This window comes from Melozone crissalis, unplaced genomic scaffold (assembly GCF_028551555.1).
Source record: "Melozone crissalis strain CALT ecotype California unplaced genomic scaffold, PUWL_Pcris_2 ptg000014l_1, whole genome shotgun sequence".
NCBI classification, from domain to species: Eukaryota; Metazoa; Chordata; class Aves; order Passeriformes; family Passerellidae; genus Melozone; species Melozone crissalis.
Genome location: NW_026535792.1, coordinates 632,126 through 751,144, shown reverse-complemented (window position 1 = coordinate 751,144; position 119,019 = coordinate 632,126). Strand labels below are relative to the sequence as shown.

The window sequence follows — 119,019 nt, the reverse complement described above, 5'->3', positions numbered from 1 at the left end:
TATTTTAACTTTAAGGGACTTGAAGCTGGCAACCCACTCGTGTAATTTTCATTAAAATGTTCACACACTGAAGCGAAATAGATTTAATTTAAGAAGTGGAGGCAGGGCAGAGGAATAGTTTCAGCTTCAGCTGGGGCTGTGCAGGGCTCTGTCTCCCCACTGCTGGCTTCCTCTGCCAAAGCCATTGCTGTGTCCCTCTGGAGCAGAGGGCAGCACCAGGGACACCGAGGTTTGGAGCCCACCAGGGCATTCCCCTGCATGATTTGGGCAGCAGAGGGAAGCTGCCCTGGCAGTGAGTGGCACATCCCCTCCCTCGTGGGCAGCCAAGTGCTCAGTCCCTGGATTTCTCTGTGTAGCAGTGTAATGCTTGGTTAAGGTGTTTTTCTGTGGCCTTACGGGCTGAACCCTTTTTTCCCTGCTTATCTAGATTCTCCTCTGTTAAGGTTAGCTGATTTTTAACTAGAATATCCAATTTACTCTGAGGCACAGCCCCTACTGCCTGCTCCCAGAGCGGTGTGGGAACAAATCCCTGCCTGTCTGAGGAGGGATTCCTGCCAGGTTGGTCTCTGGAGGAGGGCAGGAGCCTTTAGGTAGGAATTCCTTTCCCTATTACTCTTCAGGCTGTGGAGGGTGCCCAGAACCTGGGGGACCTTGAAGGGCAATCCTCCCTGCGTGGGCAGAGCCAGGCTGGAGCCCATCCCATTTGGGCTGCAGAGCTCCAGGTGCAGCAGCACTCAGCCCGAATCCCTGTGTGTGATTTGTATGTAAAACACAAGCCATGACCTCACCATTTGTGCTTTATTCCGTTTCAAGGCGGCGTACAGTTTTTATGGTCCAAGAACCTGTGTCCAGTCCTGGTTTCCTTGTCCCCAGCACCATCTGTCCCACACCCTGTCACCCTCCCAGGATTGCAAAGGGACGACCCTTGTGCTGGGGTCTCGTGGCCACAGCTCACAAACTGTTAAATTAAACAGTTACTGAAGGAAGCAGGTGGGTTTCACATTTTCTCCTCTCCGTGGGGAATTCTGAAGGTTTTCAGCTAATTGGAGATGGTTCAGGCACTGGCAGCAGGAAGGAAGGATCAGTTTGCATCTGAAAATCATTCACAGCTGCCCTTTGCAACTGGGATTTGTTGATTAAAACATGAGCCGGGCTGATGGGGTAAATCAGTTCTACAAATCAATTTATTTGTGGCACAGGACCTGGTGAGCCCCTCCTGCAGTGCCTCTCCACGTGCAGGGTCCCAGCTGTGGCTGAGGGCACGGGTAATCCCTCCTGTGGGACACCAGGCCGCTTTTAGCCACATAACAAGCACAGAAACTGCATTGTCAGTGACAATAAAACACATCTGGCTTAAATATCTGCGATATTTTCTTTCAGTGAGACACCTCCAGTGAGTGTCTGTGCAAGGAGGCTCTTCACAAGGGCTGGCGTGACAGGAGAAGGGGGAATGGCTTCCCACTGACAGAGAGCAGGCTGGGATGGGATGTAGAAATGCCTTTTTCCTTCTTCTAAAGGCGCTTTTATTGTCTCAACACAAGCAGGATGTTATTCAGACAGAGCTGCTGCGGTGGGGCGAAAGGAGGAAAGGGCTCGTGGATCAAAAGATGTTTGAAATAGGATCGTGGAATGGTTTGGGTGAGAGGGGACCTGACAGACCATTCCAGTCCTACCCTGTGGCAGGGGGAGGAACTGGATGGGCTTTCAGGTCCCTTCCCACCCAAAGCCCTCCGTGCTTCCATGATCTCCGGGAGGACTCTCTGAGAGTGCGCGTTCCCAGCTTTGGAGGAGCATCCCGAGTTGGCTTCAGACCAGAAGTCAGACCTTGGTGCCTGCCTTGGTCACCCCCAGCCGTTTCCACGCTGGAGCCAGGAAGGAAGAGGAGCTCGTTGGTGGGGAAGCAGCAGCAGCAGCAGCAGCTGTGGAGGAGCCTGTTTGTGCCTCAGGCCCTCGGGAACGCTGCAAGCGCTTCCGCAGCCCCGGGAGCTGCTGGATGTCCTGGCAGAGCACCTGTGGTCACAGCTCTCAGACCTCACCTCTGTCCAGGCGCCTCTGTCCAGCCCAGGTGACCTCACCTGGAGGGATTCGGCTCCCAAGGAGCCAGGGGGGACCCCAGTCCTGCACCATGGGCTGGGAGGGACACAGTCCCAGCCTGGGCAGGCAGGAGCCAGCAAAGCCAGGGGGGCCAGGAGCAGCTCAGCTCCCACCTGTCCTTTCCAGATAATAATAACAAATGGGTTTATTTCCTCCTGTTCTTAAAACCTCCTTGTGCCGCACAGAAAGGCTTCACAGGCCCAGCACAGAGGGGCAGCGAAGCCAGGACAGCAAGGGAAGGAGCTGAAAAATGTCACTGGTTGATGTTTTTGTTTGGGTTTTATTGGCAGCTGATCCCTGCCAGCTGCTCCGGGAGGGAACAGCCCTCACCCATGCCCCCACCTCGGGGTGCTGCACCCCGGCCGCAGCTCCAGCAGCTCATCCCGGGGCTGCCATTGCACAGGGACATTCCCGGGGGGATGTAAAGCACAGAGAAGGGCAGGAGGGGAGGGAAAGGAGCTGCCCCCTCCCCAGCTGGTACCAGCGCACGCTGTGTTCGCTCACCCGGAGCAATCACTTGGTTGGGAAATTCAGTAAAGCTGTTCCACATGTGGGAGGGCAGGGCTGCCCCAACCCACAGCCCCCAGCCCGCTCCGAGGGAAGGCTCAGCCGGGCGTAAACATTTAGAAATACCCACGCGATAAAAATAGCTCTGTCTGTACACGCGACTGCTCCGCTGCCGTCTGCGGTGAGTAAGTTACACCCCGAGTAAAGTGTGTGCAAACCCGAGCGCTCTGCGCGGCCCTGGGGCAGGGGAGCAGCCCCCGGCCCTCTCCTTCCTCCTGCAGCCGGGAGCTCCGGGATGGAAACGGGAATTCAGCCCTGGAAAGGCGGCTGGGTCCCCGGGATGGATCCCCGGGCCGGATCCCCGGGATGTTCCCGGGATGTCCCTGGAGCCGGGCCGGGTCCCCGAGCTGGATCCCCGGGCTGGGGCCCCGGGATGGCCCCGGAGCCGGGCAGGGTCCCCGGGGTGTCCCCGAGCTGGATCCCCGGGCTGGCTCCCCGGCAGGCTCCCCCCGGCACTGCGGGGCCGTGGCTCGCTGGTGCCCTCTGCAGTTGTCCCTCCCCGCTGTAAATGCACAGGATTCCTAATCCCAAGGAACGATTTTAGGACTTTTTGCTCCAGGTGGGGGCGGTGGCCCGTGTGTGTCCTCACGGGTTTGGAGGAGCATCCCGAGTTCCTCCAGCACCCCAAGTCCTGCCCGATGGGATCCCCTGGAGCTGTCCCTGTCCCTCCTCGGTGGTTCCCTGGCTGTTCCTCTGTCGCCTCAGTGTCCCCAGAGGCCCACGGCAGCAAAGCCCCTGCCCAGCCCGGTCCGTGGGGCAGCAGCAGCACGGAGGGACAGGGATCCCCAGCCCGGTTAAACTGGGAACGCTGGGAATTGCAGCTCCCAGTGCCGCAGCAATGCTCCGCTGCCCGAGGAACCGGGAACATCCCTGCTTCCGGGGGCCCGGCTTTGGAGTCTGGCCCATTTCCCCAAATTGTCGCTCCAGAGAAGAACTTTTAACCTTTTGTGCCCCAGCACAAGGACCCCAGGGCACTGCAGGAACCAGGACAGCCACCCTAGGGTCACCAGGGCATCCCATTGCCTGTCCCCATAGCTTTTGTCAGAGCTGGGGGTGCAGTGTGGGCGGTGGCACGGAGCCGTGCAGGGGGACACAGAGCCCCCAGGAGCCCCCCAGGACAGGAGCTGCTATCTCCTGGCCCCAGGAGCCGCAGAACCTCCGTGCTGGCAGAGATATCTGCACTCTGAAAAGAAAATACCAACCCCCCTGCTGGAGGGCAAAAAAAGGGGAGCAAATTCCAGGAAAGAAGGCAGCAGATAAGGGCAGCTCGGGCTCCTGGAGCATTTGGTCCATCCTGCAGGAATGACCTGCCTGGGCCCCTTCCCAGCCACGGGGTGGGACACAGGACATGTCCCCTGTGCTGGCACACAAGGCACACCCATCCGTGGGCTACAAAGCAGTTTGAAATTTAACTGAAATGTAATTGAAGCTGAGTAACTGGAGTTGAGAAGTGTTTTTTCACACCTGCACGAACCTGTGGAAAAAAGGAGATTGTTCTCCTCCCCCTTTAATTAATTTTTTCAGCTGATTCGGCACCTGAGGAGAGGAGCGTTGCAGTGCCATGGAGCAGTTCAGTGGTTTGCCGAGGGGAACATTCCTTGTTTATAATGCTGAGCCCATTCCATGCTTCCATGCCCTCAGGGAAGCTTTATGGGGTTTATTAAAACGGCCACAAATCCCTGAAGTCCCCACAGATGTTTGCTCCGTGCCCCAAGGATCTCTCCCCGTGGAACTCAGCAGCTCCCTGAATCCCTGAGGAGCCACGGCAGCAGATCCTGGACACCTGCCCTGGACGAGGAGCAGGAGGGAACTGCCTGAGTCCCAGGCAAAGGTAAATCCATAAATCCATGCTCAGATCCATGCTGGGAACGGCCCCAGTGGGAAAGGTGGGCAGCTGGAAATGCTGTGGGTGTTCCAGGTGAGGGCAGTGAGGGAGCAGCGACAGGAGCAGGACAGTGGCAGCCAGCAGAAGCAGGGGCTGGGGGATGCTGCCACCTCCCACACTGCAGAGAAGTCAGAAGGAACAGCAGGATCGAGTTCTCATCCACAGGGAAACTTCACCCTCAGGGTGGTTATGAAGCAAAGCTTCCAGAATCAGAAGTGTGCGACATTAACAGGGAAAAAAGCACAAGGATTTGGCAGGAATTGTGCCCCAGTAAAAATCTCCTTGTTCTAGTCCAGTCCCTCAGCTCCAAATTCTTTTGAATTAATTTCAACTTTAATGTTTATCAACACTGAAATGTTGAATGAAATTAATTTCTGTAATAGAAATCTAAACTTGATTCTTAAGAAAAAACCAAAACAAATTCAGGACCCAGAAAGCAACACTTCAGTACAAGAATCTGTTTTATTTTTACAGTGCAGTGATTGAAACAATGTAGAAATTCAACTTGCAAAACTGAATTTGTATCACAACGTCTCTCAGAAGGCAATGCAGATGTGTTGCTTTGAATCACAAAATATTCCTCTGGACACCAAAAATTACAAACTCCCAGCAGTATACACCGGGCTTCCTTTAGAGACCGATTCCTCATAATTTAAATCTATCTTATAAACAATTTCTCCTTTAAAAAAACCACACGGAAGATAAAAACAACTCAAGTACAAAGGCCGAGGCGTTGCTGCTTTGATCAGCTGGGCTGCAGCAGGGCTGTGTCCCTAGTCGGGCTCGGTGACGCACTGCTCCACGATCTCGCGCAGGTTCGGGTTCTCCATGGCTGCTGCCACCCTCTCCTTGTCATTGATCTGCTTGTTGACTGCAAAACACAGCACGGGGCTCAGCAGGAAAGGGCATTTCGAGGGGCATTGCTGGGAAATGGGGAACCAGGCAGAGGCAAGAGCAGTCACCACAAAGCAACCATGGGAAATCAAAATTCCTGACGCTTTTCCAGCTCAGGAAAAGGCTGTGAGGTGTTCCAGTGGCGTGTCCCAAACCCAAGAGTGAAATTCAGGGTAAATGAGAGGGCCAGGTTCAGTGTGCAGCTCTTTAACCACAATATCCCATGTCTGGCAGGCACTGAATGCTCTGGACACTGCTGGGCTCTGGCTGGGCAGAACACCCAGGTAGGTCCTGCCAGCTTTCCTGCAAAACCTGCCTGAGAAACCTCCAGATTTGCTGTGGGGAGCTCAGGACAGTGGGGCCAAGGGCTGAGGCAGCTCCTCATGTCAGTTACTCAATTTTTGTTACAAACACCTGCCAGAGCTGGGGGGTTTTGTTATAAACCCAAAGCAGCAGCCAGCAGGCGGTCACAGAGCCACCACAGCCCTGGGGACACCGCGATGCCACCGGGTGTGCAGGCTCTGACAGGGGGTCAGGTCCTGGGGAGGCAGGGCAGCACAGGACAGGGCACAAGAGGCTGAAGCAGCAGCATGCACAGGCTCTACTCACTGTCCTCCTCCGTGGAATGTGTGCCCTCAGAAATGTAGATTTCCAGCTGCAGGAGAGATCAGCAGGGTTAGGGGCAGCACACTTTGGTCCTGGCGGGAAAACCCCGTCCCCACTCACACAGGGCTGTCACCCTGCTGCCCCAGGAGGGGACGGCTGCCAGGAGCTCCCTTTGCAGCGCTCAGCTGGGAGCCTGGAGCAGCTACAGAACCAGAACCACCACCCAAAAACCAACTGCAGCCGTCCCCAGGTAATTACTGAGTTCTTTACATTATTGGGGCCAAGTCTCTAAAGGTCTGTGTTTAATTTAGGGAGGCTGCCATTCATTCATGGAATTTAACACAGGCTTCAAACCAGGCACTTTACCTTGTGTCTAAAAGGCAAACATCTCTGAAGTTTTATTCTTAAACAAAGGCCTGTTCAAAGAGAACACAAAAGAGATTTTCCTGTAAAAGTGAAGGTTTGAGGAGCATTTTCAGAGAATCCATGTTTAATAACCAGTGTAACTAACAGTGTCCTTTTGTACCTTGAGCAGCACAAGCCACAGAGGGAAAGGGGACAAGCAGAAAGTTGTTTTTTTTTTTTTCTTTTTATAAGAGTTGACAAACTCAATTAATAACCTTACTGAAGTAACTTGGAGAATACAAAGAAGGAATTCTGTACCACTTCCCAGCAGAGTTTTGAGAGGTCCTCTTTGAAGAGATTCCCTAACATGACACAAACAGATGGGAGTCCCCATTTCTCTGAATCTGGAGGTTTTTTTGCTCGGTTTGTTTTTTGGTTTGGTTGCACTGGTGGCTGGGTTCTCAAGCTGCAATTCTGGTCAAACCAACACAGGCAGGCAAGACTGAACCTGCACTGGGACTGGTGGCATCCAGCCAGCCCCCAAGGACCCCTTTGTCTTTGTCTGTGATCTCATTAAAGGATCTCACCGATGAGAGTGGCCAAGGAGCAATGAGGTACTGTTGGCGTAAACCTGATGGTGACCAGATATTCATCCTCCCCTATCTCCTGCACTTCCACGCAGTTTTCCGTCACCACTTCCAGTTCTTCCAAAGTGTTTGGCTTCTCCGGGTCCCGGATAGTCCGGATTATATCTGAGACAAGGGGCACAGTAAGGAATCTTCCCTGGGATTCACAAAGGGATTTCCACGAGCACCCCTTCCAGCACTGCTGACGCTGCACTCTTTGGCAGCCACAAGCGATCCCAACGAGCCGAGCGGGCCCCGTCTCCCTGCCCAGCCCCTCGGGGCCCCCTCAGCGCTCCGAGCCCCTCAGGACCCCGCGCGTTCCCCCTCAGTCCCCCAAGGGCAAACCGGCACCGTGCCCGGGGCTCCCCCCGCGGCCCCCGCGCCCCCCGGCAGTCACCGTAGACCTCGATGGCCCTGTCGTGCTCCATGGCGCGGCTCGGGGGCGCATGGCGGGCGCTACTGGCGGGGCTCCGCCACACCCGGCCCAGCGCCTGCCACAGCAGCGCCAGCGCCAGCGCCATGGCCGCGCTCCGCCATCGGCCCGCGGGCCGCCGCGCTTCCGCCTGGGCGGGGCCGGAGAGGGCCAATGGCAGCCGGGGGCGGGGCCGGGGCGGCCAATGGGCGGGGAGGTAACGGGAACGACGCTCATGGGGGCGTGGCCTCGCGTCCGGGGTGGGGACACGGAGAGGGGACGCAGGGAGATCCCGGGACGCGGAGAGAGTCCGGGACAGCGAGTGGGGACACGGAGGGACCCCGGAACACGGAGGGGGGACCCAGGACACAGAGTGGGGACACAAAGGGACCCTCCCGGGACACAAAGGGACCCTCCCGGGACACGGAGTGACCCCGGGGTAGCTCCGGGACACAGAGTGGGGACACAAAAGGACCCCTCGGGACACAGAGAGACAGCTCCGGGACATAGAGGGACTCCCGAGACAGCCGCTGCCGCAGAGTGGGGACACAGAAGTTCCATGGGGATCCATCTGCGACAGAGATCAGAGAAAAGACTCAGAGAATTCTACTTAAAAATAAAGAAAACTCTGCTGAAGTTGCGGGCCAGGGGAGAACTACAGCTCCCAGCGCGCATTGCCGCTCCGCGGTGCCTGCTGGGGGCTGTAGTCGGGCCCGGCCGTGCCCAGCTGACCGGAACGAGGGGCGGCCCCGCGGGGATGGCGGCGGCTCGGGCCGGGCGCGTCGGGCGGCGCTGAGGCCGGGCCGGAGGATGGCGGCGGCCGGGGTCCCGGCGGAGCTGCGAGTGCTGCTGGTGCCCCGCTCGGAGCAGCCGCGGGGCGCGGCGCGGGTGCGGCTGAGCAGGGCCCGGCACGCCCTGGGCGCCGTGCTGCTGGCCGGCGGCATCCGCCTGGAGTCACTGGGGGCCGGCGGGGCCGGGCAGCGCGGCAGCGTGCTGCCGGGAGCCTGGGCTGAGTGAGTACCGGGAGCCTGGGCTCAGTGAGTGCGGGGCAGGGGGGCAGCGTGCTGCCGGGAGCCCGGGCTCAGTGAGTACCGGGAGCCGGGGCTCAGTGAGTACCGGGAGCCCGGGCTCAGTGAGTACCGGGAGCCCGGGCTCAGTGAGTACCGGGAGCCCGGGCTCAGTGAGTGCGGGCCGGGGCTGCGGGACCGCAACGGGAGCGCTCCCGGAGCCGCGGCGGGGCCGGGTGGTTTCTGTCTGTCCATCCTGCTGGGTCGTGTGTGTCTGTCCATCCTGCCGGGTCGTGTGTGTCTGTCTGGCCGAGTGCTGTCTGTCCGGCCGGCCGGGTGTGCTCTCGGCAGCTGATCCCAGAGCAAACAAGAAGGGTCTGTCTGTCTGTCTGCCTGTCTGTCTGTCGCGCTGTTTCTTCACGCCCCAGTGCCTCCCCCGCAGCCCGGGGCCAGCCCGGGTGACGCTCGGCTGTCACATGGTGGCTTTAACACATGGTGGCTTTAACGCGTGGTGGCTCCAACATCTGCTTGGGCAGCTTCCGTGCCGAGCCAAAAGCACGCCTTAGTTCTGAGCATCTGCAGTGTCCGGCAGCAGCAGCCGGACGTTCTGTGTCACACAGAATCCCCAGCTGTTTCTGCTGTAAGGGACATTAAATCCCACCCAGTGCCACCCCTGCCATGGCAGGGACACTGCCGCTGTCCCAGGCTGCTCCCTGGGGCATTCCGGGGCTGGGCAGTGTCTCACTGCTGTCACAGTCTCTGCTCTCTGGTTTGCCCTGCCCCGTGCTGAGCCGGTCACTCTCTGTCCCCTCCCCATCAGCACGGAGCCGGTGTGACACACCTGGAGGGGTTCTGGGCCCCAAAACCCAATGGGAAATGGAATGGACAGTGTGTTCTGCTCTCCTTGTGCTGGTGCTCTCCTGAGGCAGAGCAGCCCTGGTGTCCTGGGTGGCTTGGAGTGAAAAATGGAGAGTGTGGAACCCCTTTATCCTGGAGAGGAGGAGGAGGAAGAGGAGCTGGGCTTCCTCAGGCTTGTCCTGCCAGGGATGAAGCAGCTCAGTGCTGGGAGGGCCAGGGTGGCACCAGGGGAATCACCGATGAAATGAAGGTGTTGTCCCCAGTCAGTGCACACCCAGAATGGTCAGCCTGGGAAATGGGGACAGGGAATAAAGCTGTGACCTCCCTGAATGTTTCACTTCAGCTTCCTGTGGGACAGCTCCGAAGATGATGGTTCACAATCCAAGACAAAGCTCCTGGCTCTTGCTCAAAGCCATGACCTGTTTGTCTATGAGTTCAGTGTAGAAGATGGAAAACACAACCCCAATTCCCTGCACAGTTGTGAGGCAGAGACGCTGAAAAGGCTCCTTGAAGATAAAAACATCAGTGAGTAAATTCCAATGTGTTGCATGTGTGAAATACTGCAGCTCTGGTTCTGCTGCTCCTGGTGGGATGGAGCACCAGGGAATTTCAGGTACCTCCCCACTGCTCCAATGGGATCAGCAGGATTCACGGGCTTGAGAAATCATGGGGACATTTCTGTGTTCAAAGGTGACATTGCCAGAAAGAATTAAACTCTTGTAGGATCATGTTTGAGTGATACAGAATTAAAAATTAATTTTAATAAGATATATATGCTCTCAAATTTTAACTTTAATATTGGGACTAATGGGAAGAAAAGGGAGACAACGCTCATCAATAACACTGCAAAGACTAATTAAACATTTAACCTTGTATTTTATGATTAGCAAACATAATGTGCAGTTAGAATGAGCCTTTGGTGTTTTACATGTTCTTAAAGTCTCCCTTCCTGAAATATTTTATTTCCAAAGTTTGTAGCTTTTCTTCTCAGTGCTGACTGAAGTCCTATTTTGTGCTGATTTTTTATGTTCTTCATAGTATTGTCTGCTGAAAAAGCCACATAAAAAGTTTTGGGAAATGGTTCTAGAATTAGTGCCCCTGGCACAGAAAGTGAGACTTAAAACCGACCATCCCAAGTCCTGTTAGGGTGGGAACTGGGGCAATGAATTTGAGCTGTCATTTTCTTGGGATTCCTTTACAAATCAAAAGTCTAGCTCGCTGTGATCTGAAATTTAAATATCTACATTTACAGGTCTGCCTTCAATTTCCTCTGTGAAGATTCTGTCTTTTGGAAACAACAAGTGCAAACTTCTGCTCAACCGGTTTCTCCTTGTGCACCTGGCCTTTCCTGGGGAAGGCTCACCCCCAGAGCCCTGTGGCTGCTTCCCCCTGGCCCTGCCTGCAGGAGCTGTGGGGAGGATTGCAGACTCCCAGTTCTGCAGGGGGATCCTGTTCCTGTTGGACAGCGCTGGCTGGATTTGTATCCTTTGCAGGAGAGATCAGGGAAGATCATCTGGAACAGCAGAGCTGCTTCTCTCTGCTGTCAGGGCTGAGCAGAAATTTCTTTACAGACATTTAAGAAGAGAAGGTTGTGCAGCCAAATCCTGGTTATTGTAGAGAAGTGCCACAGCTGTGTGGGCAGGGTTTCCCACTGCAGAGCTGGGTTTATGGGTTATTAAGGGGTTTGATGGGCCTGTGTATAACAGGCTGACTTCTGCTGTCGCCTCACGGCTGAATTAAAGCAGAAATGATCTGCAGGCTCCCAGGGAGCCTGGTGTTGGGATGAGCAGGGGCTCAGGCCTGTCAGCTCCACCAGCTGCTGGCATTGCCCTGTCCCTGCTCATCTCCTCTGGCACACTGGGGCACAGGGAAGCCAGCTTGCCTTTCCCTGCTCCTGGAGCCCCGACGCAGCACCCTGTCCGGCTGGGTCCCTGCTCTCTTGTTCCCTCCAGGCCTGGGCTTTTCCTTGATGCTGCTTGCAGACGTGTTTGACTGCTGTGACGGTGCCAGCCTGGGGAAGGTGGCTGTAGCCCTGGGGGCTGGGCAGGGGCAGGGCCCGGCCCCTGTGTCCCCCCTGGCTGCCCTGGCAGTGTCCCCTGACCTCAGCACGGCCGTGGTGACCAGCAGCTGCCACTGGGCCCTGGCTGTGCAGCTCAACACCTACTTCAGGTACAGCTCTGGGCTCCCTGAGCCTCCCAGCTCCTGAATTCTGGGCCTGTCCTCACCGGGGTGCTGGCAGCTTTTCACTCGGACTTCTGTGCTAGAGCAGAAATTCCCTCTTTGTTTAAAGATTGTCCTTGCACTGCTTGCTCCAGTTTATTCTCTGTCACAAAGGAAACTGTGTCTATAACATGTCCTTGTTTTAATCTGTCTGTTAACAAGCAGATAAACTTTGTCTTGCCCTTCATGTTTTTTCCAGGAAGATGAGGTGCTCTCAGTGCCAGGGGTATTTAGAAATACGGCGGGGAATGGAATTATCAAACTGTACTGATTTAGCTTGATGAATTAGGGCCAGCTGGTAATTAAGAGGTGGTGTCCACCTCACAGAAAAGAGCATCAGGTTTTGATGGCTCACCTGTTACCCTGAGAGGTAACACCCAGAGCTGCAGCTGCACCCAGAGCTGCTGGAGGACTTAAACATGAAAAAAACATCTCAAATCATCTGAGCAAGGTGAAATTTCCTATTTATTTCTTTACAGACAGTTCCCTGAACATTTGTTCTGTAAGAGAGATCCTGAAAATCTGCCAGTGAAGGCTGCAGAGGGGCTGGACGAGGATGAGCTGGCCAGTTCTGAGCACAGCATGGAGCTCCTGCCGCTGCCCTTCCGCACAGACAGGTACGGGGGGAGGAACTCCTGACACAGGCTGGCCTTTGCCTCCTTCGCATCACTGGTAACAAACTGCTGGGCTGTGTTTTCACTTGTAGTTGGGACAGGTAAAATCAGCCATTCTGCTGTAAATGTTTTGAATTTAGGGTGGACCAAGACAGCTTTAGGTGTGGCATTGGACAGCTTCCAAACAGGAATTGCTGCTTGGGGGTTACCTGTGAGTCTTAGAGCATTGATACTAATAATGCATGTCAGTTATAGCTTGGTGTATAGATGAGAAATGTGCAGTTCTGGAGTTAATTGTGTTCTACGTTTTTTAATTTATAACTATTTGTTATCACTTAAAATATAGTAGGACAGTTATATATAACTATCTATAACTGTAATTTATATATAATTATCTATAACTATAATCTATATATAACTGTCTATGACTGCCTGTTCTGCTATTTTTTACTTGGCATTTTCTGTGAGGAAAAGAAAACTTTTCACTAGAAATGCTGGACATGGATGTTGTCAGCTGATCCAGCTGTGGTCACTCAGCTTGGCTGCAGGGGCTATTTAAATGTAAATAAAGAGGCTGTGGTAAGGTTAAAATGCAGGATGCTGGATGGATTTTATGAGCTCTAAGTGCATTTTGTCTAACTGAGAAAGCTTTACCTGCCTTGTTCCTGGGGTAATACCTGGTGTTAAGGTGACTCTGTCCCCTTGGCAGGTCCTGGAAGGCACACCTGTCCTCGCTGTGGGACAGAGTCAGGAGGAGAAGAACACCAGGCTCTGCAAATTTGGTGAACGACCTGAATTTGCCTTGGTATCAGTTTTTTACCCATCTGGAAGATCACGATCCTGAAGTTTGTGAGGATCCAGAGAGGATGGTGGCCTTTGTCCCCCGGGCTGTCACTTGGGCAGCTTCCCCAGCGCTCCAAGGGCAGCCTGGGGGCGCAGGACAGCAGTGGGCACAAATCCCCGTGGGAGCAGCCCAGGACAGGGTGGAACTGGAGTGCAAGCTGGTGACTGGAGCCAAGGCTGTGTTTGTGGGGCAGGCACAGCACACGGGGCTGGCTCTGGCGCTCTGGGATTTTGAGTCCCAGCAGGTGACGTGTTCCCACTTTGGCAGGAGCAGTGCCTATGTGGAGTGCAGTGCAGAGCTGCCACTGTGTCTGCTGCTGACAGGTGAGGGCCCATAAACTGTCCTGAGACAGCTGCTTTGGGGGTTTTAGTGTTTACCTGGCTGCTGGTGGGTGACTTCCATCGCGTTCCTGCTTGGGGAAATCCAAAGGGAAATGCTGCTGCCAGAAAGGGGCTGCTGTGTCTTTAATAATGCCTTGGTTGTGTCCTTCAGAGCGTGGCCTGTCCCTGGTGCTGTTTGGGGTCACTCAGGAGGAGTTCCTGACCAGGCTGATGATGTTTGGCAGCGCTGGGGTCGTGGATTCCCTGTGCCGCCTCAATGGCTGGGAGAGGTGCTCCATTCCCATCCATGCCCTCGAGGTGAGGAAAGCTGCCTGCTATTTGCAAGCTGTCCTGCAAATAACAAACCCTGTATTCCAAACATTGAATGCTGTTTAGCAGTGCCAGTGTGGGTTTAGACACAATTAAAAGTGTGCCTCAAACCTAGGGGCAGAAGAAAGTGGTTTAGTTATTGAATAAACAGCAAAACCCCAAGCAGATGAGTAACCCAAAGGAAGAAGTACAGCAGCAAAGTGAATGCACATTAATAAGATAAAAGAGAACAAAGCAGTGCTCAAAATTCCCTCTTAATTGGACTCAAAAGCAATTTTGCCAGTTTCTGCAGCAGTTTTTGTCCCCTTGAAAAATGTTAAATATGAAAAGAAATCCTTGGAACTAGATTTCTGTGTTTATTGTGCTGCTCTTACAAAATTGCTGTAAGCTTATTCAGCGTCCTGATTCTCATAGTATTTACTTCATATTGCTGCAATAACATTTTGTGTGTGGAGGTCCAGGGCAGGGCTGGAGCAGAGGCTCTGTGCAGGTCCCCTTGTTACTGCAGGCTGCACACAGAGTGTAAATCCCCTCTGGTTTCTGTGTGTGTCACTGAGGCTGGAGTAAGTGCACAGTGGATGGGTGTAAATCCATGCTTAATTGTTGTGTTTCTGTTTGTCCAGGCAGGTTTGGAGAATCGCCAGCTGGACACGGTGGACTTGTTTTTGAAAAGCAAAGAAAGTGCTTTCAGTCTGTCTGCAGCCTGCCCTGGGGCTGCTGCCTCCCAGTCCTACCTGAGAAGTGAGTGAGGAACCCCAGGGGTTCACTTCATCCCTCTGTCCACGGCTCAGTGCAGGGTGCTGATGCGTGAGCTGTTTGTGGAACCATTGCAGGTGTGGAGGAGCTCAGGCCAGCTCTGAACTTGCTCTGCTCAGCCATCCAAGGCAATGATATGGAGCCCCACAGCAAACCCTTCTCTGAGCAGCTCCTGAACCTCACCCTGACTTTCCTCACCAAGCAGCTGGAGGAAATCTTTGTGCACACAGAGGGTAAGAGCACTCCTGCTGGGTCATACCTAGTCATGTGTCATCATTTAAGTAAGTAAGAACTGCTAATTCTTTTAATTAAAAGCTTGAATTTGCTTGGGATTAACATAAAGATGCTAGAATTAAGTGAGTGAAAGATGTTCATTGCTCTGTTTTAGACTGGACTTACCTAATGAATAATTGGTGGGGTTAATACAAAATTTCAGTTCTCCTTTACTGGTCCCTGGGCAGGAAAACCCCTCAGTGAGGGCAGGGAGCTCTGTGGGGCTGGGGCTGTGTCCTGACAGGGTGCTGGGCTGTCACTGCCTGCACAGGGGACAGAGTTATGTGCCCTTCCCTCTGAGGGGTGTCTGTTTATTAATCATAATCAGCACATTCGTTAATTCAGCATCGCTAAGCATTAAAATCCTGCCTGTTCATTCCCATTTGACTGAAATCTTGGATGCTTTTGGCAGAGCCTGATGAGTTCCTGCAGAAGGCTGCAGATATTTTAACAGATTACATCATTAAGCTGAGGAAGTTCCTGAGGAGATACCCTCACCCAGCAGTGACCCCAGGGCAGGGAGCTGAGCTGGATGAGGACCTGCCTGAGATAGAGGAGAGCCGAGAATGGGAAAAACTGACACCAGAGGTGAAAACCAGCAACCCAGTTTTTGCTGCTGTGATGAAGTTTATATAAGGAGATAATTTATACGGAAATAAAGTACTGGGAAAGAAAATCAGCACAGGGATGATCTAGTTTGTTCCATGTTTTTCCCTTTAGGAAGTCATTGCTGAGGCCATCCTAAGCAACAAAATACCCGAGGCCCAGATCTTCTTCAGAAGGCAGAAACACCCTGCTGAGAGTCTGCAGGAGTTCCTGCAGACAGGCTTGAGCCTGGTCTATGACTGCCTGCTGAGGGGCAGCACCAGGGAGGCCTCAGAGCTGCTGAGGAACATGGTGAGAGGTGTTTTGGGGTGCTCACTGTGCCTGGGGACTGAGCAGGGCACGGGGAGCCTCAGGTTGATTCCCCAGAAACAGCGGGGATTGCAGTGGGAATGGCTGCTTTGGGGGAGCCTGGCTGAGCAGCACAGAAAGGGTGGTTCTGCCTGGGGACAGGTCACAGGGACAGCAGGGACATCCCTGGGAGGGGGACACAGGGTTTGAGGACAGCAGGGACATCCCTGGGAGGGGGACACAGGGTTTGGGGACAGCAGGGACATCCCTGGGTTTGGGGACAGCAGTGACATCCCTGGGAGGGGGACACAGGGTTTGAGGACAGCAGGGACATCCCTGGGAGGGGGACAGCAGGGACATCCCTAGAATGGGGACACAGGGTTTGGGGACAGCAGGGACATCCCTGGGTTTGGGGACAGCAGTGACATCCCTGGGAGGGGGACACAGGGTTTGAGGACAGCAGGGGTATCCCTGGGATGGGGACAGCAGGGACACCCCTGCAGGAGCTGGCGCAGGGCTGGCACGAGCCTGCTGTCAGGGCTGTGTGCTTTGGGGGGAGAGCTGCTGTGTTCATTGCTCTGTGCTGGGTGTGAGCAGTGCATCCTGTGGGCCCCTGTTGCAGTGGGTGTCTCTCTGTGGCAGGGCCTGGACGTGGAGCAGGAGCTGCACAGGATCTGCCTGCACACCCAGGACAGGCACGTCAGGGAGCTCCTGGTGAGTGCAGCAAGGGCTGCCTGGCTCCAGCCCTGCGCCCTTGCCTGCCTTTGGGCTGAGGGAAATGGATTTATAGAAAATTTTCAAAGTTTAGTAGAAGGCTCACGTGGTGTGTGTTTGTATGTAAACTTTGAGATAAGAAATGCTGACTCAGAGATGTTATGGAACGGGACAGACATTGTTGAGAGAGAAATGGAACTAAAAACAAGTTTCAAAGGATAGTCTCACAAACAAGACTAAATGTTTTAGAGAAATGGAGCTATGAAAGATGTATTGCAGTAGGACTCACAAAGGGTAATTTTAGATGATTTACTTTAAGGTATTTACAGTATAGTGTGGCTAAAGCTGATAGACCAAGAAACACTTCTAGTGTAGTTAGGAAATAGTTGCCTTCTGATTGTGATGGTGTGAGTTATAACATCTGTATTGTTTCATCCTACACATGAGACTGAAAATAGATTAAAAGTTACTGAACACCTCTCAGTTGCCCCATCTCTGGGTCAGAAAAAAGCTTAATCTGACAATAAACCCTGACTGCTGTGACCTTCAGAGCAGAGACAGCCAGGGCTTGTACTGCACCCTGCTGATGGCATTCCTGCAGCATCCCTGTCCTCTGCACCTGCAGTTAAACCACAGGGCTGGTACAGTGTCATTCATTGCTCTGATCTGCTTCTCTCACACAGTCCGAGTCCTCTTGTCATTCAGGTGCATTGCCCTCTGCTTCCAGAATTGTTTCCCTACAGCTGGTTAATTGTTTGCACTTGCAGGATCATTTACAACTTGAATAGATTAAAGATAGATAAAGACTGGGGGGAATTGGAGGTAATAGTTTAACAGGTGGAGGTAATGCTTTAATTTGAATTAAAGGTGAAAGTCTTACAAGAAGAAAATTACTTTTCTGAAAAAGAGAAGAAAATGATTGACTTTGTGCATCAGGTTGAAAGCTTCTACTCAGAATCCTTCCAGGAAAACAAAGAGACTCAGGCTCTTTCCAGGTAATGTGGGTTATTAATTTTAATTATTAATCAATAGTATTATTAATGGGGTTTAAAATGTGGTGGATTCTACATTCTGAGAGATTTACTGCACTAACAAATACAGTCTTTAATTTGATTAATTTCACACTGGTGTTCACTTGCAGAAATCAGAGTCAGCGTGGGGACTGAGTCATTTTCTCGTTTCTGTGGCAGTTGCTGTCATGTTCTCTCGTGACACACTGCTGTGTGAGTCATGACAAACCACTGTGGGGGTGACAGAGCTCTCCTGCTTCAAAGGAAGCATTTTTAATAATAATATTAGAATTACCACTCAATTATTCATGTTCAGATGTTTGCTCTGGTTTTAATCTATGATGTCTTTAATACAGCAAGCCAAATAACCTAGAAAACAATGTTACAGCTAAATGATGGTAAAGCTGTTATGATACTGCTAATTTGTTGGGAAAACAGGCAGTTCTTTCCTTGTGAGCCGCCCAGCCCCTGAGCCCAGGCCGGTGTTGCAGGTGCAGCGGCTGGAGGAGGCGGCAGGAGCTGGCTGGGCCGCGGGCAGTGCTGGGCTCCCAGCTGGGCTGGGGCAGCCCCCGGCTCACCCTGAGCCTCGGCTGGGCCCTGTGCTGGGAGCCCCTGCTGCAGGACATGGTGCTGCTGCCCTGGAGAGCGCAGCGAGGCAAGTGCTGGGCCCGGGGAGCACGGGGACAGGGGCACGGCCACAGGGCCGCTGTGTGTGCCACTCACAGGGGGCAGTGGGGCTCACCCTGTGCCCTCCTGATGGGGCTCACCCTGTGCCCTCCTGGTGGGGCTCACCCTGTGCCCTCCTGGTGGGGTTTCACCGTGTGCCCTCCTGGTGGGGCTCACCCTGTTCCACCCTGATGGGGCTCACCCTGTGCCCTCCTGGTGGGGCTCACCCTGTGCCCTCCTGGTGGGGCTCACCCTGTTCCACCCTGATGGGGCTCACCCTGTGCCCTCCTGGTGGGGCTCACCCTGTTCCACCCTGATGGGGCTCACCCTGTGCCCTCCTGGTGGGGCTCACCCTGTGCCCTCCTGGTGGGGCTCACCCTGTGCCCTCCTGGTGGGTTTCACCCTGTTCCACCCTGGTGGGGCTCACCCTGTTCCATCCTGGTGGGGCTCACCCTGTGCCCTCCTGGTGGGGCTCACCCTGTGCCCTCCTGGTGGGGCTCACCCTGTGCCCTCCTGGTGGGGTTTCACCCTGTGCCCTCCTGGTGGGGCTCACCCTGTGCCCTCCTGGTGGGGCTCACCCTGTGCCCTCCTGGTGGGGTTTCACCCTGTGCCCTCCTGGTGGGGCTCACCCTGTTCCACCCTGGTGGGGCTCACCCTGTGCCCTCCTGGTGGGGCTCACCCTGTGCCCTCCTGGTGGGGCTCACCCTGTTCCACCCTGATGGGGCTCACCCTGTGCCCTCCTGGTGGGGCTCACCCTGTGCCCTCCTGGTGGGTTTCACCCTGTTCCACCCTGGTGGGGCTCACCCTGTGCCCTCCTGGTGGGGCTCACCCTGTGCCCTCCTGGTGGGTTTCACCCTGTTCCACCCTGGTGGGGCTCACCCTGTGCCCTCCTGGTGGGGCTCACCCTGTGCCCTCCTGGTGGGGCTCACCCTGTGCCCTCCTGGTGGGTTTCACCCTGTTCCACCCTGGTGGGGCTCACCCTGTGCCCTCCTGGTGGGGCTCACCCTGTGCCCTCCTGGTGGGGCTCACCCTGTGCCCTCCTGGTGGGGTTTCACCCTGTGCCCTCCTGGTGGGTTTCACCCTGTGCCCTCCTGGTGGGGCTCACCCTGTGCCCTCCTGGTGGGGTTTCACCCTGTGCCCTCCTGGTGGGTTTCACCCTGTGCCCTCCTGGTGGGGCTCACCCTGTGCCCTCCTGGTGGGGTTTCACCCTGTGCCCTCCTGGTGGGGCTCACCCTGTGCCCTCCTGGTGGGGCTCACCCTGTTCCATCCTGGTGGGGTTTCACCCTGTGCCCTCCTGGTGGGGCTCACCCTGTTCCACCCTGGTGGGGCTCACCCTGTGCCCTCCTGGTGGGGTTTCACCCTGTTCCACCCTGGTGGGGCTCACCCTGTTCCACCCTGGTGGGGTTTCACCCTGTTCCATCCTGGTGGGGCTCACCCTGTTCCACCCTGGTGGGGTTTCACCCTGTGCCCTCCTGGTGGGGCTCACCCTGTTCCACCCTGGTGGGGCTCACCCTGTTCCACCCTGGTGGGGTTTCACCCTGTTCCACCCTGGTGGGGCTCACCCTGTGCCCTCCTGGTGGGGCTCACCCTGTGCCCTCCTGGTGGGGTTTCACCCTGTGCCCTCCTGGTGGGGCTCACCCTGTTCCACCCTGGTGGGGCTCACCCTGTTCCACCCTGGTGGGGTTTCACCCTGTTCCACCCTGGTGGGGTTCACCCTGTGCCCTCCTGGTGGGGTTCACCCTGTTCCACCCTGATGGGGCTCACCCTGTGCCCTCCTGGTGGGGCTCACCCTGTGCCCTCCTGGTGGGGTTTCACCCTGTTCCATCCTGGTGGGGCTCACCCTGTTCCATCCTGGTGGGGTTTCACCCTGTTCCATCCTGGTGGGTTTCACCCTGTTCCACCCTGGTGGGGCTCACCCTGTTCCACCCTGGTGGGGTTTCACCCTGTGCCCTCCTGGTGGGGCTCACCCTGTGCCCTCCTGGTGGGGTTCACCCTGTGCCCTCCTGGTGGGGCTCACCCTGTTCCATCCTGGCTCTGGGCTCCTCCTGTGGAGAGGGATTGGGAAGTAGCTGGAAGGGACTTGCCAGGTGTGAATGCCACCCTCTGCCACATCCTGTCCCACCCCCTGCCCTGGGGAACTGCTTCCAGCTCTGCCAACGTGAGACTCCAAAACCTTCCCTTGATCTCATGGCAGCTGTTCATTAAAAATAGGTACCTGGAGGGACAGGACACAGGGAATGGGTTCCCACTGCCACAAGGCAGGGTTAGATGGGATGCTGGGAATTGGGAATTGTTCCCTGGGAGGGTGGCCAGGCCCTGGCACAGGTGCCCAGGGAAGCTGTGGTGCCCCTGGATCCCTGGCAGTGCCCAAGGCCAGGTTGGACGGGGTTTGGAACCACCTGGGACAGTGGGAGGTGTCCCTGCCCATGGCACTGGATGCTCTTTAAGGTCCCAGCCCAAACCATTGCACAATTCTGTGTAAGAAAACACCAGCATTTCCCTCAGGAGTGTTTGTGTGTGCTGGTTCCATCCTTCTGCCTTTTTGAAACACAGAGCTCAAGAGCTGCAGTGCCGAGGTGCTCTGGATGCACGTGACAGCGCAGCACGACTGGCTGAGGGTTTGTTCCTGGATTGAGGAGTCAGAGCCCAGCCAGGCTCCGTGTGCCAGCGCTGCCTGGCCCCCCCTGAGCCCTGACATCGTGGACAGGAGCACTCTGTGCAGCCCCTACATGAGACAGGACATCCTCAACAAGCTGGCCAGGTAGGGCGCCCAAGGCTTCTCTCTCCTTCCTGTGTGAAGCCAAAATCAGAAATAAAATCCTTGATACATATTAGTTTTTATACTGCTCTTTTTGGAAACAGCACAATTCCATTGATAAATGTGATTTTAGTCTCCTGTTTTCAGTTATCTGGCAACAGTAAAAGCCAGGAGAGCAGGAGCACTCCTCCCTCAGCCCTTGGATGTGTCAGGGGTTATATTCCTGATGCCCACTTTAATGCCAGGGAGGGAATGCTGAGCATTTCCCTGCTCTGGGCAGTGCCCTGCAGTAACCACAGTGTTGTGGGGCACAGGCAGGTGGATTCTGGCACTCTGTGTTTGCCTCTGCAGGGAATTAATCCCTGGGAGGGAAAGGTCTGCTCTAATTCTGAGCTGGAAACACCCATCAGAGCTTGTCAAAGAGCTGTGGGATCAGTGTCTGTGCTTTTTCCTGACAGAAAGGGAATTTTTGTCCCTTCTGAGCTGGAAGATTTTGAGCTGCTGCTCCAGAGGCTGTCGTGCGTGGGGGGAGTCCTGCAGAATCCTCACCCTGTTCCAAAGTACAGCTCTGCCAGTGGCCTGGACTTCCATGCTCAGTTTGTCCTGCACTGCCTGGAGCACAGCCTGCAGTACCTGCTCTACACTTACCTGGACTATTACAGGTAGGAATGCTTCCCATCCCTCACACCCCGCAAGGGAGCCCAGATTTAACAAAGGAAACACCACTTGAACAGTTGGTGGGGAGAGTTTTCCTCAGCCCTGGCAGTGTCATTCCCCAGGAACTCTGGGGCAATGTGTGAGGTTTTAAGCTGTATTTTGAAGCTTTATTCAGATTGTCTTAATATTAATTTGTGTGTCAGTCATGAAAGGAAATAATTCCAGCTGTAATTAGTATAATGCTGTAAACAATACATCCTAAATGAGCCAAGACAAGTTACTCTTCAGAAACTCAGAATTTACAGAAACTCTCTTGAGCACAAGTGTGAGCTGACTGCTGATATGTTCACAGATAAGGAAATTGCTGATTTCCACCTAATCTAGGGTTAGCTGGGGTTTGAAGGTGGTACCAGTAGTAGCTATTGGAGCCATATGAATGCTTCCCACTTAATGGATACTTGGCAATTAAAATTTCTGAGCTCCAACTCCAGTCTAACACTGGAATTAGCAGAGATGTAGAAGTGGACCAGAAGGAAAGCCACTACATCATTTCCTAGTTGTTTGTCTAACCACTTGTATTTGGCATTAACACCCATGAGATGCTCCAGTCTTTAATGCCGTGTCACAGCAGTGGTTACCAGTGCTGTATTTTCACTGTGCTGCTCATTTATTTGCAGTTTAACCCCTGCAAACTGCCCTGTGCTGGGTAACAAGGAGCTGCAGGAAGCACATCCCTGGTTTGAGTTCCTGGTGCAGTGCAGAGGGGTTGCCAGCAATCCCCGAGGTAGGAATTGCTCAGAGGGGCTGATGTTCCTGCCCTGCCCTGGGCACAGCTGGATTGAACCTCTGCTCTGCTGCAAAGCCCCCGTCCATCCATCACCTCCTCATCTCTGAAATCTGGTGTGGTTCCTGCTGGAACTGTGCTCACAGACCTGGAGCCTGCTCAGGAGTGAGAATCACTCTGTGTGTGACCATCCTTCCCTCCAGCTCAGTTACATTGCCAACAGGTCCAGCAGAAGGAGAATTCATAGGAAAACACACGTCCCATTAAAATTAAACCTTCCTCTAGTCCCTGTGGTGCATTTTGATTCCCCTGCCCTTGGATTGTGTGTTTGCTTTACTGAAAACCAGTAGAGTTTGTGCCCCTAACTCCTTGCACTTTTAAAACATTCCATCTTCTGCAGAGTCACACATCAACAAAAGGCAAAACTAATCCCAAGTGAAAGCATGCTCAGTGTAGGATAAGGAATTGAACCACTCCAGTGCTAAACTGTGGGGCTCAAGCCCAGCCTATCTGTGTGGGCAAAGTTTGTCTTCTCTGTGTTTATAGGCAAAGTGAGGGAAACCAGTATGGACAACAAAAAGTAGAAAATTCAGCATTTTTCACAGTCAGAGGACACCTGTAACGTGTGATTGATGGTTCAACACTGGTTTTACATGGAATTAAATGTCACTTTTTTTTTCCTTTTAAGATCCCAAGATGATTTTCCAGGCCAGCCTGGCCAACGCTCAGATGCTGATCCCCAGCAGCCAGGGGGGTGTGAGCAGCATCCTGCTGGAGGGCAGGACCCTGCTGGCCCTGGCCACCACAGTCTATGGGCCTGGGGGCATCGACCAGGTACTGCCTGAGCCCCCTGACCCCTGTCCTGCTGCTGCACTCGTGGCTGTGACAGGAAAGTGTCCCCTTGGATAGAAAACTGCCGCTGCAGAGGGGGTGACCAGGGTGTCACGATCCACAGCACAGTCACTGCAGCGTCAGGTGCTGGGGCACATGGCCCTGATACAATTTAAAAGCATTTTACAGGAAAAATTATGATACTTTTCTGTGTTGTCAAATTCCCATGGGGTAGATTGGGACGCCCCAGAATTATTTTGTTGCTATTGAATGCAGTTTCCTCCTAATTATTTTTGCTTGCTTGCGATGTAGGTCCTTCAGAATGAAGATACAGAAAAACCTCTAAAGAAAGTTGATCCACAGCTCTTGAAGATGGCCTTGACCCCTTACCCCAAGCTGAAGGCTGCTCTCTTTCCCTCCTGCACTGCTCATGGGATTTTGCCTCCTGACATCTCTCTGTACCACCTCCTGCAGGTACACAGGGTGCTTTTGGCAGGGCACCAGCACAGAGGGGTTTGTGGGCAGGGGGGCCAGGGGTTGTTTCTTTGGGATCCTGGATGTGCAGCTGAAGTTCACAGCTTCATCCTGAGCTGCTTTTTCGGGTGGTCTCTACACCCCTGTGGGTTTGCAGTGCTGGAATGTCAGAGGGATGTTCTCGCAGTGTTCAGTGGGCAAGGTGTTTAATAGTGCAGAAATTGCAACGTGTCAATTTTATAATGTTTGTAATGGTAAGATAATTAGAAATGGAGAGTTACAGGACAGTGATGTGAAATTCTTAAGCTGCCTCAATTAATTTTGTTTCTGATCTTTCAGTCATTAATGCCCTTTGATCCCACGAAATTGTTTGGCTGGCAGTCAACAAACACTCTGGCTGTGTCAGGTATGTCCCTTGCCAAGGCCTACATGCTTTCCTAGCCTGAGCACCTAAAGTAAATTACTTTCCTAGCCTGAGCACCTAAAGTAAATTACTTTCCAGTAAATTATCTGAGTACTCAATTTACTCAGATAAATTGAGTAAATTTATCTGCCAATTGTTTGGCAGATAAATTTACTCAAAAGGCCATTTTTTTCACAAGGAAAATAGTGTAATCTACTGAAATTCTGTTTTGATCTAGAATTCTAGATTTTCGCGTTAAGCTCTTCACAGGCAGAACTTCTCTAAATATAGAAAAATTATCTAAAATATAAGATAGAAAATCATCTAAATATAAGCTAGAAAACCATTGTTTTGTTTTCCAAGCAGGCTGAGGTGATGGAGCTCTGTTTTCCCAGGGAGGAGTGGGATTTCAGACTGGCTTTGGGTGTGACCTAGAGCCCGAGGGGCGCGTTTGGCTCTCCCCGAGGCTCTGCAGCTGAGCCCTGCTGCTGCCGTGCCCTCAGAGTGTCCCTGACAGTGCTGCCCTGTGTTGCAGATGCCTGGAGCCAGCTGCCCCACTTCTCCAGCCCCGGGCTGGTGAGCAGGCACGCCGTGCAGGAGAGGCTGCATTTCCTGTTCTACCTGCGCCACGGCCGGCCCGCCTTCGCCTTCGGCACCTTCCTGGGCCAGCAGCTGGCCAGGAGCAAAGCCCCCAGGCTGCTGTGAGTGTGCCCGGCAGGGCAGGGAGCCCCTGCGTCCTCCCCTGCAGCACAGGGAGCCCCTGCGTCCTCCCCTGCAGCACAGGGAGCCCCTGCATCCTCCCCTGCAGCACAGGGAGCCCCTGCGTCCTCCCTTGCAGCACAGGGAGCCCCTGCATCCTCCCCTGCAGCACAGGGAGCCCCTGCATCCTCCCCAGCAGCACAGGGAGCCCCTGCATCCTCCCCTGCAGCACAGGGAGCCCCTGCATCCTCCCCAGCAGGGCAGGGAGCCACTGCATCCTCCCCTGCAGCGCAGGGAGCCCCTGCATCCTCCCCTGCAGCACAGGGAGCCCCTGCATCCTCCCCTGCAGCACAGGGAGCCCCTGCATCCTCCCCTGCAGCACAGGGAGCCCCTGCATCCTCCCCAGCAGGGCAGGGAGCCCCTGCATCCTCCCCAGCAGCACAGGGAGCCCCTGCGTCCTCCCCTGCAGGGCAGGGAGCCCCTGCATCCTCCCCTGCAGCACAGGGAGCCCCTGCATCCTCCCCTGCAGGGCAGGGAGCCCCTGCATCCTCCCCAGCAGGGCAGGGAGCCCCTGCGTCCTCCCCAGCAGGGCAGGGAGCCCCTGCATCCTCCCCTGCAGCGCTGAGTGTCCCCAGCAGGGAACTGGGGGGTCCCAAGGGTTAGAAATTAGATAGCGCTGAAAGGAGGCGAGCTTGGTTTGGAGTTACCTCAAGAAATCTGCACAAGGGAAGCAAGAAAAATATTGCAGTCCGATAAAACATGGGTGGGCTCCCCTTTTAGGAAATTGAGCCTCTAGTTGATTTTGCAGGAGCATGATGCCCCTTTTCTGTGACATTTCCTAGTGGTGATACTTCTCTAGTTTAACTAGTAAGGCAAGAAATGCACTGGGGGTTGATGGAATTAAATGTCCTGGCTGAAGCTTCAAAACCAGGTGTTCAGTCAAGTGACACATCTTGCTTGAATACTGAAATTTGCTGTTTAGTGTGGGAATTAGAACAAACCACTTTGTTTCTGTCTGGTTTGTGTATTAGTCTCTGTTTGTTTCTCTCCGTCATTTCACACAGATCAGTTTCTCTTGTGCAAACAGGTAAAACTGGGGCAAAAAGGGAAATATACGTTAATATGGAGGGAAGTCAGGGTTTAAGAGAGAGTCAAGGATGCAGGGTTATTGCAGCGACTGCTGTGGGAAAACCCTTTGGGTACATTTTTCCCTTAGCACCATCTGCAGGTCGGACTCAGGTTCCTGGGGCTGCAATGGACTGCAAACTCTGCAAGGGCTCTTTGTACCTTTCTCAGCTGCCGAGGGGGTGTTTGTTAATTATGGCACCAATTCCACTACCTTTAGTTTTGATAAAGGTACTGAATTGCAGACTGTGCTTGTCATGTGTGAGCCTTCATTCTCATCCCCACGTTTTTCACAAATGTGAACCCTCAGGCTCACAGTTACCTCTGGTGCCGATGGCTCAGCGTTCAGCAAACCCCGCAGTGCTCGCGTGCCTGGGAGGGAGTTTGGGGGTGTCTGGGGAAGGGAGGCCGGCTCCCCTCGCACAGGGGGTGCCAGCTGTGTGTGTGCCCCTTGCAGGATGCAGCAGGCGGCTCGGGAGGCCCAGCTGCTGGCCCTGAGCTGCTTTGGCGTCCCCTCGGTGGCCGCGGCCTGCGTGTGCTTCCTGGAGCTGCTGGGCCAGGACAGCCTGGGGCTGCGGGTGGCCCTCAGGGCCGCCGGCCTCATCTCCAGCCACAGCCCCACCAGGGACTCGCTGGGTAAGGCTGCGCCTGTCTGCCCTGCTCTGGGTGCCTTGGCAGGGGAGGGGGGTGCAGGGTGCTGCCTGGGGCTCAGCAGTGCTCTAAAAGCATGGAAGAGCTTTCTTGCGCTTTTGTTCCTGTTGCTTTACTCATTCTGAAATGTGCATTTTGATCCTGTAGTGTGAAATAAGGCAGGAGGGCTGATACAGGCTGTATCAGGATCTAACAGGCACTGTCCAGCAGCTGCCTGGGACTGATACTAGTGAGGCTCAGCTGTAATAATATTACAGGGAGTTAAACAAAGTGCATTGCCAAATCTCCTTTCTCCTTCCTAGCATATACCTGCAGGGAGATCTGGTGTTAAAATCTGTAGGGAAATTCAATTTATCTTAGAAATGACTTGAGAAGGTTGAATTTCTAACTCCAGGGCCACAGGTGTCTGCTGTCCCAGCTAGGGAGCTGCTCCTGAAAGTGCTGCCCTGGCTCTGATCCCAGCAGCACCTCAGGAATGTGTTCTTTTAACCAGTGGAGAAGCTAACAAGGTTGGCTGATGGTGACAAGGCGGCAGCAGCAGCAGTTCTGACCTCCTTGGAAGAGGCCTTCTGGGACAACATTGAGCGGCAAGGCATGAAGAGGTGAGAGCAGCCTGGTGTGAGGGCTCACCTGGGCGATGAGGCTGAGCACGGCATTGTGCTGTGTGTGTGTCAGATAACACCAGGAGGGCAGCAGGGACAGTGACCTGGTGCAGCGATTCCTGGTGCTGTGTGCAGGCAGCCCCAGCGTCCCCTCAGAGCTGAGCTCTGCTGCCAGCACTGCAGCTCTCTGCGTTCTGTGCAGGACATCCAGTGGCTGCAGCAGGCAGTGGTCCCTGGTGGTGCAGTTCTGCAAGCTGCACAGCCTGGAGCTGAGCACGTCCTTCCTGAGGGAGTGTGCCAAAGCCAACGAGTGGCTGCAGTTCCTGATCCAGAGCCAGCTGCACGGCCACCAGCCCGCCCAGGTGAGCTCCCCGTGCTCTAAACTGGCTCCTGGAGCAAGGGAATGCCCCAGTGTGCAGGCAGCAGGGGCCTCACCAGTGCTGGGGTTTGGGTCTCTTGGGATCTCCGTACCCTGGGACTGTGGGAGCCCTTCCCTTGTAAATTTAATTGAAACTTAAGTAGTTACTGCTTTTTTTTAATTGGAGACTTGACAGATGTTCAGTGTGAGTTACAATAAAGCCACTCATCTGTCCTTTCAAAACTCAAATTGATTTTTTAATAAAGATACTTAAACTTTTGAGAATCCAAATTTTCCGTCTTTGGTTCGGAATGTGATTTAAAAATGACTAAAACACTCCAATAAAAGCAATTGGGAGAAGTCATGTGAGGAAGCTAAGTGGGAAATTCCAGGTAAGATGGTGCTTAGCAGGGCAGGATTTTAACTTGGATCTGCCCGTTGTTTTGGAGAATCTATAACTCCACAAAAGCACCTGAGTAGACCCTTCTCAGCTCTGTTGCTGCACTACAAGAGAGAGCAGAGCTGAGGCTCCCTAGGAGACATTTGAGCTTTGTGGAAAAGCATGAGCTCTCATTAGAATAATTCACACCTACAGAACCCCCTTTCCTCTCCAGATCTCCAAAGCTGCTCTAAAACTGAATTTGTGTTTTGTGTTTTGTCTCTGTGTGCTCAGTGGCTCCACCCTGCCCTGTCCTGTGTGGCCTCACGGGGTTCTGTGCTGTTCCCCACAGGTCGTTCCCCTGCTGCAGGATTTCCCTGCCGCGCTCCAGGATCACCTGCAGCTGGCCCTGGGGAGGCTGCTGGGGGCTGGGGCCGGTGCTGCTGCCAGGGCCCGTGCAGGGAGCCTGTTCCACACCCTGCTGCAGTGCCAGGCGCAGCCCAGCCCCTGCGGCTTCCTGCTGGCCGAGGGGCTCGGGGCGCGGGCGCCCGTCCTCAGCGTGCTGGCAGCCTGCTGCCCCGTGAGTGTGTGTTCCTTGTTCTGTGGGCATGGGTGCTGGCACAGCTGGGTCTGCCCCAGGGCTGTGCCAGGCTCTGCTGCCCCGTGAGTCTGCACTGCTGGGCATTTGGGGGTGGGTGGTGGCGCAGCTCTGCCCCGGGGCTTTGCTGCCCCAGGAGTGTGCCCTCCGTGTCCTGTGGGGATGGGTGGTGGCACAGCTCTGCCCCAGGGCTGTCTGCAGTGCCATCACAGCTGCTCCTGTGTCTCTGCGGTGCTGTGCCCACCGTGTCCCCATCCACCAGTAGTGGAGGTGCAAACCCTTCCTTTTGGCATTTCCAGGGTGCCAACCTCATCTCCTGCCTCTGTGTGTGGGTGATCACTTCTGTGGATGATGCCACCAGGGCTGAGGCCACTGCTCACATGCAGGGCAGGGCAGAGGGTCCCCAGTGGGACCTGCAGGACCTTGCTGTCATCTGGAAAGTCTTCCTGAGGAAGCAGAAGAGTAAAACACTTCTGAATGGCTTCCAGCTCTTTTTAAAGGTGAGGGGATGTGGTTTCAGGGGTGTATTTGATGTGTCTCACCCTCTGTCTTGCTTTGTGCCAAGGATAACCTGGCTATCCACTGAAATTCCCAGTCAAAGTGGAAATTCTTCCAATTATCACAGATTTTTGGATCCTACATCAACCTTGCATGCAATTTTAATAAATTAAAGCTTCATCGTTCTGCTGGTGAGGGAGACAAGTTCTGCATTTATTGAATGAAATAATAGATTATTTTTAAAAGTATGATTTATTTATTGGGTGCTTCTGGGAATTTATTATGATCTGGTTTTGTGTCTTAAAGGATTCCCCTTTGCTGCACATCCTGGAGATGTATGAGCTGTGCATGAACTGTAAGAAGTACAACGAGGCTAAAACCAAACTGGACAAATTTCAGGAAAGCCTCACAAACGTAAGGAAATCAATTTTCTCTGAATGTCATTGCTGGGATTGGGCAGCAGGGCCAAGAGGAGCAGTGTGTGCAAACACTGTGTCTCTCAATGCAGATGCTTTAACAATTTTTTCCTTTCCATCCCAGTTTCTAGTTCCCTGCTAACTGACATTATTCCCTGTCATTCATGGTTTTCCTTCCTGGGCACTGGGCTCAGGCAGCTCAGTTCCGTTCCCCAGCAGTGCCAGGGCTGTTTGTGTAACAATTCATCCTACCTGGTCCTTCTGGCCCTGCTCAGCTCTCCCACCTCCCCCTGGCCCTGAGCAGCACCTGCTGCTCACCTGCCGTGGGACGTCCCTGCTCAGCACAGCTTGGGGCTGGCAGCTCCCTGTTCCATCAGTTAATTAATTAATGTAACAATTAACTCTACCTGGCCCTGCTGACCCTGCTCAGCCCTCCCACCTCCCCCTGGCTCTCAGCAGCACCTGCTGCTCACCTGTCCCAGCTCAGCACAGCTCAGGCCTGGCAGCTCCCTGTGCCCCGAGCAGGGGCACTGCTGCTGCCCCTTCCATTCCCCCAGGAGCCCAGGAGAGCCCCCCCAATCCCGAACCCCTTGTTTCCCCAGCCGGGGGCTGCAGGGGGAGCTGCCCCCCATGATCCTGAACCCCTTGTTTCCCCTTGTTTCCCCCTGTTTCCCCAGCCGGGGGCTGTAGGGGGAGCTGCCCCCCCTGACCCTGAACCCCTTGTTTCCCCTTGTTTCCCCTTGTTTCCCCCTGTTTCCCCAGCCGGGGGCTGCAGCGGGAGCCGCCCCCGCGGTGCCGCTGCCGTGGCTGCGCTCGCAGGCGCTGTTCCTCCTGGAGCTGATGCTGCAGCAGTGCCGCACCGACTACGAGCTGGGCAAGCTCCTGCAGCTGCTGGCCGCGGCAGAGAGCCTGCTGCTGGATGGTGAGCACGGCAGGAGCCCCGGCCCCGGCAGGGCTGGCTCCCGAGGGAGCCCCGGCCTCCCCTGGGCCGCAGCCCCGGCTTTGCTGAGCTCGGTTCTCCCTGCCAGGCCCCCACCTGAGGAGGCTCTGTGCCCTCAGCGAGGCCCTGAGGGACTCCTCCATCCCCATCAGCCGCTCCATCCTGGCCCCCTGCAGCCTGGAGGCCTTCCAGGGGCAGTGCAGCTCCGTCCTGGAGCAGCTGCAGGAGAAGGGAATGTTCGGCCTGGCTCGGGAGGTGGCAGCCCTGGCTGAGCTGCCCGTGGACAGCGTGGTCATACACGAGGTACAGTGCACGTGGTGGCAGTCGCCTCTTCCTGCTGCTGCCAGGGTGGAGGATGCAACTTCTCAGCCTTCCCGAAATGTTAATTTTTCTGTTAAGTAATTATTTATTTTAAATGCAAGTGCACCCAACACACAGGCTGGAAGTGCTGAGCTGCAGAGTGCAGGACAGCTGTCCTCATTCTCTTCCTGGTTTTATTTGTTTGCAATCAGTTTTATTTGGGGAGGGAAATAGATGGGTTTGTCCATCGGGGAGTGTAAGGAGATGATCTTTAAGACCCCTTCCAACTCAAACCGGTTCTGTGACTCGTTGCATATTGGGGCACTTCTCTAAATCCAGTATTTCAGTGTCGCCCATCCTGTGTGAGCTGGAGTTTTCTTTCTTGGAAAGACCATTGTGATAAACCTCTGTGGGTTTTACAGGTTCTGAGGGATCTACATCATTTAAGAGACAGTGGCCAGTGGCATCAGAGCCAGAGCAGAGCAGAGTTCTGGCAGAAGTGCGACGACACCTTCAGTAGACATTGCATCTGCAGCCGAGCCGCAGCACAGTTCTTCCTGCAGCAGGCTGGCAGCGTGTGGGACCCCTCGGGGCAGGAGAGGACAGCCAGCCTGGTGGAGAGGCAGCTGCTGCTCACGCTGGCCGGGCACTGGCTGGCCAAGGAGCCCGGGGTGGCGGTGCAGGAGCTGCAGGAGCTGGAGCAGCAGCTGTGGCAGTGCCGCGTGGCACAGCGGGCGCTGCTGCCCGAGGGCTCGCAGCCGTGCCCCGGGGCGCGGTGCTTGGGCAGGCTGGCCGAGCAGTTCTCCTTTGCCAGGCTGGCAGCCCTGGAGGCGGCCGAGCCCCGCGGGCTGCGGGCGCTGCCAGCCCGGGCGGCGCCGGGGGCGGCACCGGGGGCCGCGGAGCGGGCGGCGCTGGGGAGCCTGCTGGGCACCCTGCTGGAGCAGGGCGGCGTGCTCGAGGCCGCCCGCGTGTGCCGCTACTTCCAGCTGTGGCACCGGGACGTGGCCCTGGCGCTGCTCTGCAGGGCCCTGGCCCTGGGCGAGGCCGGGCCGGAGCAGCTGCAGCCCGAGGTGCAGAGCCTGCTGTCGGCCGAGGCCAGCGCGGAGCCGGGCGGTGAGTGAGTGCTGAGCGCTGTCTGCCCTCCCTGCAGCTCCCCTCAGCTCTGCAGAAACAGCTCCTGCTGTCCTGCAGCTCCCCTCAGCTCTGCAGAACTCAGCTCCTCCTGCCTCCTGTCCCTGCACCTCCCCACAGCTCTGCAGACACTCAGCTCCCCCTGCCCTCTCTCCCTGCTGCAGAAATGCTCCTCTGAGGGCAGTCTGTGGCCTTGCCATGCACATGTCCCTGTGTGCTCCTGGCTGGGTGTTCTGTGTACAATTTCCATCGACCTCAAACCTTTCATTTGTCACAGCTCTCAGTTCTGGCCCAGTAAAGCAGCACTGTGCTTTATCCCTCTAATTGTAACACTCCACTAATTTTTTTTTCTGTAGCTGAATGATGGAAATGCCTTAGTTAATACATTTTTCTGACTCCTTTGTGCATTATGAAGGGTTTTGTGTTTAGTAGCAAGGGTTTATCAAGGGTTTCTTGTTTAGTAGCAAGGCTAAGGCTGAGGATATTTATTTGTAAAGCTCTCTGCATGTCTGTGAAGTCTGAGTGAGCAAGTTTCAGCTGGAACATTGCTTTCCAATACTAATGTGTAAAGCTGAATAGACATAGAAGAGCATAAATGAATCCTAACCCATCAGGGAGGCTGCAGAACCCCTACTTAATCTTATGCTTAGAAATTATATACATGAGATCTTATCAAGGATATTTGAGTTCTGTTGCGTTGTTTGTACCCTGAAACAAGTGTAAGATTTGAAAAATGACAAGAGCTCAGTTTTCAGAGTCTGAGGAAGTGTTACGGAATTGCTGCAGGTTTTGGGAGCCTTGCCCAGGTGTAAGGGAGCTGTCTGCCTTTGTGAGATAGGAATTGATGGTTTTTTGTTCCCAGCATCCAGCCTGGAGGACTGGACCCCTCTGGGGTGTGGGGATGATGCCGTGGTGGCAGCACTGAAGGCCCTGGCAGAGGAGTGTGTCCATGGCAGGGGTTACTGCAGGCAGGTCCTGTGCCTCTACGAGCTCTCCAAGGTAAGCCAGGGGCCAGAGCCTTGGGCCAGCCCTGCTGGGGCAGGGCAGGGTGAGGGGGTGAAGGTCTCAGCAGGAGCTGCAGAGGGTGGAATTCCAGCCCTTTGTGTGGGAAAAGGCCAAAAGCTTCCTGTGCTGAGCTGAGCTTGAGCACAGCTGATCCAATTGCAGCTCCAGGTGATGCAGTCCCATCCTCACAGATTGCTCTCCTCAATTCAGTGCTGTTTTACACTTCTTGGGCCTGAAGCTGCAGCCGTGTCCTTGGTTCTGGGCTGGAGAAGGATTGTTGTGTCTAACTGAACTGTGAGGAGAACTGCTAACACTCTATATGAAGTTCAGTTATACATCAATGCAGTACAGAATGTGGAAAATGTGAAAGCTCAAACTTCAGGCATCACCTGTGGTTAAGAGGAGGTGCCATGGTCGGGGATGCTCTGATGGGATTTTGGGTGCTCCCCCAGGATCTGAGCTGCTCCTTCGCGGAGGTGCCATGGGTGGGGATGCCCTGATGGGTTTTGTGCTGCTCCTTCGGGGAGATGCTGTGGGTTAAGGATGTTCTGATGGGTTTTGTGTGTTCCCCCAGGATCTGAGCTGCTCCTTCGCGGAGGTGTCGGCGCGGGAGCCTCGCGAGGTGCTCGGGGCCATCCTGGCGCGGCGGGGGCCGGAGCGGGGCCGCAGGGCCCAGGCCTTCATCACCTGCCAGGGGCTGCCCCCTGCCACCGTGGCACCGCTGCTGGCACAGCAGATCACCCACGAGCTGCTGGCCTCCGCCCAGGGAAAAGGTGGGCACAGGGGAAACGTGGGGACGCACCTGGGCTGTGCTGGGGCACAGGGAACACACCTGGGCTGTGCTGGGGGCACAGGGAACACACCTGGGCTGTGCTGGGGCACAGGGAACACACCTGGGCTGTGCTGGGGAGAAGGGAACACACCTGGGCTGTGCTGGGGCACAGGGAACACACCTGGGCTGTGCTGGGGAGAAGGGAACACACCTGGGCTGTGCTGGGGCACAGGGAACACACCTGGGCTGTGCTGGGGCACAGGGAACACACCTGGGCTGTGCTGGGGGCACAGGGAACACACCTGGGCTGTGCTGGGGAGAAGGGAACACACCTGGGCTGTGCTGGGGTTTGGTCTCTGGGGGGATTTGTGCTTCCCAAAGCAGCCCCTGCACTCTGTCCCTGAGGGCTCAGCTCTGCTCTGTGAGCATTGTCTGCCTTGTGTAAAGTTCTGTACAAATGTTCATTTGTAATTATTCCTGTGCCCAGTGTGGTGTTGCAGTATTTAAGGTTGCATCTTTGTGGACATAATTTTTTTAAAAGGATTTTTAACCTTGCTGCCCCACATCATCTGATTTGGGAATATCAGGTGCATTTCCCCGTGTAAAGCATGACAAAATGTTCTTCCCTTTCTTTTTTCCTTTGAGAAATGAGGGGCAGCTGTATAGTTGTCCACAAGGATTTTGTTGGGTTGAACTGGCAAAAAAGTATTTTCTGATTGTCAAAATTAAGCAATAACACCCAAAGAGTTTTTAGGGTTGTAGTCCCAAGTCCTCAGTCAGTCTGGAAGATACCAGATTGGTTTGTTTGGGGTTTGTTAATTAATGATAAGAAATAACAGGAGTTCTCTCGTGCACAATCAGCAGTGGTGACAGAATTCTCTCTCTGGCCACAGGGCAGAAGCAGGCTTGGAACCCTGCAGTGGAGAGCCAGGAGCTCCTGCAGCTTGCCAAGCTGTGCCAGGATCACACCTTGGTTGGGATGAAGTTGCTGGAAAAAATCTCCTCAGTCCCCTGTGGGGAGCTGTCGTGCAGTGAGTAAATGGCAAATCCTGCCTGGTGTAACATGTGTGTAACTGATGTGGCATTGTTGGCTTCAACTTACAGCTCAAAGGAGAGGCTCTGCTGCTGATCTCAAATTTGATATTCAGTTAGTAGGGCTGAGGATGTGCACAGTAGATAGGGGTGTTGCCTAAGGGTTTATTTTCCAAACAAAATTGAGATTTTTGTGCTAAGCAAGAGGTGGGAAATGCAGCCAGGGAGTGACCTGAGCTGTTGTGGTGGTTTTTTACGGAAGGGGCATTGTGACTTTGTTCATATTTATCACAGTTAGGAACTGAATGTTTCAAACCCAAATGTAAAACTCGTGCCCTTCCTTTCCCAGTGCAGGGCTGGCAGGCGGGGCAGTGATGATGTGTTACACATTTGTCAGCCTTGGCTGGGGGAGGCTGCAGCTTCTGTGCTTGTGTGTGTTCTGTGGAGAGAGGCAACAATTCACGATTTCCTCAGCCCTTGAACTGAAGTGCCAGAACCTTCTGCTCCTCAGTTACAGAGCTGCTGATCCTGGCCCACAGCCTCTTCAGCCTGACGTGTCACATGGAGGGCATCACTCGGGTGCTGCAGGCAGCCCGGCTGCTCACCGAGGAGCACCTGGCTCCCAGGGAGGAGTACGGGCTGCTGGTGAGTGCTCCTGGGGCTGTCCTGGGCTGTCCTGGGCTGTCCTGGGCTGTCCTGGGCTGACAGGGGCTGTCCTGGGGCTGCCAGGGGCTGTCCTGGGCTGGCTGGGGCTGCCAGGGGCTGTCCTGGGGCTGTCCTGGGCTGTCCTGGGGTGTCCTGGGCTGGCTGGGGCTGTCCTGGGGCTGTCCTGGAGTGTCCTGGGCTGTCCTGGGCTGTCCTGGGGCTGTCCTGGGGCTGTCCTGGGCTGTCCTGGGCTGTCCTGGGCTGGCTGGGGCTGTCCCTGTCCTGGCTGTGCCTGCCCAGTGGTGATTCAGCTGCTGGGGAAATGTGCTGCTCTGTGGCACTGGGCTTCTTTAATTGCTGCCTTGAAGGATCTCCTGGAGCCTGGGACGTGCCCAGCGGAATGGTGTCAGTGCTGCAAGCTTCACAGCCTATTTTTATGAGATAAAACGATGCCCTGTGAGCTCACAGCTGCAGTTTGGGCTGGTGTAGGAGTACCCCCATGGCTCCAGGGGCGCACGTGCAGCCAGGGCTGCCCTGGGAGGGGATCGTTCACTGCCCTGGAGCTGCTGAGGTGCCCTGGTGTCCCCAGGTGCGCCTGCTGACGGGCATTGGCAGGTACAATGAGATGACCTACATCTTCGAGCTGCTGCACCAGAAACACTACTTCGAGGTGCTCATGAGGAAGAAGCTGGACCCGGTACGTGAGGGGAAACGTGCAGGGAATTGTGTGGCTGCATCAGGAATTTACACCCAGTTTACACAGGCTGAAATTGTCTGGGCATTTTACTTCCTGAGTAAAATTTACTTATTGAATTGAGAGTCAGGTTTCATAGAAATAAATTATTGCTGGGATTTAGTCTTATTTTAGTTGAACCATTATTTCCTAATTAGTTCAGTGCTACAACGACAGCAGTGTTGAAACTTAAAACTTGGCACCGTCAGTTTTAACATCCTGCTTTGCTTTTATTTGCAGTTAGTTTCATGGGGGTTTTAAAAATCACAGATGCTCATAGGTTTGTTTTAAGTAAGCCGTGAAGAAATGTCACAAGCTGACATTGGTACGCAAAGAAGCGCCCGGGTGCTGGATTTTCATGCGCGGCTGGGCGCGGGTGGGGGGCCGCTGTTGGGTTTTGGGTCCCTTTGGGGACAGGGTGGCCTGTGGGCGCCCAGGGCCGTGCTGAGGGTGCCCTCTGTGCCCAGAGCGGGACGCTGAAGGCGGCGCTGCTGGACTACACCAAGCGCTGCCGGCCCGGCGACAGCGAGAAGCACAACATGATCGCGCTGTGCTTCAGCATGTGCCGGGAGATCGGCCAGAACCACGAGGCTGCCGCCTGCACCCAGCTCAAACTCATCGAGTGCCGGCCCTGGGGTGAGCGGGGACGGGCAGGGGCGGGCCCGGGGTCCCGAGCAGCCCTGCAGCTGCTGCTGCCCGTGGGAGGCTCCTGCGCCGAGCAGCTCCCGGTGCGCGCAGCGGGGCTGACACTCGGGGCTCTTTCCTGGTGTAACGTTCCCGTGGAGCAGGGACACAGCCAGGCTTCCCTCGGCCCACAGGGCGTGACACAGTGGCCTGGCAGGGTTTGTGTCTGTGAGAGTGGCACCCACAGGGTGAGCTCTGCAGCGTGGGCAGCCAGTGCTGTGAGAGCAGCGACACCGGGAGCTGTGCCAAGGGATTTCTGAGTGCTCAGTGCTGGGATCTGCCACAAATGTGTGGCTGGGCTTTCTTTCCAGCCTCCAATCACTCAACCAGGCTCCAGCAAAGCTTTGATCCATTAACTAAACAAGCAGTGAGTTCTTTCCTGCTTTTTTAATACATAAATTTTGGTTTAGTTTGTTGCTGCTTTATGAGACAACACCAGGGGCAGACTTGGCCCCGGGAGGGAGTTTGGTAACTTACCTTGTCACCTTTATAAATAATTGGTTATTCCTTCTTTTTTCCTGTTTCAGAGGAGTCTCTTCAGGATGTTCCAAATTTAAAGAAGCTGCTGCTGAAAGCTGTGACTCTCTTCATTGATGCAGCAGAGAGTTACTCCAAGGTAAAGTGAGATGGAATGGAATGATTTGTGGAGCACGTGAGGAGTGGGCTGGGCTGGGAGAACACACCGAGCTGCCCTGGGGAGGGTGTGCAGGGCCCGATGCAAAAGGGATCTGTGTCTCTGCAGCCCCTGGCACCAGCAGCATGGCTGTATCTGAGTGTGCTGTGCTGGCCCCTGCTCAGGCTTTAACAAACCCTGAGTTACAGGTGTGTTCCCCACTGTCAGGGCAGGGACCAGGAGCTTAACGAGCAAGGGTAGAACAATTACAGTGTTTAAACCCAAGCGTAATTATGGTGGAAGTATTTGTGGGAATGAAGCTTTGTTTAACGCCGATGGAACATGGTGAATGTGAAGCTGCAGTGCTCTGTCGCTGCTCTCAGGCCCTGCAGGGCCCTGAGCTCTCTCAGGGGTGCTCCCAGGCTCCCTGGAAGCTCTCAGCTGCTCTGTTGCAGGACTCGTGCGTGCGGCAGGCGCTGCGCTGCCGCCGCCAGACGCGGCTCATCACGCTGCAGCTGCACTTCCTGGGCTCAGGGCAGAGCACCAGGGTCATCAACCTGGGCAGGCAGGAGCTGCCAGGAGCCATCCTGGCCTTGCCCAGGTTCTACCAGGTGAGCTGGGCTCCCTTGGGCTCCTGTGTCGGGAACGACTTGGGCACTGCAGTGCCCGAGTGCTCAGCTCCTTCTGGCCTCAGAGCCTGTGGCTGTTACCCCGGCCTTATATCCTGTGGGATAGAGGGACAGGACACAGGGAATGGCTTCCTGAGGGGCTTGGATGGGATAATGGGAGGGAATTGTTCCTGGGAGGATGGGCAGGTCCTGGCGCAGGTGCCCAGAGCAGCCGGGGCTGCCCCTGGATCCCTGACAGTGCCCAAGGCCAGGCTGGATGAGGCTTGGGGCAGTCTGGGGTGGTGGAAGGTGTCCCTGTTTAGGGGCTGAGGAAGGTTGTTCACAGTGCTTTGTTCCCTGTATTTCTCCGCTGTATTTGTTACCCTGTATTTCACAGCAGCAAGGGCTGGGTGGAACAGAAGCTCCCCAGTAGCGAGTTCTCATTATGGCACGTTCTGTGCCATGAGCTCTCAGTGTGGAACGTTCTGTGCCATGAGTTCTCATTGTGGCACGCTCTGTGCCATCCCCCTCCTGTCCCTGCTCTCCCTGCAGGCAGCCATCGTGGCCGAGGCCTACGAGTTCCTGCCGGACTGGGCTGAGGTCCTGTTCCAGCAGGTGATCACCAGGGGGGACTTTGTGTACCTGGAGGAGTTCCGGCAGCAGCGGCCGCTGCGGCCCGGCCTCTTCGAGGAGGTGGCCAAGAAGTGAGTGAGGCTCTGCAGCTCTGCCTGCACAGGGCCCTGACAGGGGGGAAAGGGGTCGACTGTCCAACTGTTATGGATTTGAGATAGAACTCCAGAATGGTTTGGGTGGGAAGGGACCTTAAAGCCCATCCAGTGCCACCCCTGCCATGGCAGGGACATCTTCCATTGTCCCAGGCTGCTCCAAGCCCTGTCCAGCCTGGCCTTGGGCATTCCAGGGATCCAGGGACTGCCTCAGCTGCTCTGGGCACCTGTGCCAGGGCCTGCCCACCCTCCCAGGGAAGGATTTGTTGGTAGGCTTGGTCCTTGGCCCAGCATGGAAGTCACTCTGATCCAGCCTCGTCCTTGAGCTGGACAAGGATGGAGCTCAGGGCTGGGCAGAGCAAATCCCTAAAATGAATCAGAGCAAGTAAACAACCAGGAGATTCAAGTGTAGGTGTTGAGTACGACCTCCTGTTGAAATGCCACTCTTGCAGGCCCAGAGCAAGGCTCAGGGGCCTGGGGAGGTTCTGTCTCAGTCCATGTGCAATTGTTGCAGGGTCAAACAGCAGCAGCCCCCTGCTGATGCTGCCCTGAGGAACCTGAAGCGGTTCCTCACCCACTGTGAGGACATCTACACCTACTACAGGCTGGCCTACGACCACAAGTTCTATGACGTGGTGAACTCCCTGCTGAAGGACCCTCAGACTGGCTGCTGCCTCAACGACCTCTTATCCAACTGAGCTCCAGCTGAATCCCAGCCCAGCACAGGCTGCAGCTCACTGCTGCTTTACACTGATTTTATCCATGGCCTGCTCACAGGGCTCTGCTGCTCTGTAAAAATTACTCCAGAAAACTGCACAAAGTTGTAAGTAGTTAAATGCTGACTGTGTTAACCTGAAATTGTGTTTTGTATAATAAATCCTATTGTTTATAAATTACTTGAGTCACCAGCAAACACTGACTGGCCCAGGTAGGGGGTGAAGCAGAGATCCAGCAGCCCTTTAAATCAGGGGCAGAGGCGAGGGAGCAGCCCAGGAATTGTATCCAAAGAGGCTGAAACAGGTGTGCAGAATGGCCAGGCAAGGGCGGTGGAATGAGCAGAATCACTGCAGGTTTCAGGTACCCAATAGAATAATGCCTTCTTTGAGTCCAGTCTGATTTCTAAAATCTTGTACGGCTTTAAACAGCCCATTCCTAATTCTGCTGTCTTGGAGTAAAAGAAATAATCAAGTGCAAATGTATTTTTACAGTTATTAAATCAAAATTCCTTTCCAGGCCCAGGCCATGGGCAGACTCCCAGCACAGCTCAGCTTTGCAGCTCTCCCTTTTCAGGTATTTTTCCTGTCAGGCCCCAAAAAGAACTGTGCTCCAAGGCCAGCCTGGTGAAGTCCTCAATAGTGATTTTTATTAAATTAGTTGCTTTATAAAACATTGCAGATGTTGTAATTGTTAACATAACAATTTGCCCAACTGTAGGAACTGCTGCAGTTTGCTAAGCAAGTTTGGTTTTTAATGAAAGAAAACGGCTGAGTTGTGAGAGACCCACCACAACCCAGGAGAGCCCCAAGGAATTCATGTGGCTTGGTTTTTTCTTTTACACTTAACCCCTTAATTAACTGTTAAAGAACACCCAACCCAGACAGCTGCATTAGTAGAAATTTAAATGACTGGAACTAAATAAACTTCATCCTTGAGACACAAGTGGGTTTTGCCTTGCTCTGCCCCACCAGGTGCTGTTCAGGTGTCAGGCTCTGGAGCAGCGGCTGTCCCAGGGGACAGGCTCCCAGGTGCAGTATTCACACTGAAGTTAGCAGTTCCCTTCCCAAAATACTGAAATCCTCAAGCTCTAACTCAAGACAAAGCGACTGGAACTCTACGTGCACACCCTGCCCATGCTGCAAACTGCTCTTGCTCAGCCCTGGCCCTGGAGCAGGGACAGTTAAGGCCATGTCATGGAGCTGTGCTGGTTATAATCCTTCACCTTGTTCCAATTCCTCCCCGATTTAGTGGCTGCTGCAATGAATAGCAGCAGTGCCCATTATCAGAATTTTGGGTTTTTAACTGCAATTTACAGACCTTTTCCATTCTACCCCCGCCCGGAGCTTCCACCCGGACCCGGCACCTCCAGCCCCAGCACACAGATACTGCAATTCTGATTGTAGCATTTGGCAGAATTTAGAGGAAGAAAGGTTGTGCTACATGTTTAAGGGATTATGGGCAACAGAAAGACAACAGAAGGGAGATAAATGTCACATGAAGTCTTCAAAGTCTTGTACGTACTCGCCGTCGTAGCCGCCGTAGTCGGCCAGGTCGTCTTTCATCGTCGCCTTCAGCCCCCCGCCAGGCACAACACCTTTTTTCTTCTTTTTGGCTTTATTCTGTGCCAAGGGGACAAGGGTGGTTATTGCACAGCCCAGAGCTCTGCCATTACCCCAGCCAGGCCCAGCCCAGTGGCACTGAGCAGCCACAGCCCCTGCACTGAGCGTGGCCCTGCCGATGGTTTCCACCCCACGTTTTCTCTTCCTAGGAAAGCCGTGACAGTTCCAGGTGTCCCCAGCTCCCTGCACCACAGCCTGGCCCTCCTTTGCCTTTCATCCTATTTCCCCTGGACTCTCAACAAGTAACTAATAAATGCAGGGGAGCCCCAAGCAGGGGCTGTGATCCCTGAGGAACAGCCCCAGCCTTACCTTCTCTTGTTTTTGTTTTTCACTGCATAATACTGTCAGAGTGTTTGTGATCTTTTTCAAATCATCCACCTCCACTGCATCAGGGAAGAAAAAGGAAAAAAAAAAGATTCCTTATCAATTTTGTTCTTATAAGGCAGTTAAGTAACATCCACAGTCTCTAAAACTAGAAATCAGCATTAGTGTAACTATGGGCAATTACTTGATTTAAATCAGCAGAACACAGAGTGGGTGGTTCTGGTCCTTACAATCCCAACAAGGATTCCAGCTGGTTCCTTGGAAGCCTGAGCCTTGTCGAAGGTAAAACTTGCAAATAAAGTTACTGAACACAAGGGTCTTACAGAGACATTTGAACAGTTAAATATGGAGACAGTAAGATACAGTAAAATGTATTAAAAGGAGCACTGGATTAACAATAAATTATTCTGTTTATCAATAAATGGTGCGAGAGGCTGGCAGTCCCTCCTGTTAGGAGCTCTGGAACCCCTGAGATGGAAGCTGCCAGCTGGGATGATGGATGTAGCCAGCTCCTGCTGGGATCGAGTTACCCCTCACTGAAGGACAACTGGGTACAGCACAGGGAGCCATCCCAGCCACTGCTCCAGCCACCAGGGCACTGGGAATAGGAGTTTAAATTACTTCATCTCTGTAGAGTTACATGCTGAATTCCAGAACAGTTAATCTGCAGTTCCAGAATTACATGAACTTGATTTTGTAGTAGTTTCCCTCTAAATGAGGTACTCAAATTATCTGCCTAAGAGAATTTACTCTTATTATTATTTTAGAAATGGCTTCAAGAAAAACATGCAGGATTTAGATCAGCATAAAAATTCACACATTTAAGGGAACTGTCTCTAACCAACGTGCAGAAAGAGCACTCTTGCACGAGGAGAGGATCCTAGGTGGAGTTGGTGGGAATGGAATCAGGTCGGTGCCTCATTTAGCCCAAACTCCCAGAGCAATCCCCTCTGAGCACTAGCACAGCACGTTTTGCACTCCAGCTGCAGCCTGCTCTGGCAGCAGGGCTGGGCTGTCTGCACTCACAGGAAATACAGACGTCCCGAAGCAGCGCCTCCAAAAAGCCGGCGTAATGTAGGGACTTCTCGTACTGCGTGATCTTCTCCTTGAGCAGCTTCCCAAATTCCGTGAAGTCGTCTTTAGAAGAGGGGTTCATGGCATCTATTCCACAAGTGCTATTTACACCTGCAGGACAGGCAGGGGTGTCACAGAGACCATGTGAGCCCTAAAGGGGGCTCAGCTCCCACCTCCCTGAGCTCTGCTCCCCCACAGCCAGGGTGATCCCTGCCCTCACAGAAGGAAGGAAGTTTGCTGCAAAACTCAGCAATTTCATAGGATCCCTGAATGGTCTGGGTTGGAAGGGTTAAACCCCATCCAGTGCCACCCTGGCAGGGCAGGGACACCTTCCACTGTCCCAGGTTGCTCCAAGTCTATCCAACCTGATCTTGGGCACTGCCAGGGCAGCCCCAGCTGCTCTGGGCACCCTGTGCCAGGGCCTGCCCGCCCTCACAAGGAACAATTCCTGCCCAATATCCCACCTAACACTGCCCTCTGTCAGTGGAAAGCCATCCCCCCTTGTTCTGTCACTCCATGCCCTTGTCCAAAGTCTCTGCCCAACAATTTTTGAAGCTGAGTCAAACTCAGTAATTTGACCCAGCTCTTCCTGTTCCCTGGACAACCTGCACCAGGAAAGGAAGCCCCTTTTCCCTCAAACAATTCCTGCCTCAGCCTCCTGAGTGCCGAGCTCAGCTGGTTCTTTGCAGCTGTGCACACCCCCCAAGCTCTGTGACAACCTCCCCTGAGCAATGAGCTGAATCATTCACCATAATTAAGGAAACTCTTCCAGTTTGAGGAATGCTGCTGTGCATCAGCATCTTTGCTATTTTTTTGTTCTCGGTGCCACAACTCTGCGTGCTGAGAGCCAAACCCTGCCCATGTTTTGCAGGGTCCCAGGGGTTTATTTATTTCCTGCTGCTTTAACTCACCGAAGGTTTCCTTTGCCAACTCCAGGTCTGACTCCTCTTGCAACTTCTTTAGCCGTAGTTTGTCTGCCAACTGTTCTTCTGGTGTGAGCTCCTTCTGTTCCTCAGGTGCCTCTAACTGCAGGAGGGCACACAGAGAAGGTGGCACGTTAAAGACATGGTGCCTTCTCCAGAGCCACTGCGTCACCCGCGGCTGCCTCCACTCAGGGCACATGGAAAACCTGGGACCCATTCCTACAGTCCCAATAAATTGTTCATTTCACAAGGAATGGGAAGAGACACAAACTCCCACTGCTGCCTGTTCCATCACTGCTGCACACAAAGGAATGGGATAACACTGATCCAATCGCTGGTTAAACTATGCAGGAATTAAAGCTCCCAGCCCCAGATGGGATCATGTACAAGACCTAAGTTTGGTTTATCAGATGAGTCAAGACCTTTTCGGATCTTGCTCAACCTCCAAAAAACCAAATCAAACCCACCCTCTGAATTTTATGTGACCCAAAAGAAATCAGGAGTTACCCTTTTTTTAAGCTCCTCTTGCTTTTTCTTTTGTAGCTTTTCTTTTTCTTTGATTTTTTCTGCTATTTTCTTTTTTTCTGAAACTTTCGGTTCTGTAAAGAGTGGAATAGCAAACACAGCTCTCAGAAATCTGATGATTTTTCCTCCCCACACAACCACAGACACTGGAAGCTCAGCTCCTGGGACTGAGCAGAGAGTTACAGACATTTCTGTTAAACCCAGCCCCGCTCAGGTTCAATCCTCACACACCCCAGACACAAACAGTGCCTGTTCCCATGCTGATACAGAGCCAGGGGTTATCTTAAAGTCTCACCTTGTTTTACCTCTGTCTCCTTCACCTCCTCCTCTTCCTCCTCATCATCCCAGTTATCCTGCAAAACAGCGAAGATCCTTTTACAGTCACCTGTCACCTCGTCAGAGCCCACAAACCCACTGATCTGGTATCAGAGTGAGGGAGCCATGGGAGCTGTGTCTCAGGGGTTTTTGGAGCTGTCCACACTGGTTGGGGCCAGTTCCTACCATGAAAAAGGCAGGTTTTGGTCAAACAACCATCTGGTGTCAGTAATTACAACAGCCAGGTCACAAACAGTCAAACACCACTGGCACAAAGAGGACTTTATTCTCATTTTGGCATTTTGAGACACTGAACATCCCTGAGGGATGGGCACAGCACAGCCCTGCCGGAAGCCCCCAGCCCAGAGCAGCACAGGCTGCTCTGTCCCACAGCACCAGGGCCCCTCTCCTGGGCTGGGACAAGCTTCCCATGGCTGCAGGGCTTTTCTGGGAGGCCCCAGCAGAGGCAGGGGTGCAGAGCCCCACGCTCACCGGGATGTGCTGATCCAAGCAAGGAGACACCAAGCCCTTCCACAGCTCACCCCGGGTAATTGGCACCTGCAGGGGACTCGGCTTCCCTGCCACATTCCATGGAGCTGACTTGAATTTGGAGCAGCATTATTATAGCTCACATCTCTTTAACTGTGCTACACCCACTGCTTAAACAGCTCCACTCAGCACCGAGGAGCTGCCTCAGCCCCAGCCCGGCCAGGCTGACAGTCAGATGCCAACTGCAGAGGAAGGGCAGCCTGGCCACGAGGGATTCACCCGTGGGACACTTCACAGAGGGCACGGGGGCAAGGACTCTATCAACCCCATCCTGACAGCCAGGCCTGGTTCATAACCCAGGAATTCCAAATCCTGACAGCCAGGCCTGGTTCATAACCCAGGAATTCCAAATCCTGACAGCCTTGCCTGGTTTATAAACCCAGGGAATACCAAATCCTGACAGCCAGGCCTGGTTCATAACCCAGGAATTCCAAATCCTGCCAGCCTTGCCTGGTTTGTAAACTCCAGGGAGCTCTCTTGGAGGAAGAGCCAACTGCCCCAGTGCAGTGTCCTTGCAGTGATACAGTAATTCCCAGAGAACACATTCATTCCCCAGTATTTCAACACTGTTTCTGTGTCCTTCACTGCCCCAGGAACATCCTCCCTGCGGCTGGGCCTGGGCACTGGCTCCCAGCTCCAGCCGAGCTCTGGGATGGAGCAGGCGCTGCTCTGCTCTGGCTGTGCCAGCCCTGAGTCAATAGATGAAAATTCCTGGCAGCAGGCCTGACTCCTGGGGAACATGTGCTGGGGAACACTGAGAGGAGTTTTGTTACCAAAGGTGCTAATTTTAAACCCGGGAAGTTGACGTTTCCCAAATTAACAGTGACTGCAAGTTCACTACTTAAAAACCCTCCAAAACACAGATCTGCAGATACAAAGCACATTCCACAATGTGAGGTGCCTTAGGAAAGCCGTGGCCAGAAAACACTTTGTGCTGCCACTTTAGACCACGTCATCTCCCTCACGTGGGGATTTCCCCATGTGGGCCCTCACACTGAGGGATCCAGGGCCTGAGCAGGGGCCTTTGGAGTCTGGCAGGAAGAGCAAACCAAAGGAAAATAAACCAAAACAAACCACCTTTCCTTGCTGGATCCTCTCTAGATGCAGCTCTGGCACTAAACCCATAAACCCTTGGAAATAGTTAAGCAACTGCATTAAACTATGTGTAGATGTAAAATGTCTTCCCAGTGCCAGAGGGCAGGGATGGATGAGATATTGGGAAGGGATTGTTCTCTGGCAGGGTGGGGAGAGGCTGGGATGGAACTCCCAGAGCAGCTGGGGCTGTCCCTGGATCCCTGGCAGTGCCCAGGGCCAGGCTGGACAGGGTTTGGAGCAGTGGAAGGGTCCCTGCCATGGCAGGGGTGGCACTGGATGGGGTTTAAGGTCCCCTCCGACCCAAACCGTTCTGGGATTCCACGTGGGCAATGTTTGTTCCTACATTAAACAGACAGAGACCCCTCAGGTGGTTCCTGGAGAACCTCTCTGGTCCAGCTCTCCTGGACACATTCTATCCAGCAGGAAAGCTTCTCACTTTCTAAGGAAGGAGGAAAACCAAATGTCATAAACAGCCTGAGCTCAGGTGTCTGTGCACACCTGTCAGTCACAGAGCTGTCAATCTCACACACCTGTGTCAATCACACACACCTGTGTCACTTCCACGCTGCCCACACTCATTCCCAGTGCCTGGGACTGCTGTGCACACACCTGTCCTTGTCCTGCTGCTCTAATGTCACACCTGGGACACTGGGCTGGGGCTACTATTCTATTTAAGAAGATAAGTTACACACAGAATCACAGAAATCTGGCAACTTCAGGGTTCTTAAAAGATGAACTACTTTTTCCATACTGTTTATGGGAAGAACTCCACCTGAGCCCCAATAAAAACTGCTGGTGCTTTTCAGAGATTCTGGTAACAGTGTCCCCAAAACCAACCCTGAGTCCTCACCCAGTGTTACAATGTCCCAGGGCTGGAGGAAACAAAAAGGTCTTTTGTAATTGCCTCATTCCACTGAGAGAACCCCGGGATGGTTTGGGTCCCCAGGGACCTCAGAGACCTCCCAGCTCCACACTGCGCTCTGGGCAGGGACACCTTCCACGGTCCCAGGCAGCTCCCAGCCCTGTCCAGCCTGGCCTTGAAACCCATCTGGTGTGCTCCTTGTGCATTCCCGGGCAGCCCTTAGCACTGTCCACATGAGTATGGAGGCAGCAGCAAAGAGCCTTTGAGGGAGCTCTGCCTGCAAAAGCACCAGCAATGATCATCCACACGTTTTATCCCACTGCCGTGCAGACACCACGCTGAAACACGGCAAGATCCCGCCTCGCGGCGCTTGGAGAAGCAGGAAAATCGGGTGGAAAAGACGCGCTGGCAGAGCACAGAAGCTTCTGGTGAGCAGCAGAAGCACCGACACAGCACAGCCGTCATTAATCCCGTCCCGGCGCCTCACCAGCGCACCCCACTCCGGTGCCGGGCCCGGCAGGCTGCAGACAGCGGCGGACAGTGCCCCACAGCCGGGGGAGCGGCTGGGGAGCAGCAGGTGGATCCCCAGCGAGCGGGAGGCGCCGCTCCCGAGCGCCTGTCCGAGCCTCCGTGCGCCGCACGTCCCGGGGCAGCGGCACCGGCTGCGGCCAGGGCGGCTCGGCGCCTCCTGCCACTGCCCCTTGTCACCGTGACCGAGCCGGGGCCGCTGCCGCGCGGCCGGAGCCGCCGTGCCCGGGAGCCCCGCGGTGTCCGGCCCGGCCCCGCCGCCCGCCGAGGCCCGAGCCCGGCCCGGGGCCGCGCCAACCCGCCCGGCCCGGCCCGCCGGGGCCCCGAGCCCCCGCCCCGGCCCGCGGCCCCGCTCTCGGCCGCCATATGGCAGCGGCCCGCCCGCCCCGCCGCCCCCACGGCGGCCCCGCAGCCGCCGCGCCGCGGGGTCCCGGCGGGGCCCGCCCGGCCGCACCTTCACGTCGTCCTCCTCATCCTCGCCGGCCCAGCGGTCCCCGGCCACCCCCGGCACCAGCCGCTTCGCCACCGGCTCCACCACCTCGAAGCTGTCGGCGTCTGTGGGGAGAGGAGCGCGGGTGAGCGGCGGGGAGCGGCGCGGGGGGGCCCCCGCCGGCCCCGGGCCCCGCGGCCCCGCCGCACCCACCCCACGAGTCCGCCGCCTCCGCCGCCATCTTGCCCCGACCGCGGCCGCCGGGCAGCGCCGCGCGGGGCACGCCGGGACGGCGGCGGACTGACCCCGCCCCGCCCCCGGACACGCCCCCGGAGGTGGGGCCTGAGCCAGCGCGGGAACGGGGCGGGAACGGGGAGAGGGGGCGGGGCCGGGACAGGAATCGGGAACGGGATCGGGATCGGGAACGGGGTCGGGGTCGAGATAAGGAACGGGATAAGGAACGGGATCGGGATCGGGAACGGGAACGGGATCGGGATAAGAAACGGGATCGGGAACGGGATAAGGAACGGGATCGGGAACGGGATCGGGATAAGGAACGGGATCGGGATCGGGAACGGGATCGGGAACGGGATCGGGATAAGGAACGGGATCGGGAACGGGATCGGGATCGGCCCTGGGCCCGGCATCCCGCTCCCCCGGGCCTGTCCCGGGGCAGCGCCCGCCCGGCGCTATCGCGAGCCGCAGCCGCGGGAGCCGCCCCGGCCCCGCCGCACGCCCAGCCCGGGAGTGGAGCGGAGCGGAGCGCAGGGAGCCGGGCCGGGCCGGGCCGGGCCAGGCCGCGCTCCGGGCACCATCCCGGCACTATCCCGGCACCATACCGGCACCATCCCGGCACCATCCCCGTACCATCCCGGCACCATCCCGGTACCATACCGGCACCATCCTGGCACTATCCCGGCACCATCCCGGTACCATCCCGGCACCATCCCGGTACCATACCGGCAACATCCCGGTACCGTCCCGGCACCATCCCGGTACCGTCCATCCCGGCACCATCCCGGCACCATCCCGGCAACATCCCGGTACTGTCCCGGCACCATCCCGGTACCGTCCATCCCGGTACCATGCCGCCACCATCCCGGCACCATACCGGCACCATCCCGGCACTATCCCGGCACCATCCCGGCACCATCCCGGTACCATGCCGCCACCATCCCGGCACCATGCCGCCACCATACCGGTACCATCCCGGCACCATCCCGGTACCGTCCCGGTACCGTCCCGGCAGGGCTCGGGCACGGCACGCGCAGGTTTACCCACAGCGGGCCGCCAGGCTCTCCTTCCCTCTGTCCTGGAACACGAACAGAGGAAAGCTGGAATTGTTCACCTCTGCACTGCCCGCTCCCAGCTTCTGTGGCAACCCCAGGAAGTGGAAAAGGAGGATAGATTTTGTCTGAAGGTATTAAATTTAAAACGTCTTTCGTACACCAAATCAATGATCTCTGTATACGCCTGTACAAATCACACACGTGTCTAGGAAAACACAAAGGAAAAATAGAGACATCCAAATTTATCATCCTTTTCCCGTTCTTCTCCATTTTCCAGACAATATAAATAATAACAGACGGCTCCAACAATGTCAATGCTCAAATAAGTGATATCCTCACCAAATCTACAGTTTCACAGCCTCAGGGTGCTGTGGAGATAATCACAAAATTGCCAGGAATTGTGCAGTAATTTGGAATATGTTAATACTGGAATACCTAATTTGGAATGCTAAGAATTTACACAGAACATTTAAATTTTTCCTTGACAGTAAAACACAGACACGACTTCTTCCACTGCAAGGCTGAAAACTGGCAGGAGCAATGTCTTGACTTACAGAAACTTGAGGCTCAGTGAAGGATGAGATCAGCTAAAAATCATAAAAACAGAATCCAGAGCATAAGTATTTAATTAAATCTTTGTGCTTCTGTAGACTAGAAACGATTGTTGAAGAAACAGAAATCCACAGCACAGGGCTTCTCCTCCCATCGGTACTTTACAAGATTGGGCCCCATCAGTACAAACGACATTTTTGCAGGTACCAAGAACAAAATCTCCTCCTCCTCTGCGGGTCCATCCTGCCCCGGGGCTCGGTGATTTCCAGCGGCCCCACTGCAGCCCTGGGGCTGGCAGGGCAGGGCAGGGCAGGGATGGTGCTGGCAGGGCTCTTGTCACCCTGCCAGGCTCGGTTCCACATTTCAGGGCTCTTCCCAAACCCCATCCGTGCCTTGGCCGATGCCTCCCGCTGGCAGCAGGGTGGTTTGGTGGATTCCCACTCCGGTCCGGGCACACTGAGCCTTCCTGCCACATCCAAAGCAATGGATTGCCAGGTGGGGTCAATCCGAGCTGGGGGAAACAGGAACACCGAGGCTGGGAAAGCAGAGGCCTGAACAGGTACTGCCACCGAAGGGCTGGGAGGTGTGACACGGAACAGAATCCACTGGGACACGGAAAACAGGCCACCACAACCCGGCACAGACCACAGAGGAAATCGTTCAGAGCTTTGGAAATAGGATGTGATGCATTCCACAAGGACAAGACCATACTCCATAAGGAATCAGTGATCCAGCTGGGGGGCACGAGCCACACTCACACGTGCTGAGCCCCCCAGGCACGGGGGGTTTGGGGACACAGCCTGACCCAGAGCTGGGCACAGGAACAGGGAACTCCACCTGGAGATGAACAGGACAGAAAACCTGCGGATGAAAACTCTGCCTCACAGCAGAGAGGTCAGCAGGAGGCAGAGGCACTGTGCAGAGCTCAGTGATGAACACCAGGCTGGCAGCACAGGAAAATATGAATATTTAAGATGTTCACCAAGCACCTCTGTCAGTCCCGCTGTCACCGCTGCAGAAGCACATCCCCTCGTTCACACTCGGGTTTCCCTCGCGGGTCTGACGGGCACAGCACACACACAGCTCCAAAGTGCAACGTGCCTTTGGTGTCCTCAGCTCTGGAAGCACTGCTGGCATGGCTGGGGCCACAGAGAACCTGGGGACGTCACTGGAACACTGCACACCCCACCACAGCTGGAGATGTCACTGGAACACTGCACACCCCACCACAGCTGGAAAAGGCCGTGAGCTAAAGCTGGGCTCCTTCTGGCAGATCCGGGAATTTCACAGCACTTGTGTGATGTGGAAGAACTGGGAGGAATCCCCCGTTAGGCAAAGCTTCACCAGGGAACTGAAACCCCTCAGACTGAGATTTACATCGCAAGGAACAAGGGAGAAACGGCTGCAAAGCAAGGGGCAGCTGCACACGAGCTGCCCCTGCCTTCCAGAGTCCATCCATCCATCTCTCCATCAGCTGCCCAGGGGACACGGCTGCACCAAGCAGATGTAAAGGTAATGTTCTGTACATTTTATTTCAATAAAGACATAAGACAAACAGCGTAAAGATGCCCAGATGCCCTAAAGATAAATACATTTAAAAGATTCTCATTAAAATGAATCTGTAGTATTTCTTTCCTGCAAGCAAAATACCTTTCTTTAAATACAAAAAAAATCAGTATTCTGAATTGCAAATGTTTTCACTTTTTTTGCAGAAAATCTGCCATGATGATTTTGTTTTTAATGAATAAGGATTTTCCACAAAACAGGCTTGCTCTACATGCTAAGTTTTAACAGTTCAGTGACACCATGTGCTAGCTACATACACAACAGATAATATAGTAAGAAAACACTCAACCTGATGAAAAGTTAAAATCTTCATTAATACACTGGAAAAAGTTGACATAACTCATGCCTTTTAAAATCAAAAATACAAAAATTAAATGTTTTGCTAAAAAGATTTTCCTTATTTTAAGGACTCATTTGAAAATGAAGCTGCATGTAATTTGTACAATAAAATTGTACAAGTAAACAGGTAATATACATAAAAAATTAATTGACATACTTCTCAATTATCAGCTGTCCACCTTTAATTTCCAATACTGTACTTTCTTATCAAGCATACAAAATAGCAAACTTCTCTTTAGAAAAAGTGCCGTTCTGTGACATCTTTTACATAAAACCAGTCCGAGCCTGTGGCGTGGTAATGCAGTCGAGAGGCAACGCTTGCTAACTCGTACAAATCCTACCTTGCGTCCAAAGCCTCCGGGTACAAAACCATCCCTCCATCCCTCTGGGGGCTGCATTAGGGCCAGGGCCGGGCTGTTCCCTCCAAACCAGCGGGATGGCAGGGCAGCCCTGCCCCGAGAGGCCATTGGCAGCAGGAGTGTCACAGGAGCCCTGCCCGGGGCCTGGCACAGCTGCCCGTCCCGCCCTGCCCTGCCCCTGCCCCGGGCCGGGCACGGCAGAGGGTGAGGTATTCCTTGTCCATCGTGGTGCCACTGCCAGCTGTGCTCTGTCCGGAGGACGTGCCATCGCAATGGTTCAGGGTATTCCCAACGTTAGTCGTTCTTATCTTCGTCTTATCTAGCCAGTCTCTTGATTTTTTTTGAAAAGGTTTTCGACTACAGTAGAATATTACAGAAAGAAAATATAAATGCAGGGTTTCTTTTTTTTTTTTTTTTTCTTTCTAAATGAAACTTACGTGGGCTAAAACTAGAGAATATTTTTAAACAAATATACAGGATGCAGGCAGACAAAGCAGGGAAACGGCCAGCCAACTGTTTAATAAAAAACTAACAAAATTTGGCTATTTCCAGAAAAACTATGAAGCGCCTCAACTAAAAGGAATGCATAATGAAATTCTAATCTAATACAGGTCAAAAATGTAAAAAGGTTATAAACCTTAACAGGAAAAATAAAACAACTTTTACTGGCCATTCCTGTTGAAATGAGAATCTTAAAAGTAACAGAAAAGTGGCTACAAACCCACTTAGAGCACCGAACAGAGAGAAAATCCGAGTCCGTTTTCAATCTCTGTTGTATCATAAAATCCTGTGTTTCTACAGGTCAAACTGCTGGTGGCAGAAACAGAATTTTCTTTATAAACTGCAGATGTCCTGTACATAAAAAATTTCCTTGGAGTTGCACTAGTTCTAAAGACTTTTCTGTTCTAGCCTCCCTACTGCGGGTACTGGATTGTACTGATGGCGGCAACCTCAGGTGTAGAAAGTCTCTTTCTGTAACCCTTGATCATTGTTGGGCACCAAAGATAAGAAAAGCAAGACGGGGTACAAAAATGCAAAATTTCAACAGTAATGGCAATGTTTTGTATTAGTCCAGCAGGGTCCTGCATTTCCTCCCCTCGGCAGCGAGAGCACAGGCTTTAATCGGGGGGTAGCAAATCATGCAAGCGAAATCTGTCTCTGATGTGAGGTCGGACGTCTTCGTTCTGTGGGGGAAAGGGAAGGATTAGGAGAATGAGCACAGCCAGAAGCCCACTGCAGCAGGGCTCCTGGCCTGACACCCCTCTCTGAGCACACACACAGAAACCAGCGAGGATGCCATTGCAGAGACCCACAGGAACAGCCCCATAGCACCCACAAGGCTTCAGGAGAGATTCACTGGCCATTGCAGAGACCCACAGGAACAGCCCCATAGCACCCACAAGGCTTCAGGAGAGATTCATTGGCCATTGCAGAGACCCACAGGAACAGCCCCATAGCACCCACAAGGCTTCAGGAGAGATTCATTGGCCATTGCAGAGACCCACAGGAACAGCCCCATAGCACCCACAAGGCTTCAGGAGAGATTCACTGGCCATTGCAGAGACCCACAGGAACAGCCCCAGAGCACCCACAAGGCTTCAGGAGAGATTCATTGGCCTTTCAGGAGACCTACAGGAACAGCCCCATAGCACCCACAAGGCTTCAGGAGAGATTCATTGGCCATTGCAGAGACCCACAGGAACAGCCCCATAGCACCCACAAGGCTTCAGGAGAGATTCACTGGCCATTGCAGAGACCCACAGGAACAGCCCCATAGCACCCACCAGGCTTCAGGAGAGATTCATTGGCCATTGCAGAGACCCACAGGAACAGCCCCATAGCACCCACAAGGCTTCAGGAGAGATTCATTGGCCATTGCAGAGACCCACAGGAACAGCCCCATAGCACCCACCAGGCTTCAGGAGAGATTCACTGGCCTTTCAGGAGCAAACACACACAGCACAGCCAGCAACTATGGCATCCAAATGCTCAGAGGTTCCCAATCTCCTGATGACTGATGTCACAACCCCACAGCCCTGCATTTTCAGCACAGTCAGCAGTGACAAGCCCCCTCTCTGCTGCGTGAACACGTCCCTGGATCTTCCCCAGCCTCTAACTCAGTGACTCAGAAACCCTTAACAATAGGTGAAAATATTAAAGGAACTCACTGACAGTTCTGGGAAAAGCCAAGAAAGCAAACACTTACCAGCTCTACTAGTTTCTCCAGAAATGGAATCAACTTTAGGAGTTCATTATCATTTTTATCCATGAACCAGCTTTCTATAGGAATTCCATTGGAAAGCTGAAGTTAAAATACAAAAAAAATTCATCAGCACACAATTTATATTTAATTTATCTACAAATATGACTTGTGAAATAGCATTTGGGGGAAGAATGTTTCCCAGTTACAGATTCCTGAGTGTTTTCCCCACAGTTTGGTTTGCAGACCTCAATACCAAGCCCCAGACTTACATTTCCCTGTCCCCCTCAGGAAGTCCTGCCCCTGAGGTGTCCCCTGGCCCAGCCCCTCACCTGGTAAGCAAAGGCTTGCGGTGAATTGTCAATGATGATGGTTTTGGAGAGGTCTCTGCCCAGGATGTTCAAATCCTTGATGTAATTCCCTTGTACACACACACAATGCTCACGGAAGAGTCGATGCCTGTCGTTAAAGGAAAGTACTCATTAATGAGGCCAAAGACAGCATCCACACTGCACCAGCAACACACAGCTTTGCCAGCATTATCCAGCTTTTTTCTCTTCCCACCTCCTGTTAGAAAATTGTGCCCCTTTTCTGTTCTTTAGAGCTTTTTATTGGTAAAATGCCCAGTTCAGGTGATTTTGCACTAACCCAGTTCCGGTTAGTTCCTTTCCCATTAGGGCCAAACCACCCCATCACCTCCTTCCTTTGCCATCAGCCTGCTCCTGTGTAATTCAAGCCAGAAGGAACGGATGGATTGACTAAGTGGACTGAGACTGAAAACCCAGCAGGAATAAAACTCCCATCGCATGGCGTATCCACAGAACCATAAATTGCCAAGTAGGCAGATTTGGTGCTGCCCCACTGCAGAGCAGCCCCTCCAGGCTGCCGTATGTTTAAATGATGCTCAGGAGCTGCACAGAGTGTGCCTAATTCCATGCAGGAGCTGAGCTGCCCACGTTGCCATGGAGGGGAAGGAGCTGCTGCATTTATATACAGAGCGTGAGTCACACGTGTGGGGCCCGGCAGGCACTGGGGCTGCTGGCAGAGCTGGGCCCAGTGAGCGCAGCCCCACAGCCCCAGACAGAGCCGGGCAGCACAGGAACAGCCCTGCAGGCTCCCTGCCTGCTGCTGGAGCCACCGGCCCTGCCCTGTGCCGGGAGCACTCCCAGCCCTGCAGGTGGGTCAGGGTCTGCAGGGAGGTGTGGAGGCACCATCCTCTGGGGTGTGCCCACAGGGAGGCCTTCCCTGCCATGGAGGCACCATCCTCTGGGGTGTGCCCACAGGGAGGCACCATCCTCTGGGGTGTGCCCACAGGGAGGCCTTCCCTGCCATGGAGGCACCATCCTCTGGGTGTGCCCACAGGGAGGCCTTCCCTGCCATGGAGGCACCATCCTCAGGGTGTGCCCACAAGGAGGCACCATCCTCTGGGGTGTGCCCACAGGCAGGCCTTCCCTGCCATGGAGGCACCATCCTCTGGGGTGTGCCCACAGGGAGGCCTTCCCTGCCATGGAGGCACCATCCTCGGGCTGTGCCCACAGGGAGGCCTTCCCTGCCATGGAGGCACCATCCTCAGGGTGTGCCCACAGGGAGGCACCATCCTCTGGGGTGTGCCCACAGGGAGGCCTTCCCTGCCATGGAGGCACCATCCTCTGGGGTGTGCCCACAGGGAGGCACCATCCTCTGGGGTGTGCCCACAGGGAGGCCTTCCCTGCCATGGAGGCACCATCCTCTGGGTGTCCCCACAAGGGAGGCCTTCCCTGCCATCGAGGCACCATCCTCAGGGTGTGCCCACAGGGAGGCACCATCCTCGGGCTGTGCCCACAGGGAGGCCTTCCCTGCCATGGAGGCACCATCCTCAGGGTGTGCCCACAGGGAGGCCTTCCCTGCCATGGAGGCACCATCCTCAGGGTGTGCCCACAGGGAGGCCTTCCCTGCCATGGAGGCACCATCCTCTGGGGTGTGCCCACAGGGAGGCCTTCCCTGGGCTGGACTCCCCACACAGGGAAAGCCCTGAGCAGGAATCAGTTTGGGTGCAGCACTGCCAGGTACAGTCCCCCAGCCAGGTGACAGTGACAGAATCTCACCCCTGGAATTTCCTTCTGCCCATCCAATAAAAGCCAAACACTTCCCAACAAAGATCACTACTGAGAAATGAAAAACCAAACAGCTCCAATACAAAACCAACAGACAAATGATGTTGTGATTGAATGAGAATTAAAAGGATGCTGATTGCAAAAGCTATACAAGTCACAATTTATAATAAATAACTCAAGTTATTAAGTTTAAAAGCAATCAGGCCGTCATTTAATTTCCTTTATTTGCAGTGGGTATTCCAGAGCACAGTTTTGATCCCCAAGAGGACATTTCCCACGAGCCAGTCTAACAGAGACTGAGCAGGGACAGGTTTTGGCCTGGGGTTAAAATAGCACAAGGCACCAATTCCATCACTTCAGTCCATTTTTCTCCCTCTCCTAGCCCAGGCAAACCCCAAGGGATCACTCAGGGAGACACTGCTGTAAGTGGGCAGGCACAGGACTCATTGCTCACAACATTATTCTGGTTTTACCTGACCAGCTGCTTTTTGGGGTCCAGGATGTTCAACAACTTGTCTGCATACACCTTCTTAGAAGCAGTAAACAGAATAATCTGGGGATTGGAGGGGAAAAAAGTCACCACTGGAGGTACAAGGAAGTGGATACACTTTAAAAATGAAATTCAAAGGTGGTTGTGGGAAATGAATTTGTAGAAAAATTTTAAAGTTTGATAGAAGGTTCTTATAGTGTGTATTTGCATGTAAACTTTGGAATAAGAAATATTGACTTAGAAATGTTACGGAATAGGATAGATATTGTTGAGAGAGAAATGGAATTAGAAATAAGTTTTAAAAGGTGATTTTGTAAATAAGATCAGATATTCTGGAGGAATAGAATTATGAAAGACGTATTGTAGTAAGATTTATGAGGGGTAATTTTAGATTATTGGTTCTAAGGTATTTATAGCATGGTGTGGGCAAAGTTGATAGGTTAAAAAATGTTTATAGGGTGTTGAAACTAGGAAATAGTTGGTTTGTAGCTGTAATGGTGTGAATTATAACATTTGTATTATTTTACTTTTTATATGAGATTAAGAATAGAATAAAAGTTTTAAAAATATTTTAGTTGTTTTACTTTTGGGTTATAAAAGTGTTTGATCTGTTAAACTGGTGTTTAGTGTGGGGAAAAAGGGTCTGAGAGTTGAGAAGTGCCAAAGGGAGAGCCGGAGTGTGCCAGCCTTACCTCGTAGATCTGAGACATGCGCTCCAGGAACTCGCGGAAGAACGGCCTTAGCCGCACGTACACCTGCACAGAGAGGGGTTCAGAAACGGGGCAGCTTCCACCTTCCCCAGGGTGAGCATCACACACAGAGGGGCTTCACCAGCCTGCACCCTCCCACCCTGCCCACAGGGTCAGCATCCCAAACAAACAAACAAACAAACAAACAAGCAGCAAGGATCAGGTTCCTGTGCAGCAGCACCCCATGGATACCAATGCTCCAGCAGCTCCCAGCCTGAGCAGCTCAGAGGGAGCAGTAACACACTGACAGCAGCCTGAACATTCTCATGGAAAATTGGGTGGAATTGGGAAAAAAAATGAATAAAATACAGAAGTTGGACAAGCTCTATGTTATAAAAATGAAACTGGTTGCTCTGACCAAACACCCTGAGTCGGCCCTCACCAGCAGGGCAGCACCAGCTCAAGCCCTGGACACAAGAAATAAATCCTCTTCTGAATATCCACCCACAACTACCTGAGCCTGGGGATGCCAGAGTGATTTTAAAAAAGGCTCCAGCTGTTTCTGTAATTCCATAAACTCAAGCACCACCAGCACAGAACTGCACACACAGAGAAGCCATTCCCTGTAAGGAGCTGTGGAGTCACAAGAGCCCCAGCCAGGAGGGCTCTGCCTCCCTCTGACTCCAGCAGAGCACTTGGGCTCATGGGCAGGAGCTGAAAGGGGAACAGCTTCAGTGAATGCAGAATTTCCTGCCAGATCTGACAGCACAGCTTATCACCAGACAGGTGTAAATGCCAGGCTGCTGCTTCTCCCTCTTCAAACAAGCTGAGAACAACTGCACACAGCAAGGAATCCCACAAAAAAAAATCAAAAAAGTTTGTGTTTCTCTATTTACCTGGTAAATGACATCTTGAAAAAGAACTGGAAAAGTGAGTGCAGCATCTTCTAATTCATTTAGACTACAGTGCACTAATGTTTCATCCTAGAGAAAAAGTTATGTAAAAGAAAGAAAAGAGTGTGAAAAAACAATGTGGAAAACAGAAGTAGTTTTCTGCATTTTATGTTCATTTTAAAGCAGGTTTATTTAGAATGGAAATTGTACTTTCATGCAAGTGCTGTCAAGATTGAAGAAAATTTTAAGGATGAATTAAACATGTCATTATTCTTGTAATCTTTTAAAATTTTCAGTAAAACTGTCTGCTGGGGGTGTAGTTATAAACAGACATTTTATTTTGCAGAGACATTTATCTCTCATTCAGTTCCAGCCTGTATCTTCCAGTGTGAATAATCCACCCATCCCTGTGATCACAGGGATGCTGCTCAAAAAAACCACACCACCATTAACAGGGCCTGAAACAACTTTCAAAACAGAGACACTGAAACAAACCATCATAAAGACAAATATATCTTATAGAGTATTTCAAAAAGTGGATTTGTGCCCCTTAAGAATGTTCTAAAAAGTAAAAGTTAAATTTTTCATCAGTCTTGATGAAAGGCACTCGTAACTGAATTCTGCTATTTATTCCACCTCATTTTTTCCATCCTGGATTTAGGGAAGCTTTATGGGGACAGATAAATGTTTGAGATGTTAAAACTGTAATGCTTTTCTTTTTTAAAAAAAGCAGGATGTAAGTATTTGACAAACGCAGCTCACATTCTATTCCTACCACAATTAATTCTTTTTCAACTATTTTTAACTAAAATTATGCAACATTCAGCAGTCTTTGTTTAGAGCAAGCATAACTGATTTCCACAATGAACAAAATAAGGGAAATGCTCCATTCCCCTGCTCTGGTTTGTGTTTATAAAGGTATTTACCAAGTCTAGAACTAATGAGAACTCTGGTGTGCTTCTGGTTTTCAGTGGGAGAGCTGGCTTCCTGTTCAGCTGCTCTTCTGTTAGTGGGGGGACATGTTTGATGAAATAGTATCTGAAAAGAAAACAGATTTTGCTGTAAAAATGTATACTATTGAACTGCAATGTTGTAGCCTAACTTAATATTTGAAATATTTAAGGTACCAGAAGTAAGTATTTTAAATTGAAATAAACCCCACATGAGCATACACATTTTTTTTAAAGCTCAGAGCTTTTGGAGTTCGTTATCATAACATGAAAATGATCCAATTTAAACAGAAGTATCTTAATTCAACACCCCAAATGATTAATTTACTATTTCCAGCAGAAACACTGGCACTTACGGATCAAAGACTTCCCAGTCCTCTTCATAGGTGGCTTCTGCATGAGCTGATGAGTAGCCACTGTCTGGAGATACTGGCGCTGAAATTCAACAAAAATGACCAAAACAAAAAATAAAACAAAAAACCACAAGAGCTGGTCTTATTAGTGCAGTTCTTTAAAGTGACATTTGCACTTGAGACTCGGGGCAGGAAAACAGGGGCACAGTCTCCCTGCAGCCCCAGCTCCCCTGCTCAGAGGTCACATCCACCCTAATGCAAAGCTGCTCATCCAGGACAGCTTGGAGGCTCTGGGGAGGGTTCAGTTCAGGATTTGGTGCTGCCCATGCACACAGAAGCTGAATTTTTGTCAAAAAAACATGTTGTCTTCTGAAGAAAACATGGAATTTGAATGGAGGATCTATGTGTTTCTCATTTACCACGTGCTTCTAACGCAAGACATCAAAATGTAGCAAATATCTTTGGAGATCAGCAAGTCCAGAGTGTGCAAGTTCAGTGTTAATAGCAACTCCTTTCCTCTGGAATCTCTGCTTCCATGGGAAGAAGAGTTATGAGGCCACCTGACTTACAGCAGGAACAGCTAAGTCCTGCCAAAACTGTGTCTTCGGTGCCTGAACCAGATCTGCCTACCAACCACAAAAATCAGTATTAACACTGCCTGCACACCCCAAAGGAAGGTGGGATAGGAGTCCCTGCCAAGCACAGGTGCTGGATTTCTGGGATCAGCCCTTCCCTGTCCTGTGGTACAGGCACTGTCCCCTGTCCCTTACCCAAAGGAAGGTGGGACAGGAGTCTCTGCTGAGGTGCTGTCCCCCAGGATCCCCGTGTCCCCACTAGGATCCCCGTGACCCCCTTGTCTCTGTCCCTTACCCAAGGACAGGAGTCCCTGTCGAGGTGTGTCCCCCCAGGATCCCCGTGTCCCCCAGGACCACTGTGTCCCCCAGGATCACTGTCCCCCCAGGATCACCATGTCCCCCCAGGATCCCCGTGTGCCCCCAGGATCACCGTATTCCCCAGCATCACTGTGTCCCCCAGGATCCCCGTGTCCCCCAGGATCCCTGTGTCCCCCAGGATCACTGCATCCCCTCAGGATCCCCATGTCCCCCAGGATCACCGTGTCCCCCAGGATCACTGCATCCCCCCAGGATCCCCGTGTTCCCCCTGTCCCCATGCCCGTCCCTTACCGGTGAGCGGGGGCAGGTCGCGGTCCCCTGGCTCCTCGGGCTCGGCCAGGCCGTTGTTGAGGGCCCTGCCCTGGCCGGGCTGCGCGGGGAAGGCGGCGCCGTTGGTGGACGTGGCCGTGCTCGTGGTGATCTCGTCCACCTGCTCCATGTCCAGCTGCTTCACGATCTCCTCAGCCTCCACGGCCTGGCCTGGCGAGTCGGAGCCCGACGTTCCTGGGGCACATGGCAAACACCCTGACCAGGGGCACACTGCAAACACCCTGACCTGGGGCACACTGCAAACACCCTTACCCTCTGGGGCACACTGCAAACACCCTTACCCTCTGGGGCACATGGCAAACACCCTTACCCTCTGGGGCACATGGCAAACACCCTGACCTGGGGCACACTGCAAACACCCTTACCCTCTGGGGCACATGGCAAACACCCTGACCTGGGGCACACTGCAAACACCCTTACCCTCTGGGGCACACTGCAAACACCCTGACCTGGGGCACACTGCAAACACCCTTACCCTCTGGGGCACACTGCAAACACCCTTACCCTCTGGGGCACATGGCAAACACCCTTACCCTCTGGGGCACATGGCAAACACCCTGACCTGGGGCACACTGCAAACACCCTTACCCTCTGGGGCACACTGCAAACACCCTGACCTGGGGCACACTGCAAACACCCTTACCCTCTGGGGCACATGGCAAACACCCTGACCTGGGGCACACTGCAAACACCCTTACCCTCTGGGGCACATGGCAAACACCCTTACCCTCTGGGGCACATGGCAAACACCCTGACCTGGGGCACACTGCAAACACCCTTACCCTCTGGGGCACATGGCAAACACCCTGACCTGGGGCACACTGCAAACACCCTGACCTGGGGCACACTGCAAACACCCTGACCTGGGGCACACTGCAAACACCCTTACCCTCTGGGGCACACTGCAAACACCCTGACCTGGGGCACATGGCAAACACCCTTACCCTCTGGGGCACACTGCAAACACCCTGACCTGGGGCACATGGCAAACACCCTTACCCTCTGGGGCACATGGCAAACACCCTGACCTGGGGCACACTGCAAACACCCTGACCTGGGGCACACTGCAAACACCCTTACCCTCTGGGGCACACTGCAAACACCCTGACCTGGGGCACACTGCAAACACCCTGACCTGGGGCACACTGCAAACACCCTTACCCTCTGGGGCACACTGCAAACACCCTGACCTGGGGCACATGGCAAACACCCTTACCCTCTGGGGCACATGGCAAACACCCTGACCTGGGGCACACTGCAAACACCCTTACCCTCTGGGGCACACTGCAAACACCCTGACCCTCTGGGGCACACTGCAAACACCCTTACCCTCTGGGGCACATGGCAAACACCCTGACCAGGGGCACACTGCAAACACCCTTACCCTCTGGGGCACACTGCAAACACCCTGACCCTCTGGGGCACACTGCAAACACCCTTACCCTCTGGGGCACATGGCAAACACCCTGACCAGGGGCACATGGCAAACACCCTGACCCTCTGGGGCACACTGCAAACACCCTGACCCTCTGGGGCACACTGCAAACACCCTGACCTGGGGCACATGGCAAACACCCTTACCTGGGGCACACTGCAAACACCCTTACCTGGGGCACATGGCAAACACCCTTACCCTCTGGGGCACACTGCAAACACCCTGACCCTCTGGGGCACACTGCAAACACCCTTACCTGGGCCTGAGCTCCCAGCACGGGGCTCACACTCACTACAAACCACACACACACACACACACCAGGTCTCAGAATAAAGATACCTGCACAGAGTCATGCCACAAAAATAAGAACCCAACTGAAGACCATGACAATGACTTTAAAACATGTCTGGGACAAGGAATGTAATCCCTTTGTTTTTCCTTCTCCCTGCTTTCTTTTACTGAAAGGTGCACCACTAAATACACCCATGAAATAAATGTTCTAATGCTTGTAAGCTTCTTTCACTAACCATCAACCCATCCAAGAATGAAGGAGCCTTTTTGGCTGCCAGCAGTAACTCTTGGTTTTAAAGTGTACTGTCACTCAAAGCAGCTATTTCATACAAAATTCTATCACTCTCAGCTTTAAGACTCCTGACTTTTTTAATAATACTCACCATTTTTATTTGCTGGTGAAAAAAAATTGAAAACAGGAGAAAATATGGTTCCCAGTAACGTTGTTCGTGGGGGACTGCCTGTGGTGGGGTTATCTTCCAATTTTCCATTTTGCTTTACGTGTTGGTTCATCATCTCATAACTTCCAGCTTCTAGAAAAGAAAAAATATGAGTTTTAACACCACCCAGCTGGGCTTCAGGTGCCTCTGTTCCTTTATGGCCAGCATTTGCATTCTAGGGGTGTACTCTTGCTCATGGCTCAGCTGAGTCCATGAGAGTCAGCAACCTTCTACCAGCACAAAGCCAAAATGTCCATTCTCAACACCCTCAGAAGCTTCTCTCTGGATGGGGCAGCAGCCCCTGCTCACAGCAGCAGCAGAGGTGGAAATCCTGGCAGCGATTCGGTGGAGGCAGCCCCGGAGCTGCCAGCGCCAGGACTCCACTAGAGGGAGGCACCAGAAAGGGTCACAACTCCCTGGCTGAGCCTGCAGCTGCTCCAGAGCCCGGAGTTTGGAGTTTGCTCCTCTCCACACACACAGGCACAGCCACAACTCGGAATGGGAAGAATTGCCAGTTGTGATCACAGATAACACAGGACAGAATTAAATGAACATCCACGTTCCACATCTGACACGTAACAAGGGTGATCCCTCATGCCACAACTCAAATCCCCATCTCACAACTCTGACAGAAACCTGTGTGTGTTTGACAAGAGCTCTCAGCATCTAAAGACACCTGCTTACTTCCACAAAAGTCAGGAGCTGGGAGGTCATGTTTCCCTCTTATTTGTGAGGAAACAGAAGAGCTAAATCAAATTATAATGGGACTTTCGGAACAATAATTAAATACAAAAAAAAAGTTAAATTAGTTCCAAAGCAGCAGCAGCTGCTGATCCAAACTGTTCTCACAGAGACACAGCGGAAGGTGGAAGTGTCTGGAAGTGTTGCTCACCCTGGAAATCATGTTTGGTTGTGATCAGCTCAGCCCTGCTCTCCCTGCAGGCAGCCAGAGGTGCAGTAACCTCCCCACTGCAGCAGGGCCCTGGGCCAGTGCCCAGCTGGAGGGGCAGAGTGCCCAGTGTGCCCACAGCCCTGGGTCAGTGCCCAGCTGGAGGGGCAGAGCTGCCCTGCCCAGCAGTGCCCCACAGTGCCCTGCCCTGCCCTGCAGTGCCCCACAGTGCCCCACACTGCCCTGCCCTGCCCTGCAGTGCCCAGCCCTGCCCAGCCCTGCCCTGCAGTGCCATCACCCACCTCCGTTGAGCTGACTTTTCCGCCGCACGCGCGACAGCTGTTTGTTGGGCTTCTCTCCTGCCTGGGGCGTGGAGGTGATCAAGTTGTTATCGATGTCCCGCTCAATCCGACTCCTCTTGGGGGGATTTTCTCTTTCTTCCTTAAAATACAAAAGAGGGGAGAAACAAACGTGCTGAGCAGTGCCTTTTGCCATGGAACAGGCCAGAGAATGTCATCTCCTGGAGAAAGTTCACCAGAGATCCCTTTGCTGCTCCACTTCCGGGTGCAGAACGTGCAACAAGGGGCTGGCCAGCTGGGATCTTACGTGAGTTTAAACTAAGTCAAAGTATGGGGAATGAAAACTGTACATAGAGCTGCTGTAGTAGAAAAATTGTCCTTACAGCCAAACTAAATATTCCAGTGCTGCAGAGGCTGGGAAATGCAGACAAAGCAACTAAAATTACCTGAAACTTGATTTCTCTGCCTGCTAAACACACAACAGGTGCACTGCCCAACAATGTCCAATGTGACAATCCATATCAGAACAGGGCAAAACTGAGCTGTGAAAAATCCAAGGATTCTCCTTACCTGGGAATAAGTGACTGCAGCACTCATGGCAATGAGACAGAACCAAACAGTTCTGCACATCTTCTGTGCATGGCTGTATGTGCAGGCATATGGCAGGTTTATGGCAGGTTTCTTACCCTTTTCCCCCAAAACACCTACGACAAGTCGATAAAATGTTGAAATTTTATCAGATTTTTATTTATCACAGAGCTGATCTGGGATACATTGTAAATTAGTTCTGACTTCCTGGATACTCTTCTTTCGAATCTGCAGTTACATAATGGCAGTATCTGAACCGCTGGGATGGATGGATGATGTGGGGTTTTTAACTGGCCTCCATCTAGAGAAAAAAAGCCAGTTTTTGAAGTAATTGCAAGGTTACACTCAGCCTTAAAAGTTTTTATATATAAATTTATATTTTTAATTTATATATGTGTGTGTGTTTGTGTATATATATTTTCCACCCTCAAATATCCATGCAGCACACGCAACAGGTGCTCCCATGTGCAGATCAGTAAAGCTCAGCTCTCTAGCTGCACCAAGATGTGAGATTTTGTGGTTTTCCCCAGCAAAACCTGGATGTGATGCTGCAAGCAGGGAAGGGCTCACTGCAGGAGTCCCTGAGCAGCTGCATCAATTCCACGGCACTTGGATTTGTGAGGTTCGACCCTCATTGATTAAATGACTCCTGAACAATCTTGAATAAAATTGCCAGAAATAGTCAAGAAATTAATGCTTACAGACTGGCTTTTCTAAGTTGTTAGTACTGGTAATTCCTTGAGTTTGGATCCAAGGAATCGTTAAAGTAGGAATGAAAAATGTACTGCATTTATTTGACACTTTCACAAAGAAACACCAGGCAATAAAGCCTGTGATTTATTGGACTGTTGAATACACCTACAATTGACTCCTGAAGGTTTCAAAGTCAGCTTTACCTGACACAACTCACAGGCACCTGTTGCCTTCCAACTCTTTACGTTTTGCTTCCACCACACAATTAACTCTTAACAGAACTGGATTTCAATCAAACTTGAGGCGATTACGACCCACTTGAAAGCAAAGCGGGGCCCTGCAGGCGGCGTACCTTGGGTGTGCTTCCTTTAATGAACTTTTTGATCGAAGACAAGAGTCCCGTCTCATTTTTGGGTGGCTTTCCCCCGCCGCCAGCTAGGGGCTCCTCCACCTCCGAGTGTTTCCGCTTGGCCCGCAGCGCCCGCTGCGTGTGGAGCTGGTTGGACTGCTGGGCAGCTTTCCGTGTCCTCAGCCTCATCTTCATGGGTACCACATGGAAACCTGCAGGGGGAAAAGGGGAAACATCCCTCACTGAGGAAACGCGGTAAAGCTGCAGCTCCCGGATCCCAAGGGTGATGTGAGGCCGGTGGCGCTCCTGGCGCATGGCACGCTCCAGCACGGAGCTGTGTGCTCAGGAGGGCACCACGCTGCCAGGGGGACAAACTGTGGAATCTGCCACGGGTACAGCACCCAGCACATCCATGGGTACAGCACTGGGCCTGGCACGGCCCTGGCACAGCACCCAGCACATCTATGGGTACAGCACTGAGCCTGGCACAGCACCCAGCACATCCATGGACACAGCACTGGGCCTGGCACAGCCCTGGTACAGCACCCAGCACATCCATGGGTACAGCACTGAGCCTGGAATATCCATGGGTACAGCACCCACCACATCCATGGGTACAGCACCAGCCCATCACCGAGTCTGGCACAGCCCTGGCACAGCTGGGACAGGCAGGAAACCCCGACCTGCCCAGAATGACAGAGCTGTCCAGGGTGGAAAGCGCCTCTCAGGTCACCGAGTCCAACCTGAGAACAATGACACCCTGTCAACCAGCAGGGTGTCACCTGCCCTGATGACAGCACTGATTGTAGGGTGCCTGCTGTCTCCAGCCCCAAATGACTGGACTCTGTGACCCAGGAAGTTCCTTCCTCTCTCTGTTCCTCAAAATCCTCCACTGCAAGTCTCCACATTAAACCTGGGATGAGGCACAAATGTAAATTCCCGTGGAGTGCCCACAGCAGGAATCGTGAGCCTGGGCACTCAGTGGGTGAGGACAGGGCAGCTCTGCAGAGGAACCCAGACTGAGCTCCAGCAGAGCTGAGTCTGGGAACCACACCAGACTGGGGAACACTCCTGCAGGGGCAGCATCCATTAAAGGCCATTCCAGGGAATGCACCCCATTTATCTCCAGCCTCCAGGGGGCTGCTGGTACTGTCACACTCAATGTCACTGTTCTCTGGGCTGGGGACGTGCCCTCTGCAGCTGCCTGGAGCTGGGCTGCGTGGAAGGGGACTCCTCCTGATTAAAATCATGCTTGTGATGGGTAAGGAGCAGAACAATGAAGTAGCAAGAAATCCATCTGAGGTGCAATGCACAGAAATACTGGAAATAAAGTAATTTACCTTTCCTAGCTGAAATCATGACAAAACCCAGGTTTTTATAGAAAATTGTATGCTTATCATTAAAGAAATCAGTGCCTGCCTTTACGGAGTCCGTTTAGTGTAGATCTGATTGCTGCACAGACAGAATAAATATAGCATTTAACATGTAAGTTGCCTTTCTGGAGTCCATTTAGTGTGGATCTGATTGCTGCAGAGACAGAATAAACAATCTGCAACATTTAACACACAGGCACTGTCACAACAGGTATGCTGCTCAGGAAAAGGCAATGGTGGCACTGGGTGAGTCACAGATAGGGAAACACCGACAATGTTTTTGAAAACCTGTTACACAGCAGTGTTTGTTCCCAGGTCAGTCTCAGTCTCACACAAGGGTGAAACACGGTGTTACACAGAATTACTGACGGAATATTCACTGGAACTGCCAGCAAACACGGGGCTCATTTCCCACAGCTCCATGCTCAGCCCTTCCATCAGTGGCCAGCTCAGTCCAACTGTCCCCAGCACTGCAAGGCCTCCACTGTCCCAGGGGCCACATGCACAGGGCTGCTAAATCTCTGCAGGGTCCCCAGCACTGCCCTGGGCAGCTGTGGCACGGCTGGACAGCCCCTTCCATGATGAAATTTTCCTCGATATCCACCCTGAGCCCCCCTTGGCCCAGTTCCCTCTGCTCCTGTCCCTGTTCCCAGCCCGATCCCCCCGGCTGTCCCCTGCTGTCAGGAGCTGTGCAGAGCCACAGGGTCCCCCTGAGCCTCCTCTGCTCCAGGCTGAGCCCCTTCCAGCTCCCTCAGAAGCTCCTCACAGGATTTATGGTTCAGACCCTTCCCCAGCTCCGCTGCCCTTGTCTGGACACGCTCCAACTCCTCAGTGGCCTTGCTCCTGCTCCCTCCTCATTTCTTTCCCACACTTACTTCAGCTCCTGTCTCCTCCTCATAGACCTGAGCAGCTCACCGAGATAACAGGGGAAATCCCTTCATTTTTACACCACCAAGTCAGTCTATAAGGGGAGCCAGTGAGCATCTGAGCAACGCAGCGGAGTGTCCGTGCCACAGCTGGACATCCCACAGCCGTGGGGACGCTGGACAGCTGCACAGCTGGACAGGACAGAGCCGAGGACAGCAGCAGGGAGTTCAGGGGGCTCCTTAGGCAGAGCGCTCACTGTGCTGCAGCCCTGAGCTCAGGAGCAGCCCCTCGCCCTGCAGTGGGCTGGGCAGCGTGTGTGGGGCCATGGCACACGGAACAGAGCCAGCAGCCTCTGTGACCTGCCCGTGATGTCACGGAACCACGGGAACAGCCAGCCCAACGGCCCCCAGCCCTGCAGGGCCACCCCAGCCCGTGTCCCCAAGTGCCACACGCACAGGGCTGTTCAACCCCCCCAGGGATGGGGACCCCAACACTGCCTGGCAGCTGTGCCAGGGCTGCAGAACCCCCAGTGCAGAAATATTCCTTAACATCCACCCTGAGCCTGCCCGGGACAGCCTGGGGCCGTTCCCTCTCCTCCTGTCCCTGTTCCCAGTCCAACCCGGCTGTGCCCTCCTGGCAGGAGCTGTGCAGAGCCACAGGGTCCCCCCTGAGCCCCCTTTGCTCCAGGCTGAGCCCCTTCCCAGCTCCCTCAGGAATTCTGCAGCTCCTTCCAGCTCCCTCAGCCCCTCCTGGGGCTCCATTCCCTGCCCTGCACACATTCCAGCCCCTCCAGGTCTCTCTTTTTGGGAGGAGCTCAGAGCTGCCCCCAGCCCTGGAGGTGCCCCAGCAGTGCCACCTCAGGGCATGGGCACTGCCCTGGGCTCTACTGACCACACAAAACAAATGTGTGCAAAAAGGAGTTAAAACCGCAACACACGGAAAGGAGACGGACACTAGTGAAATTCCAATGTGGGAATGAAAATATCACTTCAAATTTGTTATACTATAAGTTGCCTGACTTTTCTAGAACTGAAACAAGTATCAGTGGGACAAAGGATGAATCAATGAAATACTTGTCAGTGGTGAGGACACATTTGTGCAGCAGGGAAACGCTCAGCTCCTCAGTGCAGCCCTGCCAGGGACTCCTTTGGCTCACTGCTCATGCTGGGTATCAAGCCTGGGGCTATAAATATCTCTAATGGACTTAGCAACAGGTACCTACAATCCTCTCAGAGACTGGAGTTTGCTTTCCTAGCCCTGGATCCAGATGGGAGGAGAGTTTTTATTGAATTATAGTCATAGTTCTTTCCTGAACCAGTCTACAAAACTTAATGCAGTCAAAATAACCAAGTCTAAACATGCAGGAGAATTTCCTTCCTCAGACCTGCAGGATTTGGATTTTCCTAGCATGTGCCATCCCTGACGGGTGACCAAGGACTGAGCCCGGGCTGGCACTGCCACCTCCACTGTGCCAGGGAGTTTGCTCAGGGAAATCAGCTCCCAAAACCTCCCCTCAATTACTTCCACACTTACAATAAACCCAGAAAGAGTGGGGGGGAAAAACAAAGGGAAAAACCTTGTTCTTCAAGGGAGAATTACACAGCAAAGAAGGACTAAAAGGAATATCCACTCAATAATTTGTGGGACAGGAAAATAAAATGTAGGAGCTCTTTAAAAGCAGCAGCCGAAGGAGCTATGGCTGCAATAAATTCCATTTTCCTGAGTTCACACACGCCAAGTGTCAGGCTCCCTACCTTGACAATACTGTTGTTATTCCAGGGCCCAGGTACACTGTAGTTACAGGAAAGAAATTCCTGTGAATGACTCATGTTTCAAACTGAGAGCACACCTCCACGGGATCTGCACTTAGGGACGGTTTATTTCCCACCACGTATGACACTGCTGTTTTCTCTGCTTTCCCCCAAACTATTAAAAGGAAAATTAGGTGAGGCACATCTAATTACAGGGCTTAGGGCTTCCTGATACAGGAAAAGGTTGAAGATGGTAAAAAAACAATGGTGAAGAACAATAGGCAGAGATAAGTGACAAGAAAATTCAAAACTCTGGTGTTGAACAATTTCTCCACTCAGTTTGGCACTCAGGAATAACACTGAGCTGCCACCACAGAAATCAATCCATCCCAAGCCTCCACACCACAGCATCTCCAGGGCATCCAGACAACCTGAACATGTCCAGAGTGTGACTTTGGTGACAGCAACACAGGAGCCCCTCACACCTCAAGGAAATACTCCTTGTTAGCTCAGGATGCTGAGACTCTTCCCCTCCAATGACTCTTGGTCTTTTTTAACCAACTTATTCTCCTTCCCCAGAAAATTACAGCCATTTCATGTCACCCCAGCAGATGTATTTCATGTTTTCCAATGTGCTGCACTACTTGTCACTCTTCTCCAATCTTTAGGTGTGTTTTTCTGCCACTGCAGAACTGAGAGAGCAATAAACCAGGAAAGCCTGACTCAAAGCAGTCTGGAAGCGATGCTAGTCTGGGGTAGGTGAAAGCAAAATGAAAAGGCACTGATTTATTAAAATATCAAATCACCCAATACGTACTATTCAGATGCTGGTGCTGGGTTATGAAATCTGGATAAATGTATAAAGCAAGCACAAGTTCCACCAAAACAACAGTAAGGAATTACAGCTATCAAAGGCACCTCTAAATTCCCTGTTTCGCTGAAAGCCCATTTTCTGCTCCTCCCCACCTTCCAGGGCACCAAATCACTTCCATCTGAAACAAAACCCTGCTTGAAATCCTTGCTCTTCAGTCTCCCTGCTCAAACCCTGATCCCTCAGCACACCTACCTTGTGCTCACTCCTACTCTCCCAAAGTCTGAGTATCTCCCCTAAAACAAACCCATCCTCAGAAGGATTTGCCAAAGAAGGATGGCAGCTTTTTACAACTGGCCTCAACAGAAAATAATCTTCTGTTCCCTTCTTTTTCTGCCCTAGCCATCATATTCCTGTTTTGCCATTGCTTTGCTAGTGAGGCTTTGTTTTGATTATACCAAATGCATTTGGAACTGAAAGTTTATTCCCTCCCAGCCAAGACATTTTTCTCTTTGCGCTGAGGGTACACGCTGGTAATTAATTCAGGCTTTCCAGTTCGTGTCACACTAAGCAAGGAGGAAACTTGGAGAACTGGGGTAAGCAAAGCTCAGAGCAAACCCCAAAAGCTGCTGCAGAAAGAAGAGCCCATTTCCAGCCTCTGGTGCTGCCCAGATGACAATTCCACATCAGCACCTCCAGATCTTGGGGGGCTCCTGAGAGGCCGGGAGAGGAAAGTTTGCGGAGCTGGAGCTGTGGACGAGCAGGAACAGCTTCCACAGGAGCAGCACCGCTCCTGTTGGGGTTCTGGGAGGGCCCAGCTGTCAGGCTCTCTGGACATTTAATCCACGCTGCCAGGCTCACAGGGAGCCTATTTATGGAAGTCAAGTCCCTCTGGCAGGAGCCGTGGCACGGACAGGTTGCAAACACTTCCTGAACACAACCGGGATGTGGTCTGAGCACAAAACAATCCCGAGGAGTTCCCTGTGCTAATTGTTCAGCTCACCCACACCCGTTATCTTTTTCATTAAAACCCAACAGAAACAGCAGATTAATGAGCCTGAGTAAGTGTGTGCCGGACTACAGAAGCCGTGGAGCAGCTCCTGTGTTTGTGAGGGGAATCTGGGAATTTCTGCACGGCCCGCACAGCAGCAGAGCTGCCTTGTGCTCAGCTTCAGAAAACCTAATCCTGCTCCACTCCCCCTGAATCGTCCCGGGGGATCACAGCCACAGCCTCGCATCCCACAGGACCTTGTCAGGCTGCTATCTTTTAAAGGGACAGATAAGGGCTCTGGCTGCTCCTTTGGCCTCAAAAATAGCAGCCTATTTTTACTGCAGGATAAGGACTCTTTAAATGATAATATGATTCTCACTGCCCTGGCAAACACCTGCCTTGGTACACCGAACCCCTTCAGAGCCTTTCACAAGAGGTGAAACTCTGCTCTCCCCTTCGCACGGGGCTGCTTTCATGCTCTCCCCGCACCTGGCTGCCCTGATTTACAATAAAAAATCAACCAACTCTGTTGTTAAAATGGGGGAAATTCCAGCACAGTCAGGATTCATATTACTCAGTGTCCAGACAAAATTTAAACGAATCATTTTCCCTTATGAATACATGCTGAATTAATACTGACTCTTTCATAGCCCATCCTGGCTTCTTTCCTGCATGGAAAACTTCATTCTTACAAAATTGCAAATCTGAGATTAATTTGTGCCTGTACCTGAGTTAAGACTGACATGAAAATAAGTTCTAAAGGTTTAACAGCTGTACTCACTTGTGAGTGATACTGTGTTTTTACCCTTAAAATATAATACTGAGACATGATGAACTTTAAACTTATCCAGTCCCAAAAACTTGCCTGAAATGAATTTCAGGGACCTGCCTGATTCCATCACAATGAAGTTATTTTGTACACTTTATTTCATTCTCTTTTTTTACTCCCTGTTTTATTTTGGGTGAAAAATTCACAAGAAAAAAAAAGAAAAAACAACAACAACAAGCCTTGTTGCCTACTCAATGGAAAGTTATAGGAAGTTTCTGCTCAATATTCCAATAATACAAAGTATAATAAGCACAAGCTACCAATGACAACAGAAATTCTGTAGGGTGAAACTGCCCTGCATCCACACTGCAATGTTTCCAGTCGATTCCACCCTGAATTTCACTTTTTTCTTTCACAAGACAGTCACCTCCAGGTTGGTCTAATGTATCTCTGTCACTGTGAAATGCACAACATGCAATGAAATAAAACAAAACTTTCTGGCTGTGCAGGGGCAGCTCTGGCTCTGCAGAGTGAGGAGAAGGTGCCTGGCTCTGCCCTGCTTTGGGAAGCTCTGTCTGAGGGGTTTTGGAGCTGGGAAAAAGCGGGGCCCTGCTCCTGGACCATAGAAATCTGCATGGGGGAGTGCCCCGATCTCCATCCACACAGCAGCTGAAAATCTGAACTGGGGGTCCTGAACCACAGAAATCAGCAGGAACAAGAAGTGCTGGTGCCACCGGGAGCCTCCACAGTTGTTGGGTTTGTTTCCAGCCATTCCCCAGCATCAGGAGTGAGCCTGGCCTCTGATCAGAAACCCCTATGACGGAGAAAGCACCAAGCCACGTTCCAAAGCAGCACAAGTGGTTAATTTACCACACTGCACAGCAGCTACATTAGACTTTGGGAAAATCTTCCAGATCCTGAGGAAACCTGAGCTAACATAAATAACAAATTTCATTCAAGTTACCTTAAATACCAAAGAAATACTTGCAACAAGTTAGCTGCCACCTCTGCGGCATATGACAGAGCACACACCACTTCTCACCAGCAGCGCTGAAGAAACAACTCAGCAAAACTGAGGGAGAGCAGAAATGCTTTGCTGCAGGTGAAAGGAATGCTTTCCAATTCCCGTTCCTCCTTTGCCCACAGCCCCTTTGTGCTGACCCTGCAGCCAGCCATGCCTTCAGGCTGGAGCGTTTCCACATGGGAATAAAACAGGCAACTCCTGGCAGGGCAAGGACAGTTCCAGCACGGGTTTGCTTTGCTCACTGCACCCTTGGATGGGCTCTGTCCTTCGGCACAGAAACACCGACCAGCTCTTCCTAGAGAAAATGGGGCTTATCCAGCTGCAGGTGTCCGTGTGTCCGTCAGTCCTCCCTGGGAAAGGCAGAGCCCGTGGGCCAGCATCAACCCAATGTCACAGAGGAACAAAGTTTAAATATGTAAATTAAGTATATAAATATATAAATTAAATATTTAACAATTAGGTCTGACATCTCTTCACCTGAATCTCTGTAGCCCATTTCTCCAACCGAGCTCCCAAAAACCCTTCTCTTAAAAGTACCAATGAGCTTCCTAGTCCCTAAGCAACACAAAAGTAAAGGACTCTAAACCCAGTAATTACAGTTGTTTAGAATTATTATTTTAGCTATAATGAAGTCTTTAAAAGTTTCTTCCAAATCTTTAAGATCATAAAAGCACCAAGATTACACTAACTTTATTTTCTCCTGCAATCTTTGTAATTTCTGGCCTGATAAGCAAAATAAACAAGCTTTTCCAATTGTATTTAAATTGATTTAACTACAACTGCTTGGTCTTGACACAGCTCAAGGTGTCAAACTGAGGTAGGTAACTCAATCAAATATACTGCCGTTAAATTCCACATTCACAATGCCTGCAAGTACCTTGAACATTCTCGTAAATATTCCTGCTATTTATCAAGCACTTCCTTTACTTTTTGCACGGTGTTTTCCCCCTCTGCAAACAACCCTTAAACCTGCAGTTCACACTCTGCCTTGCTTTGGCAAGCCCCAGCCCAGACCTGGTGCCCCCAGAGCTCACAAGGAGCTGTGTATTCCTGTCTGATTTCCTCTCTGAGCTCCCGACCATCACCCCTGGGTTCCCAGCTGCTCCCACAGCCCGGGGCCGGGGCACAGTCCACGCTGCCAGGATTCCCCTCCAGGTGATGGACTGAACTGGGTACCAGGCATCGCCCTGCAGCCCAGAGCATTGCTGCATGTAAAGAGACGCCTCCTGGCCCTAAATGAGCTCCCCTGGGGGGGTAAAACGAGAGAAGCTGCCAGGATGGGGAGGAACAAGGAGCGGTTCAGGTGCTGGAAGGGAACTGGAGGGTGAAGCAAGGACACAGGACAGGTCCCAGCTGTCACCTGGAGCAGTGACACACACAGCAGTGCCTGGATGTGAACCAGAGCACAGCACACACAGCACCCCGAGCACACTCACACTCACACACACACTCACACTCACACTGTGTCACTGAGCACAGCACCCCGAGCACACTCACACACACTCACACACACACTCACACACTGTGTCACTGAGCACAGCACACACAGCACCCCGAGCACACTCACACACACACTCACACTCACACATACACTGTGTCACTGAGCACAGCACACACAGCACCCCAAGCACGCACACACACACACTCACACACACACTCACACACACTCACACTCACACACACACACTCACACACTGTGTCACTGAGCACAGCACACACAGCACCCCGAGCACACACACACACACTCACACTCACACACACACTGTGTCACTGAGCACAGCACACACAGCACCTCGAGCATGCACACACACACACTCACACTCACACACACACACACACACACACACTCACACACACACACACACTCACACACACTGTGCCACTGAGCACAGCACACACAGCACCTCGAGCACGCACACACACACACACACACACACACTCACACACACTGCGCCACTGAGCACAGCACACACAGCACCCCAAGCACGCACACACACACACACACACACACTCACACTCACACTCACACACACTGCGCCACTGAGCACAGCACACACAGCACCTCGAGCACGCACACACACTCACACTCACACACACTGTGCCACTGAGCACAGCACACACAGCACCCCAAGCTCTGCCCAGCCTAAGGGCACCCGTGCCAGGCTGTGCCCAGGCCAGCAGCTTCCCAGGCAGTGCCAGCTGTGGAACAGGGAAGGGAAGGTTTGGGACGGTTTGGGAAGGGGAAAGGGAAGGGGATGCTGCTGCCCCCCAGCCAGGCTGAGACGCTCCCGGGGGCACCCCAGGAACCCCAGTGGGGCTCCCCTCCACCCAGGCTGTGCTGTGGGGCCAGGGACGCCCTTGTGGTACGGCCTCAGCCTCAGATTGAATTACCTCCCTTCCACTAATTAGCACCTCCTGAAGTGCAGGGTGAATCAAAGCAGCCGTGGGTTAGAACGGCCTAGGGTAAACCGAGCTATGATTTGCACCGAATTGGTGCAGCACAGGCCAAACTGCTCAGAAGAACTGCTCTGATTTGATCGGAGCTCCTGCTACTTTATTAACTTAAATTAGCCATTCCCAAACACAGCCTAAATAAGGACAGGATCCCTCCCTTCCCTTTGAGGATGCTAATGAGCCCTGCAGCATCAGCTGCCCGGCCCTATTCTGCTGCTAACAACACTCTTGTTTATACATATAGGGTAATTAATTTACAGGTAAGTTCTAAACCAAACGCTTCAGAGTCCGAGATTCTTTTCTCCCGCTTACACCTGGAATATTGGCAATGACTAGCAGGACGTATTTTTTGTAACTATGCTCCTTTAAGTAAGTATCCATACTTGAGTAAGTATCCATAGTTTATTTTCCAGATGCCGTGGAGTTAACAGCTCCTTTTAGTTAAACTTATTTTCATGACAGTGTTATGCTTATAAAATTATACTGCCACACTAAACACCATGGGCACAGACTAGAGGTGCTTCATGCATCCTAACCAGACTCCTCACCCACCAAGAAGGAATTCTGAATTCAGACAGTTTAGGGCTGTTAGGGACAATTTCTATTTCCATCATCTCTTTTCTATGTAACTCCAGCAGAAGCATCACTTGGTGGGCAGTGGATCCTTGCTGGACCTAGTGCAGCACAGGCACTTCCTAAATGCTGGATTTAGGATTGTTTTTAGCAGAATGCACAGAAATCTGGCTGATGGGGCCAGACTCTGAAAACATCCCCCGTGGGGAGCTGTATCTTGAGTGTCCCAATAGAGCAGAGATCAACGTGCTGCTGAGTTAATCCTGTCCACCAGCAGCTGCACAACTCCTTCCCTGCAAACACTGACCCATCAGACAGGGAAACTGAGGCAGCAAAGGCTGCATCTCCTCAGATCCCACACGGATGCACAGTGCTGGCAGAGGTGGGAATGCACTGCAGGCTGTGCTCAGCTCCCTGTTTTCTTACAGCACATTGTCCTGACAAGGGTTTTCCTTGGATCACAGGATATTATGAGAGAACTTATCATTTGAGAAGTTAAGAGCACCTTAATCAAAGTAATTACTGAAACTGATCTGATTGGGAAGTAATTTATTTAGAAAAAGTTAGGACTGCCAACTGGGAAGCTCCGACCCAACCCCTGAGCTGATTGCTTTAGATGTGGATGATTTCCCACTTAATTTTTCAAGTGCTATTGAAAATGTCTTCATCTGTGAATGTCAAATATTTATTTTTCTAAAACACTAAATAACGGCCATCTCAACATGTAAACAGCATGTTAGATGGGCTTTCAAGCACCCTGGCGTGTGTGGGTTTCTCTGAAGCAATCAGAGCTGCACCTCGCTGGTGGCACTCCAGGGAATCCCCGGGGATGGAGCCCTCGCAGGGCTGGCACTGCCACATCCTGCCTGGGAGGGGAGAGCCGCTCCTCAACCAGCTGCTGAGAGCTGGCTCTTCCCTCCCCGGAGCCCAGCAACGATCCCGTTGAGCAGCCTGCCCCCGAAAATCACAACCCATCGTGCATTTGATTAATCAGCTCTGCACTTGCGGCGCGTATTTGCATTTTCTGAGGATTTAGTTGGGATGTACAAACACCAAATTGCAGAACTGTGGAATGGTTTGGGTTGGGAGGGACCCTAAAGCCGATTCCGTTCCACCCCCTGCCATGGCAGGGACACCTTCCACCATCCCAGGGTGCTCCAAACCCCATCCAGCCTGGCCTGGGGCACTGCCAGGGATGCAGGGGCAGCCCCAGCTGCTCTGGGCACCTGTGCCAGGGCCTCACATCCCCTCCCAGGCAGGAATTCCTGCCCAATCTCCCATCCATCCCTGCCCTCTGGCAGTGGGAATGATTCCCTGTGTCCTGGCCCTGCAGACCCTTGTCAAGGGTCTCCCTCCATCCTTCTTGCTGGTTCCTTCAGGTCCTGGGAGGCCACAATGAGATCACCCTGAGGGTTCTCTTCTCCAGGCTGAGCAATGCCAATTCTGCCAGGCTCCCCCCACAGCAGAGCTGCTCCATCCCCCTGGTCACCCTGGTGCTCTCCTCTGGACTCAGCCCAACAGGTCCATGTCCCCCCTGTGCTGGGAGCCCCAGAACTGGGAGCAGCACCCCAGGAACTGTTCATGTACAGCAGACAAAAGCCAGTCTCCTCTCTAAAATGCACAAGAGATGGTGACAGCGATTCGGGGGCCAGCAAATGAAGGGATCTCATTCAGACTCGGGCCTTTGCTTCCTGGGCTCTGAGGAGTAACAATCACATCTGATCTACTGTGAGTGAAGAATGAGAAAGGCACGTGTGGAGAGGAACACTCCTGAGGAATTACAGAGTAAGGATGCAGGATAATCTCAGTGGTTCTGCACTGCCTTCCCTAGGGAGACCAGGCTGAATGCACACAAATGGGGCACAACTTGGACGGGGTTTGGACAGGGCACAGCTGCACATCCACAACCTGGAAAAGGCACTTTTAGGGTTGCATGGTTACTTATCCTGCTGTGATCCTGAAATGATCACAGTGATGCTCTGGAACCCCAAGGCATTGTCCCAAAAGGGCAAGAAGTCTCAAGCTCCTCTCAGAGCACACACATGTCTAGAAACACACAGGAATTTTAAATCTATGTCAAATTCCAGCCCTACTTCATGCATCCTGCTTTTCTAGACTCCCAGAACGGCTGAGGTAGGAAGGGAACTCTGGAGTTTCTCTTGTGCAATCGCCCTGCTCAAGCTTTTCTTGCAAGTTCTCGCCAAAATAGTTCAACCTGACTTTCTGAATGGTTTTTACAAAAATGCACAAGTGCCCCAAGTTGTTCTTCCCCTTACACCTGTGGAAAAGTTTCTTCCACAGGAATGAAATATGTGTACAGAAATCTGTCAAAAGAGCATATGTGATTCCCAAAGTCTCCTGCAAGCACGATTTCTGCTGGTGTCACCTCACGGCATTACAAGAGATCAAAGAGGAGCCAATGCAGCATGGAAAAACTTGGGAAGGTGAAGACTCAGTTTCCTTTTGAATCCTGACAACTTTTCCTGGTTTTTTAACTGCTTAATGCCGCCCAGCCTCTGATAGTGTCACATCCTTGTGCTGGGGAACCACCACCCTGGAAGGGGTGCAAGGCTGGGGATGGAAAATCACCTTTCAGTTATGAAATGCACGCACGGCCCCAGCATACGTGGAATGTTTACATCCTTAGAAAAACGATCCAACTGTCCCATTCAATCTCCAGGGCAGACTGACAGGGGAATTTTAGTTTAATAAAGAACTTTGATGGAACAGGAATGTCAGCTTTGGTGCACACTGCACTGACTGGAACAGGATCAAAACTGAGTTCCACACGATGTTTTCAGGGGAAAAGAGGAGAATGTTTCATGGAATTTAAGTCGGGATTTGGCTTGCATCCTAGAACATATATCTTGTTATGAAAACTGCTGAAACACTTTTAAGTGGGCAAGCCATAAGTGTCCTTGGAGCTATCCAGTCAACTGGAAGTCACACAGGCAGAACCTCCTAAAGTAGAAAAGCCTGAAATTGGGGGGGGGGGGTGAGGGAGGGGCAAGTAATCTTGGAATCCTATCTGTTATCCAGAACGGCTCGCTTGTGCCTACAGCATGAAGTAGTTACAACTTGTTTTCTGCTATTGTCACAGATCCAGGACGTTACTCTGGCTAAATCATAATCTCTTCCTGCCGCAGTTCATCCATGTGCAAACCTGGCTCGCTAACTCTTACCTTAATGTGTCATGGGGCTTAATTAATAACACTTAGGTCTTTTAAGTCCTCTACAAACATTAACTACTTCTTGTAACAACTCTCCAAGGTATTATTATCCCCATTTTACTCATGGAGAAACGGCAAAAGAGGCTGGCACTTGCCCAAGGCAACAGAGTAATAGTTATACTTAGAGATCCTCTTCACGGGCTACTCTAACAGTGGAAACACATCAACAAAGGCAAAGACGACAACGACAAACTCGAAGTTACTTTTCGAAGTGCACCATAAGCATCCGGAAGGCGATGGAAAATCCCTCCCACAAACAATAGGCTTGGGACCAGAAGCAGCATCACAACTGTCACCACAGAGAACGAAGCGCCCTGGACGGACCCAGGCTTGAGCTCACCCAAACAGCCTGACACAAACAGGCAGACCTGTCCTCTCGAGCGCTCTTAAGTACCATAAAACTGAGCAACAGGCTCGTACAGTGCTCTCCAGTAACACCGAGCGAGCAGATAATCAATGTGGTATGCAGCACGCTAATTCCTTCCGCCGCGTTCCCAGCAGGGACCGGCAATGCCAATAACGGCCCCGGACGGCGGGGGTCCCGCACGGTGCCGCCGCCCCCGCCGCTCACGGCGACAAAGTTGGCGTCCCCCGCGCCCCGCGATCCCCGGAGCCGCCGCCTGAGCCCTGCCCGGGCAGCGGAGCGCGGGGCGGCCGCCCCCGCCGAGCCCGTCCCGCTGCCCCCGGGGCCGCTGACAGGCGCTGCCGCCCCGGCGGCGACAACACGGGCAGCAACAGGCGCGTCCTGCGCGGGACCCGCGCGGGCACGGCCCGCGATGCGCCCGCAGCGCTGCGGCTCCGGCCCGGCCCCGGGGCGCGGGACGGGCCGGCCGGGCGGGACCCGCCGCAGGCCTCGGCCTGGAGGGGCGGGCGGGGGGTGTCAGGCGGGGTGACACCGCTCCGCCGCTGCCCGCGGCAGGGCCGGCCCGCCAGGGCTGCGGCCGGGGCTCGCCCGGGGCTCCGCGGCGGCCGCGGGGGGCGAGCGGGGGGGACGCGGCGCGTCGGCGGGCGGCGGGCCCGCCGCGGGCAGGCCCCGAGGGGACATCCCGCCGGTCACTCGGAGCGGCCACCCCGCGCCCCCACCTGAGCCCGGGCTGGGACCCGCGCGGCTCCGCCGCGTCACTCACCTGCGGGAGCGGGGGCCGGGGAGCGGCGCCGCGGGGCCGCGCTGCGGACGGCCGGGCGGCCGGGCGGCCGGGCGGGCGGAGGGGGCGGGCGGCGGCGGCGGGTCCGCGCTCCGGGCGCTCGGCGCTCAGCGCTCAGTCGCCATTTCCCGCCTACCGACCCGCTGCACCGCACCGAGGGACCCGGATGGCAGCGGGGCCGCCGCGCAGGCGCGCCCGGCCGGGGGAGGGGGCCGGGCCGGGGCAGGCCGGGAAGGAGGGAACGGGGCCTGGCGCGGCGGCGGCGCCGGGGCCGGCGGCAGCGGGACCGGCGGCGGGACGGAGAGCAGCGCCCGGCGCCCGCGGTGCCCCGGCGGAGGAGGCGCGGCCGCTCCGGTGTCCTGGCGCCGGGCCGGGCCGGGAGGTGAGGGGAGAAGGGGAGCTCTGAGGAGACCGCGGGGCGCTAGCGGGGCGGGGGGCGAGCGGCGAGCGGGAGCGAGTCCCGGCCCTGCCCTGCCCGCGGCCCCCGGCCCTTCCGGCGCTCCCCGGAGCAGCAGCGGCAGTGCCGGGCAGCGCTCGCCGCGGACGGACGGACGGACAGACGGACGGGCAGACGGACGGGCAGCACAGCCCCGCGCCGGCCCCGGCCCCGGCCGCTCTCTCCCCGCGCTGCCCTGGGCACCGCCGGGCGCTCCCCGCTCCCGGCCCGGCCCGGCTGGCTCGCCCTCCGTCCCATTCCCCAAGCGGAGGGCAGCGCTGGCTTGCGGTTTCGGTTGCTGTTTTAAGTCGCCTGTGGAGAGTGTTGTGAAGTTTTATTTCCGCTTTCTCTTTTTTTTTTCTAGGCAGCCTCTTTGTGTGGGAAATGCTGAGGATGCTGCGTGCTTTACTATTTGAAGGGCTTAATGAAGCAGCTTGGCCATCTCTTGCAGTACGGGAGTATGTAGTGAGGTTCCGTTTCTCATCTCAATGCTACTGAACTTGGATATCTTAATTTTTCTCTTGATGATCACTTTTACTTACCGGTCTTTGTAACAGAAATCAGTTCTCAGGTTCCCCTGTGTTATGACAGGATGACATCTCAAGGTACTGCCCAGAGTGGAAGGTTTTTCCAGGACTATCTGGCATCCTCTAATTTAGCAGTGAAGAAACATACACTGGTGTTGTGTTTCCTGGTACCTGTTGACTCCCTGCTTAGCTTTTGAACGTGGATCAGATTATAGAAGTCCCAGCTCGCTAGTCACCTAAAATATTCATTTGCTTGTTAAAGACAAGTACATCTGCTGCTGTGAAGCCAAGATTTGTTTTAGAATTCTGTCACAGGACTCTACTAGTCTGTCTTTAACAGAAGACACTATAAAGCTAATTTTACCATAGAAAAGAGGTTGTAGGGAGGCAGTGGAAACACATTCAGAACAGGGAACCTATTCCTTTAGAGCATGCAGGTATTTCTTGTGAATATTTTGTGAATGATCAGATGTGAAAAAGGTTAGTTTGGGCATGTGGGAGCCTCATTAAGATGGTTTGGCAGTCCCTGAGGAGGAACCTGTATGGCAGGATAACTGTGTGATGTCTCACACTGTTACCCCAAAAGGACAGTCACTGATACTTAGAAAGTGGGAGTTTTGGGAAATGGTGGGTGGAAATGCTCTCTCAAGCCATGTAATTAAAATGAAACAAGTGGCCAGAGGAGTTGATCCAGCAAGATTCAAAGCAAGCAGGTATTTGTGTGAGCACCAGCATACCAAAAACACTCTGACAAGAGATCAAACGTGTGACTCAGGGTTCAAACTGATCTTTATGGCAAAGAGAACTGCCCTTTTCTGTGTAACAGGATATCAAAATTTGTTTTTCACAGTACCTAATGCTCTCCTCGAGTTCCCTGGTGCTGAATTAGGGAGAAGGGGCTGGACTGGCAGGAAAGGGGATGTGGAAAATCTCCTTGCTGATGGTGTTGCTGTGCAGGGAGCAGGTCAGATGTGCCCTGCTGTACCCTGCTCCCCACGGAGCACAGCCTCAGCCCCGTGTGGGCAGTGTGAAACCCTGTGCTGGCACACAGAGCTCAGATGCGTGTTTGGGCCAAAGAAGAGGCCGAGCTGGCAGCAACGGGCTTCCCCTGGCCACAGGATCTGGGCTCCTGGGACATTTGGGGCTTTGAGGAGCACGTTTGCTTCCCTTCAGAGAGACACTGAAGGGGAAATGTGCACTTGTCAGACCGCTGCCCATTCCTGCACTGGATCCCAACTGCTCCTGGAAGGCATTCCTCAGGGTTTAGGATTTCCTCCCAGCTCTGTCCCCGAGCCTTGCAGAACCCGTAGCTCTGTGTTTGTACACCACATAAACTGACGTGCTCCAGAGCGAGCTCCCTGGTGGTGCAGAGCTCCTGTGGGGCAGGTGTTTGCAGCATCTTCAGCTCAGGACTGGGTGGGGTTTATTCCAGTTCCACTTTCAGTTTAACTGCAGCATCTGGCACTTCTCAGCAAATTCAGGAGTCTTCTTTGGGTTTATGTGTTACAATTGCCCATTTCCAGTGTTTGCTGTCCTATTGCCTTTCTGAAGGGGATCGGTTCCATCGGAAAGCTGACCAGAGTTGAGAGAAGCAGCTCCCAGGCTGTGCTGCTGCTCCATCCCCGGCGCCTGGGAGCCAATCTGGCTGTCCAGGAGCAGCTCCAGACTCGCTGCTCTCACTGCAGACACTCCAGCTGACAGCACCAGGGATTCACCTGCTCCCAAAGCCCGCAGAAACACATGGGAGTGAGCCTTGTGTTTGATCTGGCACAGTGCAGCACCAGAGAGTGGCATGAGACATTCCTCCAGGGATGGAAATGCACAGCCACCAGTAGTCAAACCTGGTTTTGGGAAGTTAAACTGTAGATTATCCATCCCAGTAATCCCAGTGTGGCTACACAGGGTTTCATATAGGTTGAGGAATTGGAGTATTATGGTTTCTATATTGGCATAAAAATGTTCAGGCATAAATACCATCACTCTGTTTCTGGCTGGCTTAAAAATTCCACTGCACTCTCCTAAATAGGGAGAGATGGCCCCGGTTGGTTTTGTGGGTTTGTTTTCCTGTTTTATTTAAACTACAGAAGTCTGGTCTCAGTGCTGGAGCCAGCTGGAACAGCAGGGCACTGCTCCTCCTTATAAAGTGCCTAATCTCACATTTTCTAGTTCACTGCAGCAAGATTTGATCCTATCAAGTATTTTGGTCAGTCTCCTCAAGGAAGGGTCCCAGGTTACTTCAGCTGGAAGTTCCCTGTGTGGGTGCCAGGTTACTGAAGGCTCCGTGCATCTCCTGGAGCAGGGATTGCAGCTGGCAGATTTATGGCATGTGGAAATTCTCCTTAATAGGGATAAAGGAGAAAGTTTTCAGACAGAGAATTTCTTCAGAGATGTGTGTGTACAGGGAAGTGGGTCCTGCTGACAGCTCAGGACCTCCAACCACCACCTGAATGAGCATCACTCAGTCCATTGTGCAAACTCTAAACAGACAGTAAACAGATTTATAGAGAAGAAAACCTTTTGTACTTACTGCATGTACTACTGCAGAACACACTCACTCACCAGCTCTTCCATCCTGCAGGCTTTGGATTTCCCACTGTTGGTGGGTTTGCAAATATGAAAATGTAAAATGATAACATTTAATAAATTCCACAAACCATTATCTTGTGTCTTTTTTGTTTCTTGTTACTTCAAAGTATCTTCAGCTCTTCATGGCTATTAAGATGCTGAAAAATATGAGGGTTTGTTTCATCCAGAACTGGGTTTGACCTTTTGGCAAGATCCTGCCCATCAGTTTGGTTTTCCTCATTTTGAAATTAAAATGGGTTCACCAGTGATTGGTTGCTTTTGTGGGATCCACGTGACTTCGGGAAAGCTTTGGCAGAGTCTGCTCGCTGAAAACCTCCAAAACCGGGCAGCGAGGACTGGCTGGAGTAACTGGAGTTGTTTCTCTGGCTGCTGGGTGGAGGTGCCTGCGTTTCTGACACTGCCTGGACTCATCCCTCAGCCCTGGCAGTGCAATCTCAGCTCCCTGCTGTCTGAAATGCATCGCCACGTGGATCCCAAGGGATTTGGAACTGGAGCCTCGGACCCAGCACTGGGTGTGCTGGTTGAAACGTGGGCTGGCCGCGGTGGGCAGAGGCTTTGCTGGGTTTCTGCTGTGGGGCTGCAATGTGAGAGCCGGTTTGGTTGCAGTCTCGCTGGTGCTGAGGGAAGCAGCTGCTCGAGATCTGTCAGCGTTGTCTGTGCTGCACTGCCATGGCGACAAACGGCACGGGGATGTCGGAGCAGCATTTCAAACGGCACACAAACGGCACACAAACGGCACGGGGATGTCAGAGCAGCATTTCAAACAAACGGCACACAAACGGCACGGGGATGTCGGAGCAGCATTTCAAACGGCACACAAACGGCACACAAACGGCACGGGGATGTCAGAGCAGCATTTCAAACGGCACACAAACGGCACGGGGATGTCAGAGCAGCATTTCAAACGGCACACAAACGGCACGGGGATGTCGGAGCAGCATTTCAAAACAAACCGAGCTGGTCTGTGCTCAGAGCCTGCACAGCCCGGCACAGCCCGGCTGCAGAGGCAGCTGTGAGCCCAGCACTCTGCATCTCCTGCTTGGAGAGGGGCTCCACAGCATCCTTGTGGCCTCCTGGACCCTCACCAGAGCCCCTTGTCCTTCCTGAGCTGTGGAGCCCAGCACTGAACACAATGCTCCAGGTGTGGCTGCACAAGGGTGAAGCAGAGTAATCGCTCTGACAGAAAGAGGAAAAAAAGAGAAAACATGGAATGCAAGAAGAAGAAAAGGCAGAGGAGAAGGAACATGGAGCAAGCCACCTTCAGCACAGGGGCCCAAGAGGGATGGTCCTGGTGATGCGCAGGGAAGGGAAAAGCAGCTGAAGCTGAGTATAGAATGGTCTCATGTCAACATTTCAGAAGTAGCTCTCTGTTTAGGGGTCTCCCCAAGCTGTGCCATGTGATGCTGCACTACTTTGGAGAATGTGAGGTTCAGCTGGAACCGGGACATGGCGCTGAGCCACAGTTCCACTTTTTAAATGCAGAAACTGGGGGGAATTTTATTTTGCATTGACACTTGAAGTAATAATAAACTGTCTTAAAAACCCATAAGATAATTGTACAAGCATTGAACTTTATTTAAGAGGTTCACTGAGCTGCCAAGGAGCAAACCTGACCCATTATTTCAGCCCAGCACCAGAGCACAGGGATGAGTTCAATCACCCCCACCAGAGCCATCAGCCTGTGTCCTGGGGGAGCAGGGGGGACAATCCCCTTCATTCCCACCACTGCAGAGCAATGGAATCATCCCCATCAATGCTGAAAGTGAATACAGAATACAGAAAAGGGTCTGACTTACAGATCTGATGGAGGAAACCAAACCGTGGGATGTGCTGGGTGCTCAGGATCAGGGCATTGAACTGGACATGAACTGGAGTGGCTGGAGCTGGGATGGACACTGGGACAGCAAACCAGCACCCACAGCGTGTTTACCTGGGCTAAGGCTGGTCCTTCCATCCAGGGGCTGACACAGCTGCTGGAGAGGTGCCTCACTGACACACTTACCCTCTTTAACACAAGGATTTCCTACAAGCTGCAAATTATTTCTATCACCTTTTAAATCGAGCTATTAGTTGCACAGCTTTTTTGGGATGTATCGAATTATTCAAGTCCTACTAGATTTGCAGGTCTAGCTATGAGATGTGGTCACTGCACAGGGGTTCAGTGGGATGTGGTGCTGGGTTGCAGTGAGGAAGGAGCAGTTACTGCACCATTCAGTTCCCAGTCCCTCTGACATGCCACTCTCACTGCTGTACAAGCCCCAGCACTCGGGAGCAGCAGCTCTGCCACACAGGTGGGACTGTAGAAAAGGAGTTCTTGGCTGTACATGGCTTCCACAGTGGCTTTGTTACATCAGGTACAAACTGTACAAGTTCTCTGGGTTCCAAGTGTTCTACGTGGCAGAAACAGTTCAGCCTGTGTTTATAGACTGGGTTTAAGTGTAGAGATTATTACAGGTAAGGACCAGGCTGAGTAACCAGCTCCATGTAACAGCAAAGACGTGGGTTTAATACAACCTGCAACAGTACAAATATGTACATATGTACACAGGGGTCCTCTCCTCCTGCTGCTGAGCGCTCTCGGCACTTGATCCTCAGCTTCCCTGGAAGCAGGAAACACTGGAGTAAAACAGGTCCAGTTCTGCAGCACCTCAGGGTCCTGGGTTGAGCTCTCTGTGCCCGGGGCCTACAGGACCCCCTCGCTGAGGCGGGACTTGCCGTAGTCTCCCAGGTCGTTCTGCAGGTCCCGCTCCTCGTCATCTGCAATCACACATTGCAATTAGATCGCAACTGAAACGCTCGGGTCAGATCTCATGTGGTATCGCTGAGAAAACACCCAAGTGCAGTTCCCAGGACATGCTGCTAAGGGCACAGCCCTGAGCTGGCCAGGGCAGTGACAGGATGTGTCCAGCCCAGCTGTGAGCGCTGCAGGGCAGCCCCAGCTCACAGACTGCCTGACTGCAGACCCTGCAGCACTGCCACACCAGCTGCTGGCTTTGACACTGCCTATCAAGCTTTCAAACTCCCCCACTAAACCCAGCTCCAGTCCCATGCCCAGAGCTGACACCATTCACAGAGGGTGGGAACCTCAGGGACTAGCACAGGGAAGTCACTGGGACCCCTTCCTTACCAAGGGCCTCCTTCCCTCAAAAAGTGAAAAAACCTAAAACTTCCATTTGCTCCAACTAATAAGCTTTTCCTGCACCTCAGAGCTATTCCCTTCTATCAGGAAAGACTCTTGTTCACAGCAAAGGAAACCCAAGCTGAGCTCCCCCAGCTGCACCTGGAGCTCTGCACACCTTCCCACCCAGCACCCCGAGCCAGGCAGGGGCCTGGGGGGCTGCTCCAGCAGCAAAAGGCTGGAGTTCACTGCATGACACAGGTTTGTTCTGTAAGAAAGTGCCACCACAGCACCTGGACGTCCTGGAGTTACCCCCCTCCACCATCCAGCCATCACTAACAGACATTTTAGAAGCTGCCACCTTCAGACATCCCCTTGCCCTTCAGCAGGTGCCTGAGGGCAGGAACCAGTGCTGCCCTGCCCCAATAACATCCCCCAAACTGGCTACTTCCCCTGGATAATTTCAGTCTAAGCCTGCACATTCCTGGAGGCAAGAGAAACCATGTGGAATCCAGTGGCTTTGCAGCACACGCCACAGGCTTTGTTCAGCCTGATGCAGACCCGGGTGATGTTTACCTGACAGTTTTTAGACAGAAATTCTCGTTTCTTTTTTCCCCTCCCTAAACAATTATAACCACCCTCACTTCAACCCCCCATTCTGCCCTCTCCTGCCCTGCAGACAAATCAGTATAAAACCTGAAGCAGCCACTCTTTCTGGAATACTGCCCCAGAAGCTCCACCAGCCACACTCAAATCACAGCTCAAGCCAACACGACAAGTGATTAAGGAACAACAGAACAAAGCTTGGGAAATGTGGTTTGAGGTAGTAACACATCTGCTCAGACCATCCCTTGGGAAGAAGCTTCCAGAAGCCACCCTATAACCCTAGCTCTTAATCCAGTCTGTCTATACAGAGACAAAGAGGGGTTCATCAGCAGAAGGACCTTCCCCAAGTTCAAATCCCAAGCCACCAGAGCAGGGACCTTGCAGGGACCCCACCTGGAAGGGAAATGTTTGATGGGGTCACTGTCAGTCAGAGCTCTGTTCTTCCAAACACCACTCACACTGCAAGTTACACAAGCGCAGTCTCTGGGGTTTAACATTTTCCCACCCTTAGAGCTGTATCACAGCCACCCTCTCCAAAGAGGCACTGGGGAATGCTGTCCCTGTCAGTGCAGCTGTTCAATCCCTGCTGCCTGAGCCACCAGCTCCCTTGGGAAGGCCCCACAGCCAGGTACTCACTGACGGAGCAGCACAGAGCTCTGTGGGATGGGGACAGGGAAGTGGCAGCCACCTACGGTCTGGCTCTGCTCCCAGGGAACAAGGGACAGGACAGGAGGGGACGGCCTCAGGCTGTGCCAGGGGAGGCTCAGGTTGGATACTGGAACATTCCTTCACAGCAAGGGCTGTGCAGAGCACCCAGGCTGAGCGAGGCAGATGGCACCAGCAGCACAGACTCAGCTGCAGCCACAACCTCCACAGCTGCATCCTGAAGCCAGGTCAGGAGCTCCTGCAGCGAGGAGCTGGGCAGGACCCACTGAGGGCTCAGGGACACACGGGACACCCTGCACTCCGTGCCCACAGCAGCCCAGCACCCTCAGGGGCACGGCTCCCGCGGCCCCAGCACGGGCAGGAAAGTGCCATGGCAAGGGACACCTGCTCCTGGAGCGGGCTGCTCTGCATGCCCCCGTGCCTTTGTGCAGCTGCCAGCCCAGGGACCACTGCCAGACACACAAACCCCCTGCGAGTCCTGAGCACGAGGGGCACGCAGCAGCCTGCAGCTGGAGCAGCAGGCACTGCAGTCCATTGATAAGTTAATCAAATGGCACAGGTTCTGGTCCATCCCATTCCTTCACTTGTGCACGAGTTTCAAACTGCCAGCCCAGCCCAGCCTGCTGACACTGCACTCAGCTGCATGCTCACACAGTCAGCTGCTCTCTACTGGCTTTGCCCATTCATTTTGCCTAGATGCCAGCTAAATACAGTGCCTGAAAAACCTCCAGCTAAAAACTTATTAACTTATATAACTTATATTATGAGGGTCAAAATCAGAGGGCTTGCAGGATTTTTGTCCTATTTCCTATTTTTCCCCTCTCTTTATTTTACACTTCCATTTAACTGGAAATACTCTCTATGTTTACCCAACATTCTCGCCCTGCAGACATGCAGGCCTGTCCCAAATATCCCGCAAGAGTGGATGGAGAAGGCAGACAAGGCAGGCAGAGGCGAGCGAGGGAGGCGATGCAGGAGCTGCATGCAGGGCAGGGAATGGCCATGCACACACAGGTGTTAGGCAGCACTGGATCAGGAGCTCCAAGGTGGGTTAGCAGAACACCACAAGCCTGTTGAATCTGTGTATAGTGCACAAAGTGACACCTGGAATCACCACCTGAGGCCTCACCGCACACCAGCTCCAGGCAGGTGTGGCAAGAGCAGGAATCAAACCACTTCATTCCTCTATTTGACAATTTAACCATGTCAAGGCCCAAAGCCCTCCCAGCCAGGGACCAGAGCTGGGGGTTTGGGTAAAACCATGTCTGGAATTTGGACTTGCTTTTCGTAGCAGGAGCTATAGACAGCTGCAGTGAGGTGCCAAAACCCTCTCTCTCAAGACTTGCATTGCTGCTGTCCCACAGAGAGTGACACCAAATCTCAAGCTTGTTTGTTCTGTCTGAGCAATTTGTGATCAGCTAAACCAGAGAGGCTTTACACAAATTCAACAAGTAACTCAGCATGGATTTATCACAATGGGATGGAGGCAAGGCCCAAGCTCACCTTGGACGTCTTCTTCTCCACCATCACCATCCTCTTCCTCATTGTAAGCCAGCTCGGCCTGTTTGTCTGCCTCATACTCACCCACGTTCCCATCATCCCCATTATAATCTGCCAGTTTAGAACCCTGCTGCGGGTCCACAGGGGATTCATTCTCATCAAAGAACCGGCCTGTGGAGTAGGAAAGGAGTGAGTCAGCAGCAGAGAGGAAAGAAACAGGGAGATCCTCCACGAGAGCAGATCGCAGGGGGAGGCAGTGGGCTCTGCGGCAGATCCAGCTGGAGAGAAAGGGGGGACAAGGGAGAGGGCTGGGCAGGGCTTGGACAAGGCTCCTGGAGCACCTCTGTGCAGGTGACACCTCTGTGTCACCCTCGTGACACCTGACTGTCCCACTCCTCTCTCTACAGAAAGGGCTGAGCGAGCACCAAACAGCTCCACCTTGGATTGCCCACAGGCACCAACACGAGGTTCCTCAAAAAGCACAAGAGCTCTCACTCTTGGAAGGGTCAGTAGCCAATTTGCTGAGGCCTGGCATTTTGCACACCCTGGAGCCAGCCAGTGCTGCCCTGGTGCCCTGCAGAGGGTGCCCTGCTGGCACGGGAGGGAGCCCAGCACGGGCCTGCCCTCACTGCCCAGCTTGGAAACTCTAGCTGGCTTTACACTCTGCCTCCCTAGCAAGCTGTGACTGTTTCCAAAATGCCCCAAATCCAGTATTTTCGTCTCCCAACAAAAATTGAAGAGTGGTGTCAGATCCTGAAACAATGCACAAGAAAAACAGGAATCAGCTGGAAATACAGAACGAGCAGGCAATCACCCAGGCACACGGCGAGAGATTACTGGTGAGATGTCAGCTCAGAGCTGCTGTTCAATGGCATACAGGGAGATCTCCTCCAGCCCAGTGCTGGGGGAAGCAGCTCTGAGCCTGCACAGGTCACTGGCCTGGAAGACTCTGTGTAAATGGGGAAAATGGGATTAAAGTGTGATACAATTCCTGCACACTGGGCACCAAGGCTGCCAGGGCAGGTGATGAATCCCAGTGCAAGCAACTAATGGAGAAGTAAAACTGGAGCATGATTTCAACATCAGGATTAAAAATGGACAGATGTAGAAGTAAAACTATTCCCTAAAATAAGGCGTATGCAAAAACTAGGACAGAAGCAGCACCATCCTGCTTCTCTGTATGGGGAAAAGCAGCAGAATCACACCTAGCACAGCTCAAACGTACTGGAGCACCAGTTTCAGGTATTGTCATAAAACAAGCAAGAAAAACACCCACGAATTGTTTAGAAATCCAAAGTTCCATACATTATTCATTGCCTGCTCACGTCTGATGGAGTGATCCTGTTGGTATTTTTGACACTGCATTATATACAAAACCCAGGTAGGACAGTGGGATTTGCACATGTTAAACCCAAACTGAGCCATGGAAGACAAGGGCATGTACCCAACTTCCAGCAAAACCAGCCCGTGGGTAGCCAGAGACAGTGTGACAAATGAATTGAAGTTGACAGAAGGAAAGGTTGGAGTTGATGAAGAGATCCCAGGAAATGCAGCAGGCCCACAAGGGCTACAGACTGAGCTCAGGGAGCACAGTCAGGCTGGTGAGCCCCTCCAGTGCCACCCCTGCCATGGCAGGGACACCTCCCACTGTCCCAGGCTGCTCCAAGCCCTGTCCAACCTGGCCTTGGGCATTCCAGGGATCCAGGGGCAGCCCCAGCTGCTCTGGGAATTCTATCCCAGCCCCTGTCACCCTCAGAGGGAACAATCCCTTCCCAATCTCCCATCCAGCCCTGCCCCCTGGCAGTGGGAGCCACTCCCTGTGTGCTGTCCCTCCATGCCTTGTCCCAGTCCCTCTCCAGCTCTCCTGGAGCCCCTTTAGGCACTCTAAGGTCCCCCCAGGCTCTTCTCTCCCCCAGGCTGACCAGTCCCACTCTGCACCCTCTGCTTCACAGCCCTCAGTCACCAACAGCAGCCAGGCACCTGCCCACGGCGGGAGCTGCAGGGCTGTGCCACAGCTGGGCTCCTCCATACCAGGGGTGAGTTTGTCACCAGTGGACCTCTCTGAACATCAGGACAGACCCTTACACAAACCTAGATCAGCTATTTCCTTCCATGATAAACTCTCTCCCTCATTGCACCATTAAAACCTACAGTTATTCCAAATATGAAGGAGCAATAAGAAGGGACTAAGTGGGGACAATTCCTGACTCTCAGGTACCCCCTCACAGCCTACAATGGAGACATTTCCTTCCCAGCTCCAACTACCCCCATCATTTCATCCGTGACCAGGGAAGAGAGACAATCCATTAACAAACCCAACCACTGAAATGAGAAACTTTCTCACTCCCGAAATTCCTTCCAGAAGCTGCTTTGATAAAATAAGGAGCCTTGCACACCTCAGGATACACACAGCGGAAACCAGGCCTGCCCAGGTTCTGCGACAATTTGTAATACACTTGTCCCTGCTCCATCACAAAGTTTTATGAGTGATATTAAAACAACCAAAGTTTTCTCAGTTTTGACTGAATTCCTGCAATATTGTCCAAGAAGTGTACTGAAGTCAAGTAATAAAGTGAGTAAATCAGCATCCTGCATCTATCAAAGTTCTGACTTAACCAATTTAACCGTGCAGTAATTTCCCAAAACATCTTAAATTCTGATAAGGAAATAATCTTTTTAAATAACTGAATGTACATGTGAAAAATAACACATTAAAGCCTATCCTTTACCCAGGAACACATTATATTCCTTCTCAGACTCCCTCTCTGAAGCCACCCTCTGCAATGGTCCCCATTTTCCAGACAGGTACTTACACAGATAAAAAATGAAGGGATTTTTTTAATACATATTTAAGTGTGTGACATTGGCCAACTTACTTTGCTTAATCTTCTGCAAGTCGCCAACTCGGCTCTTTGGGATTTTTATCTGGTCTGGCTCAACCTTGTGCTCCTTCTGGGTGTCCACATTTTCTTCAAAATTCAAGTGCTGGAGAGAATTTGGAGGGATCTGCTTGGCAATGTCAGCGTTTCCATCGCTGTCACTGGGCAAACCTACGAGGGTGAAATGGGAAGTTACACCCAGAATTTCAGCAGGACAGGACTGGAACAAGCCACCTGCAGTGCAGGCATCACCTGATATTCTCTGACCTTCCAGTGACTTGATCAAACACGGAGTTTATTTTCTTTGGGTTTGTCTCTCTTCTAACTGCAATTCCTCCAAACCTGTCACTGCAGGACTTTAAGTTCTCATGCCCTAAACCTTCCCCATGTCACCCTCAAGTGAGCTGTTCCCAGGGACAGGAGGACACTGAGCAGGCAATAGGAACATCTGATTGTGGCTACCAAGAGATCAACAACAACCAACCCCTGAGGTGGTGCAGCCCTAATCAGTGCCCTAAGGAGGAACATGCATTTAAATTACTCTGTCCACGTGAAGCACTTATCTTTCAAACTTCTAACTCAAATTTAGGTGTGATGGGTCAAAAGGCTCAGAAATTATTGATTTGGAGGGTACAAGAAGAGATCATAAAACAGTAACCAGGTAAAAAACACAGGTTTGGATCCTGCAGAAATTTATCCTTGGTTTTCTTCTTGTAACCAAAATACTGTCCCATCACCTGCTAACAGGAATTTTACCTGGTGCCAGGTTTGGAGCATGGGGCTGTTCAGTTGGAAGATTGATAGCAGGCTGATGACCTTCACTTTTAGGAGCTGAAATAAGTGGCCTCTTTAAAGCTAAAACAGAACACAGGGACAAAAGTATTAATGTGAAACAAACACACTATTTACCTGGTCTTGCTCTAACAATCCTGTAGACTTCTATTTTTTTATAATTTTCTAAATGAAAATATAAAAGGTAAGATTTCGGGAGGGGCATTATCCAAAACACTCCATTTTGAGAATTCAAACCTCCAAGGCACAGTAGAAATGATCTGATTTTACACCCCACTTGAATTTTATTACCACAGAGAGATTTTAAAAGCCTGCACTCACTGTGAACCACATGGTGTTCACACACAACATCTACATCACCAAGACCCAAATGTGAAAGAATGAAGAGTATTTCTCCTCACCAGTGGGAGTATCTTCAGCTTTAGCAGGGTCATTATCTTCTATTTCAGGCATGCCTGCATCTCCTCCTGGTTTGATTTTCTCTGCAAGACAAGAAAAGGATATTCTGCCTTACTAACCCTTCAGTCTCAACTGTGAATTTCCCTCTTGTGGAAAGCTCTAATTTAGAACAATCACTGCAGCTAATCAATGTACCTGAGCCAAACAATTCCTCCTTCTGCTTCAGAGAAATGCACAGTCTGGAGGCTGGCAAAGGATGCAACCCAACTGGCCCATTCTCCATCATAAATGCCCAAAAAAGGAAATACCTTTGCCGTTTGCAACATGTTCTGAAGGCTCCTCATTCTTCACTATGTCTTTATCTTCCACCTCTGCAACAGTCTCAGGGATTGCCTGCTCACCATTGCTGGGGCTGACTGCAGTGCCTTTACTAGACTGAACTTTTTGTGTGGCCTGCTAGAAAAAATAGGGAGACAACATCAAACACTTCCCTGGAGATTACAAAATAAACATCCTCAAATTCAAGATTCATTTGGGCCAGCAAAACTGCATTTATGAATTCAGTGATCACCAAAGAGCAGAGCACTCTATGCGCAAAGCTGGACCCTGGAAACACAACTGAACAGAAAATGTTCATCACAGCACAGCTGCAGGACATTTCTACTGCCATCCAGAGGTGTTAAGCACAACAGAAACAGGTTAAGGTAAGCCTTAAGCCTCAGGTCAGAGCCTTGAAACAATTCTAGACTGTGAGAGAAGATGTGACAAACTTGCTCTCAGTCTGCCCCATTATTTGAGATGTTTATAGATGAAGTAAGGAAACAAAATTTTAAGCATCTGTTTGCAGGAAAGAGGCCCAACTTCTACTGGCAGCCTGCTTGATGTAATCACACCCTCGATAGCATTCCAGCACCATCACAATTTGCATCACATTAGCACCTCGGGCCTCAGCAGAGCTCAGGCTCCCTCTGCAGTAACCTGGGCAAGGCTGTGAGAACACAGATCCCACCCTGGAGAGCTGAACAGAGACATCCATGTTACAGGCAACAACTGAAATCCTCAGCAGTGACATCATGGAGCAAGGCTGGAGCACAGCAAAGAATTTGGCCTCAGCTCCCAGCTCAGTCCACTGGGTGACACAGCAGGCAGATTTCTTGCACTAACACCCACTCAGGGCTGCTCAGGGGGATCCTGAACACAAAGTTAGGGAAGAAATGTCCCAGGCCTCCACATCTCTGAGGCAAACCGCAGGCTCTGGGCTCTTCTCAGTCAACACAAACTTTTTTGGCATTACCTTTTGTTCCCGAGCAATTTGGTCCATTAATTTCTTGATATTCTCTTCATGCTGCAGTCGCATTTCCTTGATCTGCTGCCCACACTGCAGGCTTGAGGAGAAACACACCATTAGTTACACTTCATTTGTTGGAGCTGCTCTCCCACAAATAAAATAAGGGTAAAAATATGAAGTGGCACAAAAAGCCAAACCTGAGCTATGACTAGAATAGTCTGTCCAAGAAGCCTGGTCCTGGCATGTATATGGAGTGGGAATGGACTGAATACAGTAAGAAAGCAGAGCTGGAAAAAAGTAGGCACAGAGCCGAGAAAACAGTAAAATAAAGAGAATGGCCTTGAATATACTTCCTCCAGGTGCTGGAATGCAACCAAAAGGTCAAGCTGCACAGTTAATCTGTCCACAAATATTAATTCCCCTGGGAAAGCAACGTGTCTCCCCTGGCTGTCAACAGAGAAGGTGCACGAGTGCCACTATCAGTTACTGCTCCCAACTCAAATAACACCATCTGAATACACAGCCAGCTGCCCCAACCTCCCCAGCAAGCACAACATCAGCCCAATCACCAAAACTCCCATGTCCCACAGACTCTCAGCATAGCACAGAACTTCATGTGTGTAAAAGTTTCAAACACTTTCTCAAGAGTTAAGTCTTCCTCACTCCTCAGAGCAGGAGTAGTTGTTCTCCCCATTTCTCTATCATCAACTGAAAGGGCTGAAGTCAACTTAAAATTTCAATCTACACAAGGTGCTTTCAGCTTCAGCTGAAACAAATGAAACTACACTGCTAGAAAGGCAGCAATTAGCAATGCTGGTGTCACAGGACTGGGTCCTTTAGACTCCTTCATGTGTTAATGAACTAAATCTCCATGTTATAAAAAATACATTGACTTAAAAATGCAGAACGATTCCACTAAGTCAAGATTCTCCTTAGCTCCTATCTCACGCTGGGGGAAGGACTACAACATCACAAAGAACTTGAAAGTCAAACCTTCAGCTCAGGTGCATCGCCAAGCGATCGCACTTGCGTTTGACAATTAGCAGACACGAGACTAATTAGCACTTTTTAGTAAATACAGGTCCCCCTCTCACACACCAGGCTGCAGCTGCCAACACTCCCGAGGACATACCTGTCATACTCCAGCCTCCTTGTCAGGTACGTGTTGTTCTTCTTGTACTCGTGCAGCTGATCCTCCTGCCGGATGAACTCCTGCCGTAACTCCGCCAGTTGTTCTGGGCCGCAAGAGCAAAACCACCATAAATACAGAAAGATAAGAAAAAATGCCCCGTGGCAGATAACATTTCCAGTATTGCTAAGTAAGTAAGAAATTGCTCAAGTTTCATGTTTAGGCATACTTTAAATGTTCTCAAACCAATTTGAAGAAGATGCCACTTTACTCATGTATGCCAGATGGCAGCATGAATTAGAGACAAATTCTCCTGATACTATGCCCATCTCCCTAAGTGTTTCTGCACCTTTGCATTCAGAAACCTCGCACAATGCCATTTCCCTTATCTGCTGGAAATGTCCATAATTTCCTGAATGGCTCTGTCACTCTGAGTAACACGGAAGTGCTGCCAAGTTGCTCCAGGCAGGATGCTCAAACACCGTTTGTGGCAGTGAGTGTACAAAAGGAGGCACCTTTCTGCTACCCGTAAAGCCAACACAGATTTCCTGTCTTCACAACTGCTCTAGAAGCTCTCCCTGCTCCTCAGGCTAGGAATAATGAAGCTCCCTACTACTTTAAGCTGCAGCTACATGGATACAGGCAGAGCCCATGTGTGTTGTGTGCAGGCATGTTCAGAAGTGATCACGTTCTGGCTCACTCTGAAGTGCTCTGAATACAGCAACACCTCAGGCATTATAATCATGTCTGTACAGAACTGCAGAGATGTGCCCAGGACCTTTTCTAACCCAGCATAACCATCACAGTGTTTCTGATCAAACTGCTAAACTGCGTGTTTGGCCATGGAAATGATTCTACTGTCGTGTAACTCAGCAGTGCCAACACACATCCTTTCTGCAGCAAGGTGAGAGCCAGCTCTGCACTTACCCACACCAGGTAACAAACACAGTGAGATTTCCCATTATGAGAAATGTGAAATTACGAGTTCCAGCATCACCAGATCCTTCATTCACACTGCATTCTGCAGCACCTGGGCAGCTAAAATGCACAACTTCAGCCTGCCAAGTGAGTCTGGCCATGAGTCCCTCACCCTTTAGCCGATGTATGTCTGCCATCTGATACGAGATGTTGTTCTGCAGCTTCATCTGGAAGGAAGAAAATGATTAATAAATACAGGTGACCAGCAGGCTGGGGAGGGTTTGGGCTGTGAAGACTCAGGTGTGTCTGTTTGCTCGGTGAAGCAACGTATGGACAGGATTATCAGAGTGACGTGCACCAAGTTCCTGTAAATCTGAGAAATGTGTATTTAGTGAGTGTAAGTGACATCACCAAACTAAACACTGTGTTCAGGCTTTGCTAACAAAGGCTTAAATTTTAATTCCAGAACATATTTATATAAAAAAAAAAACTAGATTGTCTCAACTAAAATAAACATGCTGCATCCTGATATTGCAAGAAGGACAGTAAACAGCCAATGTCAAAGCACAGGTGGATAAAAATAAATACAGCATTAACAGCAAAACCAACTGTTACCTAAGATATAGAATAGAATTGTTATATTTAAATAGCTCTTTTATATGCTGCTATCTAACATCCTAACACATTTTATTTTGAGAGAGAATCTCACACCAGTAAACAACAACAGCTTTTAATTTGGCATTTTTAGTAAGGAAAAAAATAGTTACAATAAGTAAGAAATGCACCTACACAAAGTCCTGAAGTAAAGATGCTTTGTTTTGTCATTACATAAAGACAAAAACCAGCAGGAACAAAGAGAAAGATGAATGTGTGGAATATTCTGAGAAAGCAGGTAAAAACCCCTGCCTGGCCTCAGGCACCTCGGGTGCTGTGGCTGTTTTTGTTGCAGTTTCACAGTGACACAAAGGGTAGCTGCAGGAAGGTGCTGAGCGGGGCTGTCACGCGTGGGTGACAAGGTCAGCATCACCTCTGGGAACAGCACACCGCAGTGCCAGCACAGCCCCTTGGCCAGGACCTGGTGGGACACACATGGGGACACACCTGGACACGGGGGCTGGTCCAGTTCCCCCCACAGTCCCTGAAGTGTCCGTGTCAGCCACCTCCGTTTCCTGCCAAAAACCCCAAAACACACCTGCCCTGTCTTTAGGGCTTCCTCCCTGCACCTGAGCCTCCCTTTTATCAAATTCTTCATTCCGTATTTCCCGTTGTGGCTTTGTTGCTACAAAAGCACTCTGAGCAGGCTGACCCCTTTGTCCCGTGTGGGGATGATCAGGCATTGCTGCCTTGGCCCCCCAGCCATGCAGGAACTGCAATGGTGCTTTCCTGCAGCACAGTGCACACGGAACACCCCACAGCTCTGGGCACACAGCAGAGGCTCCCTGGGCAGCAGAGCTTTCGTGCCAGCCTGCAGGATCCTGGCTGACCCTGCCTCACCCCTGGAGCACAGGCAAATCCTGACCCATGCCCAAAACAAAAGCCAAGGGGGCTCTAGGGCCTGGAGAGGCACTGCCACGGCTCCCACCTATGACAGGACACAGCACTGCTTCACCCAGGGCTTCTCCCAAAAGAGAAAGCAAGCAGAACAGGACAACCCTAGGGACAGAGCAGAAAAACTAGTAAAATAAACAAAAGGGCCTTGAACATATTTCCTCCAAAGCCTGGAACATAACTGAAAAGTCCAGCTCCACAGTTAATCTGTCAGCATTTATTAATTCCACCAGGAATGTGATCTTTAGGTAACCTGAGCCCTCTGACCACAGTGCTCTGAAAGAGGGACAAAATTACTCCCCAAAGGAACACCTTGGAGCCTCCTGGCACGTCAGAGCCACGTCTGTCTCATGCTCTGCCCATGGCATTCAAGGCCCCCTCACAGGATGCACAAGGGCCCTCTACAAGGGCCAGCCTTGTAGAGCTGCACTTCAAATGCACAACTGGCCCTGCAGTGGGGACACACAGGGAAGCAGAAAACACAAGTCACCACCCTCCATCCACTGGGCACCCACTGTGCCAGCTGCGCCTCCAACAGGGGACAGGGGAGCAGGTGCACCCAGTGATTTGGTGTGTGAATGAACAAGGCTCTCCCCCTCTTGCAAAGCTACAGGCAATAATCATATTTTCCTGTATTCCACTCTAATGCAGTTGTTCCCCAGAACCCAATAAATCTGTGAACAAAGGAGATCCTGGGAAGTAGCAGGGCCTATTTTCAGACCCCCATCTATGAGAATCCCTCACACACAAACCCTTCCCACTGGCTCTTGCTGATCCCCTAACCATGTGCCTGGCTGGGGGAGGGCTGCTGTCTGCGAGCAGGAGCTGCATGGAAATGTGCAGCACTTTTATCACACAGTCTTTCCTTTTGGTGATTTTGAGTTTCAGAGAGAAGTGACAGAATTTATATCCAAACCCGCTCAGCTGACAGCAAATGTCCCTCATCTGAAGGACAGAAAAGGAGGAAGCTTTTTTGTGATTCATGGGATCTGTTCCACCTACACATGCAAAACCCACAATCCACGAGCCGTGGCGCAGGTCCAGCTCTTCCTGGGCCCCATCCTCCTTTGGTCTGGGCCTGTTTGTATTGCTGAGCTCTCAGGGGCTCCTCAGGGCCTTTCCAAGCACTTGGGATGGAGCAAATAAACCCTCTGCAGCCCAATGAGCCCTGCACAGGAAAAAAACCCACCAGAAATCCCATGCACGGTCATGTGGCAACCCTCCAGTGAATCCTGAGCTGTGAATCTTGCGGTGTAACAACTCCACATTGCTGCTGTCAAGCTACAGCTTTGCAAACTGGGGAGTTACCAAGTTTTGGCAACAAAGAGCAGAGCCAGCTGCTGCTGGGGACGTTTGACTAAACAGTTCATCCCAAGCATTTCTGGGCAGCAGGTAAGGGCAGGGCAGCGTTACAGAGCTGGCAGGGCCAGCAGCAGGCAGGGAATGAGAGGTGCACTGGGTGCCTGCCACCTGGAAGCTCTCCACCACAGCCTCCTGCCAGTCCCACGGCAGCATGCTCACAGCAAATGGATGTGCTAAACCATGGAAAAACCCCAAACCCAACGGCATGCTGCCAAAACCCATGGAATACCCAGGGAGCTGCTGCTACCTGAGCAAGCAGCACCTGCCCAACTCCAAGGTAGGCACTACCCCTGCTTGCCTCTCACAGGGCGCTTCAAAAGAGACCTCCTTGTTTGTTCCAGGCCCAACAGACCCTCAGGAGCTCACCGCAGGAGGGGAGAATTACCAAAAATTCATGTTTTCCTGTTTCTTTTTAAACACAAGACACACTCCCATATTTGCTCCCAAAAGCAAACACCACCCTGGTGCAGTGTGATGGGCTCGTTCCACAAGCAGGGGACAGAGGGGACAGCCAAGGGTTTGGCCTTGACTCCAGAAATCCCCGAGCCAAGAGCAGGCTGCTGCAGAAACCAGGGCTGCCTCAGCACTGGGAAAGGCACTTGATTTATGTGACCACAAGGCAAAGAACCTCAGCTGAGGACAAAGGAGCACAAAGCACAACTGATGCTGAGACTCTCCAAATGAGTTTTCCTTAAAACGAGCCTGACTTTGTTGTGATCACTTGATACCAATGCTGGGGTTTTATTTCAGCTCCTGCATTTCACAAACAGATTAAGATCACAGGTAATGAGCAGTTGGGTCAGACAGACTTGCTAAATTCTATTTTGAGAGGGAAAAAATGATTATTCAAGCCTTTTTTGGTCAGACACTTTACATCTACTACTGTTTCCTTGCGACAGACTTTCATTCTCTAAAACAACGCTTTACTCTCTACTCTCACAGAAGCAGTAGTCCTTAAAAAAAGACATTTAAAGGGTTTTAGGAAAACAATAAACACTGTTGCCACTGAGAAAAGACAGTGGCTTACATGGGAGGAAAAAAGGCCAGCGACTGGTTTTTGATAAAATCCTGCTCTTCTGGCCTCTTAGGGCACTCTGAACATTTTGAACACAAGAGAGAGGATGTTCAAAAGCTACGAGCTCACACGGCCTTAGCTGGCAGCTTCTGGAACAAAGGAGGAAGACTCAGGGCACACGCTGCAGGCAATTAACATTAAATTTAATTTGGCAGGTGTACTGGGCAGGTTCCTCTGGCTGCCCTCTGGCCCTGCCCTGCGCAGTGTCACACTCAGAGTGCCCAAAGCCAGGCAGAGGGTGGGCAGGCAGGGGCAGCCAGCAGCAGCTGCTCCTGCCCCTGGTTCCAGTCACCAGTGCTGCACCGCCCAGCTCAGACCTGCATCTCCTGCCCCAGTGTCCTACAGGAACACATCACACTATCCAAAATAATACCAGTTCCTTCATTACAAGACCCCCTTGTAATGCAGCCCAGTAACTGACCCCAGAATCCCTGAGGCTGGAAAAGCCCTCCCAGACCATCCAGCCCAACTTGTGCCCGATCCCCACCCTGTCACTGCCCAGCCACGTCCAGGAATTCCCTGCACACCTCCAGGGATGGGGACTCCAAACCTCCCTGGGCACTTCCAGTGCCTGACCACCCCTTCCAGGAAGGAATCCTTGCTGAACTGTGCCTGACAGCTTACCTGAATGCTGCCAGGGCAGTTTTACACCCACAGGCAGTGACACTAACACACCAAACAAGCTGACTGCCCTTTTGCAGACAGAAGGGAAAGTATCTTGGCTAAACCCCAACTGCTTTAGAATCACTGAATCACTGAGGCTGGAAAACACCTTTAAGATCATGGAGTCATGTCATATCCAACTGGAATTTTCATTGCTATCTAAGGAAAAATAAAAATTAAAAATATGCTTGTTGAACAACCAAAGGGCTTAGCTTTAATGGCTCAGTAGGAAACATTAATACAAACTTAATCAGTTTAAGGGAGTCTACTCTGGAATGTGATGTGTACATATTCGGATTTTTCTGTGACAACTCAATGCATTGCCTGAGGCTGTTCATCCGATGTGCAATAAGAAAGGGCCAGAAAACAAACCTAGCCGGCACTAACCCTGGAGAGTGTGGCATTTCCATAAATCCCACTGTGAGAACAGCGTTCAATGGGCAGAGAGATGACCTGCATGCAAATACACCCCACACGCCCCCTGAGCAGGACCTGCGTGCTGAGCCCCGTGAACTTCCCCGTTCAGGACGGTTATGAAAGCACAACAGTGAAAGTTGAACCACTCACTCATCTCCCACAACAAAAGAAATCCCCAGGCCACCCCCACTGAAAGGGCAAGCTGAATTTTCAATGAGCTTGGCTTCTCCAAGCCAAGGAAAATGACACGTTAGTCAGCAGCAGGGTTGTTTGGATTTTTTTTCCCCACAAGTACACGCTGGCAGCATAAAAATCAGTGTGCTGTACCAGGCATTCCAAGAGGCAAGCTCAGGGTGCTACTGAACACCACACTGCTTTCATTTCCCTTGAAATGTAGTTTTTGCTTCTGGTTTCTTGAATGATCACAAAAGATCAAATATTCTCAGCAGAGACAGAAAGCTAAAAAACAATAAGTAAATTTGAAACAGCCGTCTGGAAAGGAGCGATCTCTCGGGATTTTCATTGTTCACGGGACATCTCCAGCTCTTGTGGGGGACGTTTGCAGAAAACAGAGAGCGCTGCGGCTGTCCCAGCGCCACCAAACCCGAGCCTCGGGGCTCGGTTCAGCGCCGGGCTGCAGAGGCTGCGGGGACACCTTGGGCAAGCAAGGTCCGGCAGTGCCCGGGGCTGAGCCGCCCCCTGCCCTTACCTTGCCGTCCTCGCAGCGCTTCACCTGGCCGTCCCTGGCCTGCAGCTGGCTGCTCAGGTGGGTGTAGTCCGCCTCCTTCTGCTCCAGCTGCTTCCTGTGCGAGTCCACCTTGCCCAGCAGGTCCGAGTTGCGGCGCTCCAGGCGGCCCCGCGCCACCTCGGTGCGCTGGGCCTGGCTCTGCAGCTCGGCCAGCTCCTCCCGCAGCAGGGCCTGCCGCGACGCCGCGTTCCAGCAGTGGAAGGCGAGCACGGCGATCACGGCCAGCAGCGCCACGAGCACCAGCGAGGGCAGGCGCCCGCCCCGGCGGTTCGCTCCGAACCCCACCATGGGGCAGGCCGCGGGCGGGGGCTTCAGGCGCGGCGGGGAAGGCGCTCAGGGGCCCCGAGCGTGCGGGGAATGTGAGGGGAAGGGGATATCCTGAGAGGGGGAAAGAGGGAATGGCCGGGGGAACTGGGGGGTCCGCGGGGAGGGGGGTGAGGTGGGGGGGTGAAGAAGAGAAGAGGCCCTGAGGGCAGCGGGCTCGGGGAGCTGGGAGAGAACGGCGGGAGGGAAGAGCCCGAGGGGAGCGGGCGCTGGCCGGCAGGGCTGCGCCTGTGCCGGTGCCGGTCCAGCCGAGCCGCCGCCGCCGGGCCGCGCGGGACCGACCGGCCGAGCCGCCACCGCGGCGCCCCGCCCGCCGCCCGCCCCTTGCGGCTCTCGCGAGAGGAGCCCGCGGAGCGCTCGCGAGAGCCGGGCCCGCCTGCCCTGAGGCGGCGTGTGCCGGGCGGTGGCGTGCTTGGATGGTCAGCGTGGCGGGGTACGCTAAAGGAGATTAAAACCTGTCCGTGTCACACCGTGCCGTGCGCGGGTAAAACGCTAAAGGAGATTAAAACCTGTCCGTGTCACACCGTGCCGTGCGCGGGGAAACGCTAAAGGACATTAAAAACCTTCCCGTGTCACACCGTGCCGTGCGCGGGAAAACGCTAAAGGACATTAAAACCTGCCCGTGTCACACCGTGCCGTGCGCGGGGAAACGTTTCACAGTCACAGCCCCAGTGTCCAACCTGGCTTTGGACACTGCAGAGATCCAGGGGCAGCCACAGGTGCTCTGGGCACCTGTGCCAGGGCCTGCCCACCCTCCCCGGGTAAAATCCCTGCCCAACATCCCATCCATCCCTGCCCTCCGGCACTGGGAAGCCTTTTCGTCTCGTTCTGTCCCTCCATCCCTGTCCCCAGTCCCTCTCCAGCTCTCCCGGAGCCCCTTCAGGCCCTGGAAGGGGCTCCGGACCCTTCTCCAGGTGAGCACTCCCAGCCTGGCTCCAGGGCAGGGCACACTGCGGCAGGACCCTCTCGGGCTTCTCAGCCCACACCTGAGAGGTGTTTCCTGAGGAACAAAGCGTGTCCTCGGGGTGAAGGCGTGGATCGTTGGTTTTATAAGAAACGCTCACATTACGCATATACTCCCCGGTAGATCCCCTCACACCCTGTTAATGTCACAGTACCATTGGTTCTCACCGGGGAAAATGGGACACAGATTGGACCGGAACATGGAACCTGAAATAAAAAAAGGAAGGAGATTTCTCTCTTTTTGAATGCCTTTGTTAAAAATCAGCTCGGGTGGGAAAAACCCAGATGAGTCACAAAGAAAACCGCGCAGTTTTATCCACTGGTCTGCAGTCAGAGCTGGGGCTTGTGTACGCCCCAGATTCCCGGCTTTTTTAGGTTCGACATTCGAGGTCCTGTTCCTAGCCGACATCTTTTGAGCTTAGGGCGAGGGTTAAAAAGGGTCTTAGCGGACACTGAATTCTGCTCCTTACGTCTAGATATCATTTCGATCCCTCAATTCCGTGTTGGCCCGTTGTTTTTAGGGGTTTTTGCTAGGTTTGGTGAGGGGCTTCTTCATTTGCATACTAGCCCCGATTCATTTGCATGCCGACCCCGATGTCTTCTCCTCTTCACCGTCTGGGTGCCATCCTCCAGGAAGCAGCAGGGTGTTACTCCACAAAACAGGGGAATTTCCAACCATCAACAACAGGTAGTTAACGAAAAACTATTAACAACAGGTGATTACAACAACAAACAGTTAGAACTCCAGCCTGGCAGCAACTGGCCCAACCTGTGAACTCTGCAATCTCTTAAAAAAATGGGCAACTTTTCTACTCATAACAGAACCAGCTCTGGCCGTGGCTGCAGCCCCTGCCTCGGTGTGAGGAGAGAAAGATGCCAGCAAAGTCAGGGCTCCATGTGATGGGAGAGAGATCCCAGCAAGGTCAGGGTTTGGTGTGAGAGGACAGGGATCCCAGCAAGGTCAGGGTTTGGTGAGAGAGGACAGGGATCCCAGCAAGGTCAGGGTTTGGTGTGAGAGGACAGGGATCCCAGCAAGGTCAGGGTTTGGTGAGAGAGGACAGGGATCCCAGCAAGGTCAGGGTTCGGTGTGAGAGGACAGAGGTCCCAGTGCAGTCAAGTGCACAGGTGCTCGCCCGCACAGAGACTTTGGGCTTGGTGCTTGTGACCAAGCACCTCGGGCAGCAGAGAGTCACAGTGAGCTGCTGGGCACAATCCAGTACCTCCAGCTGCAGGTGGTGCGGGGAGCATGTGGGAGAAACAGAAGGGGATCCGTTTTCTGCCTAAAAGATGCAAAAAGAACAATATTTAAGAAATAAAGTATAAAATACCTTGCTGAACACAGCATACATTGTGCAGAATTGCCAGCTGTGACGGTGGTGTCACAGCTTTCTCCTTCCCGCCTGATTCCATACTTTACATACCAATAATTGCACTTTGGCAATTTAATTGCTGCTACGCTGATGGCCCATTAATTACCAGCCTACTCTCTGCAGATGGCAGTGCAGATTCACATTCCAAATCCAGCGTTGCAAATTTTCCCTCCTGGTGAAGTGGATGGTTCCAGGGTTTAAGCTTCCCTGTTCAGCTTGTTCCTTCTGGCTGCACTTACTCTGTGCCAGCCTGACCGCTGCAAGCCAGGAAATGTTTGTCTAAATAATGGAAATACAGTATAAATGTAACAGATTGGAGCTCAGAACTATACCTGGGTTTGTTTTGTTTAATCTAGACCTGGGTTTCACACACTTTGGTTGTGTACTAACCTGTAAGACTCAGCTCAAAAATCTCTCCACGCAGTGCTCAGGTGCTGGCCCCTCTCCTGTTTCAGCTCTTCCTGTTGGAATTTGTTTGATTTCCCAGCTCCTCAGAGTTCAGGGTCAGAACTTGCCCCTGCACAATTTTTTTGTGGCTTCCTTTGCATATCTGGGAACTGAGGCAATGCCAGGAAGTTTTCTTTTTCCAATTAATTTGCCATTTAATTTCATCTGTGTTCCACACCCTGTCTGTTCTTTTCCTGGTAGGAAAGGTGCTGCTGCTGCCTCTCCCTGGCTGTAACCTTACCCTGTGTGTTGGAATGGTGTATCCTGTGGCATGTTGAGCTCAGCCTCTGACAAGATCTTGGCTGATCTGGCTGCTCTGCCCACGACCTGGTGTGAAGGAGGAGATCACTGCCCGGGGCTCTCAGGTGTTGCATCCTGAGACAGGGCAAGCACAGAACTAAGCCTTAATCCCTCTGCTTACCCTGAAGAAAGTGAAAGATCCAAAGAAGAAAATTTATTTGGTGTTGTATCAAAACCTCCCAGATCTTTCCATGCATCTTTTCCATTTGTCTGCCACTAATCAGATTAATATACACAAGGATTATTTAACAAACTAGTAATAAATCAGCAAACTCTTATATCCACTAATGTAAGGAAGAAGAAGTAACCCAGCCAGCGTTTATGGACCTTTTTCCTACATCACAGAGAAGAAAAACTGACGTAATTGAATGACTTTTCTGTTAGCATTACCAGGGTGTCATAAAAATGTGCAGAAGTTTGATAATATAAAATTACAGTGGTTCTGGAGGGTAACATTTTCCAAGGAAGAATGCTCAGGACTGGTGGTGCTGCAGTGTAAGCAGCAGCATGAGAGCCCTTATCAGCAGAGAAAACACACAAAAGAGCCTCAAAAACTGCAGCTTCAACCCTTGTACTGTTACAGCCCAGGACAGGGCATCCTCCTGGCTTGGTTTTGCTGATGAAATCCATCACATACATTTGATTTTATTCTTCCCTTCAGACATTCCACTTTGCAAAGGAATTGCTGATTATTTGCTTCCTTTTTCTTATTATTTTTCCCTGCTGTGAGGTTGGAAAGTTTAGGAGCCCCACGTGTGGTGTTTTTAGAACCAGGGTTGTATTGTTACTGCCATGGCACTTTCACCAGTTAAAGCAATAAAAAATCTGACGTGTTGTTCCGGCCAAGTATTTTGATCCCTTCAGAATCCAGAGCAGGTTCTTAAATGAAGGCTAAGTTTAGCCATATTTATTTTTTTGTGCATAATTTAACTCGAAGATAAGAAGACAGTCTGATTTAATAATCTATTCAGCAGTACAGAAAATTGGTGATTTTAAAAGCCTCTGATTAAAGATTCTAGGATTCCTTTTCCTTCCACAGTAGCAGAATAAACCTTTTTTAAAATCCATTACAAGTTTGTGGTTTTTTACAAACATTCTGAACACAGAACTCAAATTATCCCAGACTTTTAGCATATCCTCAAAAACTGATTAACATACTCCATCTGTTGGTATGCCAAGCAACTGTCCAAATGAGCAGCATTTCCATGGAGATTTGTAAAACTCCAGTTAAAGCAGGAAACCAGCTCTAGCGGGGGGATGGAATCCGAGGGGTTTTATTGGAATGTGGTTGCTGCACTGCTGGGTGAGGTTGATGCTCAAAGTGCTGTTGTCCTGCAAGGTGTCCATCTCCTCATCCCAGAGCTGTGTCTGTGAACACTTTGGGTGCTCACTTGCAGGAAGAAAGGTAAAAATAATTCCTTTCCATTGCAGCACATCGGATGAGTACCCACAAGTGGCCCTCAGTGCTCTGAGGGCATTGCTCTCCCATCTCTAATGAAGTGTAACTTGGGCTGCAGCAGCCAGGTAAGGCCTGTTAACTTCTCAGGAAAGTGTTTGCTGCATCTCTGAAATGTTTGCCATCTCTGAAGCTGGCACTTGAGCAGCTGGAGAAGGACTTGAATGGAATCAGAGCTGGGGTTTGGAGCTGAATTGGGGTTGTGTTTATTTACGGGCACCTGAGGCTTGGAAGTCTTTGTGAGAATAAGTGCTTTGGAGTGGGGAATCAGAATCAATCTCCCGGAACATGCTGCCTTATGAAAACAAACCCAGGAGCACCTGGGACCGGCTCAGCAAATGGCAGCCCAAAGAGCAGACCTGTGCCCAGGGAACTGTGCTTGGCCTGAAGCTGCAGCCCAGCCCGGGAGCAGGGAGCTGTTCTGGGAAGCAGCTGGGGAGGCTCGGTGCAGGCTGGCATTTCCCAAAAAGGTGCTTTCTCCCAGTAGTATTCCACGGAAGGAGGTTTGTTGTCATTTTTAGTAGCAGCTCCGAGGGGCTGGTGGAATTCCTGTAACAGCAAATGACATTTCCAGCAAGGATAAAGCCACAGCCGCTGGCAGGAGCTCCCATAGGTTATTGTGGGTAATCGCTGAAAAGGCAAAGCATTGATTTTGGAGTGATTCTTGCGGGGAAGCGTCTGCGAGGGAATGAAGAGTGAACGGTGCTCTGGGAATGGTTTTGTCTAAGATTGGGAGAGGAGCTGACAGCTCGGGGCTCACGCCGCTCCTGGGGATGCAAACCAGGCTGGGAATGCCCAGAGTGGCCGTGGGGGGATCCAAATTCCCCTGCTCGCTGCAGCAGGAGCGGCTGAAGGCATCGCTGTGGATTTCCCTGAGCTGCAGAGGCGCAGAGCTGCAGCCAGGGCCGCACAGCAGCTGCTGAGGAAGGTGGCCTGGGCAGCAAGGAGTGGGGCAAAAAGGAGAATATCCCTGGAGATGAGATAGCCGCGGCCCAGAGTGGCCCAGAATCAGCCTGTGGTGATTCCCTGCCCCTGGAAGGAAAGGTTCTGTGTGCTGGGAATTTGCTCAGCCAGAGTGCAGACAAGTGTTTTGACACAGGGAGCTGAGGTTCTGTTGTCTCGTGTTGTGGTTTCACAACACATCCACCTCAATTACTGTTGCTTTGTTGCTGGGGAGCACAAGCAGAGGAGGAAAATAATAATTTAAATTTAACTCTGCTAAATATACATGAGATTTCCTGGGACAAAGAAAAGACTTCTGTAGCTTGAGGGGGTGTTGCTGTGCCAGATTTCAGAGGCTCTACTACAGCCAATAGCATTCTTGGAACAGCTTAGTTGGAAGCATTTTTATAACATTTTTTGAGGCAACACAAATACAGCCATTGCCTCCAGGAGTGGATGGGATTGCTCTGGAAGTCACACCAAGTGTGTCTGTGTGCTGCTGATTGTTACTGGGTTTATTTGGGGGAATTGGAGAGAGTCCAGGATGATACAATTTGTAGATCATGCCCTTGAAATGTAAAGAAAATGTATAAAAATATATGTTTGGCCTCACTTTCCTTGAATGTTTATGGCCACAGTATGGACATTCAGATACTCCAAGGGCAGGGGCTCTGTGTTTTCACTCTCCCCAGGACAATGAAGCCTCAACTCTTGTTGCTGAAACTGCCTTATAATGAAGACTCCAGCTGCCACATGATGCCAGTTACAGCAGATCTAAGTTAACTACATTTCATGGGTCAAACAGGTAGTAGACAATTCTCCAATAAACATGCCTTATTAAAAAAATCTTCTGTCTGGTGTGTGGTATTCTTCTGAGGCACTTTCTGATAAATGGGAATTGGTTGCACAAAACATCTTTTTAAAAACCTTAATTTGATAATGTGAGCGCTGTTAAAGTAATTTATTTCAGAACTGGTAAGGATGATGGCAGTTTTATGTTGCTGCCTATTCTAAATTTGATAGCAGCTGGAGGCCAAGATTTTAAGGCATGTAAGCATCCCCAGCTCCATCAGGGAATTTTCTGCTCCATCCACCGAAATCCCCAACAGTTTTGCCATAATGTGTAAGGGTTCATGTGCAGTGTCACAGGACAAAATCTCACCTTGTCCTGGTTTTGCTCTGGATTCACAGCTGGGAACTGATGTTTTTGTTTTAATAATTGAATATCCCCGAACTCACATTAAAGTAACAAAGCTCATCATGCTGAGGCACTCTGCTCCTTGGGGGTGAGATGGTTCCTCAAGGAAGGGGTGGATATTTGGGGGGTCAGAGCTCAGGCCAGTGGGACTGGCTGGGAAATGCACTTCACCCAGTCAGCCTTTCCTCCAGGGAGAGGGGCTCCATTGCTGAGTCCTCTTGCAGGGACAAGAATATTCTGAATTGTACAGCCTAAAGCTCCTGTCAAGCTGGAGCGAGGTTTGGCTGGCCCCCTCCCCACACTCCTGTCCCAGGGGCCCCGTGCTGTACCCAGGGCAGTTTGCCCAGGAGCTGGAGAGGGTTTTTCACTCCGGTTGCTGAGCCCTGCTCTGACCTGCACTGGCAGCTTTACTGAGATGATTTAGGGTTGGATCCGGTGATCCTTGGGGTGCATTCCATGTCAGGATATCCCGTGATTCCATGATCTGAGTCCAGGGTGCCCATGCCCTGCCCCAGCCGGGCATCCCAGCGCTAGATGGTGCCAGGCACCGCCGTGCCACGCTGAGGACTGGCAGATCCAATTGCACGGGCACCGGAGCGAGGCAGAGCCATAAAACTCCGCTGCAAACAATGTTCATCAATTATGGCATAAGTACTGGGCTACGATAAAATCAGCAATCAAGGCCAAATGCTTATTAAGGATGGAGAGATTCAATGAGAGCTCACTGGGCCGTGAGCAGCGGTGCTGGAGCCCAGCTGACTCTTCTGCCTTTCCCAGCTCACACACAAATGGCTGCTGCTGTTTACTGCTTGCTCCGGGAGACAATTGGGAATGGCAATTCCGCGGGAAGAGCTCTAAAAGGCTGAGTAATTTGTTTCAAGCAGGTGATGATGGTTTCTGTACGTGAGTGCAGGAATCTGCTGTCTCAATTGCCCAATTCCTTGTGCTGTTTGTGCCCGCTGGTTAGGTCACAGTTATCATTCCTGGCCTAAGTGGCTTCTGGGTTTTTTTCTTGTAGACTAAGACAGCCACAAATTGAGCATCAGAGATAGTTGGTGTGTGTGTCAAGCCCTGACATGAGCTTGGAGCATGCTTTTGTATTCCCAAGTATATTTTAAGAAGGAAAAAAAGGAAAACAAACTATTATTGTAACACCTGGATTGAAAAGCACTTTTCATCATACTTGGGAATCTCCTGTGTTTTTCTCTGCCTTCAGAGTAGAACCCCAGGATTTGATTAGTAAACTCCTGGTCACAATTTAGGCAGATTTCCTTTATTGCTCTAGAGGAATTGTCATTTACATGTAGGAAAAGTAGCAGATTGAGCTGAGAACCAGGAGAGCTCTCTGTGCGCATTGTGCATTAGCATAGTTTCAATTATATATAAAGTGTGCATTTCTAATTCAATTTAGGTGTCAGTGAGACAGCAGCCGTGGAACAGTGGATATTTACGGGCTCTCCAGCACAGAGCTGAGCCCGGCCCCACTCCCATTATGCTCATCACATCAACAGCAATCATCTTCCCTGGGACTTCTCTGGGAACCTTCCAGAGAGTGCTGAGGGCTCAGAGAGCCCGTGCAGGGCCCAGGAGGGATGAGAGGAGACATCCTGGGCTGTCCAGTGCTGGGTGTGGGTCGGGGACGTGGCTTACAGCAGCCAGAACACCTGGATGCGCTGGGTCCTTCCTCAGCAGGACGGGTACCAGCTGTGTGCTCTAGTGTGGGCTGGGTGAATCCCCAAGCCCACACTAAAGATCTGTTAGCCACAAATCACTGCAGTGAAATCCTGTGCTCCAGCCTTAAAGGAAAGTGAAGCAGACGTTGTGTAGATGCTCCCGCAAAGGCAAAAGGAATATCGAGATATTGAGCCAGCTTAAGGAAAAGCTGACATAGGGCAGAAATGGGATATGTTTTCAAGAGCAAATGGTTCCATTAAGTCCAGGGAAGTGCTTGTGTCCTTGGAAGTCAGAGCTGGCCTGAAACACTGTGTCCATCCAGGGCACTCAAAAACTGAACAGGCCGTGATGTGCTAAATTAGGTTACAAATCATTTAAACACTGCTTCCAGAGAAAATTTGTATTTCCCTGTTCCCCTGACTGTGGTTCTCCCCCTTCTTGCCTTTGCTCCTCGTCCTCTGCCGCACACCCGCTACAGAATTTTTGTTGTTCTCTGAGTGCCAAATTGCTTCTGTCCCGTCACTGGATTTTTTCTAATGTTCAGTGTAATTAAGGCCTCGGAGCCAAGGCGTGCAGAACAAGGGGGTCAATTGTGCTCCCACTCGCATGGTGCGAGCCCAGAGCGGCTCTGTGGAATGCTGCAGTAAATTTCCATGGGCCTGGGCAGAGCCGCTCCGCCGGGCAGCTCAGGGGGAGCTGACTCAAACCTCCAGAGCGCCAGGAGGGCACCAAAGACAATCCATTACCACGGGGAGCTGCCACACTGCATGGGAATGAGGGAGGAGAGAGCTGGGAGGCAGCCAGGCCGCCTCATGCCGGGCTGTCCTTGGGAGCTCTGGCACAGGGAGAGCAGGCTGGGTGGGCACGGGTGGCATCCTCTGTGGCCACGGCTGCTTCCCCTCTCGGACATCACAGTGTCGCAGAATCCCAGGATCACTGAGTTGGAAAAGACCCCCAAGACCACAGAGTCCACCCTGTGACCAACCCCAACCTTGTGGAGCTTTCCCAGCAATTGGTTTCCTTTCCTGCCTTCTAGATGCGTTTCCCACAGGATAGCGGTTGGCATCAGGAGATCAGGAAGGGGAGTGATTGTCAGGGCTGCTTCAGGGATGGGCCCAGTTTAATGGGATGGCTGCGACCCAGGCTGGGGGTTGAGCAGGGAAGTGACGCAAGCCGGAGCAGAGAGGAGAGGTCACGTAAATAACATCACGCAGAGTGTTTGTGTGAGCAAGCAGAATGTGAGTCGGGCAGAAATCTGTCTCTGTCAGGGACTCCTGCCGATCCATTTCTCCATGGATCAGCTGCACGTAAACCTAATCTGCTTATGCAGCAGCTGAGAGACTGAGATGCCCTCAATGCCCTCATCTCATCCCTGCATCCACACCGAGTGCCCAGATCCCAGGGGAGCCAAAATTCCATCTGCATTTGGCGTGACCACCCCTCGTGCCTCTCCTCTCCCCCTCTGCAAGGCACTGGGTGGGACAGGACTGAGCAGGAGTCACCTCTGAGGACACAGCTCATGGAAGGTGTCCCTGTCCATGGCAGGGGGGGAAGGAGATGAGCTTTAAGGTCCCTTCCTGCCCAAACCATTCCCTGATTCCATGATTCTGTGGGCTGGGGTGGAAGCTTGTGGGCTTAGAGCCTCAGTGCCACTTCAGATTGTCCTTATCTCTGTCATGGGTGTTCAGGGGAATCACACGTGTGTTATGCCCTCCAAACCTCCATCAGGCTCCTTGTCCTCACCAGCAGTGTCAGCTCTAGGCAGGCTGCTCTGCCCAGTGCGGTTGTGCAGCCACAGGAGCTCAAATGCCGCAAAAAGGAAAAGAAAATCTTTATCTTGTCCTATTTTAAACTCAGCCAAAGTGTGTAGGTTGGAAGATTCAGTTCGTGTTTGTAAACATTAGTGGCAAATGTGTAATTTAATCTGCATCTTATTTTATTTATTTCATTTACAGTATCATTCATAATACCTCATCCTGTATAACATTTATAGTCACGTTGCAAGGGCCAACCAGAATTAATCCGTGATGCTTCCCTCTGATTCATTTCCAGATAGAAACCCTGGAAGATAATTTACATTCAGTGCAGGTGTTCTCTACCACCTTGGACCCGTGTTCCTTGTCACCTGCCTGGTGGGTCAGCACAGTCCCTTCCCTTTTGCATGCAGTGCTGCCTCCAGGCCTGGCTGCCCCACGATCCAAGGGCTGGTGGGTTCCAGAGCACTCATCCATGCCTGCCCTGCTGTGATCTCCTGGAACAGGCAGAGCAAGGTCGTTGCTGTGGGGATGGCTCGCTCCTGATGCTGCTCCTGCAGAGCTCTGCAGCACCGGCTGCACGTTGGGCACGTTCCAGTTCCAGTGTGGAGCACCCGTGTGGGCAGCACGGCCCTGGGCAGGGCACTCCTTTTGTGCTGCATCGCTGCAAGGCAGGGAAGCCACTGAGAGAGCTGTGCTTCCATGGGGAAGGGCTTGGGACAGGGAAGGGCTGGGCCTGCCTGAGCACACCAGTGTGCAGCCCTGGCTTCCCTGGTTCAGCTGGGTTTCTGAGGCCCCAGCCACATGCACCCCTTTGTTTGGCTGGGCCTGTGACCACACCAGTGTGCAGCCCTGGCTTCCCTGGTTCAGCTGGGTTTCTGAGGCCCCAGCCACATGCACCCCTTTGTTTGGCTGGGCCTGTGACCACACCAGTGTGCAGCCCTGGCTTCCCTGGTTCAGCTGGGTTTCTGAGGCCCCAGCCACATGCACCCCTTTGTTTGGCTGGGCCTGTGACCACACCAGTGTGCAGCCCTGGCTTCCCTGGTTCAGCTGGGTTTCTGAGGCCCCAGCCACATGCACCCCTTTGTTTGGCTGGGCCTGTGACCACACCAGTGTGCAGCCCTGGCTTCCCTGGTTCAGCTGGGTTTCCGAGGCCCCAGCCACATGCACCCCTTTGTTTGGCTGGGCCTGTGACCACACCAGTGTGCAGCCCTGGCTTCCCTGGTTCAGCTGGGTTTCCGAGGCCCCAGCCACATGCACCCCTTTGTTTAGCTTTATTTAGCTTTGCTCTCTGCAGGAGACCACAGCACTCTGAAAGTGCTTCTCCCTGGTTGCTTCCCTTCCCAGCTGCATTTTAGCAGGACAGCAGGTCAGACGGCAGGACCTCCTGCACTTTGAACTCTGTCCCAGGAGCGTCATTTTTCCAAGCCCACTCACCCTCACTGGGATTTCTGTCCCTGCTTAGCACCACGCACAGCAACAATCCCATTCTCATCACCTGAGCGCCTTCAACAGATTCTCAGTCTCAACAAGTTAATTAGATTAGAGAGTTTTAAAAAAATCACTTTCACAGTGAGACATGAGCAGAAAGCAAGATGCTTCTCTTCATCTAAGAGAGCAAGAGCCATGTATTATATCAGTTAATTGGTTCAGCTGAAACTCGGATAATTCAGTTACTCCAGAGTGAGTGATTTCATAACAAACCCTCCAGTTCACAGCAGCCCAGCAGTCGGGGAGGGTGAGGATGTGCAGCAGGGCTGTGGCAGCAGGGCTGTGGCAGCAGGGCTGTGCAGGGCCTGTCAGGAGCTCCAGGTGCCTTCAGCCAGCACAGGCACCAAGGGCATGAACCCGCCTGGATAAAGGGAGGAGCGAGCAGCAGGTGCCCAGAGAGCAGTAATTGTTCCTGGGGACCTCTCGACAAAGGTCATCCTCGGATGGTTTTAGTGCAGCCTCTTCAGCCTGCACCTCAAGCCTCTCTCTGTTACAGTGATGCACATTTTCAGCCCAGTTTTCCCCAGGATGAAGTGTTGCCGTCACACCATCTGGCTGCCTGCACACCTCCCTCCCAGAGCCTTTGTCATGTGCTTTGACATGTACTATTTGGTAGGTTTTACCAAATTGCATTTGCTGTACTTTAGTGTTTTTCAAAAATTAACACTACTAAAGTTTGCTTTTAAAAATAACTACCCCAAAGACGGTGGGGAAAAGGCTCCCAAGTGGTATTGAACACATGAGATTATGCAGGAAAATGTGTTTCTCAATGGGGAATTTTACATCCACTTAGTTGCAATCACAATACAGTTGTGTTCATCCCACAGCTGAGTCCTCACCTGCAGTACCTACCCATAGGACAGCTAAATCTTAATAATTGCTGCAAACATTAGTGAGGATTGAAATTAGATGATTTTTAAGGTCCCTTCTGACCCAAACCATTCCAGGTTCATTCTACACCTGACCATGACCCCAGGGTGTGACTGTGTTCACACGGTCTGAGGGTGAGGGAAGAGACGAGGATCTGACTCCATGGTTCAGAAAGATGATTTATTATTTTATGGTATATATTACATTAAAACTATACTAAAAGAATAGAAGAAAAGGTTTCTAAGCTAAACTTAGAAAGGAATGATAACAAAAGCTTGTGGCTTGGACAGAGAGTGCAAGCCAGCTGGACTGTGATTGGCCATTAATTAGAAACAACGACATGAGACCAATCCCAGATGCACCTGTTGCATTCCACAGCAGCAGATAACCATTGTTTGCATTTTGTTCCTGAGGCCTCTCAGCTTCTCAGGAGGAAAAATGCTAAGGAAAGGATTTTTCATGAAAAGATGTCTGCGACACCAGGGGTCAATGGAATTGGTGTTTTTTGACTTCTTGGCTGTTCTGTCCTGGTTGAGAGTAAAGTGAGGGGCCCCTTGGGGAGGTCTCTGTCCATGCACCTCGTTGTCCCTGGAGAGGGTCAGAGTGCAGAGAGGCTGAACATTCTCCTCTGCTGGGCCGGGCTGAGCTGGGCTGGACCAGGCCAGGCTGGGCTGTGTGCCTGCAGTGCCGGGCAGCAGAACACCAGCACTGCCTGAGCCGTGGCTCTGAGCCACAGCCCTGTTCCCTTCCAGCTCTATTGAAGTGCTTCTCCCTGTCTAGACTGTTTCGTGTCCTTCTCAGTGCCTTTTTTGTGCCCAGAGCTTTATGGCAGCAGCCTGGGAGCAGAATTCCCTTGCCCTGGAGGAACGGCCATCAAGGCAAGGGCAGTGCTGGGGCTGTTTGCGCTCTCCTGCAGCGTGGTGCCCACACAGAGCAGCTCCTGCCTTCCTCATGGCATCTGCCCTCAGCACAGTTGATGTAAATATCCTCAAAGCCATTTTATATCCAGCAGCTAGCAAATCTACTGGAAGTATATCCACACATTTTCGACCTGCAGCTCATGGAACATGGAGTCAGAAGCGTTAAGTTCTTTGTTTGGTAGAGGACATGCTAGAAACTGCTGCTTCAAAAAGATTAGGCACAGTAATTAAAGCATAATTGCTATTAATAGTTGTCTTCCTAATCAGACTTATCTCTCTATTGCTCCTTACCTCAGAGGATTTTTTCCTTCTCTGTGTTTTTCTGGGAATGTGTTTGTTGTGCAGGAAACAAAGCAAACCATGGCCATAAAGCTGTGGGTGAATGTGTGTAATTCAGTGAGCCCAGCACACACTGGTGGCTCCCTGGGTGGGAGTGGATCCATCCTGGGTGGGAGTGGATCTGTTTTCCTCACCTGCCTCCCCGTGCAGCAGCTGCTGGCACTCTGGCACTGCCTGCAGCCCCGTTTGGAGCAGTGCAGTGGGTGGGTGCTCCTAGCTGTCCCTGGGTGCTGTCCCTGGGTGCTGGCAGGAGATGCTGCACTGCCCAGAGTGCAGGGCAGGGAGTGCTCCATCAGTCCTTTCTCTGCTTCACTTCGTGCACAGACAACACATTTTCCTCCTGTCTTGGTTTTCTCTTTCCTGCACTGTCTCTATCCCACCCCTCCGTGCTTCCCCTTTCCTGCCATCCCCGTTTCCACTTGCTCCTTCCTTTCCCTTTTTTCTTTCCCAGTATTCGCATTGCCCCCGAGTGCAGCCGTGCAGCTGCAGGAGAAATCCCCAAACAATCCGGCAGCCCTTTGAAGAAGGGTTGTGTTCTTCTGCGTCAGCTTAATTGCTGTGTCCCACTGAGGCTGCCAGGGCCTTTGGGGAGGGAGAGCAGAGGCAGCTCTGAGCGCTGGATTCAGGCTGGGACTGCGCTCCCGTGGGACACTGCCTGTCCCTGCCCTCGTCACCCTGCCTGTGCCTCCAGCAGCTGATTGTGCTGGATTTATTGCGGGCTGCTTCTCACAGACCTGTCCCTCAGGCGCTGAGCTCCTCACCTGTGAGCTGGGAAAGTGCTGAGCACAGTGCTCAGGAATAGGCACTTTACATATATATATATAAATAAAGCACTTTATTCAGTCACTGAGCTGGGTCAGAGCCGGCCTGCACTGCACCACGCAGAGGGGAAATCAAACTGCACAGTCCCTGGGGACACATCCTGCTGACTGCCCTCCCTGCTGTGATTCTCTGCCCAAACCTGTGGATTCTGCTTTTCCCACACCCCAGGTCCTGCCTCTGCCTCTCCTACCTGGTGGCCACCAATATTGACAAACTGAACTGCCCAGGGCATGAGCTTTGCAAGAAAATCCATATATTTCATGGCTCACCCCCTTTCCTGCCCAAACACTGTGATTTCCTGGAAACAGCACCAAGCTGTTGTTAATAGGCCTGATCCCATAAGCTCACTTCATTCCCACTACTTCCCTGGCAAGCGAATATATTCATTTACATTCATATAAAATATAGTAAATATAAAATAACATGCAAAGTTTATTACACAAAATGAATATATAAATTTACATTTTTATTATGGAAATATTCATATATTCATTTGACTTTTGCAGCCTGCTGGCACGTGTCTGCCCTTCCTATGAGGACTTGCTTTAGCAATGGAGGGAGGCAATGGAAGGGATATACAGGATTTGGGCCAGGCTTATCTTATTCCCCCTCCCAATCAGGCTAAGCCAGAGCATCAGAACCAGAACCCTTCTGGAGCCTCGCAAGGAACCTGCAGCTCTGGTGCCACTGAGCTGGAACCCCAGCTGTTTTTCAGGAGGGTGTTTTGGGGCGGCCTGTGCATGCTGTGTGCATCAGCCCAGCGTGCTTCTGGAGCAGACAGGGTCACATCAGCGCCGTGCCTTTTACAGAAATAGCTCCCAGATGTAACCATTGTGTCACAGCACATTTATGGAATTTGGCAGAATCGCAGGATGTGTGGGGTTTGTGTGCGTGAGGGTGAATCTGTGCTCCAGCCTCCTCTCTGACCTGCAGATGAGGTTTGTCCCAGCTCTTGGGCTGTGTGTCCTTGCCTAGTTTGGGACACAATAAACAGCTCTGGATGGTGATAACACAATGACAGGGCTTGAAATCCAGCTTGGAGTTTTCCTCTGCTGGTGGGGATGGACATGGAAGCAGAGTCAAGGCATTTCCAGTCTCTAGTGGAAAATGAGAACAGAATTACTTCCCTTCTTGCATCTATTGACAATTTTTCATGGCTTTTTAATGCCCTTAAATAGTGTGAGAAAAATCCAAGCATGAGTGAAAG

The 119,019-nt window shown here is 52.3% G+C and overlaps 5 protein-coding genes across 8 annotated transcripts; 1 reads left to right on the top strand and 4 right to left on the bottom strand.

Moving 5' to 3' along the window:
• Window positions 1-5,277: 5,277 nt before the first annotated feature.
• CIAO2A (cytosolic iron-sulfur assembly component 2A) lies at window positions 5,278-7,555 on the bottom strand. The gene is made up of 5 exons (XM_054272798.1): window positions 7,415-7,555; window positions 6,979-7,143; window positions 6,413-6,462; window positions 6,050-6,095; window positions 5,278-5,417 (listed from the first exon to the last, which is right to left on the bottom strand). The coding sequence occupies exons 1-5, from the start codon at window positions 7,536-7,538 to the stop codon at window positions 5,320-5,322; spliced, it is 483 nt and encodes a 160-aa protein (XP_054128773.1). The 5' UTR covers window positions 7,539-7,555; the 3' UTR covers window positions 5,278-5,319.
• Window positions 7,556-8,239: 684 nt separating this feature from the next.
• On the top strand, window positions 8,240-39,252 carry SPG11 (SPG11 vesicle trafficking associated, spatacsin). Its single transcript, XM_054272525.1, has 40 exons — window positions 8,240-8,442; window positions 9,638-9,819; window positions 10,547-10,774; window positions 11,277-11,463; window positions 11,994-12,131; window positions 12,838-13,295; window positions 13,465-13,610; window positions 14,246-14,363; window positions 14,456-14,611; window positions 15,064-15,239; window positions 15,372-15,548; window positions 16,188-16,259; window positions 17,127-17,254; window positions 17,761-17,924; window positions 20,489-20,696; window positions 21,152-21,355; window positions 22,028-22,134; window positions 22,823-22,968; window positions 23,278-23,439; window positions 23,779-23,845; window positions 24,378-24,543; window positions 26,124-26,302; window positions 26,811-26,919; window positions 27,122-27,281; window positions 28,009-28,236; window positions 28,554-28,754; window positions 29,059-29,166; window positions 29,931-30,090; window positions 30,197-30,411; window positions 30,831-31,521; window positions 32,402-32,538; window positions 33,119-33,317; window positions 34,210-34,347; window positions 34,860-34,993; window positions 35,583-35,690; window positions 36,194-36,362; window positions 36,938-37,026; window positions 37,479-37,634; window positions 38,184-38,335; window positions 38,871-39,252. Exons 1-40 carry the CDS (start codon window positions 8,240-8,242, stop codon window positions 39,052-39,054), a joined length of 7,110 nt encoding a protein of 2,369 aa, XP_054128500.1. The 3' UTR covers window positions 39,055-39,252.
• Window positions 39,253-39,697: 445 nt separating this feature from the next.
• On the bottom strand, window positions 39,698-47,599 carry EIF3J (eukaryotic translation initiation factor 3 subunit J). The gene is made up of 8 exons (XM_054272524.1): window positions 47,531-47,599; window positions 47,342-47,442; window positions 43,834-43,891; window positions 43,521-43,612; window positions 43,002-43,116; window positions 42,043-42,201; window positions 41,002-41,075; window positions 39,698-40,692 (listed from the first exon to the last, which is right to left on the bottom strand). The coding sequence occupies exons 1-8, from the start codon at window positions 47,556-47,558 to the stop codon at window positions 40,564-40,566; spliced, it is 756 nt and encodes a 251-aa protein (XP_054128499.1). The 5' UTR covers window positions 47,559-47,599; the 3' UTR covers window positions 39,698-40,563.
• Window positions 47,600-51,471: 3,872 nt separating this feature from the next.
• Window positions 51,472-80,318, bottom strand: CTDSPL2 (CTD small phosphatase like 2). Its single transcript, XM_054272932.1, has 13 exons — window positions 80,268-80,318; window positions 65,301-65,509; window positions 63,671-63,809; window positions 62,423-62,572; window positions 60,275-60,487; window positions 59,094-59,172; window positions 58,714-58,825; window positions 57,791-57,877; window positions 56,898-56,960; window positions 56,189-56,268; window positions 53,955-54,081; window positions 53,629-53,724; window positions 51,472-52,606 (listed from the first exon to the last, which is right to left on the bottom strand). Exons 2-13 carry the CDS (start codon window positions 65,490-65,492, stop codon window positions 52,541-52,543), a joined length of 1,404 nt encoding a protein of 467 aa, XP_054128907.1. The 5' UTR covers window positions 65,493-65,509; window positions 80,268-80,318; the 3' UTR covers window positions 51,472-52,540.
• A 5,067-nt stretch (window positions 80,319-85,385) lies between these two features.
• GOLM2 (golgi membrane protein 2) lies at window positions 85,386-103,518 on the bottom strand. 4 transcript variants are annotated; one of them, XM_054272934.1, is made up of 10 exons: window positions 102,904-103,514; window positions 97,302-97,356; window positions 96,215-96,317; window positions 95,089-95,179; window positions 94,103-94,247; window positions 93,797-93,877; window positions 93,360-93,458; window positions 92,601-92,774; window positions 89,728-89,895; window positions 85,386-86,591 (listed from the first exon to the last, which is right to left on the bottom strand). In XM_054272934.1, exons 1-10 carry the CDS (start codon window positions 103,228-103,230, stop codon window positions 86,518-86,520), a joined length of 1,317 nt encoding a protein of 438 aa, XP_054128909.1. In that variant the 5' UTR covers window positions 103,231-103,514; the 3' UTR covers window positions 85,386-86,517. The 4 variants fall into 4 exon arrangements, with proteins under 4 accessions (XP_054128909.1, XP_054128908.1, XP_054128911.1 ...); XM_054272933.1 differs by having other exon boundaries at window positions 94,103-94,250; window positions 102,904-103,513; XM_054272936.1 differs by lacking the exon at window positions 89,728-89,895 and having other exon boundaries at window positions 102,904-103,518.
• Between the last annotated feature and the right edge of the window lie 15,501 nt (window positions 103,519-119,019).

Coding starts and splice junctions, on each gene's coding strand:
- CIAO2A (XM_054272798.1), bottom strand. CDS start 7,538: ATGGCGCTGGCGCTGGCGCTGCTGTGGCAGGCGCTGGGCCGGGTGTGG. Junction 6,463..6,978: donor CTCCTTGGCCACTCTCATCG/GTGAGATCCTTT, acceptor CTCTTTGAACAG/GCCTTTGTTTAAGAATAAAA. Junction 6,096..6,412: donor GTTTGCCTTTTAGACACAAG/GTAAAGTGCCTG, acceptor TCTCTCCTGCAG/CTGGAAATCTACATTTCTGA.
- SPG11 (XM_054272525.1), top strand. CDS start 8,240: ATGGCGGCGGCCGGGGTCCCGGCGGAGCTGCGAGTGCTGCTGGTGCCC. Junction 30,412..30,830: donor ACAGCGTGGTCATACACGAG/GTACAGTGCACG, acceptor TGGGTTTTACAG/GTTCTGAGGGATCTACATCA. Junction 32,539..33,118: donor GCCTCTACGAGCTCTCCAAG/GTAAGCCAGGGG, acceptor GTGTTCCCCCAG/GATCTGAGCTGCTCCTTCGC.
- EIF3J (XM_054272524.1), bottom strand. CDS start 47,558: ATGGCGGCGGAGGCGGCGGACTCGTGGG. Junction 43,892..47,341: donor ATGAGGAGGACGACGTGAAG/GTGCGGCCGGGC, acceptor GCTGTTTTGCAG/GATAACTGGGATGATGAGGA. Junction 41,076..42,042: donor TCGGGACGTCTGTATTTCCT/GTGAGTGCAGAC, acceptor TCCCTGATGCAG/TGGAGGTGGATGATTTGAAA.
- CTDSPL2 (XM_054272932.1), bottom strand. CDS start 65,492: ATGAAGATGAGGCTGAGGACACGGAAAGCTGCCCAGCAGTCCAACCAG. Junction 56,269..56,897: donor GCATGTCTCAGATCTACGAG/GTAAGGCTGGCA, acceptor TCCAATCCCCAG/ATTATTCTGTTTACTGCTTC. Junction 53,725..53,954: donor CGCAAGCCTTTGCTTACCAG/GTGAGGGGCTGG, acceptor TTTTAACTTCAG/CTTTCCAATGGAATTCCTAT.
- GOLM2 (XM_054272933.1), bottom strand. CDS start 103,230: ATGGTGGGGTTCGGAGCGAACCGCCGGGGCGGGCGCCTGCCCTCGCTG. Junction 94,251..95,088: donor AAATTGCTCGGGAACAAAAG/GTAATGCCAAAA, acceptor TATTTTTTCTAG/CAGGCCACACAAAAAGTTCA. Junction 86,592..89,727: donor TGGAGAAGAAGACGTCCAAG/GTGAGCTTGGGC, acceptor GTGTGATTGCAG/ATGACGAGGAGCGGGACCTG.